We start from the raw sequence: 121896 nt of genomic DNA, 5'->3' as shown, positions 1-121896 counted from the left end.
GTTTATGTCTAAGTTTTGTTGGCAATCGGCGCGTACATGCATAATGTAAAAAAACACAAAGAGATTAATGCGATGATGTAACGTTATTGTGTGCTTGCGCTCTAGTTCCATCCTTCCTGCCTGCCTCCAGCAGCTCTTATTTTTCCGGAAATAATCGTACAGCTGTATATCTCTTTTATAAATGTGATCAAACTAAATACTCTTCGAAAATACGATGCATCTCAAACTTGACAGTCTGTTTATTATCAAAATAAAACAGTTATTGCCATTATAATTATTATACGTGCTTTTAAATTAAATATATGCACGGTCAGGTGCATATATTTACAGGTCAGCACAAACGTTTTCCATTAGTGCTTGAGGAGCAGATCTGCCAAATGAGGTGCCGGATGTTGCTAGAAGGGATACAGCTACGGCCGGAAGTGGTGCAAAATATCGCCATTTAATTACAATAAATTCCATTAGCTAACGCCTTCCCCAACACTAAACCCAACCTTACAATAATAAAAAAATGTAATCAACTGTTTTCAGCGTGACAAAAATTATGCGGCATTGAAGTGCGCATGCCCAGTGGAGGTAGCGTTATCCCTTCTAGTCAAAACCGTGCCAGATTGGATTTCGGAGGTGCCAGATCCGGTTTGTTTGACTTTTTTTGCCCTTCCCTTTTTGATTGGTTTGTTGTAAGTTGGGCCTAGAGGGGAGGGCTAAAAATACCTGGCCATTGGACAGTCATTACGGTCCTACCTCTTTTTTGTTGCTGACGTCATGTGGTGAAGCGTTGTTGTTGAGAGGGGGAGAGGAACTTATTGTTTTTGAAAGTGAAAAAAGTGATATGAGGCCAAGTATGGTGTTCCATACTCGGAATTTGTGCTCTGCATTTAACCCATCCAAGTGCACACACACAACAGTGAGTAACACACACACACCGTGAACACACACGCAGAGCAGTGAGCAGCCATTGCTGCGGCGCCCGGGAACAGTTGGGGGGGAACGGTGCCTGCTCAAGGGTCTCACCTCAGCCGTGGTATTGAAGGTGGAGGAGAGCGCTGATCATTCACTGATCATTTTGATTAAAGATTTGATTGCAAATGAATAAAAAATAACAATGGTGTGCACGGATAAATCATTTATAATAACCACTGCAACACTGTGTAAAACACTTAGAATTTTCCTGTTTGATTTCATGGTGACTTTAAAGATTCAAAAGCAGCGCGCTGTTGCCTTCTCCCCTGACACGTCACCTCCGCTCTCACGACTCCTCCACGCACGCCGCTGCCTTTTAAAGCGCGAGACGGCAAGAGCGCTGTCACTTTGACACTGAACGAGGCAGGTTCACCAGCTTCGGTCGTCTCGTTCATTTACCCCCATTTTCGTTTCCCCTTTTCACATCGTCGATAGCCCATCGTCTTTTATTTTCATCTTTTCCATCGTGCCGCAACTTTTATAGACCCAAATCGACATGTACCGGTATTTCGGGGAGCTGCTGACGCGCGGCGCGGGTAACGCTCTGGCCTCGGGATGCGTCGAGTCTGTTCTGCCGGCTTCCTCATCTTTACTGAGGGTGCGCCATTACAGCGATGCCGCTGACAAAGAAGACGATCCCAACTTCTTTAGGATGGTGGAGGGCTTCTTTGACCGAGGCGCTGCTATTGTCGAAAACAAGCTGGTAGAGGACCTGAAGACCCGGGAGACACCGGAGCAGAAGAGGCACCGTGTGCGTGGGATCTTGAGGATCATCAAACCCTGCAACCACGTCCTGAGTGTGTCATTTCCCATCAAGAGAGACAACGGTGAATGGGAGGTGATCGAGGGCTATCGGGCACAACACAGCCAGCACAGAACGCCCTGCAAAGGGGGTAAGATGTGTTGATTTTCTTCTTCGTTGTGCTTAAATGGGGCATATCAGCTCACTTTGTGTACTTTGCGCAACATGAGTTACATGGTTGCGTCTGTGTTTTCAGACATAGTGGTCTGCATAGTAACTTACAAACCTGTGTTCAATTTTATTTTATTTTTCGATGTTTGTTCGGTTTGAAATATGAAATTTGGGTAGATTAGCCTTGCCTTGTCCCTGTAAAAAAGGTTCAGGTTGCAAATAACATTATGAACTATCAGCTGTTTACTTTTCAAACAATTGAAAAATGTAAGGGTTTTGGCCCTTATTCTAGTATTTATGGTGTTCTGTTGGTTCCTGTCTGCCACATAACATCCCAACGATAGAACCCCGCATGTTACCAGTAGAGACCCAAAAGACCATAACTTCCATGAAAAGTAATACCATTTCCACCATAACCATTAGAACCAGGTGCATGTTACCTGGACAGAGCCTATAGGCCGACCCTAAAGACTGTTTGCCTCTTTGTGTTTGAATATGTGCAGTTGACACTGTTCCCACATTATGCTTCCTGCTTGGCACATTAATCTAGAATGTGAACAGCCCATTTTAAACCGTTTATTTTAACCTGCAACTGCTACACAAAGGCAACAAGTTGTCTCAAGTCAACTGTGTGTTGTCTATACAAACTTTGAAGAATGTCATTCATGACAACCCATAACATGGTACAGTGTTTGCAGAATCTGACATGCAATATGAAATGTATCAAAAGCATAGGATAAGAATTTCCATGTCTCCTTACTCCATATAATGTGCTAAAATGCGTACACCTATGGAGAAAGGGTTTCAAGCACATACTAAGATTTATAGCCTCTTGTTGTAAATCATGTGAGGCCCACAGAATCACATTCTGTCCTGACAGCTGCAGCAATATTCGACAGCGAGCTATTCTGGGTTTTTTCATCAAATGGCAGATGTTAAGGAAAAGCTGTAATCAAGATTGAGGCTGTGCAGTGTGGGAGGGGACATTGTCATGGCAGAGCTTTGTGGGTGATTTGTGGGGTGGCAGGGTGACGTGTTGTGGTTAGGGTTGGAGCTCAGGCACTCTGGTTGCGTGACAGGCCCACTTTCCTCACAGTTGGTGTGTGTTTACTGCCTCCTCACTAGTTTTTTCTTTCAGTTCCACTTGAAGAGTTTGGTCGTCTGTTTGAAAAGAAAAAAAACTTTCTATACACTGCAAAAGGTTCTTACTTTGAGTCTTGCTGGTTTTCGTTGTACGTAAAGCCATCAAAATGCCCCTTCTGTCTTGAAGATATTGAAATAGATGCCCTCAGATGTCACACCTGTTTCTGTGACAGCCCTAGGCTCTCCAGAACAGACTTGGTAGAGTGGGCCACACTTTTTTTTCAGCCAATCAAAAGGCTCCCTGCCATGACTGACAATGACATGCCAGGGTTTTAGAAGTTAGCCAAGTCAGTGGCAAGAATCCCTTACACATATTTAATAATTTATATGACAGATGCCCGGTGGTTCAAAGATTATCCCAGACAAAAGTGCTTTGATTAACACTATCTGTGTGTAATAGACAAGATTAGGTACAAATTACAAAGTGCAAGAGCAATTCGGTTGCCTCAATGCTGATAGACTTCTTCAGGAGGGGGATGTTATGAAGGTTAAACACTAAACGGAGGTTGAACTGTACATAGAGTGAAATGCAAAAAAAGGGCCATTTGCTGACTGTGTTAGCTGAAGTCATGCACACAAATGACATGACTGCATCAGCAGAAACGCATTGGCCGCATTTCCTATTAGTGCAAGAGTGAAGAAAAATGTTGGCGGAAGTCAGACTTCCAAGCTGGTTATGATGAAGCACATTTGTAACTCTGGCGGGATTGCTTGGTGGAGTTGAAGGAGGATCTGTCCAGGTTTCCTTTTCTTCCCCGTATGTTGGATATGCCGAGTCATACCTCTCGTTCAGAGCCCCCACCATCTGTCCCGCATCCCTCCCTCCCTCACTCTCTCCATCTTCCTGTGTAAATGAGGACCGTTTCAGCTAGTGGAAAAAAGCACATCTGCTGGAGACATTTTAAATGCTGACTTCTAGAGGTGCTGATTTTAGTTGAATCTTTTAGTAATATTAAATGTATAACAAATGATTGGTGATTTCTATTATCTTGTGTGGTTTTGTTTGGTTTCTATTTTAAAAGCGAATGTTCATTGGCACACTCAACCTTTGATGGCCGATATCTTGGCAGCTGTCTCATCAGTGTTAGGCAAATTAAATCTGAATGAACATTAGAGCTCATCATTTTAGTGCTGTGGGCCAGTCGTCCTCATCTGCATGTACAGAAACACTGCAACATAACGCAGCCAATGAATATCACAATTTAGTTACAGTCTCAATTTCTCCTTTGTATTTGAAGGATGGCAGTTTGATTTATGTTTATTGTAAAAGGGCTTGATGTATTTGCCAAGCCGTGTGACTGTGTGTGCTGGAGATTCAAAACAATCGAACAAGATTCATGGTGCAGCCTGGCAGCGAAGGTGATGGGCACTGAGTCATTGCAGCGTCCGTCACACACACACACACACACACACACACACACACACACACACACACACACACACATGATATTCACCTGCCCTTTATCTAACCAGGGCAGACTGAACATTTTGTACTTTCACTTTTTTCTCTTCATCTTATGTAAGGTAACATTTATGATGAATGTTTTCTCTTCCTTTGTAGGCAGGGTTCCAGTCATGGAAATATTTGGGAATTTTAAAATGGTTCTTTTCAGACCTGGAAAAGAAAATTAATGAAATATTTACGAATAACGTCCTCTGATATACAGGTACATGTATACGTGAGTAGTTGATAAATAAACCGTACATGTGTCCTAGGGTGTGACACAGAGCCATTGAGAGAGAGAGTCGCGTCAACTCTGTAGACTCCAATGGAACAGTATAACTAGTATGCTGTGACAGATTTTTTAGCCTAAGGACGAATGATTTCAGACGTTTAAAACGAAACTTACCGCAGTGTTCGCCCCTATTCATTAGCAAAACAAACAGCTTGCCGCAGCTGAACATATTAACGCACATACATACAGCTAAACTCCAAGTGCCCATTTGCCAAATAACATATAAAAATAGACTAAGTTTAACACTGGCTTTGAATGTTCTATTTAGCCCGTGAGTGACTTAGCTCCCTTCGCTATCATATGCTAACGTTATCCTCCTATATATACGGTACATGTACGTCAATTCAGACTGTTGATAAATATTACTTACATCGGCAGCTTTGTCTCGTTCAGTTGGTCTCGATCCCTCTTGAGGAACAATTTTGAAGCTAATCGTGCTTGTACTGTCCCAGGTTGATAAAGTACTCCGGCTTGAAGTGATTCGTGCAAACAAGCAGGTTTTTACTTATGGTTTCTGATGGATTTCCACTAAAAATAAAATAAATCCACTCCTGTCTCTTCCGAGGTTGGGACCCTGTGCAGCGACTACGTCGCATGTTGTCCACGAGCCATGGCGTCACGTACACCGCTGTCGCTTGTGAAAACAACAATGGCAGCAGCGCCGTGGGTGGAATGGTGTAGATTAAGGGGCGGTGATATTATAATAAGAGCCTGCTTCTACGTCACAACAGGAGCGAAATCTGAACGGCTCGATTTCTCACATGCTTGCAGAGAAAGGCTTACCAAAACAAAGTTACTGGGATCTTGTTTTTCACGTTTTCTGGGTTGCTAGATGCACCGGGGACCCGATTATAGCACTTAAACACAGAAAAATGTTACGCACTATAAATGTATATTTGTTTTCTTTTTGTATTTCTTTTAAATTTACAGACAGAGATGTGTTAAGAGAGAAGTAAATTTAGTTCATTGCAGTAATAAAAGTATTTTTTATTTGGCTTAAAAGTGTTTAAAATCTGTTCTTGGTTTTAACATACACATGACAATATACTGTACATGCGCTTTGAGAGCACAAATTACAAAAGTAATTGTGTTCATGAAAATGTATTCTGATTTGGCATACTGATGATGCATTCACCACATAAATCATGACTCTGCAGTAAAGTACATGTATGTTTAAATGCATGCATGCATGCATGCATGCATGCAAGTAATCAGTATTGGGATCGATATCTGTGAAACTGGCTCATCGCCCATCCATAGTGTCCCATATTAGTTTCTGCACGAGAGCGCCCTCTGGCTTTCGGATATTGCAGCATTTAACCGTAATTCATTGAGGAAACTGAGCATGAGAATTGCAGGATATATATTTGTTTAAATCTCATTGTGTTTGTTCTTGGGGTTTCGCAGAGCGTTTTAAAACCAATTGACTCTTATTGCTGAGGTCAGGTGTGTTGCTAGACCCAAGTCTTTTTTTCTTAAAAACCTGCTGTGTGCAAGAAGTATGCAACACAATGCACTATACAAACTTCCCTTGCGTAAACCCCTATTCCTACAGTGCGACAATAATGGGGAGGGTAAACATTTATTTATTTAAAAATATATAAGTATCTTCAACATACTTAACATAAACTTTATTAACATGGTTGCATAGTGCATATAATGAAATGATGAAAGCAGAGAGATTTTTTTTTCTTGCACATCTGCATTCATTACACAATGATAACAAGAAAAGATGTAATTATTGAAAGAATTTACAATTACAGTATTTCAAGAAGCCAGTCATTTATGGCTCCAACTAATATAAAAAGCATATTTTATTGAAAAAACCCCAATATTTTCTGGTTTCACAGCCAAGTCCAAACAAAGTTGGTTCAGTTTTTGAACCAACTGTACTGCCTATAATAGCACATAGTTATCTATAGTTACTGCCAACTTTTTATGTAATGTCCTAAACTAGAGTTAGTAAATTAAATATTAATTTAATTTCTGCAAGTACAGAACACAAATGTTTTTCTAAGTAACAATGCAATTTTACAGACTTGACAAAGGTTTTCCTGAGATGCCCACGGACATAGATTTCTGCGCGTAAATACGGCACGAGTTTGTGTTTTTGGACCGGTTAAACTGCGCGACTGTGTCGCTTTTACAAGAGTGAATTAGGTTGCACTTTGCATATACTGTAGATCTGTTTTTGCCGCTATTATCAATGTAAATGAATACACTGACAAATAAAGTAAATTGTTAAAACTTAAACTTGAAATTTATACTGGGGCACAGCAATTTTATACTGGGGCACGTGCCCCAGTAAAAGGAGTCTAGTGACGCCCCTGACTGAGGTCAAGTCTTCCGATTTCTACTTTTTTTTTTAAGTCCTTTCTGCTTTTTCCTTTCAGGTATCCGATACAGCATGGATGTGACTGTGGATGAGGTTAAAGCTTTGGCCTCTTTGATGACGTACAAGTGTGCCGTTGTGGGTAAGTTTTGTTCGTCATCTTCTGGAGTATCCGCTTAAGAGATTTTCCACTTGAGCGATTTCTGCCTTGTGCACATTGTTTTTAATCATTGAGTTTTTTTTGTTTGGTCTATTTATCTTCTAGATGTTCCATTTGGTGGAGCTAAAGGTGCAGTGAAAATCAACACAAAAAATTACTCTGTAAGTACTGAACGCATACACTGAACACAGTGCATTTCTCTTAAGCTTCCTGAAATAGCTTCTTTATCAGGGCTTTAATGGACTCAGTGAGGAGGAAACTCGGTTCATGCCATGAGTTGTCTTTTGTCATGTGAATAGGCACTGCTTTCTGAGTGGCTGAAATCCTTAATGCATTATCTATCTATTACTGTGTGCGTGTGAGTCCACAATAGATGTGTAGATTTATTCTGTTTATTTTCTGTGTTGAGTCTGTGGTCTTCTCGCTGAACCACATGATACAGGAAGGATTAAATATGTTTCGGTATTTCATGTTGTTTATATTTTTTATATTTCTGGACTTCTTCATGTTTATTTTACCTCCTTAAATCTGACAGAATTTTTAGAACGATTGATTTTCCAAGACTTTAAGTCAGAAGGAGATGTTTGTAGAGTGGTCCGTTAAAACACAATAATGCAATTTTATGCTTTTATATTTGTCATAAATGTAAGAGGACAAAAAATTACTGTGAACGCTGCATAATGAGCATTAATGGAGTCTGTCCTTTCTAGTGTTTCCCACCGTTCCCTTACAGAAAAGACACATGAATTTCACATGTTTTTTACATGTTTTTCGCATGTGATCACATGTATACAACATGTGTTTAACATGTGCAAAAAAACACGTGTGATCACATGTGAAATGTGTGTTTTTGGAACATTTTGGTGTGAATTCCATGTGAATTCCCACGTGAAACCCATGGGATAACATGTAAAAACCCATGGGATGACATGTGCAACATGTGGTGACGTGAAGAACATGTGATCACATGTGGAGACATGTCGCATATGTTATCTTATGGGTTTTTACATGTTATCCCATGGGTTTCACGTGGGAATTCAAATTATGATTTAGCTTAGAGGAAGCACTCCGGACTGATCATTCTCTTACCTTTTTGTTGCCGTTTAGGACAATGAGTTGGAAAAAATCACAAGAAGATTCACAATTGAGCTGGCCAAAAAAGGATTCATTGGTGAGTTGTATTAATGTGTTTGATACTCTTTTAAGGCTTAAGCAAAAATGTGCACACTTTGTGTATTGTGTGCATGCAATCTCATGAAGTCATTTGGGCGGTCAATCGACTACACTAGGATTGCAATACAATCCATAATACCTTTAATGTTGTTTAATTTATGATCTAAGCACATTTCTATTTATCACTGTTTATCAGTTAAGTACGACAAGAAATGTTTTGAGACCACTGCATTACAAGTACATAGATATCAGGATGTTTATCAATTTCTTAATCCAACTCCATTTCCCTGCTTTGTTAGCCCTGAAGAGCTTCTTCACTTCAGCAACATCAGAAATAAGCCACGCTGACTGCTTTCATGCCCCTTCAGGGGTTGTATTTGGAAATGTATTCAGGGTTCAGGACTGCCCACATAGCTGTTTCCTGGATGCCTTTCTGTTGACCCAGGCCAGAGCGGCACTTGTGTGGGGGGGGGGGGGGGGCACTCGGCTCTCACGGTGTCAGAGTTGGCACTAGAGCTCCAACGCGCTAATAAAACACTACAGACAGCCTGCACAGATTATTAGAGCTCTGTTGCATCGCAAGGTTTTAATAAATATGTTACATAAATACTCGAATCAAGCTGTCTGAGGTGTGCTTCTTGAGCACAAGCGTGAAACTTGAACCCCCCCATGGTTGCTCACATGACCATTGTCTGCATTCTTAACATGTAACCCTGTGTTACAGCTGACGGGTTGTAACTAACCTTTTACATTTACATTTATGCAGGCACTTTGATCCAAAGCGACTAATACATATACAATTCATCAGTGTGTCTGTTAACATGGGAATTGAGCCCATTTTTAGTGTGATGCTCTTTCATTAGAGCGAAACTATGTTAACCTTTTATGCTCTCTTCATTCAGGACCAGGCATTGATGTCCCTGCCCCTGACATGAGCACCGGTGAGAGAGAGATGTCCTGGATTGCCGACACCTATGCTAACACTATTGCCCACACTGTAAGCAGCTCTCTTTTTAGTTCCAGTTCACACAAAACAGGTTTTGCATTGCACTGCAATGCCTTTTATTTGTAAACATCCACTCACAAGTTTTGATATATTTAGGGTAGGAAATTTACAAAATATCTTCATGGAACAAGATCTTTACTTAATATCCTAATGATTTTTGGCATAAAAGAAACATCTATGATTTTGACCCATACAATGTTTTGTTGGCTTTACCCACAAATATTCCCATGCTACTTAAGAAGGTTTTGTGGTCCAGGGTCACATGTCTTTTCACCATGTTTTGCCTTTTTAGCATCTCGTGCATGAGTGCTTTGTTCAACTTTCAACATGTCATGCTGGTTTAACTACTCATCAGTGCTGGTTCTTGCGTTTTTAAACTAGGTCAATATCGTGTTTTGTGTGGATAGTCTCCTTATCGAGTTACAGCTAATATTTGATGTGCCATATACTCATAAAACTCCCTCTGAGAAGGAAAAAGTTCCCTCTACGATTTCTCTACCTGCATGAGCTTTATAAGACCGGTTGTGAAGTAGATTAATGACCATCCTTGTTCAACAAAAGTAAATGGTTACAAAACATATTCCTATAAGGGTATTTGAGCAATATATGCTACAAACACAACAGATATTAGTGTCAAGCTTAAAGGGCTAGTTAACCCAAATAATATATATATATTATCATTTACTCGCACTCTTGTCATTTCAAACCTGCATGACTTTCTGTCTTCTGCAGAACACAAAAGAAGATATTTTGAAGAACGTTGGTAACCAAATAACATTGGCTTCCCATTGATTTCCATTGTGTGGGCCACAGAGACATTTCTCATATCTTCTTTTGTGTTCTTCTTGAGTGACACGAGGGTGAAAAATAATGACAGAATCTTTATTTTTGGGTGCACTTTCTCTTTATGTAAGGAGCAAATCTCTTTCATCTTGAAGCTTTATCAGCAAAACCTACACCGTTTGTTTGTTCATCTCTGATAACTTAGTGCTATCTATATAACACACTGTGCGATGTTTACCTTTGTGCCCTAATAAATCGAAAAGTCAGATCTTTGTTTGCATAGAAAATAGAAACCAGATTTCTTTGATTATATGTTTCCATACTAAGATATATAATTAGATAATTATATAAAAAAGGTTATATAAGAGATTTAATTTTTGGTTGACGGCTCGGGGATGTACTCGATTATCCTGTAATTGTTTCTTTGAGACGGCCAAGATTTTCATGCAATCTGTCAGTTAAATGCAGACATCCCACACGTCAAGGGTTATTTTACCCTAAATGCCTTGTATTACGCTCTGGCACTGTCACTGTAGCAACAATGTGGCTTTTTTGTCTTTGTTATACTTTTTGAATCGAAATATATTGACATAATGTTATGTTAAGAGACCCAGCTTCACTTATCCTGAAAGGACTCGACAAGAGTCTTAAAAAGTTTAAAAAAAAAGCACCCTATGTCAAGCTCCTTTTCACAGCTAACCAATGACAAGCGAGTAGCGAGACCTGTTGTTTCCATAACAACATGCGAGGAATGTGATTGGTCGAGCAGGATCCTTCTCAAAAAAATAAAATGGCGGCCGAAGCACTGCTTTGAACATATTTTTATATGAATTAAAGTTTATTTTTCACCTTTAATAACTTTCGATTGCATTTCTAGCTAGAAATTACTACTGTAGTTTTAAAATATGTGGTTGGTTTTTGCAAAGACGATCTCTGTTTATAATTCCAATAGACTTCCGTTACTCTGCCTATATGAATCCCGTGTGCTGAGCTGCCTTCATGCACAAACGCTGCCAGCTTTTCTTTTTACTAAAAAAGCGCTCGTCAACTTTTTCTTGTCAAAAAAGACGTCAAGTGTGTTCATGGCCTAAAGTTGTTCCCAATCTGTATCAATTTCTTTGTTCCGATGAACACCGAGAAAGAGATTTGGAGGAATGCTTGTACGCAAACAGTTCTTGACCACCATTGACTACCATAGTAGGAAAAATTACAACGATAATCAAAAGTGCCCCAGAACTGATTGCTTTCCTACGATTTTCAAAATATTTTCTTTTGTGTTCAACAGAACAAATAAATTTATACAGATTTGGAACCACTTGAGGATGAGTAAATAATGACTAAATGTTTATTTTTGGGTGAACTGTTCCTTTAAATATCAGACGAGGCATGTGATGCATGTAGAGAAAAATATTTGAGATTCTCTTAACACACAGTTATCCCATGCGTACACATCAGTTCAAGGACGATTTCCAGGAACTCTATCTCACACTGTTTGTTCTGTCCTGCAGCTTCTTGTTGGCAAATTGACAACCTGGACATTTCACAGTTTATCGCTGACTTGTTGCTCCATAGCGTTATCATCAAGAGAGCCGTTATGCTTTAATCGTGTGTTGAGAATCACATACTGTAATGCTTCAGGATGCTTTTCTCAAGGAGCCACAGAGAGAGATGTACAGGTTTCAAACCGTGGAGAAAATCACTGTTGTATTAGGGACCAGTAAATCATTGATAATATCAGGTGACACTATTGAGTTTATCAAGGACATTAATCCCTGTTCACCTCTACTGTAGTCTGGGCAGATTTGCATACAGAGGCTGTCGAGGGACATATTGTGCAAATCTTGGTTAATCAGACATGTAAGCTCATCTTGATAAAAATGTTCAGACGTATGAAGAAAGTTAGCTTTTTTCAGCCCTACACATGTTATTATTATTATTATCATTATTATTACAATGCATGCGAGTTCTGTAGTATGTCATGGGTACATCTCACTGGCTCCATCTCATTGACATAAATACAGCTACAGTAGCCATCTCCGGAAGCTTGAGATTTGTGAACCTTCACCCATACTCCTCGTGACTGCACATGACCCCGACTTTTCACGAGCTGTCCATTCTCCTTGTCTTACCCTCTGAACAGCCCTGGTTGGGGCTTGTGATTTTTGTAGGTGGAACAGTCAACCATTGGTTAAACTGAAGTCTGCATTTCCTGTGCTCTTGAAATGCGTGGGTTGTCATGCATGTGAATTAACACGGAGTTTAGGCTTTTTTATATTTGTGCTCCACGTGAACCATTTTAACTAATATTCTTTGTGTTGGTCTCTCTCTTTCTCTTCAGGATATCAATGCCCATGCCTGTGTGACTGGTAAGCCCATTAGCCAGGGTGGGATCCATGGCAGAATCTCGGCCACTGGTCGTGGAGTCTTCCATGGCATTGAGAACTTCATCAATGAAGCCTCCTACATGAGCAAAGTGGGCCTGACCCCTGGATTTGCTGACAAAACCTTTATTATTCAGGTATATGCCCGTGCTTAGAATCGTTGGATAACTGACCTGTTGGTTATAGTAATTGGCCGTTTTTCTGTTGTATAGCGTATCTGGTTAGATTATCTGGAATAATATGCTGACTGTTTTAACCAGTCCAAAAGGAGAAGAGTTCATCCGTCGTCAGCAACTAGTCGATCTTTCATTTCCCTTGAGATCATGTGCCACAAAGACTCAACGCCACTAAAACACAAATCCCTGCTCTGTTTATTTCACTGCAGATGTCCTCTCTAAGATTAAGGATCAGAGGCAAATGAACAAAACCGGCAGTTTTGTCTTTAGGTTCTGATGAAGTTCAGTCTTAATCACATTGTGGTGAAATCTCTCTCGAGTCAATCAGTGTTGTAAGCGGGGGAGAAGAGAGGAGGGCTCTGGGTTTACTCTCTCTTGGTTTACTGTAATGTGTAGGGAGGTGGGGGGTTGTTATGGATTTACAATGGCACAGAAGGGATGGCCTAGTCATTTGTGTAATCAGAATCAGAATCAGAATCAGAAGAGCTTTATTGCCAAGTGTGCTTGCACACACAAGGAATTTTCTTTGGTGTTGGAAGCTTCTAGTACAGACATTCAACACAATGACAATACAATATAATACGATTTACAGTCTAAAAGATTCTAAATTGTGCATATATAAAATAAAGACTATTTTACAGAAAATGGGGGATAATAACATATAAGAGACATTGTACAGGGTAGTATACCTAAGACACAGCATGAGGGTTACAGCATTACAGCATCAGCATTACAGATTTTGTGTTACACTGAGATGGTATGACTGCTTCCCTTTTGGTCTTTTTTTTACATGAGCAGCAATTTCTCTTTCAACAGTCACATGAAATGGCACTTGATGAGAAAAAAAATTATGGCGGTGGGTACAAATATAGCTCTGGTTAAGATGCTCTACATCGTGAAATGTTGTATTTCTTTAAACTCATAAATATTATAGAGTCGTTATATCATGCATAATAATAATCATTACATTACATTGTATGTTACACCTTGCTTTTTATTTTATTATTTTATTTTAGAATATGAGAGAATGCATTGAATGTGTGTATTTCAAAAATGGTTTTTTTTTTCACATAACTAGACAATTTCAAATGAATTAGAAAAAGCTTGTAAAATAGATGGCAACCAGTCACAACAACTTCTGTACATTAATATACATTTCAACCTACAGTCATTCCCAAAGGGAATGGATATAGTTTTACACAAATAGAGCTGCAATGCTAAATCGAACCACACAGGGGCGCTACTTTCACAAAATAAGCGTGGCTTGAAGATTGTCTCTGTCTTTCTTTAATAATTAATGGTTTCTCTCTCTTTCAGGGTTTCGGTAATGTGGGTCTGCATTCCATGCGGTATCTTCACCGTTATGGTGCCAAGTGTGTTGGAATCGCTGAGATCGACGGCAGCATTTGGAACCCCAATGGCATAGACCCAAAAGAGCTGGAGGACTATAAACTGGTCAGTACAGGGACGAACTTCAGGCACATTTCCTCGAAATTGTAGTTGGATGTCAGTACTGGAACTGGCTTTTGAACATGTTTGTCTTTCTCTTTAGCAACATGGCTCTATTGTGGGCTTCCCGAACGCTCAGCCCTATGAGGGAAGCATTCTGGAAGCCGAGTGTGATATCCTCATCCCTGCTGCTGGAGAGAAACAGCTGACCAGGACGAACGCTCACAATATCAAAGCTAAGGTCTGTCATGCTTTCCAATTTAATGTACACAGATTGGTTCCTGTGTAGATGTATTGCATTAAGCTGAATGAGAAGAGATGCTATTTAAGAGCTCCATCTGTCAGAATTCAGATAGACCCTTCTGAGAGCATGATGTTGTGGCATTCTGCACCACAATATGGTATTTGAAAACCAGGTTGGATAAATGCTTAAGGTAAATATGAGATTTTTTGTTGGTCCAGATTATTGCTGAAGGTGCTAATGGTCCAACAACACCAGATGCTGATAAGATCTTCGTAGAGAGGAACATCATGGTCATTCCGGTAAGAGAACTTTTACATTCATGTCATATAAGGAAAATAGAAAGTAAGTCCAATTTTTGTTTGGAATTCATCTTTTAAAGAGTAAATATTACAATGTCCTCAAAATTACATTTCATGCAGCGTGTAATGTTGCTGTGTGTGAATGTAAGCAGTCTGCCAAGTTGTAAAACGAAAGTGAACGAATGACAAAGTTATTAGCTTGGGAAAAAAGGACTCGACTCTGAATCACGCGAACGAGTCGTCTGTTGTTCTAATTTCAGTTCCGGGTCGGATTTGCGCCACTCCATGTAATGCCCGCCTACATTCCATTTGCGACATTGCACGCGGTAGACCAATCACAGCAGACTAGACCATCTGACCAATCAGATCAGAGTAGGCTGACAGAAAGGAGGGGATTAGACAGATGAATCACCAAACGAATCATTTGAGAGTTAGTCAAGAAGTAAGGTAATAATAACTGCCTATTATTAGAAAATGAAAGTGGTTTATGGAGTGTCCAATAGGGCTGTCACGATTATGAAATTTGACTGACGATTAATTGCCTAGTAAATCATTGCGGTTATGACGATTAATTGTCTGTTTTAGGGCTTTGGCGATTAATTGTCTGTGTTAGAGCTTCGACATTTAATTCTCATACATTTTTTATTCAGCTATGAAACGATCATATTGTTCTGAATCTCTTTTTTTTTTTTCTTCTTGGAAATACATCGGAAAATATTGGTTTATCTAAGGTTTAGGCTTTTACCTGTCAATAATACAACCGCCAAATACTTGTAAATTAAGTAAATTGATCAGGAGTGAATTGAAGCCACCATTAAAATGCTATCAGTCATAGAAAAGCTTCTAGTCTGTTTTTTTCTCACTTACAAGACTACAATAAAATTTTACTTCTATGTTAATGAGATTTTGGTAGACTGGTTTTCACGCTGAGATTATCTCAAATAATATTAAATTGTACTGCAGGTTATTTTTATGGTATATGCTTTAATTTTTATTGTGTTGTGGTAGTACATTTTACAAGTATTACCATGCTTTAGTTACAATAAATACACTAAAATATGTATTATGCAGATGCACTACAGCTCCCCCTAGTGTCTTCTATAGAGATGTGCAATAATTGTGATGATCTGAAACCATATGCGATTATTTAATAATCGTGACAGCCCTAGTGTCCAACAAGTTTACGTACTTACACGGTGTAAAAACAAAGTAGGACCTTAAAAATCACAAGATATTTACTCTTTAATTGGAAAGTGACTTGCATGTGCTTACTCACTGAAAGCTACTTTTTATTTAAAAAATTCAACAGTAATTGTTACATGCTTGCTCTCCACTAACTGGCCATGCTCTGCTCTTCAACTTGTAGGACATGTACCTGAACGCTGGAGGTGTTACGGTTTCATACTTTGAGTGGCTGAAGAACTTGAACCACGTCAGCTATGGTCGCCTGACCTTCAAGTATGAGAGGGACTCCAACTACCACCTGCTCAGTATGTGTTCAAGCTTCCACAACACATCACGCTTTCTCTAATATCCATACAACATTGGGGGGTTTGCATTGCATTGCAGTTACAGTGACATTGTGCATTGTTTATGGTCCAAATAAACATTGACTAGAAAAATGAGCAATTACACATATTTACCATAAAAGCATATAGATAGTGTCGGCTATGTTTCAAAGTCAAATAGTCCGATTTTCAGAAAACACACTTTATTGTGTTGTTTTTAGATATCAAGGTTAAACCAAAGGGCATGCACACATGTTGTAAAGTGGGGGAAAGATTGTATTGTAGTGAAAACTGTAATGATTTCACTACGATGATCAGTAATCTGTAAATCTGTGACATATACCGTTGTCAGGAACACCCCAACTGTTTTATTTTTTATAGCATGCAAACAGGTTTGAGGTAGAGCCGTGATCAACAGGGCGTGATGTTCTTCCCTGCGGTTACCTTCCATTGTGTGCCGAAGTTCTAGGTCACATTCCTGCCCATCTCTGTTTTAATCCTCTCTATGCTTTTGATATCTTAATGACAAACAAACCTGTAGAATCAGAGGCAGCAGGCCCATTAAGCATAGAGATAGTTAATGTCATTTGTGGTAATAAGATAGAATGGAAAGCAGAGCAATAAAACTTCTTATACAAGAGTTGTGATGGGGAGGTGAATCATTGACCTTCAGATGAACTTCAGATAATAAATGTTTAAAAACAACTCCCTTCTATATGCCTTATGAATAATACTTTATATTTGTTTAGTAGAATTATACTAGACTACTGTGGCCGGTTGCATAGAACAGCTCATAACTTCTTCAAGTCAGTTACATAAAAAGGTAGATTGGTCTAATTGAAATATAAAAAGCGAGACTGATTAGTCCTAACTAATTGCTAGTCTGTGATAATAGTTGTTAAGACACGGTCTTAACTTAGCAGCTGGCCCCTGGTAGACAGATTTTCAGTTGCCCACCGTACTCGTATGAAAGTGAAAAAGTGAACTATTTGTTAGTTACGGTGACCCATAACTGAAATGTGACCTCTGCATTTTACCCATCCAGTGACTAGTGAACACACGCACTGCAAGTCGTGAACACACACACACACACACACACACACACACACACACACACACACACACGGAGCAGTGGGCAGCTATCACTGCAGCGCCCGGGGAGCAAAAGGGGGTTAGGTGAAGAATCGAACCGGTGACCTTCTGGTTACGAGTCCGACTCTCTAACCACTAGGCCACAACTGCTTATGCTTTGATTTCATTAGAACTTTATAAGAATAACAGCAAATTGGGTATGCAAAAATGCAATAAAATAAAATGTACACTTACGCAATACTTAAAGTGCACTTTTGTGCAGTTTTACATGTAACTGGTACACTTCATCAGCCGATAACCTCAAACTAATATATATTTTAACCAGAAAGATAAATTTGATTGCTTAACCCAGCCTGGTTTTGTACTGTGAAATGGTTTGAACCAGGATTCATTTTTTCTTTGTATTTTTTATTTCAGTGTCTGTACAAGAGAGTCTTGAAAGGAAGTTTGGCAAGCAGGGCGGTCCCATTCCCATCGTCCCCACTGCTGATTTCCAGGCTCGGGTGGCTGTAAGTGTCAAGAAGTCTCATGTAAAAACATCTATTTACTTAGACACATCGAGTCTAAACATAATGTGCATGTTTTTGACTTACAGGGAGCCTCAGAGAAGGACATTGTGCACTCTGGTCTCGCCTACACCATGGAGAGGTCGGCCAGGGTAAGATCATTTTACATTGTTTAGTTTTGAAGGCCATTATACACTGAAACCGCCATGCATAGAACCTTCAGCCGCACTTTACATAAAATAATACCTGGTATGTCAGGGAAACGCCCTCTTCTTCACCACAATGTTGTGTTTGTTGTGGAACAGGTGGAGGATATTTTTAATTGCTGTTTACAATCCTCAGCCCTAGCTTCAGGCAGATAGTCTAGTGTGTTACGACAAACCACCTCATCCTTTGCATAAAAGTTATAAAACACGACAGAGTTTGTGAGACTTCTTAGTTCATTTCGACACATTCTTACCTGCATTCATGTTTAACGTTCACATTTGTCTCTTGCAGCAAATCATGCGCACAGCAAACAAGTACAACCTGGGCTTGGATCTGAGGACGGCAGCTTACGTCAATGCCATAGAGAAGGTCTTCAAGGTGTACAATGAGGCCGGCCTGACCTTTACATAAATTACCCACAATTCTCTCTGCCAAAAAATGGAAAACGTCCACTCTTTTTATCAACCTCTTGATTCTCCCACAAGCTATTTAACATATCAGAGTTTACATTAGGCTAACCCTCTATTATAAAACTATCCCACTGTCATGTACCATAAATTCCAGTTTCAAAAAGCTGGTCTGACCACTTTGCTGTATATTTATGTAGCCTAAAGTCTCAAAACAAAAAAGCGCCATTTGTTCAGGTTTTTCAAGTTTGTTCCATGATTTCTGTATTGATGTGGTCTTACTCACACAGTTTTAAATGTCGATTTGTTGTGTTGGACCCTGCTTCCCCCTCACCTCAGAATATCAGGTGGTCCGTTTTTGTTATGCCATAGAAGGTTTTATTTACTTGTTCTTTGTTGCAAACCGTATAAATGGTTATTGCTACAGTATAATGAAAGTTGCCTTATACCCGTGAGCGGGAGTTATGTACTTGGAGGAATTAGCACTGTAGTTCATGCCGTACATCACAAAGGGAACCCCAACCTTTTTTGTCTCATATCAGTGTTTCGCCCTAGATATAGAATAAAGTTCAGATCTGTTGCATTTAGTTGTTAACATGCGGCGAACAGCTTTAAGCATGCTTGGTAATATGCTTAAAAGGACGGTCACCAAGCTTATCTGCACCCATATCTGGAACTCTGTCTTGGAAATTTATATTGCCTTTTTTGTTGAGAATAAAAGAATTTATCATTATTTTCTCATATTTATTTTCTTCTGTTTGCATCACCCGAAGCTTCATGTAAGTTATACATGTACAAAACATTACAATTTTATATCAAGTTTAGATAAATACATTTTTTTAAACGTTAAAACCTTTAGACTAGCTGGAAATACATTTTTGTGCTGTATGCAACATTGGAATTCAGGAGGCAGACAGAAATATACAAAAGTATGCGAGTTCATCCAAGCAAGTTCTTCCCGAATGCCATAGCTTGATCTGCGGCTCCTTTAGCTGCGGCGTCAGTGGCGGCTTTGCCGATCGCGCCGCTCAACATGTTGCCAACATCTGGAGACAGAATTGAGAACATAAGTCTGAGAAGGTTGATTTACACTCATAGATTACACGTTTGGGAACTCTCCAAGAGCTTCTGTTCAAAGCTGAGTTAAAGAGTACCTCCTCCAGCACCCTTTTGTTCTTTCTTCTTGCCTCCTCCGATCATCGATCCAACTTTCTCTTTAGCCACCCCAGCTGATGTAACATTTACAAGAGTTAATGATTTTCTCCGTGTACAGTTATTGGTATCTGTTTGCCTTAACACCACTAAATGTCACTGTAATGAGACAACCTAATGCTTTTTTGAAATAATTTAGTGGCAACAGCAATATCATAAAAGACATGTTATATAGTTTAAATGACTTTTGAACAAGTATCTGAAAAACTCTCCTGCCAAGTATTATAGCATTTTGGCACAGTACAATATAATACACAAATGCAACTTTGCAATTAATATCAATGATTATGCTTCATGTATTGGATATTAGAAGCATCTTTATTATTCACAATTTTTTTATAGTAACCTTAAACTTTCATAATTATTCTTTGTAAAAAGGTTAAAAAATATTTATCTTACCAGCTTGGTCGATGATCTTGTCAACCTGCCCCTCCATTCCCTTGCCGACGTTCATGATTAATGTTGTTGTGTGGTTTTCTCGAAAGAACTGTCAAATCTGTCAGACTTTGCTTACTTATAGGCATCTGTGTTAGCATTTCTGCACACACCCCACAAGCATCCCATGAGAAACACGCCCTCTAAACTCATACACCTTCGGAGGATTCTTTCGCTTTATGTCTTTTGTCTCTGTCTCCGTTTATATCTCTTCTTAAATGCATTATTCATAGCTTAATGTGTTTCATTTCACAAATCACTAAATAACATAAGTCATTCAGCTTTGACATTATTAACCCCCTTCAGCAGTGTAATATATGTAGTTAGGGCATGACGTTGAAAACTTTGTAGGGTCAAAACAAGTACCTCTGGAGTACAGGAAATACAAGCTTTTGCTGTTGGGGAATTATTTTTGGTTTAAACAATACAGCCTTGTGTGACTCATAAAGAAGGCAGAGCAAGAATTCATGAGACAAAACACTGCAGACAATCATCAATGTTGAATCCAGCGCATGGTCTTTTCTCCAGATAATTTTTCTACAGATATACTCTTTTTAGAAAACCATATTTTTATTCTTATTTTAATGTTATGTGTTGCTTGGTGATTTTATAAATCCTGAATTAAATTCAGGTGCAAAACAGCAGAATCCTCCAGTGTATCTGCACGTGCATGGCCGAAAGCATGTGAACGCCCTAAAACCACACCCATATGTGCACGTTGAACATTATGTTTCAAAACCATGGATATTAATAGAGCTCCTCTTCCTGCTATGACAACTTTTACTTTTCACTAGATTGAAGTCTGTTTGGATTTGTTCCAATTGACAGAATTCAACGTTGGCAGTGAGTTTTTGGATGTGGCCCACAGTCAATGCACCAATTTATTCCCAAGGGGGCTCATTTACAAAACGTGCTTACCAAGGGGCAATCTTCCGGTCTTGTGAAACCAACACGGAAGTGACTAAAACTGCAATTCATCGACTGGCCACTAGAGGCTAGCTCCAAAACAGAGCAGAATCTCTTTGAGCCCCATGTTAAAATGGCCAACTTTACAGCTCAAAAAAACATGTTTACAGCCTGGTACAAAAAAATATTTTGGTCTATATAGGTAACTTTACACTTCACGACAACTGTGAGGAGGGTGATATTTTTTTTATAACTCACCCGTTTAACTTATATTAAGCCTTATAATTATGCAAAATAGTTGCGTGGCCACTTGAGTGACAAGCGGTTTCAGCCAAACGGGCGCCTCACGTCCCGCCTCTTTGCCCATTTACGATTATCCGGGTGTGACGCGCGATGCCAAGATGGCGACGACCGGCTCCGCCTACTTTAGGCTTCGTTTTTACTCTTCACAAACCTACGGGTGACTTACTCATAGAGCCAACCAAAAGCCCAGCAATCTGATCAAACTGAACCCAACACTTAAATGGTCACCAAAATGTGAATCTGAATTTATTAGTGCAATTAGCTCAAAAGAGATCTCCAACCAAATTAATAGATTTCAAATAACACAGTTTACGACTAGCAAAACCGACATAAATACTGCTGTACATCAAATAAATCTTATTTATGATAGGTGTATAATTAAAGCTTACCTACTATATAAAAACAAGAAAACTAAACTAAAATTTGGTGATGAAATCTGGTTTGACAAAGAATGTCAAATTAAAAGAAAACAACTCCGACAGCTCTCCAACCTAAAACACAGAGAGCCGCACAAACCAGAAATCAGACAAAACTATTGTGAAGCACTTAGGGACTACAAAAATACAATCCATTACAAAAACAACATTACCTTAACCATACTCTCAATGAAATCCAAGACTCTATTAATAATAATCAATTCTGGGAAAAATGGAATAGTCTAAATAAACAACAAAACCAGGATATAGCCATACAAAATGGAGAACTATGGAAAGACTACTTTAAAAACCTGTTCAGCGAAATCTCCAGATAGTCTTACAACTGATCAGAAAACCCTACAAAATAAACTAAACCGGTTAGAATCGATAATCAAAAACAACCAAAATCCTCTAGACTATCCGACTAGTTTGAAAGAATTAAACGAAGCACTAAACAAACTAAAACCCAGGAAGGCATGCGGTTTAGACAACATCAGAACAGAAATGTTTAAGCACAGTCCTACAGTGATGCAGGAAGCTGTCCTAAAACTATTTCATCTGATATTACAATCTGGACACTTTCCTAACTCCTGGAATACAGGCTTAATACAGCCACTATACAAAAGCGGAGATAAATTTGACCCCAATAACTACCGAGGCATTTGTGGGAACAGTAACCTGGGGAAGACTTTCTGTAGTATCTTGAATACTCGAATTCAAGCTTTCCTTACCAAACACAATGTCTTAAGTAAAAGTCAGATCGGATTTCTACCAAACCACCTCACCACCGACCACATCTACACACTACAGACATTAATCAATGAGCACGTCCATCATAAAAACAAAGGAAAATGTATGCATGTTTTGTTGATTAAAAAAAAAGCATTTGATTCAATATGGCATGACGGCCTATATTATAAAATTCTACAATCAGGCATAGGAGGAAAAGCTTGTGACATCATTAAATCCATGTACACAGAAAACAAATGCGGAGTTAAAATTGGCGATAAAAGAACAGAATTTTTCACTCAGGGGCGCGGAGTAAGACAGGGATGCAACTTGAGTCCAACTCGTATATAAATGAGTTTGCTGTGTTACTGGAAGAATCTGCAACAGCCGGTCTCACGTTAAACAACTCCGAGGTGAAATGTCTTCTGTATGCTGATGATCTGGTGCTGCTGTCAGACACCACCGAAGGTCTACAGCAACACCTACACCTGCTGGAGAAATACTGTCAAAACTGGGCCCTGACAGTCAATCTGAACAAAACTCAAATTATGATTTTCCAGAAAAAAGACAGATTACAGGATAACAGATACACATTCACTCTGGGAAACACTACAATAGAACACACTTTACACTACGATTATCTCGGCCTAAAAATCAGCGCGTCGGGTGGTTTTGGTCTGGCAGTGAATGCACTGAAAAAGAAAGCTAGACGAGCATTTTACGCCATCAAAGGCAGATTCACCCAAACAGATATTCCAGTTCCAGTCTGGTGTCAAATCTTTGATAGTGTGATTATGCCTATAGCTCTATATGGCTGCGAGGTTTGGGCTCCACAGTGTCTGACAGATTACTCCAAATGGGATAAACACCCCATAGAATCCCTACATGCTGAATTCTGTAAAAAGAAACATTGTAAGAGTTCAGAGAAGAACACCTAATAATGCATGCAGGGCTGAATTGGGCAGATACCCCCGATGATACACATCCAAAAACGTTCTCTCAAATTCTGGACACACCTTAACTCAAGTCCTCCTAACACACTGCAATATGAAGCACTTAAAACCCAAGAGCTGAGACCTAAAGCCAGTCCCATCTGCCAGCTGGCTCTGAAACAGAACAAAACCAAATCAGAATAAACCAAATGATCAAAGAAAGTAAAAAGTCATATTTAGATCATTGGGAAAAAGAAAGTAAAAACCAAAGTAAACTAGAATGCTATCGGACCCTAAACAGAAAATACAATGTGTCAGATTATCTCTACACTGTTGGAGATGTGAAACAGAGACGGATCCTGAGCAGATACAGACTCGGTGATCACAGTCTGGCCATAGAGAAAGGCAGACACAGACAAACATGGAGTCTGTGCACACTGTGACACTGGTGACGTCGAAACAGAGACACACTTTCTCCTTCATTGTGATCAATTTAAAGAAGTGAGAGAGAAACACTTTCACACAATGTCAAAGCTCATGCCAGAGTTTGATAGATGTTCAGAAACAGAGCGAATGCAGATGTTACTGGGGAGAAGAGACACACACCCTCAGAAACAAACTACTGCCTTCATCTGTTACAATCAATGCACATATACACTGTTTACTTTTATTACATTCTCATCTTTCTGCCTGAAATCTATACATTTGATATTTCATTCTATTATATATTTCATTTATCCCTTACTCAGCACCTTATTTTAATTTTACTCTAATGTATGTTCAATGCTTTGGCAATATTGTAAGAACACGTAATCATGCCAATAAAGTACCTTGAAATTGAAATTGACTTACAGGATGTATGCAGTCTACTTTGCATATGAAAATTCTTTACTTCATTTATACTTTGTATGTGAACATGTCTTTTTACTTCTTTGGTAAAGCTCAATAAAAAAGTAAAAATAAAAACTACGGGTGACGTCACGGACACAACGTCCATATTTTATAGTCTATGGTGCGTACGCACAGATTTGATCTTAAAGTGTGCGTATGCAAAAATCCACAGCAACGTTCATATTTACAGAAATGGTCTTTGACATGGAAAAAAGTGCTTGCCACGTCTGGGTCTGAGCAGATGTACACACTTTTGCTTGTCCGAGTGCATGTTGCCGTTTGTAAAGGGTTTGGATGTGATGTTTAAAGGTGCTTTTTTATATCAATGATATTACAAGGCGGAGATCTGAAACTGTACAGCTGCACAAAATTTCACGATTATTTGCGATTTATAGATTTCACATCTGTAAGAGAGTTCTGTGAATCACACGTACGCATTTTGAAATGATCATGAAAATAAAATGAAGGACTATCTATGGAGCATTTTATAAATGATGCCTAAGGTGTTTAGCAGGGCCAGTCATGTTCTTCCATACCATGTTCAGTTAAACATTTAATTATGGATCTCACTTTACTGGAACGGTAGGCTATGTATGGATGCCCAATTGTGTAGTGACTGTTTGTCAAAGACAGCTGCATGGCTGTATGACTGATTTAGCACCTGTTAATAGGTGTAGCTAAAATAGCCAAACCTGTTAAACAAAGAGGGTGTCCACATACTCTGATGTGTGTGTTTTAATGCTAAATGTGCACAGCTGACTAAGCACGATGACTGAAGTTAGCAGTGATGTGACATGTAAAAATGTAATTCATATTTAGCAGACATGTTAGTTACGTGACTGATACACATGTACATGCTCTACGTACATATGAGTTTCACAGTTAATTGTCATTTAATGATGAATCAAAATGAAAGACAACATATGTGCAAAGATAACCATCCTGTTTAATATCTTGACGTTTGCACGTATTTCCTATTAAATTGTTTAGTAGTGTTATTATTGCTATGTTTGGTTCATGAGATTTTCTGGATGGGTGTTGCCCCAACAGATCCCCAAAGGGTGATCATTGAGGAGCAGTTTAAATGAACATGTTTAGCTTGATGATTGTTTGACGTGCCCGAGTTTAAATGACAAACCTGAAGAACTAGGTCGTAAAATTGTCTTTAACCTTTCATACTTTTGTCATATCAGCCACCATATATACAAGGGTAAAGTTTGACTATAGCTTAAAATCAATGAATGTGTTTCGAAATACCTGCAGTCTGCACCAGACAGCAAAAAAATAAAAAATTGAGGGGCACCGCAGGAATGGTGGTCAAACAACATGGGAATTTTAGTAAACAATTCTAAATGTTTACATTACATTGATATGCTTCAGCAAACTTTCATGACAAACTGGTCTGGACAACGTCTGGTAAGAAAGTTATTAAGAAAGATATTTGGAAGAATCTCAGTAACCAAACAGATCTCATCCCCCATTTACTGCTATAGTAGGGAAAATAAATACTATATGTGACCCTGGATCACAAAACCAGTCTTAAGTAGCACGGGAACATTTTTAGTAAAAGACAAAAATACATTGTGTGGGTCAAAATTATTGATTTTTCTTTTATGCCAAAAATCATTAGGATATTAAGTAAAGATCATGTTCCATGAAGATATTTTGTAAATTTCCTACCTTAAATATATAAAAACTTTATTTTTGTGAGTGGATGGTCTGCCACAGTGCCTCTGATTAACAACTTCAAAGGCAATTTTCTCAATTTTTTTATTTTTTTGCGCACTCAGATTCCTGAGTTTTAAACGGTTGTATCTCAGCCAGATATTGTCCTATTCTAACAACTCATATATCTATAGAAAGTTTATTTATTCAGCTTTCAGATTATGTAAAAATCTCAATTTTGAAAAATTGACCCATAAGACTGGTTTTGTTGTCCAGGGTCACATATGGGAGTCAATGGGTGATTAATCTGTTTGGTTACTGACATACTTCCAAATATCTTCCTTTGTGTTCAGCAGGACAAAGACATTTATACAGGTTTGGAACAACCTGAGTGTGAGAAAAGGAAAAATTTTTCGGGTGAACTATCCCTTTAAAGTTCGAAATGTTTGCATTTTTTTCTTTATTTATAAAGCACAATTTAATACAACTGTTGTTGTCCAATGTGCTGTACAAGGATAAAAAGACACAAAAATACACATCAAACATACACATCCAACATGTCTCTACTACACATCCAATACACATCCAATGTCTATCTCAACCTCCAGAATTACTAAAAGCCTGACTTAATTAATAAGTTTTTAACAAGAATATAAAACTAGACATCTAAGGATCTAATATTCCTTATACTTATAAAGGTTTTGGCGCCGCAACCGAAAAGGCGCGATCGCCCTTCAGTTTTAATCTGGGAACTGTTTGTAACTGATCAGAAGACCTCAAAGGCCTAGCCAATGTATGATGTTTTATTAGCACATCAAGATACGTTGGTGCCCGACCGTTTAAGGATTTAAAAACAAACAGTAAAAGTTTGTATTCTATACGGAAACGAACTGGCATCCATTCTGCACGGCCTGTAAACGCGCCAGGGCTGTCTGGCTGACTCCTATAGGAGCGTTGCAGTAATCGAGTCGCGAAAAAATAAAAGCATGAATAAGCTTCTCAAGGTCCTTTACAGAAAGAAAAACCTTTGCTTTAGCCAAGAGTCTCATATTAAAGAAGCAATTTTGATGTCGTTTTAACATGTTTTATCTTGTTATTCTAATTTACCTGCATGTTTAGCTGCTTTCTAGGGGATCATGTGCTAGCATTATGCTTAGCTTTGTTTTTATTGAACACTTGTTTGATAACAAAACTTTGATGCGTACATAACTTTAGAGCTACATTTGTAGTTCATAATACCTTTCTAACACATCAAACACAACGTTAGTACACACTAAATTTTTAAAGTTTCAGTACTGCTTAAAATCAAATTTGACACCGCTGCGTACATTTCAACAAAACTCTTTATTTCACTTGTACAGTTTATAAAATCAGCTTGTCTGCTTTGATGCCAACTTAAAACATATGCGGGACGTGTGTGTGTGTGTGTGTGTGTGTGTGTGTGTGTCAGTCAGATAGAGAGATAAAGAGAGAGAGAGAGCAAGAGAGGCTTTAGAAAGAAGAGTGTGTGTGTGTGTGTGTGTGTTTGTGTGAATAGGAGCGCTAATAAGGCAACATGCAGTCAGGGCTTTTGTGGCTTCAAATAAAAAACAAACTACAATGTTTGATAGCTTTGTCCTAGTACCTACAACAAATACAAGCCTTGGGATGAATTTAAACACACTATTGAATGACGGACGAGGGTGGGGTTTCGATGGCCAAGATGACAAGTGGGAGGGGCTAAAGACTTGACGAAGATGACGACACTCGTCTTAAGCAAGGATCTACACTTCTTAGCATTTCCTCAATAAAACATAGCGCCTAAAATCAGCACAGCGCTCCAGAACGACAAACTGCAGTGGTGCTATATATTGCTTGCATGACAAATGTATGGTTGCACACCGACTTTGCATGCATTGCAACAAAATCAGGACAAAACAGAGATGCGTGTGTTTGAGCATTTGATCTCTTTCCACTTATTGGGCTTGACTAATTTCTTCCTCTCGAAGCACCTGGAGGGTCCCATGACCCACTCAACAGATAAAGCAGATCTCTAAATCTCTCTAAAATCCAAATCTCAAGTGTGAAAAGACAAGCTAACGAAAAGAAGCAAATCTAGCACTGCTACATCAATACAGATAATCTTTTTTTTTGTATACAGTATGCGCTCACATTTCGTGAATAAACATTTATTCTTAGAATACTCTAACAAATCACACAGTAGGTCTATTGGTCAAGCACACAAGTAAATCTATTCCGTCACACATACAGAACTAAAGGAATGTAATGTATCTCTTAATGTACACACTTGTCGTCACTGTGTACATTGCAGCATTTTCAAGACGAAATAAATATAAACATGGCCGTGATCTCACAGATCCAGACGCGCATTGCTACATGCCCTGATGAAATGAGATGTATTGCTTTTCTTACATTACTGGTCATGCGGTTATCTTTTTTTTTTTCAACAATGCTCCTTTAAGACCATGTCAACCTCTGACATAAGCCTCTGAGCTTCACATTTCCATATTTCGTGAAAGGGGTGAGAGTGTATGTTTGTTCAGTAGATGTGGCATGGGGCCGGAGGAATGGGGGAATAACACATGGACAGCATGACGACACCACAGACGAACAGCTGGCCAAGAGGGGAAGCGTCACACATCTAAAGGCTACGGGGCAAAGGGATAGTCTTTGTGGATTCTGGTTTTCCATACAGTCACAAAAAAATATCGGTCACATCTGGGGTCGGAGACTTTGGAGCAGAAACTCAGAGGTGGGAGGTCAGAGGGAAGAGAGGGTAACATTTCCAGCTTCACATCTCTGGACTAATAACCCTGTTTAAAAAAAGACAAAATATTCACATCAGAGTCGTTATCGGTAACGTACAGGAATCTTTACATTTCCATATTCCTAACTGCATACGTCACTTACTGATATCATGTTAATATACCAGCAACTCCAACATGTTTATATGTACATAAATATGGCGTGTACCTTAAATACACAGAGCCATTGTAATAGTCTTACTGTAACATTTATGAAGCATTTTCCCCTTTAAATGAAATTTTCCCCATTCAATGTGTACAGACGCTTTCTTCTCACCTCTCCACCGTCTCCTCCTTCCATACCCCCATAGTCACCCTGTAAAACACAGACACAGTTAGATCCAGAATACTTCTGTCTTCTACTTTAGATATTAATATTTTCAGCAGTGGATCTCAATAGCATCCAATGCTTTGTCATGTGTTAAACATGTGCATAATAAATGCCATCCATTCGCACATGCACGAATGCAGCACAGCCACGGACCGCTCACACACTCCTGTTTACTGCAGTGACTGTCTCTGCAGAGGCCGAGAAGAGCAGCAATGGCCATAGAGCTCCTGTGGAAGGTGAGTGCTGATGGCAAGCACGTCCTCTTCCGTCTTGTCTTTCTCTCTCTCTCTCCCTCGCTCTGTCTCTCTGCAGTATAGCTGGACTAGGCTGTTCTGCTGAGTCACTGGCAGCCACAAACACAGGTCTCATTCTTCTACTTTCAGTTATCACCCTTCCAGTTCATTAAAGCCATTTACAATCTAATTTATTTCTGTGATATGTTTTAGAGTAAACCATAGGCAATGTAAAAACCAATGTAGGCTGAGACTTGATTTTATCCATCAGAATCAGTCGTGACAGAAGGGCAAAAAGCAGTTGTGATTGTCATTACAGAGGTGGAGAAAATTATTGCATTTTAGTAAAAAAATTCAAGCACAAATCATTTTTGCTGGAATATAATTGTACAAGCAAATTGTGCCCAGTAAGACAGGGAACATATCGCTGATGTCCTTCTCCATATTTTGTGATTTTTAGTTTTTGCCATTAGCTTTTGAGGTTTTGGAAGAACAGCAGCGATATTAAGTAAAGGCACATTTTGATTTTGTTGACTGTAAAGAGTAACTTCTCTTATATCTGTATTTAATCAAAGTTAATTATCTTAAAAAAAAGAGGTAGAAATCCTGCACCGTATGGTAATTTATGATTACCATTGAAAAAATCATGCATTTCTTTGTTTGGGAGAAAACCCCCTGCTCCTAAGCCATCACTCCTGCATGCACAACTGTTCAAAGATACATAAAGGTTAGTATAAAGACTATTAAAAGAACCAAAGTTTATAATAATGGTATTATATTCAAAAAGAAATCGGGGAAATCATGCATGATTTACTGAGAAGCAGCAAGCTATATTGCCATCAATAGGTTTGTATTAAAGTGCAATAAAAACAGTTATTATTGCATTGAGAATACATGACAGATTTGATTCACAAGATGAATCAAGATGCTTTTTTGTTGCCAGTAACTAAAGATCATTACAGGTCTGCCATTCAGTGCAATGGCACTTGTTTCCCACTGGCTATAGGAAATCAATAACACTAGACATTGATGTGAATTCTATTAATCAATGTAATCAATCTCATTTGAGCCCAACAGGACATTTAATGGAAGGGAGCTGTTAGATGGATGGTTGCATACATTCGTCCCATCCATGTGGAATGTCATTCAGCGGTCAGCTAAAGGAATAGGTTAATGCTTAGTTTCAAATGCAGCATGGACTCCATAGCACCCAACCCCATTTAATAAGCACCTCATATAAAGCCTCATCCTGGCAACCGCACAAAAAAAACAGACAAAACATGTTAAGACATAAAATACATCATTTATACATAGCAAGTGTTATACACGTATAGATTAACCATATACTACATATTTATAGTGTTCCTATAGGCTAGACTTAGATCCTCAAGCTAGACTTAAGTTATTTAAAGTCTCTATACTGCAGTTCAATAGAACGTATACTGTATACATATATATATATATATATATATATATATTCGGGATGTAACGATTCACTCAGCTCACCATGCGATGCGAGTCACGATTCTGATCTCACGATGCGATTTATTCACGATTTATTTTTACAAAATGAGTTAAAACAAATTAGAAATGAACAACTTCCCTTGCATTATTTCTTAAATGCTTCACGTTTCTTTGTATAATAAAATAATGTTTTATTTCAAATAACAAAACTAAACTGCAGTTTTATAACAAATTAATAATAAAAAAAGTCTCTTTAATATAAACAAACTAATACTGTCTGAGCTTTTCTTGGATTTTTTTGCATTTAAGAAATATCAGCATGTCCACGTTTAGATTTGCAGTGAAAATAGCGGCCCCTGCTGTTCAGAAAATGTATTGCGATTCAGTTCACACCTCAACCGATTTGAATCGTCACACATTATAATCGATTTTCAACCGGCTCACGGTGAATCGTTACATCCCTAATATATATATATATATATATATATATATATATGCTGTATTAATATCATATACAAGTTAATTCTGTATGCTTGTAAAATGTTTGTTTTAGAGGGAAAAGAGTGACATCTACAGGCGGTGATGGAGCACTCACCGGGTTGACCATGCCGGTGGATGCAGCCACATTCTCCAGTCCCTCTACTGTTTGCTGTCCCAGTTCATTAGTGCTGCCCACCGCTGTCTCACCCACAATGTTTGCCTGGTCGGTGGTCTTCTGGGACACTGCCAGAATTTATGTAACAGAGAGGGAGAAGAAATGAGCTCATTGTCCTTTTCAAATTTCTAGTCCTTTTTAGTTTCTGTCCTTCTCTATGATTTCTAGCAGTTGGTGGGACATATTTTATATTTCTTACCTGTGTTTACGCCTGACACCACCCCCTCCATCGTCTTGTTGCCTGAAAGACAACATTTTTAAACAATTCAACATTGTGAAACTGACAAACATATCCATAACCAATCCTTATAAATGAGCAATTCGAATGCATTTGCTTTTAAGGATCTAGACATATGACATCTCAGATTCAGAATACTCAGACAAGTAGGGTTCACACATTCTTTTTTAATATCAATGGTGAATTTGGCCCATGTGTGTGTACATATGAAGAGCTCAATTGCAAAAAACAGATAATAGATCACTTAAAATAAATGAATTGTTTTATTATCATCATCATGTTTTTATTGTGTTTAATTATGTTAGTTAGCTGTATTTTTGAGCTATTATTACTTAATCAAAACAACCCAACTGCATTGATATTACTTGGAACACACATAAAAAACATGATTTTAGAAAATATTTTTGGTGTTTTTTGGGCTATTTTAGTGACTGAAATAGTTAAAGGGCAATAGCAATCTAATCTCACAATGCAAACCTGCATACATGTCTCTCTTGTTGTGCAGGTCATTCACTGTTAAAAAGGTAAATATGTAATTCTAGAACCACAAGGTATCAAATAAATCATAAAACACATTTTTAACAGAAAATAATATTTTAGCCTTCAATGCAAAGTTTACCAAAGCTAAAATTATTATAACTTTCCTGTTGAAATCAAATAAAAGAATATAGTTGAAAAGTAACAAAACATGTTGCCTCACCAAAAAGCTTAAAGTAGTTTGGGGCAATAAAATTATTAACCGAAAATAAATTAAAATTAAAATAAATTGACAAAAGCACATAACAACATTACAAAAAATTAATCCAAAATGAATTATAAAATGAAAAATATAAAATTCATAAAAATACTAAAACTAATACAAAACTATAATAACTCTGCTTCAAAGAGCTTACATTTCTGTCTAATTTCTACTCTTGTTATTATTCACACATGTGGGTATCACTGTAATCTGACATTTAATAATTCAACCCACAGACCATTTCAATTAAATTTCTAGCCTGAGTATGTAATATATATGTTTAGACTGTATTCTTTCTTCATAGCATCTTTCTTTGACAGAAATGTAAAAGAAACTGTGTACTCTGACGAAATACTTTGTTACATTTACATTTACGCATTTGGCAGACGCTTTTATCCAAAGCGACTTACATTTCATTGTATAATACATTTTGTTTCTGGCTATGTGCCATCCCCTGGGATCGAACCCAATTAAATAATATAAAATATTTTGTTATTGACTATTTTGGAATGGCTTCTTAAAAGAATATTTTTTTCCTGTCTTCAACCCTTTAAAAAATCTGACTTGTAAATGAGCAAAAATAAGATTTTTTTTGAATAGCAGTGTTAACAGGGCAATGACAATAAATTGAATCTAAATCTAAAAAAAAAAAAAATCTAAATCTAACAGATAACATTCTCCAGGTATTACAGACCACCCTCAAGTATACTGCGTAAATCTTAAATCTATAAATATGACAAAGTCATGTCCACAACTCTCCTGCAAGCTTTCTGCATTACCTACTGCTATAAATCAAAATCGGTTATATGTAAATATATATCTGTTTTTTAAAAACAAAATCTGTTTATTGCAGTGATCTAAGCATTCATATGAGTGTGTGTAACATTATGCACTCTGTGTTGAAGAGATCTGGACTGCGTCATATGCCGTCCCGAACATGACGTTCCCATCATGCCCCAACAAACCCGTCACACAGACCAAAGGCCATTCATGGCACATTATTTCCAACAGTAGCTTCACGTGTAGCTTTTTCACAGATCTTGCAAGAGGAGAAAACGTAATCTGCATTTGCAACAATCACTCTGAGAACGGTTTCACGCCCTAGTGCACATAATGCCTTATAAGCACTCTGCAGCCCCCTGACACGACACACTGAGAGCAGGACTGTGACCTCAGAACAGATGCCCTTGATGGAGGAGGAGTTAAAAAGATTGCATCACACCCCACTGCATGCTGGGCCGACATCAGAGGATCTGAGAGTTGATTGTATTAGATCATTTGACCACTGAAGTGATGAAAATTACACCGGGGGGAGATTGTATGAATTTTTGAGAACTTCCTGTTCTGGTGTAGGACCTCATATAATGTGTAGATCATTTAAAAAAGCAACGACAGTGCTTTATATAGCCATGTTCTCATTGTTTGTAGTTTGTATTTCTTGCCGTTTACCATCTGTTCATTTCTGAGCATGTATGACATAACACAGCATTGCATATCTCTCTCTCTCAGTGGTGCAGGGGGATGGTGAGGGTTAGTCATCAGATACGTCTCACAGCCAGGCAAATCCTGCTGCATCGGGCACACGCACACATGCACGCACGCACGCACACGCATGGAAACGGGGGTGCGGAGAGGGAGGGAGTAAATGCTGCAGTGCTCAGCTGATACCTCTATATGCCCCCCCGACTTTCTCTCTTTCACACATAAATAATACTACATAATGCATGCAAACAATAAATAAACTGGTGTGCATGCACGATGCTTTTTGATGCATTCAATGCAATGTTGATAATAGTTATTGTTTTAAGTAATAATAATAATTACAACTTGATAGCATTGATAAGCATTCTCTGTTATTTAAAGCATTAGCACTAATCCTGGCACTGAATTTGGTTACCTCGTCCCAAACATCGTCTGCACCTCTTTCTCTTTTCGGTTCACCACACCCCGGCTTTCTCTCCACGCACCATCTTTGCAGCATCTTTTTTAACCATCTGTGTAACCTAAATACACAGCTGCATCCATCCACACTCACGTTAGACTATAATGCAACCTCAGACACCCCCCCAAACACATCCTAATGGGATGCAGCCTCATCCATCACATACGTATTAAATCCACAGGGAATAATCGCAGAGACCTTCACAGGACAAGATTATTATTACCATTGTCAGCACTACATCATTTTATCCTGAAATCCCAGCACAGACCACTTTTAGAGCCCCTCCTTCTCGCTTCCTCCGAACGTCTGCACTTACCTACATACATGACCCCTTCTTTGGTCCTAAGAGCTGCTTCTTCAACCCCAGCTTTGGTCTTCTCTGCAGCGGCCACCACTCCTTCCTTGGCCATGGAGAATCCCTTCATGAAAACATCCATCCTGGATGCTGGTCTTGTAGACGATGCTCTGCAGATAGACGGGGCCTGGCTGGGTTTGCAGAGGGTGAGATTGTTTGTCGATGAGCTGAAAGCTTCAGATGATACGAGAGGAAAACTGGTTCTCTGCTGGGACAGACGGATGCACACACACACTTGATGGAGAGAGAGAGAGAGAGAGAAGCGAGCAGGCGCAGGAGAACGAGATGCAGAGAGACAGAACCTGCTGGATGCTGCAGTGTATTTAAGTCGTTCTGCGGCTACAGCCCCCCCGCACACACATTCTCTCCCTCTCACAGCCACGTCGAGGAGACTGATTACATATTTATTACGCTGTAGGGCATTAAAACCAGATGCTCTTTACAATTATGACCTCTTTTACATTGAGAACATGTGTTTTCTACACGAATCACTGTGCTGTGCCTTCATGGAATTTGAATATTGAGAGGAGCACAAGAACACTTTAAGAAAAAAAAGATTATTTGAATCAAACATAAATTCTTTTTTTATGTTTATCACACAACCATTACTACAGTGAACTGTGTATTTTTTAACACACGCAATTATTCAATATATCAATATAGTGTTAATTGCACTAAAAGAAAATAAATATAAAGCAAATAAAAAAGCTGAATCATTCCTTACTTCCCATGCTAAAAATATGTATTGTCAACCGAATGTCACAGATCAGCAAGATTTCTCTAATGCAACGTGATTGGCTGAGGATGGTAAATACCAACCCACCCGGTGGCTGATGATTGGTTAGAAGCAGCAGATGATGAGTGACAGAAGAAAAAGAGCCCGCGAGGAGAGATGTTATCACTGATGAGATGAGACCGAGGTTTTGCATCACATGCTCATCTGTTTCTATGAGGGATTAAAGCAATTTACATGCTATTAAAACATCCATCAGATGCACGCATCAGCTGCAACAAATGCTTAAAATTTAAAAGATTTATGCATGCACGAAACAACCAAATATACAAACTTTCTTGCACAGTGGGGGTCAATTTATCTGAAAAGCTGTACTGAATGAGGTTTTGCCAGTTTGTTTTCTAGAATATTTGTGTTGCAGTAAAGAACTAGCGCGTTTCCAAATATATTTAAATAAACATGTAGTAATATTTATTTTCTGGTGAAAAGCTGCATTTGAAAGATTATGCCTCATCAGGATGTTTGGATAGAGGTTAAAGGGATAGTTCACCCAAAAATGACATTTCTGTCATCATTTACCCTCTTGTCATTTCAAACCTGCATGACTTTATTGCTTCTGCAGAACACAAAAGAAGATATTTTGAAAAATGTTGGTAACCGAACAACAGCGGTAACCATCGACTTGCATTGGTTGTGTGCCTATACAATAGAAGTGAATGGGTAGAAGTGAATACCAACCAGACCACAGTTTAGTGTTTTTTAGTTGCTGTTTTCCTATTTTCACATTAATTTGACTTTTATTGAATGCTAACACTCTTAAAAATAAAGGTGCTTCGCGTTGCCATAAAAAAAACTTTTTTTCGAAATGGTTCCATAAACAAGCTTTAACGTCCAAAGAACCTTTCTGTTACACAAAAGGTTCTTTGTGGCGAAAAAAGGTTCAGATTATAAAAAGGTAAAGAGATGGCTTTGACTAAATGGTTCTTTGTGGAACCAAAAATGGTTATTCTAATTGCTGTGAAGAACCTTTAAAGCACCTTTATTTTGAACAGCATATGCAAGCTCAAGTCTCTAATTTTTAAATTGTATAAATGCTCTGTGCTCTTTATGTTTGTGAAAGGTTTGGTCTGTCTTACATCAATGCTTATTTCTAATGGGAGTCTTTTATTATTATATATTATTAGACAAACTCTAGAGTCGATGACGTCATACTCCAGTGCTTTTCTGCTCAAGGTCGACTTGGACAACAGACACCTTTAACAGCAGGAAGTCTGTGGTCAGAGGGCAGGAAGTCATGTTGTAAAGCACAGACTGTGTGCGGGGCGTGGACTGCCTGACCCAGAAGACCCTATATTTGTTGTCACAGCTGAGTTACACACTGTTGAAGCAATGAAGCATAGACATAAAGCCAGAGACCCTGAAGACCACCGCAAGACAAAATACCTTCTTAATTCTGGTTTGACAAAAGCCACCTTTTCGTCACACTAGACCCTGCTTCAAACAGCCTAAATCAAATCCGACCTCTTCGTAGGTGGGATCCATCGAGTCCCTGCTGAGAAAAAGCAGCTGATGTCTGTTCCGATGATGAAGTAGTTCGGGAAGCAACGTTTCTGAAATTGGGTCAGTAAGAATAAGGGCTCCTGTGTGTTATAAAAAGGATTTATCACTGCAGACAGTGTATATGTATATGTACATTACAGGTTATGAAAGCCCGTTCTTGTTTTCTATCTAAACACTGTTTTAAGCCAGAATATAGGAACTATAGGGACATATAGCTGAAAAGGCAAAAAGATCTGCAGATCTTTTCAAATTTCCCCAGTTGCTTTTCAAAGCAAAATGACTTTGTGTATTTATGTAGCTTAACTAAATTCAGTTACCAGAGAGCACACTGACAATATTAATATCCCAAAGTCAAGTCTTCCAAATGCCTGAATGTAAACATGATCGTTCCACTTCACTGTTTCCTTGGAAACAAGTGTCATGAAATGCACGAGACAGCAGCGTGTAAGCTTGTGTGGGTCTGCGTGTGTGCTGTCGGATTGTATAGCGCCGCAAAACATTGATTTATGATTTTAGCACAAGGCAGATTTCCTCCAATTGTTGGAGGGTGTTGATACTGTCAGGGGAGAGGAGGGAGAGAGAGAGGGGGAGTGGGAAGTGAGAGGGTGGAGACAAAGGCACGTTAGTGAGGATACCGGCTGGTGTGGACAGAGAGACATAGAAAAGTTTCCAGAATTGCTCAGGGCTACTCTCAAACGTTCAGTACCTCTGGGTTCTTCAGCAGGATGGCACAGACGTTGCCTTTGTTGGTGTTTGCAGTCCTGAATTCTCTGAGCTGTCACAGTGAGGTGAGGGCCAGGGACCCTGACGTGGAGGAAGAAGAGGCAGTGGGGCTGGGAGAAAGGGCACAGCAGATGCCCGGCGCCTTCGGAACTGATCACCTACCCACACATGATCATCGACATCACAGCATCTCAGTCTCAATGGCTCCTGTTGGCGCACCTCAAAACTCTGTGAACCCCTTAAGAGAGAGACTGCATCCTCCTGCACATAGAGGGTAAGTCTTTTGGAGGCACCTTGTTATTAATATTCTCCACAATTTAAACTAAAGCTTTAGACTAAAACGCTAAAGCTTTTAAAGACATGGGAATTATACAGCTAAAAAATAATTTAAGTTTTGGCCTTAATTTCTACATACATTATGGATGTCAGGGTAATTGCATCAAATATACGTTTTTGAATTGTTGCTAAAATACATGTTGAAAATGAAAACATTGCATCTTTTTCGTTATTTTGACCAGTGTGTCTTGTTTTATTTTTCTGCAAATAAATGCAAATAAAAACAGTATTTTTATTTGGAACTTGAGAGAAATGTTGTCAGTAGTTCATACAATATGCTCACACATATATATCAATAGCAAATTCAGAAAAACTGAACATCATTAATATATTTTCATTTAATGATAATAGTCTCTTGCTGAATAATAAGCAAAATGACAAATTTGTGTTGTACAAATCAAATCAGCATATTTCAGCAAATAAGCCATCCTTTTCAAACAACTTAACAATTTAAGTTAATTTTTTAAATTATTTACTACATTTTCTTAAAAGCACAAGAAACATACTGTTAAACCCAAACCTTCACCTGCGAGGGATGCAGGCATGCAGCTGTTTAGCTGTCCATATCTTAGTCTTACAAGGGCCTTTTAGTCTGAACCGGAGCTAAAGATGAACTAAAGATGTGTCCGGTGAAGACACAGGAGGAGTTCTAATCAAAAGTGTTCAGGTGTTTAAAGAAAAATAAAAGGATTAAAAGAGAGATAAAAGAGGAGCAGAGATGAAAGAATGGTGGACTGATGAAGGATGTTCACATGTGGGTATGGAGGCAGATTAATGATAAAGCCATAAAGCGACAGACAGAGTTTGTCTTTAGTCATGATTCACTATGACCGAATCGGTAGCTGAATGAGGGCTGATGTTTTTCTGGACAATGTAATATGGTTCAAGGTGACAAACAGAGGAAACAGGACAGCCCACTTCAGTCATTTTCTTTATGCAGTGGATGATGAAAGAAAGGTCAGTTGGAAAAAGACGAGTGAGAAATGCTGGTGTAAATTCACTTCAGATGAATCAACTGTGCTAACAGGCTGTGCATCTGGAATAAAATAAAAAAAAACATCCCATTTGTCTACAGAAATGCTTTTTCTGTCACACAGCTCTTATGTAATCTTTATAATGACAGCAGCACTCTGTTCTCTGTTCTCCTGTACAGCTTATGCATTATCAGCAATTACAGTGTCCATCATTGTTATGAAACAAGTGCATTCAAATGCTTTGGGTGCAAAATGAATGAAATAGAACGATCCCCCCATGGCTGGTATGTTTTGGTATTAATTATGCAATTGTAGATGGTATAAATCAAATTATTACACAGCTCATTTGAATACTTTATTCTGATTGGTCACTCATCTGGGTATTGCGAGTCATCTTGATCTGAACAACTTCTATTATGTTCAATGTACTACAATGCGGTCACTTTTGTCATGTTTGAATTAGTTACAAATGAGCTAGTAAAATAATAAAATATTTTTTTGTGTCCAACTACGTATTTATACTTATATGGTACTTTATACTTATATGGTATCTAACCATGTAATAAGTGGGAAAACCAAGCCTGTGTAGTCTCACACCCGAGTCCTGAACACTGTCAAGATTTATTTTGTGATAACAACCGTCTGGATGTATATTAACTCCTAAATGCAAGAATTATTATTAGACTCATTAAACCAACTCGAGCGATTCAAATGATAGGAAATAATAACAAAAACATAAATAAAACTCTAAAGTAGCTAAATAAATTCCTATCATATTACGGTAACGAATCTTTAACTAGTGTAAAGTATTGGTACAAAGTACGAATGGTCAACTTGTTTTCTGCTGTCAATGTTTCCAAATAAAAGCAGTTGTTGCCTTTTGTTAGTTACAGTCTCAGAAAATGTTGTATAAATATTTAGGTATATCGGCATCCAATGTTTAAGAATTATAGGTTATCATTATCTGTCAAAATTGACATAACGGTGCATCCCTAATTACAATATTAGAAACATATGTTTAAATGTAGGACTGAAAGCAACTAACCATGTCTCTGAAATTATGATGAAATATTTTTAGAATAAATGTTGTGGACATTCCTGTATAGCTACACTAAGACTGGGAATGTATAAACATTATCATCAATGTGGACTTATGATATTCCCTCATACACAACAGAATATAAAAACATACACAAATATGCTGACATAAAGTTACTTTCAAAGTGAAAATCTGTCTCTGGCCATGATGGCAAATGATGCCAGGAAAACATAGATCTAAATCTGCAATTGCTATGGCTGTAAACACCAACCTCAGCTTTTTCTTCTAGGTTTTAATCTATCATTCCAAACCTTCTCTCTCTCTCTTTAGAAACTGGTGTTCATATGTAAATCAACGTGTGGTCACTACAGCTTTACTGTGTGGCACTGAGACCCAGACAGTTAAATCAGTGAACCCCTGTCCCGATGGAGTTCCAGACTGCCAAATCATCATGTGAGTCAATGCATTGATTCATTCATCCTCATATCCGACAGTACATTTCACAAATATGCTGAGCATTCTGAATGTGATGCTGATGCTGACGATTATGATGATCAGGTATAAGTTGTCCTCACGGCCTATGTACAAGCAAAAGCAGACTACACTTTCTTCAGTGCACTGGCAGTGCTGCCCGGGTTATAGAGGACACAACTGCCTGGAAAAAGGTACCACAGCATGCTCATTTAGAATTTGATTAAAGTTGTTGACTTATTTATGAAAATAGAAAGTGTTCCTGTATCTCATCTGGTTGCTCACAATGTCAAAGAATATTTAGCTTGAAAGCATCCGTGCGATCAGCCCATTTTTGTGTGTTTTGACTCCACATTTAATTTATCTTTCCCAGACAAATCTCCAGAGGATGAGGACAATGTCTCAGCAAAGTCCAGGCAGGACCAGTCGGAAAGCCAACATTCTGGAGAATCTAAGGTTAACGACAACAACGGCTCAGGCAAGTTCGTTGTTTTAGTATGTGCAAGCCTGGCTTCACCTTTAACCTTTCATACCCGCCACCTTCTGCATGTTTGCTTCTTTAAAATGACCTTTTTTTGCTTCTAACAAAAAGAGGAAATAAGCAGTAGACTTCTGGCTCAGTGAGTGTGCTTCAACAGGAAAGAGAGAGTCAGCTGGCATTTAGGATAGCTGGAGATGCAGTGCCTTATGCCAGTGAGCACAATCACGAAGAATAACAACTTAAAAGCCATGCTTTCCCACATATCCTAAATAACCACCAGGGTAGTACTTTTATGGCTGGCACAACAATCAAACGTTTTTCCCAGATTATTAAAAGAGACCAGCCCTGGCAAACCTGTATACATTTCTTTGTTCTGTTGAACACAAAGAAAGATATTTGGAAGAATGTTGGCAACTGCCAGTTTTGGGGCATCATTGACTACCATAGAAGGAAAAATAATTGTATATTGTTTTTTGTTCCGTTTAACACAAAATAAGATATTTTGAGGAATTTAGGAAAGCAAAAAGTTCTAGAGCACCTTTGACTACCATTTTAACTTTTTCTGCTGTGGTAGTCAATGATGCCCCAGATGTCAGTTGCTGAAATTTTTCTAAATATCTTTGTGTTCAACCAAACAAAGAAATGTTTACAGGTTTGCAACAACTAGAGAGTGAGTAATTCATGACAGAATTTTCATTTCTGGGTGAACTATCCCTTTAAAATAACCCCTCTAAAACGAGCACATGAGTAGGCTCCATATTTGTCCTCAGACTTCGAATGTTTTAATTAACTTCTCTCCCACTGTAAACAAACTTCTTTTAGGCGGTCCAATACTGACTGACCAACTAGAGGACATAGACTGGGACGACAAGCCTCAACAGGAGCATACAATTCGTGGTCCTCATCAGAGCCCTGTTGGTAAGAATGCGAATCAAAACCCTTCAGCAACAATGTCCAGCACACAGGGGACCAGAGGTGGACGAAGTACACAACTTCCTTACTTGAGTGAAAGTACAGATACTACTGGTCAAATATTACTCCACTACAAGTAAAAGTTGTAAAGACAGATTCTTACTTGAGTAAAAGTACAGAAGTACGTGCTTTTAAAAGTACTCAAGTATTAAAAGTAAATTTCCTTTATGTCAGTTGTGCATTGTTTTATTGTCGTATACCTTGTGCCTCTGAAGCACCCTACTGAATACACCGAGTAGCTCACAGAATCAGTGGTATTAAAGGAGTAGTTCACTTCAAAATTTGCCCCCATTGACTTTCCATAGTAGTTTTTATTCCTACTATGGAAAGTCAATGGGGGCAAATTTTGCAGTGAGCAACTCCTTTAAGAGCTTTATATGTTTAGCACACATATGTTTAGTTTAGATATAATCCTGTATGATCATTTAGCCTAATTATCCTCATTAGCCCCCTAGGCCTATATGTATTTATGAGCAGTGTTCTTTTATTTTGTATATTCCCTTTACCAGTTTTAGCAGCAATTTACCAGTAAGTAGTAAGGTTCTTGTAAATAGTAAAGTGTAGAAGCCATGTGTTTGTTGGACTTATTACCATAATTTAACTACAAACATAAACTATAGCTAGTATAATGAAACTATGGTATGTTTAGTTGCTGTGGTTTTACTAAAGATTATTAATTGGAGTATGGTTCCTATATTTAGAAAATGGTAAATTTGTGGATACTGTGGTTTTAATGCAAATACCATCCCTGCTGAAAAAAAACAATGAATTTTTTAATTAGAATGAGATTTTTAAATTAAATTCCTCTTTGTAGTGTGTTTTGGGTTTTATCCCAATAGGATTTACCATCCCAGCAATAGAATCCATCACATACAAGTAGACAACATAGTATCCATAGTACAATTCCCATTTATAACCATTAAATCCATTACATTTTATGTTGTATTTTGGGCAGGGTTCTATTGTTTTTATTTCAACAGGAATACTTCAACTATAGTTACTTCAGTAAAAACATCATTCATTCTCCAAATCGCTTTAAATGATATAACAGCAGATCAGAAGTTAACACGCACGTGTAGCTCAAGGTGTATGTGATGCTTATTTACCGTTTAGCCGTTATGCCGATCATTTTCATGACAATGCTTCTACGATCTTTGACTGATCGTAACCCACAGATGATTACACCACACTTTAACATGTGCCTTTTTCCTCTTTTAATGTTCTATTTGCCTTTTCAGAGCGCTATCAACGATGTAGCAGCGCCTACGTTTACATTAGTTTAGCGGGGAAGATCCCACAGTTGCCAGATTTGCGTTAAAGAAATCTGCCAAATGGCCATTCAAAGCTTGCCGGAAAACCGCGAGCTTAGAAAAACTGAAATACTTGGCAACAGTAAAAGGTCCTGGCAGATCGCAAGCCAGATAAATTGTGCACACAGGAAACCCCGCTGCATAGAAACCATTTTCTACTTTTGGACCTTTTTATAAATGTAGTGGAGTAAAAAGTATGATATTTGTCTTTCAAATGTAGTGAAGTTAAAGTACAAGTACTCAGAAAAAATAATACTCAAGTAAAGTACAGATACTCAAAAAGTGTACTTAAGTACAGTACTCAGGCAAATTTACTTCGTTACTGTCCACCTCTGCAGGGGACACATTTAGACTGATATGTTATAATAAGCATTAGCATACTGTGAAATAGTCACTTTTACCACCCTCAAGTGAACACAACCCCTTCCAACAATAACATCTTCCTCTGGAGGATATCCTTTCTTTCTTATATACAAACTCCAACGGTGATGTAATCATCCAAAGATGTGGACCGACGGAAGCAGACACAAAGAAAGAAGGCCGAGATGTCATTGAATCTATCCATGAGTCACAGAAGTCCGCAAATGAGATTTTAGCTTCTCCTGCAGTCTGACATTTGAAAAGGTTCATTCAAGGAAATGATATCTATCCAATGAGCTCATTCAGTTCAAATGCAATTACAGATTATAAAGGGAACATCCATCAAAATAATGCATTTGTTTTCGTGGTCTGTCACATTGAAGCGTGTTAGTGAGTGTTATGTGTTGGAAGCCTGCAGAGATGAGCTTCTTTCTAATGAAAGCACTATAAGAGCTCAGACTGGGCTGTCAGACTATATCACAATCCCTCGAGATTCTGTGCTGGCAGGCAGACTATCTGCGTGAGCACGATTTCAAGCTATTTTTGACTCAATATGCTGACACGGAATTGTGCATAACCTTAAATAAACCAACTGCACAGAGCAAACAAATAAACGATGTTTTTCTTTTACTTATTTTGCATTGACTTTGCATTTTTATGATTTGATATTAGGATATATGCAAACATGCTTACAACATTAAAGAGGCCTGTTATCGATATTCTAGGTGCAAAAGAAGGGATCCCTACCTCTCAACCTCTGCCAATACTTGATTCATCTATTCTCCTGTCAATGCATCAGTTGATGTCAATTATGATGAGTCAACTTCAGCCAGTGCTGGAAAGCTTCAATCAAACACTGCAGCATCTGTCCGGCGAGGTGGACGCGCTGTCTAGGGACATGCAGCAGTTGCGGCTGGAACAGTTTGGGGATGCATCCAGACGGACTGAAGCTCGCAGTGGAAATATTGAGGAGAAATTAGAGTACAGCCATCTGCAGATCAGCGAGATGAAAACTCAACTAGACACACAGAAAGACCAGATGGAGAGAGCATTTCAGATTCAGCAAGACATTCTGCAGCACAACCTAACAAAGCTGAAGGACGAGATGGAGGATCAGATCAGTCAGAGCATAGATGCACAGGTCATAAAATATTGTAAACACAATTCACATATCAGAGATACACAATGGGTTTCATTCACTGGTGCATGCATGTGTACTCAAGCAAGATAGCTCCTGGATAGGGCGGTTACAATATAAGATTTTCACTACACACCTATTGTGGCCCAAACAATTAGGATAACTGTAAATGATTGTGAAATTGATGAAAAATATTACATTTCCTGAAGCTTCTGTCAAGTTCATCTTTAATTTAGTTTATTGCATTTACTCTTTTGTTTGTAACCATTGTGACTTTTACGGCAAATGTTAAAGTATGGTCAATAACCGTGATATTAAAACCCATGATAATCGATATTGTGTTAATTTTGCACATATAAAAAATATCGTAAATCATTTATTTACTTAAGAACCACAATGGACTCAAACTATATCTTTGCCTCACTCATATTGAGTGCGATTCATTGGCCTAAAAAAGAGAAAACACAAAATAAATCAAATGAAAGATGAATTTGACTGACAGAATTATTCATTTATATTTGAATAGATATCGCAATAATAATGTTATCGTTAATTGTTTGGCCACAATAATCACATAGTGAAAATCTGACCAAATCATGTCGTGAAAATTGATCCCCAAAAAAGCGAAAACACAAAATAAATAAAACAAAAGATGAATTTGACTGACAAAATTATTTGTTTACATTTGAACAGATATCGCGATGATAATTGTATCGTGAATGATTTGGCCACGTTAATTCATGTGGTGAAAATCTGATATCATGACAGCCCTAATGTGTTTTAACACAGTATCAATTATCACAGTTATTAATATCACAATTATTGTCAATACCAGTATATGGCAACACCCTTACACCTTCATGGATTTACAAAAACTGTTTACACACATAGATTTGTTAATATGAACAAATTCAAGTGGTTCTGAATGAGCTTATTTAGCATAATACTAGGGATGCACGATAAATTATCGGCCATATCGGTATCAGCCGGTAAATGGTCATTTTTAATGTTATCGGTATCGGCCGATAATAAAATTTAGGCCGATATATTATGGCCGATAAATCATTTCCTCTTGTTAAACTTCTTCAGCTGCACGCTGCTCACAGTTAAAATACATTACATCTTTCGTCGTGATCACTCACTTACTGCTATTAGCAAAACATTGTTGATGTAGGTACAGTATGTAGATATTTATAAATGTGTAAATTATAGGAACAAAAGCATATTGTTTAAATCAGACTGCTGTCTGAATGCTTTCTTTCTTGAGACCTGTTAGACGTGTCTATTAAGAAAATTTCTCTGGGTTGCTCTGAAAGAAAATCTATAATTTGTTTATTTAATTTAAAAAAATATACCAGAAAAGTGTAAAGTAGGCTCGGTACATGATTTTCAGGGGAAAAAAGAGAGCTAATGGTTACCTTGTTTTCTGAAGTGAATGTTTTCAAATAAAAGCAGTTGTCCACGTTTTGCCTTTTGTTTCAGTCTTAGGGAATTTTATATTAATATTTAGATACTGTATATCGGCCAATATATCGGTTATCGGCTTCCAATGTTAAAGAACTACCGGTTATCGTTATCGGCCAAAATTTACATATCGTGCATCCCTACATAATACGCGCACAAACCATCTCTGTAGAAAAGTTCACAAGATTAGTGAATGAGCCCAATAACGAAGGTGTTTATAAATGATTTTGGTGTTTATGTGTCCAGGTGAATCTCCAGTCTCTTAGCGTGTTGGTTGAAAAAGTAAGACTTGGACAGAAGAGGCTGGAAGGGACACTGCAGAGAGAACGTGCCGAGTCGGTCGAACCAGCGCAGGAGTCAAGAGTGTGGGAGGCCATCACTCGACTGGATGAGAGGGCACAAAAAAACTCTGCACAGCTCAGCAGCTTGTCTGACACCTCAGAAGACACTGCTAGTGCTCTCCAAACCCTGCGAGAGAATCTACTGAATCTGGGCCAGAAAGTAGAAGAGGTCAAAAAGGACTCGGAGGTCCACTTTGCAGAAACCGGTTTGGAGGTAGAAGCAGTTCGGGTCAGGGTGCTTCACAGCATTAGCGAGCTTAAGGCTAATGTAAGTGCACACGAAGGCCAGCTGAGAGAAATAGAGCTGGACCTGAACAACATCTATCATCAACTAAAGAGAAATGACTCGCCTATTGCAGCGCAAGCCTGTAACTGCGCGTCCATCGCTGACTCTCTGGTGAGGCTTGAAATGGAGGTGGCGAACGTGACACGCTTAGCGAAAAAGAACCAACTTGCATTTGAAGATGCAGAGATGGAGAGGAGTCAGACTCGCTGGATGACAGAAGTGGAAGATCTTCATCAGGGCCTGCTGAATATGAAGGAATCGCTGGCCTTTGAACAAGGCAGAAGCAGAATTATAAACAACAATATATCCCAGCTAAAGGCTTCACTTTTAGACAGCCAGATGGAGATGCGCAGCCTGAAAGAGAAGGACGAGGCAAAGTCGACAGAAATTCAAGGCCTGGCGGCCACCTTTTCTTCGCTCCTTAGTGATGCTCTACGCCACTCCGAGGTCCTGGAGGTGCTACTAGGAGAGGAGGTCTTGGAATTCACCACATGGTCTCACAACCAACAGAAAGAGCTCAGTATACCAAATCTTTTACAGAAAATACACTCCATGCAGCACAAAATTGAGAACCATGATAGGAGCCTAGCCTCCCTTCGGAAAAAGCGTCCGGAGGAAGGTGAGATGCATAGTGATGACCCTGTGGCATATTCGGATTGGACCAGCACAAAGAATCAGTTAGGCTACCCGACACCGGATCCGTCCACCGGAGAGGATGAAGATGATGATTATTCAGTCAGTGACTTCTGGAGTCTGGGAAAGGAGGTGGAGGAATTAGCAGGCCGAATAAACCTGCTGGAGGAGAGTTGTGGCAACTGTACTGTGACCCCTGGTGGCTCTGCTGTGGAACTGCAGGTGGATATAGCATCACTACGTCAAACCCTGGAGGATCATTTGAGAACGTTTGAAAAACTGTTCAGTCATACAGAAGAACTAACCAGCTCTGGTAGAAGCCTGAATCTGGATGATGTTTGGAAGCTGGTTAGGAGGAAAGAAAGGAACAACAGAAGACAAAACCCCAACCAGGAAAAGACAGAGAGTGGAAATGAAAACTCTTCCAGGAGAGGCAAAAGATACAGTAAAACAGGCAATTGAGATACTTCATTTAATAAAAATTTGATTGATGTGGTCCTGTAGCTCAACTTGTGCCATGGGTACGAACCACAGGGAACACACATACTGATAAATATATATATAGATTTAATGCACTCTAAGATGCTTTAGATAAGTGCCTGCCAAGTGCATAAATGTGAATGTAGAAAACGTAAATACATTATATTAGTACTGAAATAACTACATTAAAGGGCTAGTTCACCCAAAAATGAATGTCAGTAACCAAACAGATCTCATCCCCCAATGACTCCCATTGTATTTATTTTCCCTACTATAGTAAATGGGGAATAAGATCTGTTTGGTTACTGACATTCTTCAAAATATCTTCCTTTGTGCTCAGTAGAACAAAGAAATGCATACAGGTTTGGAATCCACCTGAGGGTGAGTAAACGATGACAGAATTTTCATTTTTGGGAGAACTGTCCCTTTAAATTGCAGATGCAACAACACTGCCCCTCCATGGACACAACTATAACTACACTATGACAAAGCATTTGTGATCAGTCTGTGAGAACCCAGCTAACGTTAGTCATTTTTTGTGATTCCCCCCACAAACTCATCTTAAATAATGTAAAGTACATCCTGAGACAATATAACTGTATAAACATCTTTAATATTGATAGAGCGAGGAGTAAGGTCAAAGATTAAAACCATAGTGAAATTATTGGTTGAAATCAAATTTAACGTAGTTAAATGACTTGAGCCTGGTTTTCAGAGTCCAGTCACATTTTGTTGTTGACTGAATATATTGTTAACATTTTTTATGAATCATCTTAGATTACGTTTTATTACCGCTTTCCCCTGTGGTGTTTGTCTCAAACCTGGACCACAGAACGACGCCGAGCGGGGAGCTCACGTCAACTAACACGGCTGTGAACCACGGTGGCGCTTTTAATCCTACATCACGGATGTTCTGCGTCCCCCAGACTGGACTTTATCTCGTTCTGGTGACATTAGACTTTCAGAGGGGTCATTCATCGGCTGTGCTGAAGCGCAGTGGAGTTCCAGTGGCCTCCCTCACACAGGAACATGGGGGATTGGTGAGTCGAAGCATCCTGCTGGAGCTTCGACAAAGGGAGAGGGTTACGTTACAACTGATGCGTGGATCATTACGGAAAGCGCAGGTTGGAGATAACGCACTGTCCGGACTGTTGCTCTATACTACAGAGGACAAGGACGTGCTGTGAGATCCAGATTGAGATAAAGGGCGAAGTTACGTCAATATGAACATTTCAATGGTGCATCATTAACTGACATTTTGTAAAAATACATTCTTCTGTTATTAAAGATACCAAAATACTTTTGTATTAGATGATAGGCTATACTATGTTTTGTACTGAGAGAAACGTTTCAGGAGTGTGTGGAAGACCGTTTTGGAGTTGCAAATATACAATATCTGAACATTAAAGTGACAGTTCACCCAAACATGAAAACGTTCATCTTTTACTCACCATCACGTCATTCCAATCCTGTATGGCTTCCACTGTATGGACATAAGATCACTGAGAAAATCATCTTTTGTGTTCTGCAGTCATACAGGTTTTAAATAACACAAAGGTGTATAAATGACAGAATTTTTGTTTTTGGGTGAACTATCCCTTTAAAATGCCAAAACGTTCAGATTTTTGTGGTGTTTAAAGCTCAAATCATGGAAGCACAAATGATAAATGGTACCCATTCTGAGGACATTTTAGTTAGAAGTGTTGATTCTCTACCGGACATTCAAATAACCACATTGAATGCAAATGTTAATCACGAGAAAAACAACAGGATTGTGTACTAAAATAAGGTAATTTACTTAAAAATTGATACATTGGACAAATTCTGTGTATATAACAGCTTTTCTTGGTAAACATAAGGCACCTCTCCGAAAACCAGATATTGTGCACAACACAAAATAAAAGGTTCATATTATTCAGATCATAATACATTTCTTCTTTTACACAAAAACATCATTTAAGAATGAATCTAAACTGTTTAGAGATTAATTTAAAATGAGTCATCAAATGCAACTGGCATGGTTGTAATGGAAAGACTAGACTTGAGCTACAGCTCATAAAGTGAGAAAATGCAATCGGGATGAAGAGCTCTCTGTCTTCAATGCATGGAGCCAAATCAATGACCTACGGACATTTATTCATGAGATAATAGTACACACACAAAAACACAGTAGCGGATGTCTTGAATCTGCATTATTTATGTTTCTTAGACTAGACGTGTTTATAACTAGCACATAACTTGATTTTTCAATTGGAGGAACCTGTTTTTGCAGTTAAAACTGCATGTCTCACAAATGACAATGCATTTTCAATGGCATTTAACTTGTAACTAAGCTTAGTAAAAATGCTTTGAAAGTATTTTCATGTTTCATGTAAATTAATGATGAAGTAAAGGTACCTGCCCCGAGCTTTCAGTAAATCTCAGATATAGAGTCTGGGTGTACATATTAGAGGAACAAACGGTAGTCATGAGAAATAATTCCCACCCACGCTGATAGGACGTCAATAACTCAGTCATAAATATCTTGTTACCAACATTTGCAAGATTGAGCTGCTCTGTAAAAACATTGTGAATGTCAGATGCAAGTTATTAGTCCTGCATGTAAAGTTTTCTTACCACAATAATTCATACTATATAACATGATGTGAATAAATAGCACATGCATTTGCATTTATCTATTACATAAGACATTTATGACATTCTAAACCAAGAGTCACATGATTCCCAGCATTACATGAAAGGCAAAACTGGTTAAAAAAGAAAATTCAACCTGGCACTTATGAATCAAATGTGATATACAGAGGTTGTCTTTTGAATAAAATAAAAACAAAAGTTATGTGGCATGAGACCTGTAGGCATCCATCTGCACTGACATGCATGCGAAAAGCCAGATCAGATCTGCCATTCAGAATGATCAGTCACCATCCGTTAACTGAACGGATCTTTAATAGCTGCGTTGTTTGCATTCTGTGACATGTGGTATTTTACTTCTTCATGCCAGCGTTGCTGTTATAATCACTCCTGGGCAGAACTTCCTGTTCCATAACAGTGAACATACTGTACCTGCTCAACTAAAGCTTTCAACTGACAAACTTTATTGCTAGCATCCAATTTTGTATTTGAGCATCTGGTGCACTGATCTTCACAAAGCACGGCAGATTGAAGAATAATTGTTGGGACAGACAATTCAATTATGTAGTTAATGGGACATTTTTGTTTTATACGTATATATGTGATAATATGGGAAATACAGGACGTTAGCAATGCCATCTATCCAGGGCGTACCCTGCCTGGGCCAAGACGCTGGGGTAGGCTCCAGCCCTCCCGTGACCCTGAAGATGACAAGCCGGTTCGGTGATTGGATGGATGGAAATATCATTACATAGGATGCAATCTCTCAAAGTTTTGTCTGCAACATTGCACATGGTCCAAATGCAGAGTGCCAGTTTTGCAACGCTAGCTAGCATATGACTGGGGTGTGATCAAAATATCACCCAAATATGTGCACCTCCCAGTGAACCACAGAGGGGTCAGACCTCAGTCTTCTCCCAAATACTCCTGAAACGTGGCTCCGCTACCTCTCTCCAATGGCAAACAGTGCCATCATGTCTTATATCTCACATACAGACGTTTCCTTTACAACGGCTTTCATGGAAAGCACCATATGCTCATCGTTTCTCTCCCAATACATAAAAGAATGCCTGAGGAACAGAAGGATATTATTGGTGGAAACAGGGATGATGCGATGATTCCTTGGAAAGCAGGACAGGAGACAGAGTCCTTACTTCTTTGAGGATGCGTTATGGCACGTAGCGTCCAGCAGAGGGTGCTAAAGGACACTAAGAGCATAACAAAATGAGAAATCACAGTCAGGTAGGGAGGTAAATGTTCTGCTCAGCAGCGTCTCCCCTGGTCGGTTTAGGAACTGAGATTGGAGGGAGAACAGATCATATTTTGATATCCTGTGATTCAACCATCTTGGCGAGCGTTTTCTTGACTCGAAGAGCTGTGAGGCGAGAGGCTGGATTGTGGGCCCAGCACTCAGACATGAGTTTTAGCATGGCCCGTGAACACTGTGTGGACATAAAGGAAAGAGATTGATGTTTCTAGGATACATTTTTATCAACTATTAAATGCACTAATTCAAAGAGGTGATAGTTAGAGACTCCATGAAATTAAGACACTGAAGAATAATGGGTGTCCAATATGGGTGTCCAATAAAACTAGAATAATAAACTAGCAAAACTAAAAAAGCTCTTTACAATAAAACAATATGTTAACACATGAAAATAAGGTCTTCAAAAACAGTAACCCCTTACCTCATCACTGTTCCAGCGATTAGACACCACTGGTCGCAAGCCTTTCACGCACACAACCTCCCTCATGTCTTCATAGGACGGTTCTGAAGGTACCATGTCCCAATATGGTATCTGATACTCCTCAACAATACCTGCACACACACAAAAATGCCAGTATTAAAACAAGCACATCTTAAATTTACATAAAGATTCAGACATTTTTCAAATGCATACACACAGTAACTCCCACAACGTACCTCCTGTCACGCATCGCCGGCCCATCTCCCAAACAACGAGGCCGTAACTGTAAATATCGGCCATTAAGTACGCTTGGAACTGGTTCTTGTTCAGGGTCTGATCCAGGACCTCTGGTGCCATGTATCGCCTTGTACCCACCCTTGTACTCAGAGGAATGTCTACTTCATTGGTATCACTATAAAAAAATTAAATATTTTGTTACATTTTTAGCAAGCAATTGCATAATCTTTAAAGCTTTATAAAGATAAAAGATGAAAACATACCTGTTGTATTTCACAGCCAGGCCCAAATCAGCGATGCAGCAGGTCCCGTTCTTCTTTATGAGTATGTTTTTGCTCTTTAGGTCTCTGTGAGCGATGGCAGGCTTGCCCTGCGTGCCGTAGATCTCCGTGTGCAGGTGACACAGGCCGCATGCTGCCGAGTACGCCAGTCTCAGCAGAGCCTGTGTGTCCAGGGTGGTGTATTTCAGATAGTCGTAGAGAGATCCGTTTTCATGGTAGTCTGTGATGAGGAAGAGCTGAGTGAAGGCTCCTGTTCCCTTAATATCTGCAGCGATGAAGCCTGGGGAAGTCAGGAAGAGTAAGAGTGAATATTAAATAGACAGACAGGCAGTACTAAATCAATTCAGTTTTCTTAGAGATGTTAAAAAAGCTCAATGCACGACCCTACAGTACCTACCCAGTATGTTCTCATGTCTCATGAGCACAGTTTGGTAAATCTCCGTCTCTCTGAACCAACTGGCCTCCTCGCGGGTGAAAAACACTTTCACTGCCACTTTTTCTCCTCTCCAGCGGCCGAGCCACACCTCTCCATACCGCCCTTTTCCAATCTGACGTACCATCTGAATCTGTTTTGCTATAGTGCGCTGGACCTGTGAAGTGAGAGATTTGGACAATCATGTTTTATAGAGACTGAACACATAAGAATTTCTGATCAGTAAAATTCTTTGATTTTCCAAATTTTCCATGAACGCTGAAACGTTTTGGGAACTGATGTCATGGTGAAATGTTGGTGTTACATATCACAAAAGAGCCAGAATAAAGTTTGAGTGAGTTTGGCAGTGCGGTAGCAATTTGGCTAAATGCTAATATTGTAATGTCAACGTAAAATAAGAATAAAAGATTTCAGATAAAAAGGAAAGTAACAACATATGAGTATTCCTAAAACGTTTGCGGTCATAATTTTTTACAACAAACCCAGGCATTAAGAAAACCAAGTGAACTTTATGAATTTTTATGTTAGATGTAACAAAAGCATGTTCAGAAACAGTGCCTCACCAGCAGGGGGAGCCCTGAACCAGAGCCAGTGCTGGACTGACTAATGAGTTCTTTAATAGATTCTGTCTCAGGGATAAAGGCCTCATCCGGCTCCAGGTACCGTCTCCGTCCTGTCTGCAGCTTATACCTGTGCAAACCGACACACAGATCTTTAAGTCACCACAATATTCATCACAATATAACACATTACATTATCAGTCCAAAAAGGCTTTAGTCACTTATTAATAAGACCTACATATCGATGTATATAAGTAAACCAAAATAGGTGCCAAATTAACATGACTATCTAAAGTAGACGTGCATATGTCTGTGTGCTGGTTATTCATTAACAGTGTCTTAAATGCACCTTTTATTTATTTCAACAGCTGAACAAGTCTTTATTTAATAATGTCTCACCTGTAGTAACACACCACGGTTATGGTGACCAGAGTAAAGCAGCACACAATCACAGAGACTAGGAAGGCCAGCAAATGGGCATTCCACAAAGGGGGCTCTGAGACAATGAGAGAACACAGACACTTAAATGACCGAGGGATATAAACTATATACAGTACATACACAAAAGGGTGTATTATAAGGGCGTTGGATGGATAAACAGATGTGCCACTTACTCGGTACAACTGGTGGAAGTGTGGGCTGAAGATCTCGGTTACAAAAATCGGTGGAACAGCACTCGATGGTTCGTCTGGGCTGTGCATTCGGAGAGTCCTGGATAAAAATAACCACATGCTGCAGTTCATCACAACCGATTTAGATCAACAACATCCACTGTCATGCGCTTATAAGTTTCTGGACTTCTGTGTTCATGCATTACTTTGCACTGGAAGTGCGAGCCCTCGTATCTCATGCAGCCTGAGGTGAGGACAACTTCGCCGTTTTCGTCCTCCTCTATGATGGCAAAACACTGGCCGTTTGTCCTGTGTGGACACAAAAAGACCATTAAATCACAGTGTTCGTGAAGAGCTGAGCAGCTAGAGGAAGTTGCAGGTTTGCGCAGGTGTAACTTGTGTGTTCACTCACTCGCAGGTGTTGTTCGTCGCATCTTCAGGACAGTGGCCCGAGCAGTAGCAGCTAAGGAAACGTGCCGCGTCCTCGGGGGCCACTGTGGGTCCGTCGCCTGACTGTGATTTCTTTGGATCCGATCCAGGCTTGACACCAGTGCCGTGGAGCACGTAGTCGGGGTTTTGCCCACCTAGAAAGTTGGAATAGACATATTAATATGACTGTCTCTAGGATGCTTAAAACAAAGATTTAGAGTAATTAAAGTGACGATCGGGTGCGGGTCGGGTGCAGATATCTATATCAGAGAAAATTATACGTGCGGGCAGGTGGATATTTTATTTGAAGCAGCGGATGCGGGTGACATTTTAGCTCATCCGCGCATCTCTAGCGCATGGCAATGCATCCGAAAACAAACGAGGGGGATACAAGTGTAGCCGAGCAGGCACGTCTGAGCGTGCATATCAATGATTAATCCATGCAGAACAATGCCGACTCTTTATCCAATACGTTTTAAATAACATATGTGAAGTTTAATATGTGAAGCACCTCTTATGAAAAGTAACTATGGTTTTACTAGACTAAAAGTGTAGTAACCATATTTCTCATCCTACAGTATAACTAATGTTCCTGTAGTGAGACAATAGTAAATTTGTGGTCGCTATGATTTTTACTATAAATACAAAAGTAAAACCAAAATTGCGCTGTTTCTTCTCCATGCTAACACGTGCTGGTTAGTTGACTCGATTACTCCGAGTCGCCCTCTGTCATTTCAAAGAATAGCACAACGGCAGGCGCATCAACCACCTCGTCCGTTTGCGGTGCGGCAGGCGCGTGTATAAACAAAGCTTCAGAATGAGCTATTTCTATCTACATACACCACGTGTCACCTTACATGGAATTTACCATGTGGTTTCTACAGTAGCCCTAAATGGACGACATCTTAGTACAACGTCAGCTGCCGTAGTGCTTCGAAAGGGCCCCTCCCTTTTGAAGCACTACGGCAGCTGACGAAAGGGTGGAGTGAGCCGTTGGTTGCAATTCGCAACCTCACCACTATATGCCACTAAATTTCAAACACTGGACCTTTAAAATTAAGGACTTTACATGAGTACACATATATATATATATATATATATAGACGGTTTCATCTTAACAACATAAACAAATGTTACTGCGCATGCTTACTTTTGTGACCCCGAACTTACTTCCGGTACACATTCACAAACAACAGAGTGCCTGTTGATTATTTCCGATAACAATCAAAAGAAACCGAGAAGAACCGTTACTTGGCCAAACTTGACTCTCCAATATTTTTTATTTAGACTCCGATACCAAGCTCAACCGCTAGAAGACAATGTATCACACAGTTTCTTTAAATGTGACCAAACTACAGGACCCATTCAACAAATTGTTTATTGAATAAAATGAACATACAACAAAATTGTTTATTTAATACAATTATTATACAGTAAAATAATAATACAAACTAATATTAACATAAAATATAAATAGTTATATTATTAGACACTAGCCAAACACAAAAACCGGAAGTTAACTGGGGATCAGGTGCGCGTCCGATGAAACGGTCTAAACACACACATGCAGGATGCTTATCACAACAGCCAGCGAGTAAAACAGATAGACAACAGGGCTTGACATTAAGCATTGTCATGTGGTTGTCCTTCGGACAAGTAAATTTATCATTCACTTGTCCGAGTACAAAAATTACTTGTCCAAAGATAAAAAAAAATGATATTTAATTTGAATTATAATATAATATAATCAGTATAATTGTTTCGGATTTAGACTGGTCAAGTTTGCTTCTAAGCATTTTAACTAGTGTCCGCTTTGGCCGCCTGAATTTGGTTATAGGCCTACTCTCCGTGACTGCTATAAAACAAAGCCAAGCAGTAATTAGGGCCATATCATTTTTAGATTACCTAAATTTGTTTTAATATTTCTAAGTTCTGTGTTTTTCCTTTTTTACTATACAATAGTGGTATATTTGTGACCCTGGACAACAAAACCAGTCTTATGGGTCAATTTTTCGAAATTGAGATTTTTACATAATCTGAAAGCTGAATAAATAAACTTTCTATAGATATATGAGTTGTTAGAATAGGACAATGTCTGGCTGAGATACAACCGTTTAAAACTCTGGAATCTGAGAGCGCAAAAAAATAAAAATATTGAGAAAATTGCCTTTGAAGTTGTTAATCAGGGGCACTGTGGCAGACCATCCACTCACAAAAATAAAGTTTTTATATATTTAAGGTAGGAAATTTACAAAATATCTTCATGGAACATGATCTTTACTTAATATCCTAATGATTTTTGGCATAAAGAAATATCGATAATTTTGACCCACACAATGTATTTTTGTCTTTTACTAAAAATGTTCCTGTGCTACTTAACACTGGTTTTGTGATCCAGTGTCACATTTGTCCACATGAATTACTGTAGTATACTATAGTATTTACTATAGTAAACTGCAGTAAAATTCTTAGTATATTGTTTTTGAACTTTACTATAGTATACAGTGTTTATCAATTTACTACAAGGGCACTTCAATTTTCAATAGTACGCTACAGTATTTTTTGTCTGAGTGTTCAATTTAACGGGACTTATATTTTGACGGGTCTTTGGGAAGACGCTTGTTTGCAGATAGCTTGAGCTTCACTCAAACAGTAAAACGCTCATAAAATAAACCCTCAGAGCAACTCTGGAGATAAAGTTTATGTGTTCATATCCTCATACAGTGCAGACGCAGATAAATCCTCGACCATCACTCGTGTTGTATGTTAAATTGTGCACATAATTCACTCAGACACGCAGAACAGCCAGAGGACATTTAAATAACAGGATTCCGCATTTTGCGCTAGCCCCTACTGCCGCGTGGACTTAGTGCGGTGCGCCATTGATTATTGTCACACACAAACAAGCACAACCACGACAAACACGCAGCTCTGTCTAATGCATATATTCTTATTATACTACATAAATGTCGCGCTGATTTTTTTTCAAGTTACTTGTCCGGTCGGTACAAGTAAAATTCTCTCTCACTTGCCCATACAAAACATTCACTTGGCCCGGACAAGCGTTAATGTCGAGCCCTGGACAAGGATTAAAACTAAGACAAAAAAAGAAAGAGACATGGCGATTTCTCAACGCTGTAACCTGATCCGTCTGAGTGTGTTTGAGTGTTTGATGCAGACAGGCAGGGTGCCTACAGCCCCGAGCACAAAGACTCGTGTGTTGAGAATTGCTACGGGTGCTTCCTCTTAAAGCTCTACTGCTCGTTCTGCAGGTCCGGGCAGGCCTTCTGGAGGAATAAACTCCATAAGCCCGCAATAAAACAGGAATGCTGCCGTTTAGCGAAACACCACATTCCACGTCTAGGATCTCATTACGAGAGCTGTGCCTCCGATCTGTCCCGTGTCTGAGATTCCTTCAGGTCTGCCCTACATCTCTGTGACATTTAACATAAACATCAGACGGAGACGAGACGAGAGGTCTCTATTTTCAGACTCCTCTCAAGTGTTCAGAATAAAAGTCTAGATGGGCAGGTGCATAAAGGACAAACTCCATATAGTAGGCAGATCCTACCTGGTATCGGCACATTTATACAGCAGCGACACCTCTAGCCGTATCAGCTGGGGTGGAGACCACTAAACTGATATACAGCCTGATAACAAAGCAGCAAGGAGCCAAGAAGCTTTAAACCGCAAGAGATGATATAAGCCTCGGGAAAAACAAAGACTTTGCACGTGATGGAGAGGATTAAAAAGCTTGTTCTACGGTCTCAGACACACTAAATTGGTATACAATGTATATCCTAAATGCACTGAAGGTCGCTTTGGATAAAAATGTCAGGCAAATGCATAAATGTAAATGCAATGCATGTCACAAATCAGGTTCAGCCGTGTCAATCATATACTGTATACTGTAAATGTATTACAAGTTTTTAGCAGGTTTTCTAAGATTCACCCATCTGGACGCAATCTGAAATACAAAGAGTCTCACGCCAGGAACGAAAGCACGGCTCGCAATGCAGTTGCTATATTCAGTTATGTTGAGAGAAAATCTGGAACATGTGACAAAAACAAATAAGGTGTTACTCAACACTGAGTCAATTTGTGGCAGGACGCTTACACAAGAACTTGCCACGAAAGCTATGCTCGATGGCCCGAGGGTGAAATGGTGAGAAGTAGGATTACGAGAGAAAGTGAAAGAGCAGACTAGAAACACAAGAGATGGGATTACTGTGTGTAAATCTGAGGTTGAAGACCGGGTCGGCCGGCACGAGCTGAGAGACTAAGCTCCTGAACACCATCGAACTCTTGTCTATTTTTCTCTCTCACACACACACATACAGGATTTTCCCTCTCTACTGTAATTTATCATACAAGTCAGGCCGTTCCATTCATGCGCAGAGTTCCTGCGATATAAATCTTCTGTTTATGTGTCAGGATTCGGTTTTCTGCATTAGAGAAATGCGTGCTTGAAGCCGTCCCACGGCCCCCATTACGGGTGAAATGTAAAATACATGCCGAAAGCATTTGATCTTACATCTTTGATCACCTCAGAGTTTAGTCCAGGTGCCTTTGCTGTCAAACAGGGCCCGGCGCGATAATGGAGGTGGAAGCCGGTAACACAAACATCACGGACGAGAGACAGGGTAAAGAAAAACAGACGAAACCTTCTGCGAGTCCTCAGGTTTGTATCCCTCACAAAGCCCTGCTATTTCCCCTCTTAGCTCAGCGAGAGGCCTGTAAATTGCAGGAATGTGAACGACTTTGCCAGCACACGGGCTGCTTTTAAGAATCTTTAAGAAGGCAGGGAAATCTGTTATGATGTGTTGAGACCTACACGTCCTAACAGCTGAACAGATAAGAACGAGCAGAATTCCCTCAACCACAACAGTCCCGACACAAACAACCAAAGAACTCGGGAATGTTATCGGAACACATAAAACTGATTTCGAGCCAGGAGGGTTACTAAATCAGAGCAGATCTCTTCTGAAGAACCTCTCAGTGATTCATTGACAGTATGAAGCCACTAAATACATTTTCCCCTCTCAGTGTTTTTCCTTGGCTTGGGGAGACGGAGCTTCGGAGCCTCGCCGTGCTCCTACATGTGTGCTTGATTCTGGCTCGCCGTCACCGTGGAGTCTGAGGTCTGGCAGTACTCAGGCAGTAATGAGTCCTGCTGACCGCATTCTCCCAGCCTGTAGGCAGCTCAGCTTGGAGTCGAGCACCAGCCTCTTAAAGAGACAGTAGCGCCTGTTCTCTCTCAGCCTCCATTTTCCACACTTGTGGCCCAAACGCGACAGCTGTGCTCCACACCTGAAAGGCACTGCATACGGAGGCAGGAAAGTACATCCAATTCTAATGTTTACAGTTAAATTTATATTAACTTATGACTTTATTTTTACCATGAATGTCACAAAATATTTGCTTGGTTACTTGAATTGGTATTATATATTTTTAGCTTTAACGTCATCCTAGCTTAAAGGGATAGTTCACCTAAAAATGAAAATGCTGTCATCATTTACTCACCCTCTTGTCATTTCAAACTTGTACGACTTTGTCTTCTGCAGAACACAAAAGAAGATATTTTGAATAATGTTGGTAATAGAACAACAGTGGTACCCATTGACTTGCATTGGTTTTGTGTCCATACAATAGAAGTCAATGGGTACCGCAGTTGTTCCATTACCAACATTCTTCGAAATATCTTCTTTTGTGTTCTGCAGAAGAAATAAAGTCATACAGGTTTGAAATGACAAGAGGGTGAGAAAATGACGACAGACTTTTTATTTTTGGGTGAACTATCACTTTAATAATAAAAATGATCTCAGTCAGGCTTTCATCACATATAAAGTGCTGACTGTAAAGTCAATGACTGACAGGGCAGCAAGTTAGAAAACAGACACATATAAAAACAATATAAATAAAAACCACTTGAGAAGCCCCAGAAAAACATGTAAAGCCAAAAGTTTACGTATCACGCCAAACTTGGAGCTGTGTTTCATGCTTTAACTGTGATCTCCAGGTAAAAACATCTGGGCTTTGACCCTATTAAAATCAAGGGTAGAACAGGCACCCCTGAGTCACATTTGAAGGTGTAATGGGAGGCTGGTCATAAGGTGAGGAGAGAATATGGGCGCTCGGATCCTAAAAAAGATGTCGAGTTCACACCTTCATGAACGGGGCAGCTGCTTCGCATTGCTGCCTGCTACAAAAGTGTCAGCAAAATTACATGCAAGTTGCTCACTCTGTAAATGTATGTTTAAATCTAAATAATATCATTTACGTCTTTGAAACAAAAGTACATGCTTTAAAACATAAAAAGAAACAAGAGTAAAAATGAAAACATCTCAGTCCTCGTGTGTCCTCTCTGTTGTAGCTGTTATTTCTACAGCGCTACAGTAAGACTTAACAGAAAATGATGCAATGATCCAGCCGAGTCTCAACGAGGGCGTTTGGATCACAAGCCTATAATCAAGACGCTAGTTTTCAGTGTCAAGCTTTACAGTGCCTGAAGAAGAAACGTAGGGGAGTAAATAAAAACACCAAAATCCTCCAGACGTCCTCCTATCAAAATATACTGCTGGGTACCCATTAGAAATAACATGTGAATCATATATCCTTGAAGGACGAGTACATATGAAAGCAGAGTAGCAGACATGCATTTCATTAATACACCAATTATTCAAAACGTCGTGTTGCCTTCTGACAGCCTAGGCAACAAAGAAACTGAACAATGTGGCTGTAGGGTGCAATCTAGCAGGAACAGCTTGAGCTTTAAGTGGCCATTAACCTGAACCTGCCATTATTATTTATTTACTTTCATCTATTTCATAACCATCATTATAATTATTGCATGTTCCTGGACGGGGGCTCCCATTTCAGGGCGAAATCTTCCAGCACGTAATAATCCTCCACTATTTGAAGACCAGCTTGTTAAAACCCAAATGAAGGGAACATGTGGAAAACAACGGCCTGCCTGACACAGACCAATAAAGTTGGCTGCCTTTATGAAAGTTACCATCTAATGGGCTCGGAGACACCTCTAGAGCCAAGCGCCCAACAGCAAGCTGTAAAAGTGAGAGTTGAGAACGCCTTTAACAGCCCCCTGCCAAACACATGCTCACAAGCATGCACATATGTCAGTGTATAAGAGCTCGATATAGTCTTTTATTCCAATGCTTTAAAACCTGCGGTCTACGAAAACAAGGAAACACAGTCACGCACAACGACAGCGGCCCTCCTACTCAGACAGTAATGATTATTTCCGGGCGGCTGTGCGCATTTAGTCAGATACCTGACAGCCAGCGCAATACAGGAAACTGTTAAAGTGTCAGGGAAACTCAGAGCACCAACAATAGACTCAATAAGCTTCCTGTAGTAGGGCTTGGGCGAGCCGCCCAGTGTGGTGTAGGATGGGAAATGAGGGCAGCGATAAAGAGTCGCGGTAGCAATATTGTCAAAACGGCCTTACAGGTTCTGACCCAAATCACAACCCATTCACATATTAACTAAATGCTAAAACATCTTAGCAATGTCAGTAATATAAAGTTAACTCACAGAGGAGAAAACGAAACAAACTTGTGGTGAGTAACTTTGATAGAAAGATAGTGCATCTGTATTTCCTGCACTAACTTTGGAGCAAACATTTACATAACTGGAATTTAACGTTGCATAAACACTGCAATTGTGTTTTTGCAGCATGTGTTTTTGTGTGTGCTTGTACATCACTCAGTATTTTGTACCTAATTTAGTTATTATATTTCAGCCTACTTGGTTTTCATTGGTATCAAGTAACTAGGACCTTGTACTGCCAGGTTTCTTAGCTACGAGGCCAAAGCTCAACCTCACCTTCTTGAGGAAAAATTCCACCAAGTTCATTTATTAGCAGGGAATTGAAAACCAGCGTTAGACGTGTTGAATGATGTGACATTTATCAAAGAAACTTGCAGCCATATGCATTCTGTGTCCGGCGGTGACCTGACCAACAAAAGAGAAACAAAAACACGCTCAACAACATTTATGTGTGGTTTAACTCATCTCATTCTTTCGTCACTGAGTCTCTCTTAGTTTTTAACAGAAACCTTTGCAATGGCCGAGGGTAGTTATTCTTCGTCTAAAAAGCTCTGGTTGGCTTTTACGAGTGTAAAAATTGCTGCCACTGCCCATTTCTTCTTTTGTTCCTGGGTGGGGAGGTAAACGGCAGCAGAAGAATATATTTAAAGAGGTTTGCCTTGCTAAACATGCAGACAGTGACCATCCCAACTACTATAAAGATAAAAGTGAGTCCAATTACAGTGAACAAAAACAACTTCTGTGATTTCATAAAAACAACACTAAAACCTATTTCAAAGTTCAAGAACATGCATAAAATGCATGATGTAAAATGCAGTCCCACACCATGTGACACAATTGTTTATTTTAGTATGCAATATTTCAAGCTTGACTCTATATGGAAGTAATAAACTTGTGACTTTTTTTAACTTTGAGGTTAGGTACATCTTAATAGCTTTCGATCTATTTCTTCTAGCTAGATAGTCATACTTCTCAATCTTGAGAGAAGGAAAAGCTCTCTCCCATGGCCTTCCTGTTGCTAAAAATAGGCAGCGTTTATGACTTATCAAATATCATTTCTAAAAATAGAGAGACAATTTGGCAGAACTAAACAGAATCAGTGGGAAACTAACACACTCGAGTCAAAAGTAAACAAAGCATCTACTGTTTTCAAGCAACATGGGTGGACCATGACAAAATTGCTGAGTGTTGTTTCATAGCCTGGAAAACTTGTTGATCGCATAAAATATGATGTAATAAACTACATAATATGTCGACTCACAGCTTTTTATAATAAAACAGTTCACCTAGTGTCCCAATTTCTAAATACTTGTTGAAAGCTGAAGTGGCAACTAAAATCTGTATTGTCAACACTCAGCATCAAGTCTCTTCACCACACAATTCCCCACATTAACATATCAGTGTAAACCCCTGAAGGAAAAACAGCATTCACTTAAAACACAAATGTACTCCCCCCTTGGCCTCGACATTCAAACAACACCCTTCCTCCCCTTAACACACCAACACAATTTCAAACCAATTGACTGATCACCAGCCTATTGTTTCTCTGCATAGTCAAATGTGAAGCCAACGGTCTATTCACACCTCAACACCAAGATGTGTATTCTCACATTACAATCACAGAAAGCTCTGCCGAGCGGATGAATGGCCGACCTGATGTGTGCATAAATGCCACACTGCTGTCTCTGATGGAGGCCATTACATTCTTATACAGCGTATCATGAGAAAAAAATTTTTTTCCTCCAGCCTGCATTCACCTAAAATGGAAACAACCCCTTCATTACTACCGACCCACGAAGAGAAGATCAGAAAGGCATTGAATCAATAAAATGAAATTTAATTTGCCTGGATATCCTAGCAGGGGGAGTTTGTTTGCTAATGCATCTCAAATGTGAACAGACAGATTCCACTTCCCGGGCCTGATGGGAATTTAAAGAAAGATCATTACTCGTGCTGTGTTTCTGAAGGCCACCATCCATTAAAACAGGCAGCTTCTGCAAACACTTGGTATCATCCAAATACGGGTAAATCGGTTCTCATACGGCCTCAATCTGCTTTGTATTATAAATACTGCTATTCTGCATCCAGTTGAAAGAAAACAGACGACCCTTCCAGGCATCTTCAGTTTTTGCTTCCCTCCAAACAAAACAAAAACACATTTTTGTTTGCTACGGTGGTTTGTGATAGAAAACAGTCACTCTGCGTCAAACAGGCTGATACTGCCAAGCGTCCTTTTGGTCCACTGAGGGGGAACCAATGGTCAAATGTAGACACTTTAGAATAAAGCAACAGACTTACCCTCGACCTGCAGGGAGAGGAGGACACCAGCTCCTAAAATGGAGAGGAAGAAGACAGAGTTGCTCTTCATCCTGTTGGACGAGATGCAGCAATGCGTGGCTGTCGTGTCGTGCTCTGTTGCGAGTGGCCGATCGTCTTTCAGGGCAACTGGATTGAGAAAAATTGTGAACGCAGAACGAAGTTTCAATAACTCTTTACAGCTTCCTCTTGCTTAAGCCCCTGTAATGAAGAGAAAGACAGTTATTAAATGTTGTAAATCCATCATCCCGGTGTATTACTTGCTTCTCTTGCGGAAATAACAAAAAGCAAATAACAAAAACAAAGCAACCTTAATACAGAGGACCATGGTGGTTTTCATATTCCTCTCCGAATTAATCTCTGAATCCATTTTATAGGGCTGTGCAAAAATATCGATACATGTAACTATCGCAATATTTTTTTTCCGATAGTGTATCGATAGTGATACCTCTACTATCGATAATTTTTTTTAAATCATGTCATATACATACGGCCATAAGTAAGTGGAAGCGAGCATGGTGAAAAATATAAGAACACTTGGAGCTCTCAGAGCTGATGTGTAATAAGTAATGAGTTATATAAAATAATGCTGTTTGTAGGCTTCGCAAGTCATGAAACAAGTCACTTGGCTACTGCAGTGCATTAGACAGAAAGTTTATTAAGAAAAGTAACAATGACATTTATTGTGCTTTCACGGATGTGACACCAGCGCATTTACAGCACGGATGAACCAGGGGTTTTATTCTGCCCATGTTCATTGTTTTAACTGTAATGCACCACAACAGCTAAGTGACTTGCGTGAGCCACCTTATTCCCCTGTGCTACCCACTTGAGGGGCGCAATCCACAGTTTGAGAACCCAAACCTCTGATCTAAAGGTCCATGCATCGCACATCATGGCCACTCTGCAGAGGTAAGGGATGTTTTTACATTTATCCTTACAGAAAACACCCGGTGGTGCACAGCAAATATATATATATTTTCTAGCTCTACTTTTTACATTTTCTATTTAAAGTATTGCAATATATCGCAAATGTGTATCGTAACTAAATACACAGCAATATATTGTATCGTGACCCATCTATCTTGATATGTATCGTATTGGGAGGCACTTGCCAATACACAGCCCTACCATTTTAGCACCAAGACACAATGAGCCTGACCCCGGTCCATAACTGTGGAATGACGGCTCTTGAATCATGAAACCAGCTTAAGTAGTGTCCCATTCAAGCGGCCGATGTTGGGTTCTGTCCAGCATTAATAACATAATGTGTCTGCTCTCTCATAGCTCCTTCTTGTCTCCATGCAATTAGTGGCTCCTAGTGGCTCCGCGGGGCCGGGGGCCTGAATTAACAGCCGCGGAGAGGGGGTCAGTGTCTGTCACTTTTCATTTGGCCAAGAGGGACAAAGAGGGCCGACCTGCGACCTACTTTTCACATTTCCCTGACTCTTGGGTAATGAGAAAACAATGGCAGGGCTCCTGTGGATCATGAGGACCGCTTAAGACTAGTGTTGTTTTTGGTGGCCTGTTTTAATTTAAGTTTTAGTCTAGTTTTTGTGTCAAGCTGTCATTTTAGTTTTTATTAGTTTTAGTTACGTTCATACTCTTTTTAGTCTAGTCAAGTTTCAGTCGACTAAAAGTCTGAGCATTTTAGTCTTATTTTAGTCAGAATTATCCATGACTATTTTCGTCTAGTTTTAGTCGACGAAAACTGATGACATTTTAGTCTAGTTTTAGTTAATGAAAATTGTATTTTAGTCTCTTTTTAGTAATGCAATTCTATTTAACCCAGTCAATATAGTATAAGTACCTAGTAGTATAGACGAAACCAAAATTTTATTTTAGCCAAACCCATTTCAAACAAGGTTATCTTATTATATTATTGTTACCTTATAGACTCAGAATACATCCATTCCAGACACGGAAGACGTCTGATTTGAATTTAAGGCCATTGGTAGGGGTGGGAATCTCTAGGCACAACACGATGCGATTCGATTACGATTCAGAGGGCTGCGATGCAATGATTAAACGATTCTCGATGCATCTTTTTCCTATACAAATTTTATTTTTCTTGCTGTGTGACTATTAAAATCAAAGTATTTGTCATAACCCAGACCGATTTTACTTCCAATATCCTTTATTAATAAAACAAATGGAAGTGATTTTGCAAGTCAACTGGAAGGTTACATTTGCCAGCATTGCAAAGAACCAACAGGAAAAGAGTGACTATCCTCAGTGCCCTGTAGTAGCATACAGAATGCAGTACATTAATGCAGACTTTTTTGCACATACCACTGCAGCTAGAGAGGTTTAAAGTTATTATAGTTCACTAAAGTATTTTTTTGTATTTTTTTTTGTGTTCAATTTAACGTGACTTTTATTTTGACGGGTGTTTGGGAAGACGCTTGAGTTTTTGTGTTTGCCGATAGCTTCACTCAAGCAGTAAACGTTCATAAAATAAACCCTCAGAGCAACTCTGGAGATGAAGTTCATGTGTTCATATCCTCATACAGTACAGACGCAGATAAATCCTCGACCATCACTCGTGTTGTATGTTAAACTGTGCACATAATTCATTCAGACACGCAGAACAGCCAGATGACATTTAAATAACAGGATTCCGCTGCGCATCTAGGTTAAAGCATCAGACGAAATAACGTTATAACATTTCGTCTCGTCTCGTTTTGGTCAACGAAAATGAAGAGACATTTTAGCATAGTTTTTATTTTGTAAACCACATTTAGTCTCGTTTTTATTCGTCAACAATATTGCATTATACATTTAATTATAGTCATCGTCACATGACCAGCATTTACGTTGCGTCTCGTCTCGTCTTCCTCATGTGATAAAGGTTCGTTGACGACCATATTTCGTCATAATTTTCGTTGACGAAAGCAACACTACTTAAGACAGGCCGGATAGCCACATGACCATGGAGGAAAGGATAGAGAGATATGACTGCAACAGGTTTCACTGACTCAACCACAGAAAACTTACAAGACAATACACCACAGTGCGACTTTTACTGGCAACACAATTAACATTATGTTCACACTGGCTTTTCTTACTGGTAACTGAGGAACAATAATAAAATGTAACATGGAAGTGTAACTCTAGTAGTTACAACAGTTTATGTATTGAATATTGAAGAAAAATGTAATAACTTGCCAAATAATGTGATAATAAACAATATCAAAATCAATTCAAACCATATTCAAATTTATTTAAACTCTGACAATGTTATAAACGTGTTTAACATTCTTTCTGATCATTGATGATCTCCCACACATTAGACATAGTCTCTTCATCAACCTAAAGCTTGGACTACAGAAAACATTTAGAATTTGCAAAATAATTTTTGCAAACCATAGTTATATGCAAATTGCGATATGCACATTTGCAATATTTAGACCATTTCTATATATCGTGCCCTATTTTACTCCCTGTTTTTTTGCCCTTGGTTTAAGTAGACCTTTTGAGAAATTTATGGTCGATAATAACATGCCAGTACTAGTCAGTGAGGAAACGGCCTGAGGACAGGAAGTGCACTGAAAGATGAACAACTCTGACACATACAATTCCATTTGTGAGCAACACCACCTCCAACACAAAGTCACACCACAATACACAAAACCACACAAAATTCAACAAAGACTAACAGAAAACAAAAGGGGAAAAAAATTGAAAATTGATCTTGTTCAAATTACAAAGATCAACAAAGAAAGATTGCGTTAGCATCAAGGCCATTCACCGGCATGAATCACTACAGCAGATGGACTACAAATAAATCAAAAAGATTTCACCAGGCTGTAAGATAAATGGCACAATTTCTAGCTTCACTCTGCATTCTTTCATAGGAAAGCTCTTCATTAATTTACTTTGAAAGGATGAAAGACCAGAGGGATAGGAGAAATGGGTAAAAAGTAGAGGAACTAAAGCCACCATATAGAATGACCACACCTTATAGCAAATCACTGAGGCATGCCATGTGGTTTCTGGGAAGGCATTCCCCCAATCGTCAATCATATGATGCTTGAAAGGGGAAGTCACTCTGGAGACAGAAATCTGAGGAAGAACAGAGCAAGCTGTGTCACTAGTTTCCCACAGATAATGCTGCATTGACAGGGCCTTTGAATATCTTTGTTTGTTCAGGTAAGTCCGTGTAATAGAAAAGGATAACCGCAAGACGCCAAACATCCCCTTTCAGATGGGTTTTTGGAAAGGCAGGTGAGATTAACAACCAGAGGGATCACTTTAGTTATCCTGCTAAGTCTGTGGTTGTGATTGATGTATGTGCTTGCTGAATAAACAAGCACAAAAACCACTGTACACGAAATCTTACAATTCCAACCGTAGACAAAAACTGAGGGCAATGCAAAAACAACTTGAATTTCAATATAATCTTTATATAAGAAGTGTCATGAGTACGACTATAAATGAATTGATGCTCATAATGAATTTAACATTTTTCCATAGTCTTGCTCATCACAACATACAATGGATTTAACCACAGTTCACCATATATCTCAGATGTAGTGAACGTGGTATGTGGATATGTGTGCTGGCATGCGTTTCCCTGGCCCCTCCTGGGGGCCCCTCCTTGAAGGCAGCCTAGCGCCTCGCCTGCCTCTCGAGTCACGCCGGCCAGCAGGGAGAGCAGACTTCCTGGCTCCATTCGCATTGTTTGCTTGGCTGCTTCTGAGGCTCATCCAAGGCTGAATTACCATAAGAATACTGAAACGTTCCTGTAGAGCAATCCCCTTGCAAACCTCCTGCTGCACTTCTTCTCTGTACTCCACCGCTCTCTCTCAGCCCTCATCTATCTATCATTCCCCGCTGGTCTCGGCTCTTTCAAAATCTCCGTCATGCTCTTCTACCGGCAAAGCTCTCATATAGCCTGCCTTTGGGCTCTCTCCCTCACACACACATCTGCAACCCGTTTTCGGTTTGTATCTGCGGCTTATCAAATGTCTGAACAACCCTCAAGAGACACAGAACACGCTAATGGAAATATGACTGGGCTTACTGGGAAATCAAGACGTGAATATAGACGTGCTATCAAAGAACTGGAGGGATCTTATTTTCAGCACGAGAAAAGAATGTAGGTGGATAAAAACAAATCTTTCTGCGGGGATGAATACAAAAGTAAAATTACGTTGTAACATGCAGAAAGTTCAAAGGAAGGAAAGCGAGGGCGGAGGTAGTTTTGTTGAAACAGACGCTGTATCCAGACAGTGTGGGTTCAAGAACACTGATGGTGGCAAGTATAGTCAACAGAGGTCTCCTTCAATCACCCATGTGGAGTTGAAGTCTTTACTTCATTCTAGCCCGATTTCACAGACAAGGCTCAAGGCTAGTCCCAGACTAAGATGCAGGTTTGAGCAGTCTTAACTGAAAATAACTCGCCCTAAAACATGTTAAAACATCTTAAAATATGTCGATATGCTATTGTTTTGTCTCAAGATGCACACCAGTAATGTTTTTACTAGGGCATTTTTATAAAAGTAACTTAGATTTACTAATCTAACTAAGGGTTAGTCCTTGCTTAAGCTAAGCCCCGTCTGTGAAACCGGGCCTCAGTTTATTACTGAGGGTCTAGAAGAGTCAGACATATTTCTGTATTGATGTTCTTGGTCCACATACATCACCAGACAAAATATTTTATGTAAATTGTATTTTATTTAAATAGTGCTGAAAGAGCACATTTATTTCCAGCCAAAATTTTTACTTCATTTTTGGTTTAACTTTTTGTATTTTAATGATGATGTTTTCAAATGATCTGTAAAAGTATATTCTAATTCTGCTATAGTATTTTAAAATAGTAAATGTATTGATGCATTTGAGTTTACACAATATGCATCTAGTATTTTCCTTCTTTATAGGACGGGAAAGTCCAACTCCCATCGATCCAAATGTCTAGACGAGCACCAGACTGCAAGCTGTGCTGGGACGTACCGTAGCCCTCTCTGGAGTCAGTCTATGCATAACATTTCCTCACATTTTTCTAAAAGTAAAGCCCAAAATATACCTTGTTTATTACTCGCCTATATACGCACAGGTGTGTGTTTAAGCCTTCGAAAGTATATCATTTGTTTGACCGCTTACAGGGACAAACACCCCCGACACATAAGCAGTACAAAAGCTAGCCAATGTGCAAGCAACTCAAGCACTAGGCTGCGCATGTCCACTGCACGGTGGTGACAATATTTATGTTGCACACTTTACACACAAACTTCACATATTAGGTGTTGTGTTAATGGTGGCACACATACTGCTGTAAACACTATTTTGACTTTTAAGCACTGAGTGGATCCTGGGAAACTTGCACACAGACTGCGGCGGGTTCACAAGACGAAAAGAATCATCCTGGTCTGTAATTACAACACAGAGCTGAAAATAAGGCTTTGTTTGAGCAGATGCACACACTCCTGCACATTCCATAGCCAAATGTAGCCTAGATCTCCACAAAGGGCCTCGCACGTCACCTAGGCATATGTTTGGGAGGTCCATTTCTGGACAGCACACCACATTCTAGTCACAGACAGGCTGTGCTGGAAATACAGAAAATGGGCATGTAGTGTACATAACTTCTGCATGGTTTTGTATTGAATGTAGCTTTACCAGTTTTTGCAGGACCAGTTGGGCAGCAATTTGGCATTCTAATATTTTATTCTATTGTTCAATTACCAATGTTAATATCTGGAGCAGTTCCTCAGCCTTGCTCCTAAAGCACACCAACGGTACACATTTAGGATGTCTTCATTTTCTGACACACCCATATCAGGTTTTGAAGAACTGTACCAATGAGCTGATGCGTTGAATCAGGTGGTGTTTGATTAGGAAGACATCCAAAATGCATACTATTGGTGTGTCTTTAGGAAGAAAGTTGTTAAACTGGTCTGAAGAGCATGGCCGATATAATGCTGATTATATTGCGTGACACAATTTGATAATGGAAAATGAGGCATACAAAATTTGTTGAAATTAAGCAAACACCCATTTTATACAATCATATTACTGTTATTTTAATATATTTAAAAGCCTCTATAGGAAAAACGGCAAAAGCTGCTGTCATTCTGTGTCTTAAGGAGTGTTCACGGGCTAAATGAACTATTTGAGCGAGTAAACAACATACAAAGTCAATGCAAAGACGTGAATAGACGCGAATTAACGCTGGGTGGATACAGAGAACACTCAATGTTGGCTTCACATTTTATTCGCACAGAACTGTTATGGTTTGACAGTTAGGATCACATTCTCTACCATTCAGTGTCAACCAGTTTACCTCTCTATCACTTTTTACTCAAAAAGTCGAGCCAAGTTTCCTAATCTAGACATTTTTTGAGCATGGATTCCAGCCTGACAGATCACAGACCGCAGCGTAGAGTAAGCCACTCTGTCAATGCCTTCTGAATCCAAAATCCATATTACTAAGTGCTCTGTCCCTCTGTGTATAGAAACACATGTCATCTAGCTGACAATTGAGTGTGACATTGCCCCCTTTCCCCCAAAACACTAAGTGCAAATTGTTATGAGCTGAAGGACGTTGCCCTGAAAAGCAAAGCAAGAAACTGCACTTCATGCGGGTCTCTCCAATATCTGCAATTCTCTAGGCATAGCATTTAATGGCTGCGGCAAGAGGCTCCTCTGTTACAAACAGATCGTTTTCACACTCTGCAGAGCTCGTGTTGCCAGAATGTCTGTTTCACTGTTTTTGCACTAGCCCTCAAATCAAGATGTCTACCACGAGGTGTTTAAAAAGCATGCTATTTTTCTTTCTTATCTGTACAGATTGAGAAAACATACTGTTGCACAGTTGGGGATCTGTTTTCTTATCACTGTGGGGTGGTGGTTGTTTTTCCCAATGAAATTGTCTGGTTCCAGGATTTGTGCTGCTCTCCTTCAAGAGGCATCAGGACATGACATTACAAAGAAAAGGAAGGGGTGAATTTTCCATTACTTGTTCACAAATTCCACAGGGGAGGCACGATAAAGAGTTTTTATCATCAATGGCAAGCATTCTTCCTGTAGAGTTGGATTGGGAATTGTGCATGTGGCTTTAAATCGCACTCCAAAATGTTGAATGGCAGAATTTACTTTTAGCAGATATAAGCATCAACTCTTCTGTGAAAACAAACCAAAAACATCGATGAGTCATCCTGCACTACAAACATTTGTCCAATTAAATGCCCTATAGAATTCGAATGTCCCTCCCCAATTCCCACTGCAACCAATCAAATAGCAAGCAGCAAATCATGGTTTATTGTGTGATAACTGTCCGTTATTAAAATGAAGAACAAGCCCTTCTCCCCATTCGACATGAAATATGTCATAATGAAGAATGCACACAAAAAATTGACTGCCTCTTTAAAATACCTTCATCGTATTCCTATTTTACACCGATGCCTTGAATCAATATGCATTCCAGAATTAACCAATGTCAAAGCTCAAATGAAATGTCTCCACCACAAAGTAAATAGGCCAATCTGTTAAACTACTAAAAATGTGTCATTTTACAACTTTCCCCTGATTTTGCCTAATTAGAGCAGCAGGAAGAGTAGTAGAAGGCTTCGTGTCTTAAGTGAAGCCATAAGAACAAAGCATGACATCTGGAAACTTTGATCCTAGATCCAACAGTGACGACAAGAAACTCATTACAAGCACTGCCTCCATGACCTTATGTTTAGAAATGATGATAGATGCTGATAGATCCTGATGATAGAAAAAAGGAGTGGACTATTTAGAGATTGTGCCAATGTGAGCAGAGGCTAGGCACACAATAAAAAAACACACTAACAAACATATTATACAAACCGGTCACAACACAACAGACAAACAAGATCACATAAATTAGGTAGCTAAACAAATATTTTGTTAAACAGGGTCAAACCCCAAGATCTGCATTTACAAATATTTCAAAATTTCTGATTTTTTGTAGTCAAAAAACAATTAGTTAATAATTAAAATAATTTAATAAATCTGGTTTTTGACCACATCAGCATATTGTTGTACATTAAAATACACTCCCTGTCACTTTTCATTACACTATGTGCACTTTTGAAACTTTTCCTACCTCTACGCTTTGGGAATATTCACCAGCATGTTTGAAATATTCCATCTCGACGTAACTTGGGTATACGTGTGTGGTCTGTATAAGTCAGTACAAGAACAGATTTGTCTGAGCGACTGTATGAAAATCTTGGAGCACAGTTTATAAATGCAAGGTTGTGCGGCAACAGGGCAATGTGTTTGCCCAGAAACCACAGTAACGCAGAGGCTGAAGGAACACGCTGGAAAACTTCAGATCTGCCCACAGGCGAAGGCCCTGCTTAAAGTCTGGCAGATCACACGGCCTCGTTCAGCTCCACATCCTTCGCAAACATGTGGCTGCAATTGAGTGGAACAGCCCCTCCCTCACCAGCCTCATGTAAACATCCCAGGTCCATACAGCTCAATACATCACGGCCTGATTGAAAATCTAAACACACACTAAAGTCTAATCAAAGTTAAAGCCCTAAAGTACCCGAGAAAATCCCAGCACACTGGATCTAATGGTGACCTTGTCATTGTGGCGGTATGCAGCTCTGTATGGAAACCCAGTTCTCATATGTCCGCGGGTTATTATTGTGACGTTTGGGGGGATCTGGTCCCTGACAGACCAATCAAGCTCCAATAATTATGAGACAGGAAACCTGCTGATTGCACAGGTCTGTCTCTGTTTCATGCACAGGGTTAAGGGTTAATCTCTAGGCTTCGGTAATCAGGGATGCTGTACGCTCCCACCGAAAATACAGCCAATGGTAAGAAAAGGAAAAGTAAAATTGCAGCCGCCTGATTCGAGACTACTAATGTAGTTGGCTGTGCAGTGAGCTTTTTGAAAATGAGGTGACCCTACGGCAACTACAATACAACAATTGGATTGGGAAGTACAACAGGCCCTGATTTACACTAAAAAAAGAAAAGCACAAAGACCAAATATCTTTGGAAGATAAATTCACTGACAAAGGTGAACATCAGATTTATTAGATTATAAAAAGAGTATTCTTACCTTACATGGTAGCAAGTGCGCAAGTACATGATGAGAGGTACTACAGTGCAGGCTAACCAAACTCATAAGTGTCCACATTAAGAAGGTTCTGCCTGGAGTAGTACAGGGCAAAGCCAGACTCACAGAAAATCCTTTTCGTACCTTAAGAGAAACAGCGAGGAATACATTAGGCTATATTATCTGGTGAAAATATAACCTTCATGAGATAACACCATGATAACTTGGATGCATATTGTAGAAAGAGCAAAAACAAAGTCACTGAGTATACACATCATCATCATTTGGATAACATTTTTTGGAGGAAAAAATGTGTTTCTTGCTGACAATATCAGTGTGGGCTTAGTAAGTGAGTAATGCCCTTTTCAATATACTGGATGCGATAAATATGAGCCCATGTTCTAGTGACTATTATACGACTACCTTGATTATTTACAATGCAACGTCAGAGTCTGTTAATGGATCATATGGGACAGAGTAGGCGTTAGGGGTTTTACCAGCACTCCTGATAACAGAGATAACATAGAAACTGTCCTGTACCACATCATCTGTAAGTAGGAAAATTCTTCTGTTATATCCTTTATATTTTTATTAGTATAAAATAAACAGCTCTGTCTTTTTGTGTGTATGGTCCAACAGACGGTTAAATAGTATGGTTTCATTTCTCGTAGCATCCGAATCCTCTCTGGGTATTACTGCGAAATGGCTTCTAAATCACTGACCAAAGATTCTTGAACGATTTTTGAGCATTTTTTATATTCAATGTGAATTGTTAAACTACCAATAAAGCTCAAACCCTGACCAAGAAAGAGGATTAAAAACCCATATCCCAAGTTCAGGAATGTTGACTTCTTCCCAATCAATTAAATCAGCGGATTTTTGAAGTGTTTTCTTCAATAAGCCTCCACAAAACAGACAAGTAAAAGGAAGCAGTTTTCCATTTTTAATCAAAGTGGCTTGGCGTTTGCACATACACAAATTATAAAAATGGAAATACCATCCTAATGCAGGGTGATTTGTGAAATTATAGAGCAAAAAAATCCAGTGCTGAAAGATAAGGGACAGCTGTAGGAAATGAACATCAAAGATCTGAAGACTCCATCACCCTTGTTAATTCCAGAGGGTTTAGTAAAACCAACAGGAACCTACGAGGGTGTGTAAAGCAATCGGGGCTCTGAGGAAGGGCTAATACGATCAAAGCAAACGATCAGCCATAACTAATTGAAATGAAATCCCATGAGATGAAAAGCCCAGTGTGGTTCACTGAGACACTGGGTGTGGGAACACAGATGTTTGAAGGAGGCTGTGTGTTCAGAGCCAATTGAAAGCTCCCACTCATAATCTATGGTTTAGATATTCATTAATGTGATCTTTTGCAAGGGAGGAAAACAGCAAAATCATTAACCTCGAGCTCAAAATAGCTGAGTGATGATGAACCAAATCACTTGTGTAACACATCTGTTCATATTCACCTTTTAGACTCATTTGCTTCACAAAGAATGGATCTATTGCAGAGGAAGACATTCAATTACAACCATCCACCCTCCATTCATTTGATTTACAGCTCTTAAAGACTTAACACAATATGGTTATTTTAAAACTCACGTGTCTGCTTAGGATATTCTAGCCTTATCGCCTACTTATATTATATTTAATATAATCCAAATGAGTCCAAAATGAGACAACTCCGTTTTCAAAAACGTTCAAAAATCATGTTTTTATTGTGTTTTATTGTGTTAGTTAGCTGTATTTTTTTAGTTATTATGGCTTAAATCAAAACAAACCAACTGCAGTTTGATTGATATTAATTGGAATGCACAATAAAAAAACATGATCTTTTAATCTGAAAAAAAAAAACTCTTCATTTTAAAACAATGAGGAAGCAATCCCCATAACACTAACCAAACGCGATGCGATGAGATTCCTGCGATAAGCAATTTGTTTGTCCATACCGAACGCAAAAAAGGGGCGGGACACGACAATCAATCACAAAACACAGCCAATCAGGACAGTTTTTCTCTGTCCACGCACCCTCTCATGCTGCAGCTGAAGAGTGCACATGCAGAGAGACATAATGCGCTTCAAATATGCAGACAGCAGGAATCCTGCTTGCTGTTGTTGGGAGCTCTGTTCTCTGTAAGGTAATGTACAATTGAACACAAAAAGTAAGACAAAGCAAGCATGTCAATGCAAAAGAGAAACATTTAATAAAACGATTCATAAAAAATGACAAAATGCATATGAATTTGTCAAAGTGGCAAGTCACCACCTGATTGATCAATGTTTATATAAAGTAGCACTGGCATATGGCACGACTAAACATTGGGAGGTCTCTGCACTGCCAATAATGGAAGCATGAGTACTCTGCACGCTCAGCTAACTGCAACCAACCCTACTCTATTGTGCTCTGTTCACAACTGCACCCCCCAACAAAAACTCCTGAAAGACATGGCATTTCCTATACAGAGAAAGATAAAGAGAGTGACATGTAAAAAGGTATTACATTGAGCACCCTCAACATGAGGGTGTTCTGCATTGTAAGGGCCTAACAAGGAGTAAATTACTTGCGGTTTTCAAATCTCACCTGGTAAAAAGCCCATGCGCCCATGCCAACTCCGAACCTAGTTTTTGTCTTGGAAAAACTCAACAGCCTGAAAGAGTGCTTCAAGATGAAGCTCGAAGCTTCTCAACAGAACCATTCTTTACTTGCCAACAGGTTATTTGTAGACTTGGCATTCATTAAGGTTTAAAGATAACGCTTAGTGAGAAAAGATTTGCAGAGTGGCGATGTGTGCTCCACCCATCCCTGCAGTAAAATGGAAATAAACAGGGACACTGTTACTGCAGAGAGCGATACAATCTCCCTAGACTCAATTTCTGCTGCCATTCAATGCTACGAAACTAGCCCTCCGTTGGCTTTTCACAAGCATGTCTTATTACAGCCAAGGTGACTTACACAACGCAAAACAACAGAACACTATCCTATGAGACTACAGCAAACACAATGTTTAGCAGCCCACCAACTTACAATAAAAGCACAACACATAGCACCTCGAGCCCATTTGAACACTACAATAAGCGAATCAAAGCATGGAAGATTTGAGTCTGAGTGATATTGCTTTCTTCTTTGAGCTTAGAGCAAATAAGGGCCGAAACCTGACTCTCCTTCTAGCTCCCCCATACTTCACTCTCCTCTCTCTCCCTCTCACCTCCCCCCTTCCACTTCCAGGGCCAGACGAAGACCCACGGGCTGAAGAATAAAGAGCAAGTTGCGCATGGAGGTAACGGGCCAACATTTCTCCTTTAAATACAGCCGTAACGATATATGAATAAAGAAAGCCTGGCTCTTAGGAAGAAAATTAGATTTGGTTCTCTCTTCCCCTCCCCTCCCACTCCTGCTCTTCTATTTTAGTTGCAAGCAGAGCGCAGGCCCTTTTCTGGCCCATGGCTGCAGGATCAAAAGATCAGAAGGTTTGTTTGCTGTAAGGAGGGGTGGTTAAGGGGTTGTCTTTGTTGTCGAGCCCACATCTTGCACTTACGAACATGCAAGTTGATGTGCAATCATGGAAATAGGCAGAAATCAGTGCCAAATAGTGGTGAGAACAAACCTCTTTCACAGGACATCTTTATCTGATAGAGACTATGTGTAAATACCTGTTTCAAAGGCAAGGTTGGCCTCAGGCAAATATTCCTGATAATATGTCATTCATAACCTTATAACCAGGTTTGCTTATAGGTTGCTTATAACCAGACAGATTTTGACCCCCGTTGAAAAATTACTTGATCGTAAAATCTGTCTGATTATAAGCATTCTTCCAAATATCTTTCTCTGTGTTCATCAGAACAAAGAAATGTATACAGATTTGAAACAACTCGAAGGTGAGTAAAGGATGACAATTTTCATTTTTGGGTGAATTATCCCTTTAAAGTCCCCATCTGCTAAAATTAAACTTGCCAGTATTATTTCAAATCTGCCTCAATTACATATTAAGCCAGGAAATACACTACAGGTATTCAGTCTATTTGTGTCTCTTAACACCCATCACTAAAAAAGTGGGCTCCTCAGAAGAGACCTCAACCCTCCCTTAGCTCTCCGTTTTTCATTTGGATCTTTCTCCTGTTTTTTCCCTCGATAAATCTGAAAGACCAATACCACAGTAAATTAAGATATATGGATAGAGACGCTGCTCTCACGGTAAGAGATTTATCTTTGTCTCCATGTTTAATTGCCCCTGGGACTAATAATGAGTCTGTTCATTTTCTTGGGGTTTTATTGAGGGTCAGGACCAAAAAAAGATTTACTTGGAGACATTTTTAAACGTCTTTGTATAAAACAACTTTGAAGAAACACTGAGCGAAACACAAATGTCACCGATCAATAACTCATAGCAAAAAATGCACAATAATTTGGCAAAGGTGAACTATCGAAATGTTGATCCAAACACTTATATTAGTCATCGAAATTCTATAGACTTAATGTAGATATACAAAATTGGTATCCATATTTACTTGTATTCACAAAATGGAACACACTATATCAACACAATTCTAATGTGGTTGCGAAAAAAGGACCAAAAACTGAGGCATACAACAAATGTGTCATCTTGTTACTATGTTACTGTCATGAGAGAATAGTACATTTCTTGTTACTATGGCTTTACTAATACCATAGTTCAACTAACTAATGATTACTGTAGTAAAACCATGGTTATATTTCGTTAGGGATTTTGCATGCATGTAGATTGTATACCGTACACTGACAGCATTGATGTAAATAACTTAACATTTAGCAAAAACAATACCAAGACAACACACCTCCGTAGTCAAAACTTAATTCAAAATGTATTCAACTAAGTTACTGACAAAGGCCAGTCTAACACAACATAACCAGACAGCCCATTTTTATGTTGCATGTTTGGACACGCGACAACAATACACAAACAAAGATGTTATCAAAGTAACACCACACAAAAATACAACACACTACATGCAGCCATACAGTTATCTACGTTTGTCTAGTATGCGGTAAAATGTGATAAAATACCGTAAAACATGAGTTTATACCACGAATGAATAAATAAATAAATATCAGACTTATGTGGCTATATGAGCTTTGGGCCCGACGTTACAGGAGCTTGCCATTTATGAGTTAGCGTTGAACGAATAAAGTAAACATGTACATTAACGATGCATTTTAAATAAGCAATTCGTTGAAAAATCAAGTCTTAATGTTAATTAAAGCGTCCATTTATTGCAAAATGAAAGCACGGGCAGAGAAACAAACTTTCACCACCTCCACTACCGGAAAGATAGAGAATCGTCACGCAAATATCCGGAATTCCCACTTACCTATTGGTGAAGCCACCAAAACAACTTAAAATCCTTAAAATGATGACCGATTTTACTCGTGCCGAATGCCTTCTAAAAGCGTAGATCACACAGACCTTCCCTGACTGGATTTTCGATTATTTTCTCCAGCTTTCGTGAACGGTTTTCTCTGGTTTTACGGTCTCTTTCGCTCTTTTCTCTCCAGTTGTGCCCTGTGTGAGGGAACATTCCACTCTTGCGCGTAACGCGATCGGTCCTGATTCAGTCCTCCAATCACAGCACTGCGCTCCGTCAGTCCTCCAATCACGGCATCCCGCTTCTCCGGTCCTCCAATGACGAATGCGCGGCTGAACGCAGCCGATTCGCGCGTTGAAAACAAGCTGGAGAGGGAGAGGTTGTAGAATGGGAGGAGATCAGCCAAAAACCGAAAGCCGTGGATGCCATCTGCTGTTCAAACGAGGACTAACACACCCGATTCGTTATAATGATAAATAATGAATGAACAAAAATATTTTTATTATAAGAATAACATAAGCATGAGTGAATATAAACACAAACGTCGAACTGATATTAGCAATACAGTTTTTTCACTGTAAATTGTGTAATCTACAGGTCATCAATGAAATTTCACATTTTTTCATTGCAAAATGATGTGCTTTTTCATCAAACCTAGTTCACTAAACAGATTTATTGTCATGATTTACATGATTTCATCACGCACAGCAATGAAACGTACACTTTAATTTGGTTAAAAGTAATATTGTTTATTCACATTAACAATAGTACATTTGGTTTGTTTTCAATGTGTGCTGTGCTGTAATGTAATGCAGTGGATGTGGTACTTATATTTTCTACTTTCTCTCAGGTTTAATTCTTTACACAAGCAATTAATTTAGGCAATTTGCCATTCAGCAATAATTTAGGATAACAGAGCAGCCAAAAGTAAAGGGAAAAGAATGCAAAAAACAACAACTGAGAACTATGCACTATGTTTCAGTGGCTGAAAGTCACATTGAACAAACAGACATATGGACATCAAACACAGAAGCTTTTTTTAATTAACTTACAGGCTAGTTTATAACTCTAACTCACATTCCAGTCACTAGAATCCTCTTCTCTGCCTATTGCACCCTTATTTTACACGGCCTTCTCTTATCCTTCTTGATTGTTATTTTAGTAACTTCTGTCCAGTAGCACCAGCAGCTGGGATTTACCCTTGGATGTTAAGGATCTGTGCAGACAGACCATGATGCCAGTTTTTCAGTTTGGCAAACCGTGGGCCTTTTACCTCTGATTCAAATTTCTCCCTGTAAGACAGGAATGTAAAGACATAAGAGAAATTTGAAATAAAACCACATCATGGTTCAAACCAGCAGGCCTTTATGTGGCTCAACACAGTGTCCAAGCAACACAGATTACCTCGATTTTCTAAGAGCCTCCTCATCTGGATCTTGCACTGTTATGAAAGCAAGGATAAATAATTATGAATGAAATGATGATTCTATTATATCTGGACTTAAATCTCCAAAATTAACTCTAGAATAATTATTCTGGATGTTAGAGTGTTTAACACTGAAGTACAGAAAGGTTTGACTCACTATACTCCGTTCCTGTGATATGAGCAAGGATGCGGAAGGACTTGGACTGCAGGTTGGCAGCACGCCGGGCCCACTCAGACATCTCAGGTTCCTTATCATCGGGTTTGATCACAGCCTGGTAGACAGGAGAAGCACTGTCCACAAGAGGGTCCTTAATAGGAAGTGAACTAATTCCCAAAAGAGAGAAAAAATAAAACTAGATCAGATGTTCATCGTGTTCTTTTGATTGTGATTACATAGGTCAGTATTTTCGATTCTTAACCAAAAATGCCTTTTTTTGAGTGGATTCAATAGTAGATAGAAAGGACAGCATTTTATCTGTACATACAAAAATAAATGCTAACTGTGGAATAATTACAGATGTGTATTATTTTAATAAGAATATGTAAACAATCCGTTTGTGTTCATTTTAAATTGATGAAATGTGTTTTTAACAGATCAGAAAACTGAGATGAATGTAACTGTGATGGCTCTAAATAGATTGTGAGTACTTACGCCAGGGGGGATCCAGCGGGGTCATCACTGTCAATCACACGATGAACCAGAATGGGAGGGGAAAAGACGAAGTCGTGTCACATGGAGGGAGGGGACAAGCAACAGGGGACGGGACAAAGATGAGTGATGAGTTGGTGTTGGTTGGGTGATTGGTTGAAGATGAAGTGAGACAATTTTAAGCAGAAAGAAAACCCACAAATCAAGTTTATACACATATCTTATAAATATCTTTTAAATTGCCCCAGACATGTGGTTTGGTCTATTTAGCTCTTTCTGCTATGTATGGTACAATATGAAGGGACATTTACAGATGATATTTAGGACATTTTAAATATAAAAATGAGAAATGATCACCTCTAGTGTACAAAATGTGCAACGTTAGTTTCGATGTGGAATAATACCTTCCTACCTCGGTTTTCCACCCAAGCACCGATAGTCCTTTTTAAATTGCATGACAAGGAATGATTTTGAGAGTTAAAGCCTCACCTCATCTCGTTGCCTCTGGCTTGGGCTTGACCAGCAATGGCGTCCATAATGGCATCCTGAGAGTACATGCTAATAGGAGTGTTGTACTGGGCATGAATGATAGTGGCTTTTCCACCGGGGCCCTTCACCTCGATGGGCTTGTGAGTAGATAGAGCTGAGTCCTTCAGTGCGATGGGATTGAAGCTGGGAACGTACTCTTGGCTGTCAAGGTTCAGATGAGTTGAGTGTCATGGGTAGAAACCGTGTGATAGTGTAGATGAGGTCGGGACGATGAGGAACCAGAAACAAATGTAGAAAAAAATAAATTAGCAATGAGTTACCTACTGCATTTGTGTAGGTTATACGCACTGAGTTGCAGTTCTATGTAAGCATATTATTAGAGCTACACTTTGGCAGTTATTTGTTAATCATTAACTTAAATGTAACAATTTGTTACAACAAACAAGTAATAATTTATTTCAAAAGTCTCATTTTTACGAATATTATATTTTTTATTATGAAAGCGTATTTGTTACATTCATATTAAGTTACTGTACTTGTACACACGACTAATCCTAACACATTTTTTGTATGGGCAAAAGATGCAATGCAAAAAACCTTTTAAAAGCCAGTTAAAACCAAACAAAATGACATATTTATCCAGTTTTAAAGTTTAATATTTCACTCAAAATGTTCAAAATGTGAACATTTAAAGGGACAGTTCACCCCAAAATAAAAATTCTGTCATCATTTACTCACCCTCAAGTTTCTTTGTTCTGATGAACAGAAAGCTATTTGAAAGAATGCTTGTTACCAAACAGTTCTTGGCCACCATTGACTGCAATGGTAAGAATTAGGAAAAATTAGTCAAAAGTGCCCCAGAACTGTTTGCTTTCAAAATATCTTCTTTTGTGTTCAACAGATCAAATACATTTATGAAGCAATCTTTCCTACTATGCAGTCAATGGTGGCCATGAACTGTTTGGTCACAAGCATTCTTCCAAATATCGTTCTCTGTGTTCATCAGAACAAAGACATTTATACAGATTTGGAACAATTTGAGTTGAGTAAATAAATAATTTTCATTTTTGGGTGAACTGCCCCTTTAAGAGTTAAAAACTTAAGCATGCAAACCATGACTACAGTAATGCACAAGGCAATGCTTCAAGGCCATGCTTCAACTATTTCATATTTAAAAACTGTTACTGACTTGGCAGCTGTGTTGGCAATGACCTGCGACAACACAACAGTAATATAAACAGAGGGTAAAAAGACAAAAGAGCCTACGTTAGCCTTGATTCAAGCTAGTCTTGATTAGCAATTGATTTCAAGCTAATAAGCGCTAATGGATTATTTTAAACCAACAGGAACAACGTAGAGTTTATGAAATGCAACCTGCTCCTCTTTGCAATAAGAAATTACAGGAAATTCCTAAATAGCATGCAGTTATTCAGATGTCTTGTAATCTGTAAATAATACAGATGACATAATGCAGATGGTTATTACTGGTCACATTTCTCATAAGTGACATTCTGGGTTGTTCCTAGGACAGACTGAATTACTGGAACAGGTGTTGGGCTACAGCGGGACACCCAGAGAGGACTTAGCTGAAAAAGCTAAACAACTTTCAGACTCTCATTGAACGAAATAACCAAATCAAACAATAACGTAGGAATGTGTGCTGCTAGCATACACACCACATATAAAGGATCTAACGCCCAGATTGTGACCTTTTACATTTTTGGGTGTAACTTATTACACCATACGAATTCTGGGACTGATAACCATACAGTACATTGCTCTAGACCCATTACCTTCAGAAATGGCCTTTTTCTGAATCTTGTAGGACACTAGAATCATTCACATTTTTCACCACACTAGCTAGGGCCCTGTATGTACACCTGTGGTAACAAAGTCAATAGATTCACATGCTTCGCTCAGCTGTGCATGTGATGTTCCCCGTATGAATTTTGCTCCTGTGTGCTGCAAACAGAGGCTGGAACATCTGATGGCATCTTTGTGGGAAAGGCTTCATTTGGGATATACTGTGTCAAGAGCTGTGACATTCTGGGCCTGTTAAACACGAGAAAACATTTGCAACCATGTTCAACTGCCTTGATGTGATGCTTGAGGCCTGTGGGAATTTGCGCTCGTGTTTTTGGACAGAACAAATCCATTGCCGTGACTGGTAAGTTTACGAGAAACATCTTCTGAAGTGAATCAACCATCTTTACCAGATTGCCATAATCTGTTGGTCAATATGAAGTGAAAAAAGTGAAAGTGACCTATTAGTCAGATATGGTGACCCATACCCAAAATGTGACCTCTGCTTTTAACCCATCCAGAGAGTAGTGAACACACGCACAGCAAGTGGTGAACACACGTACTCCCGGAGCAGTGGGCAGCTATCACTGCAGCGCCCGGGGAGCAAGTAGGTGTAAGGTGCCTTGCTCAAGGGCACCTCAGTCGTTACCCGCCGGCCCTGAGAATCGAACCGGCAACCTTCTGGTCACGAGTCCGACTTTCTAACCATTAGGCCACGACTGCCCCCAAAGCATATTCCAAGCATGGCAATCCTCACCTAATGGCAGGAGACGTAGCCCTCACAAGACCAAAATAACTACAGTATGTTGTCATTTGGAAACAGCTTACATGAATAGACGCAGATATGGCCCGGCCCTGCTCGGATTGCAGGCTGAGGGGTCAGGTAAGCCCAGTGGACCATTGGTCCCCCTGACGCCAAGTACATTCCCAGCTGATCCACATGCATGCGAGAGCGGATTGACCAGAGGTAATGACGGAATGTTCTCAGTATTCTTTGCCATAATCTTGTTAAAGTGAGAACCGGAGGGATAGGCCTACAGGCGAGGCGTTAAAAGTTGAGAGTTAGCACTAGCAACTAGCTTGTGGGTTTATACAGGCTTATGAATTATACTTCCCCCTCTGGTTTGGAGTCGTTTTTAACCCATGACGAAATGGCAAATATGCAGGAACAGGGCTTTAATAGGAATATAAGGATGAGGTTTTGTAGCGTTTATTAGACAAAAGTATGCCAACTTCTTTGACAGGTTTTCTTTCCTTAGCGTCTATGGTTTCCTTATTACAGATCTGGTTAACAAATAAACCTTCAACCAACAAGCATACATATAACGAGATAATGTGGAAATGTTTTTCTAAAATCAGGAAAGAGATGCAAATGAAGCAGGGTGAAGCACAACAACATCAAACAGAACTACAATATGTGCGAATATGTAATTGTATGAAGTCCCTGTGGAGGCCTGTAGAGGGAGTTAAGTGTTAAGCTTCAGAGATGTTTGTTTCCACAACATCTCACCATTTTTTTCGTCTTACTTTGATACAGGCTTGGAAACTTTCATTAGTGATTAAGCTGATGTTAAAGAAATGGGACAAAAATGATGTTGAGTTTACTATTTTACCCATCTTTACAAAGAGTCTTTATGCTGACTCTAAATATGCAAGTCTTATTTTGCACCACAGTCATAAGAAATCAACTGATCAGTTAAACATGTACACTTGGCACAGGAAATATTCCAGTGGGAGAGAATGTGACTTTACCTTCTGGTGAGGGATAACTGGCATGGGTGAGTCCATTCTTTGAGTGGCTGTGGGTACAGGAGCAGGACGTCTCGACCTGGGACCAGTGTGGAATTCAAAGCAGAGGTCAAAAACAGTAAAACATGAGGCTTTATGTGTGCCGTAAGTCAACTTCAGTGTCAGTTACAATTCATTATTGATTGTAATTAACTAATTTAATTGCCCTATAAACACAAATGTGACCCTGCCTGAAAGCCAGATCACATAACCTAATTTTGAGATAAAGAACATAAAAGTTCGATTTCAACCATTCATTTCAATATGATTTCAATCGTTGATATGGTCCTACTCAGTCACTATCAAAGATATCACAGAATGTTCTTTACATTCTGATTTTATGTACAAAACAGTAAATAACAAAAAACATATGATTTATTATCTAACTGCAGTTTTTGGGGTCAGAAATTATATTTTAAGAACTTACATTTTCAGCACACAAAGAAGTTAGTAGTAATAACTACAACTAATAACTTAAAAGAAAACACATATAGGCCCGGTTTCAAAGACATGGTCGGCTTAGCATACATTACTGGTGTGCATCTCGAGACAAAACAATGGCACTGATTTATTTTAAGATCTTTCTGGGCAAGTTATATTCAGTTAAGACAGGTCACGCATTCATTTTAGTCTGGGACTAGCCTTAAGCCTTGTCTGTGAAACCGGGCCATAGTATAACAATGATGCTATATCCATAACCAAAGATTAAATGTCTATAAAAAGTAGAAATTTTTGTATTTTTGAATTTTAACATTTAACACTGCTTGACATCATGGACTTGATTATAATTGTAGGTTTAAATGAAAAAAATCCCAAATTAATGTGCTCAGATTTGTAATCTGAGACTTTTAGGGCATATATGGAGTACATTATAGTTGTACTAATAGATATATTAAAACAGACCATAACACACAGTTTGATAGTTAGTCTATTTAAACTGTAAAGATTGATCACAAATACCATTTCTTAGCCTATACTGTCTCAAAAACACACACAGTGAGTTCTCCACTCTATAATGAATCGCTGTGCCAGTACGTTTGACCTTTGCCCTGTGTTCAGAATGTAAACTGAATACATCTCACATTTCAATTCGGTTGAGTAGCCCACAAATCAATACAACAAATAAAATGAATAGCTAAACAATCGACAATGTACTGCTACGAGCCTTGAAAATTCTATAAGGGTTAGAAGGACACTAGAGTGACCTCTCAGTAGGATTTGTTTAAAAAATGAGGTAGTATTGCTTTATGCACATTGAAGCTATAACACTGGGGGCTTTTCACAATTCAGTGGGCATAGAAATTTTCCTGGAATCCAACACATCTACAGGGAAAACTGCAGCCTGCACCCTGTTACCTCTCCTGAGATGCTTTTAATTGGACAGGCATGAAAAGATTGTGACATCACGTAAATCGGTCAATATTTGTTTGAATGTTAAATCTTTTAATAACAAATAATAATTTTATCGCAATTTGCATGTAACAATACTGGTATCAGCACATTTATGAGAAAGGCTTGGCAAAATACCATCTTTTTCATTTCTTTTATCTTCCCTAAACCAATAAAAGAGTCATCTGTCAACTTCATGGTGTATTTAATATGAACCAGCTTGGCTCGCAGCTTCAAAAAAATAGGCACCCCGGAGCCAATGATACAAAAATGTCAAGGGGAATCTAAGGTATTTTTCGAACTTATGTCCTCACTGTACAATGAAGTCCCTTGGGTATTTCATACTAAATGAAGAAACCACATGGAAATGGTGAAAAGCAGTCTATTCTGAATATCAATTGTTTTAATTAATGCAAGCCGACAACCCGAAGGCTACACAAGACACAGAGGATCACAGACGCATTGGTGATGTTGATATATTTGTATGCTAACCCTCACTTGGAGTCTGTGCCAGTTGCCTTCCCAGATTGTTCGCACAAAAGAGTTGCTACCAGGTGAATAACATGCATTACTGGTGCCCAGTCCATTCATTAATTATTCTGGTCACTGACAAATGAAAAGACTAAGAGAAAGGTTAGTTTAGAGCTTAAAAAGTATAGAGCGTGTTCAGAAACATCAAGTAGTAAATTTCGGCTTGACAACGCATCGTTGTTGATGTTTACCTCTGCATGGTGAGGCTGAGTTTGGTGGTGGCAGACTTTATCTTGTTCTGGGCCTCCAGATGGGTCATTCTCTCAGTGCTGACCCCATCGATTACTGTGATGATGTCACCTTGATTGAGGCTTCCACTTGCCGCTTTGCTGCCCGGCGTGATCTGGGAACAGACACAAGACATTCTGTAAAATTAAGCTAATCTTCAGCAAATGGGTACGTACAGAAAGTGTGATCTGGACAGTAGTCAAACTTCCTGCCTTCCGCGAGATTTGTTTTACAATATGGGCTCAAGAGATTCATTTAATTACAAACACGGTTTAGGCTTAATTTCTCATTTCTCGGGAAGGAAATTGAGATTGAAATCCCATTTTTGCAGCACATAGTTGGCTAAACTTTCAAGCAGCTCATTAAAGTGTTAAAAATAAATGTTGTTGTTGACGCCCACTGCCTCCCTGCGTCTGACGCCCACTGCGTCCTTGTATTCTGGGACCCTACCACCAGCCCTTCTGTCCCAGATGCTGCCATAACTCAACATAGACGCATATACACACTTCTGAGAGTTCTCGCCTATGTAATGTTCACTAGTAAATAGCCTTCAGCCAAACTACACATAACCTCTGGAAAGGTTTCATTATTAAGAAAGCACTGCCTCATCTACCATGAAATAACTGCAACTCACAATAAAGCAATGGTAAGGATTGAGAGGGATTAAAGTAGAGTTTACAGAATGACTTTTAAGATCAAAACAAATAAATTCAAAGTGCAATGTATGGGGTGTAACTTTGCTCTAAAATCAGAATAACAAGTCTAAACCTTCCTAGGGAAGAAGAAATGCGTTTAGCACAAGTCATGGCTTACGAGCTGGAGGAGTGTGTGGGAGACTCCGCCTCTTACCTGGACCAAACCTATTTAACACTTCCTCTTTGAGGCGTGGGTCTTTTTTATTCCACTATCATTTATCAGTTGTTTTTTAAGATGCAATTAAATGAAGGTCAAGTCGCAGAGATTTGACAAAAATCTCCATCATTAGCTAAGACGAAAACAGTTTGATCAGTGATGCCCGGAGCAGGTGAAGCTGTCTCTGTTTGCTTTGTGAATGAACAGCAACCCCTTGTTCCCCTGAAATGTCATCACTCTCTTTTCTTTTTAAGAGTGTTAAGAGTGTTTAAGACTTAAAATATATTGTGTACTTATATTGTTTGTATGTTTTCATCAGGAGATATTAGAAACAATAAACCTCCCGTCTAGCTGTTTATTTCATTAAAGCTGTTAAACTGTCAATCTCACTAAAACAGACTCTAAACCCAATGAATCGCTACAAACAATATAATAGTTTTTGCATCATGGTCAACATTTAAAACAGCATGACTGATTGGCTGATGAGCTGGACTAATCGTGAACACTAAGGCTCTGTGCATGCTTTTAAATTTTATTTAGAGAGTATTAAGCACACACACATATGCATAAAAAGACCTGACCCTTCCGACCTTTATACCTCTATGTCAACAAGGGGCTTGACCTCAGCCTTATTTAGCCTGACCTCCTGCTGCACTGAAGAGTCAGAATCAAAGACCTTGAAACCTTGTGGAACTGCCAAGACTTATGGCTTCCACACAACATTCAATGGCACTGCAATATTCAAGATTAAACAGATATGTGAAAATGAAAGAAATATATACAAATATAGATCAGACTAACAGACTCAAGAACAGATTAAACTGATACAGATTCATATGTAACAAAATAACGTTAGGAATTGTTAAAAGGATAGTTCACCAAAAATGAAAATGCTTTCATCATTTACTCATCATTGTGTCATTTCAAACCTGTATGACTTTTTTTCTTCTGCAGAACACAAAAGAAGATATGTTAAAGATTGTTGACCAAACAACGTAAAACCCCATTGACGTCCATTGTACAGACCCTAAAACATCAAAGAAACTTCTCAAAATATCTTCTCTTGTGTTCCAATAAAGAAAGAGTCACAGGTTTTGAACAACATGTGGATGAATAAATGATGATGAAAAGTGTTCTTCAATGTTTGTTCATGATACCTAGTGGAAAACTGTACTTGTCAAATTTTACTTGCTCAGGAGATTTTATTGAGTTCTCAGGTGTGTTTCATTTAAGTATCAATGTAGTCTCTGATGTTTCGCCTAAACTTGCTTAGGAAAATAAAAAAGAAACAAATTGTTAAAATACATGTAGATATGGGTATTTTAATAATCTGGATATGGGTAAATTTGTTCTTCATTTAATCTCATTGGTGGCTAGGAGATCTCCAATACTTCTCCTAGCCACCAATGAGATTAAATGAAGAGATCTCATCTGTGATTTTTCTATTCTCATGGGATGCATCAATCTGAAATATTACCTTTCTTCTGAGCTAAGATTATTTTGCTAATACACAATAAATCAATAGACTTGATCAAAGTCCTCTTTGAAGCGCCTCTCAAATTTAATATCAACACTTTGCAGAGCTGGACAATAGCATTCATAGCACATATAATGATGGGAATTATCTCTGAGAACACAAAGTCCCCGTGCTTTCTGCTATCTGTTGCTCTTCCACAAAGCTGTTTGGTGTTTACAGATTCACTGACAAAATTGGCCCGTTTTAAATGCATCATTAGCAAGCTGTCTTTGCATTTGCTCTTATCAGAATTTATTGCTGCTGTGTGCAAGTAGCTGCAAATGAGATTCCATGTTTGTAGGCCTACTCTGGCCTGCATCTGTGTTATACAACATGTTGGTTTACACAAAGACAAAACATGATATAAATAAAAATTGTCATTAAAATGGTTGTATTTCTGCTCGACTATATTCTCCACTGGAAGAAAACAATCTGAGCATAGTAGCATGCTTTTTTCAGCGCCTATTTCAGTTTTGAAATTCACAATGACCTCATGCGTGAGGACTTGTGAACATCCATTGTTCCCTGTAAACCAATGTCTGTTCACATTTATGGCTCTCAGATGTATTTCTGCTGGCCCGACCTTCAGTGCTAAGCTAAAATCGGAGGCCATAAGTCAGATTGCAGCCATGGGCCAAAAGTGATCGTCAATGCTATCAATAGTGACCACACAGCTTTCTATATCACTTAGAGAATGAGTAACCGGTTTATGAAAACTGTTTCTAGTTTATAGCTGGTTAAATGTTTAAACTGCAGCTGTGAAATATGCACTGGCACAAAAGCACTCATAGCTACAGTAACAAACTTACCAGTGTCTTTATATTAACACAACACTATTGTTAAATCATCTAAATTAAATCTGAATCATAGTTTACATCCAGAAATGCAAAAATGTTTGAGATGATATTTCAAAAGGTTGCATTTCAGGTCTAAATCCATTTGTCAAGATCCACAGTAAAAACCTGTTTCTTTCAGTTTGATGCGACACTGACTGTTTGTCCCCTCCTCTGCTGATATTAATGTCACATATCCAGGGGTGTTTTTGATTCACACTAAAGACAAAATATCATACTGTCATAATATACTGTATCAATGTATTAAATTGATCAATTACATTGATCCGTTTCTTATTTCTTTGTCTTCTAAATAAATGTCACAAGGCATTAAGTCATATCTCCAAATCAGTGAGGTAGGAGGTTAACACAAGGCTTTAATAAATAATAACAAAAAGACAAAACAAAAACCCACGATGGGGTAAAACAAGAACAAGGGTGTAGCTCAATAAAAAAAGCTCAATAAAACGGGAAGGAAGGAGGCGGGAACCGGCGAACATTTAAACATATTTAATCAAAAATAAATAAACAATAAACAGCATTAAAACAGGCCGGGAGCCCCTCACGGACGACTGCCGGCCACACTAACGTAAACAAAACTTAACAACTTCCTGGCCCGGTCCTCTCTCCCCGTATTCTCCTGCCGTTCGTCCTTTTATGCTTCCGCTCTCCTCCGTGAGAGATACGAGGCCGGAATGACGCCCAGCTGACACTCATTATCAATCGCGTCCCGGCCTCGCTTCTTCCTCCCACGGCTCTCGTCACGCCTCCCTCATCACATACCCCCATCGCCCCTCACAGGCCGGGGGGCACCCACGAGACTGTGCTTACTCCCCCCCGGGGGACCAGTCTCAACGGCCCCAGCACCTGGGGGTATGGACAGATGAGACGAGAGAACACAGACGGAAGCACCAGGAACGACAGGGGCGAGAGAGGAGAGAGAGGAAACAGAAAAAAAAAAGTTGGTCCGGTTCCCTGACATGCCGTCGTTCGGTCCTCAGCCCAGCCGATAGGCTCTTCCTCTCGGTGTTATGTTGTGGTGCTGGACGTTCGGTGGACGGCCCGATCCTCCTCCGCCTCCTGGCGACCGGCGATGGCTTCTGGCTGAGGGCAGCCGGCAACGAGTTCCCCGTTTCCTGTTCCTCACCATCATGGCTGGTGGCAACAGGATTCCGGCTCACGGCCAACGGCGGCAACTCCTCCGCTCCCTCTATGGCCGCCATCCCACCTCGTCCCAGGAGCACGGCCGCAAGCTCTCCGTCCCCACCGATTCCTTTCGCTCCAGCACCACTGCCTCGGGCAGCCGCTGGCGGACGTCCCTCGTCCGTGCTGCCCGAACTCCTCAGCACCGCGAGGCCACTTGGCGGCGAGGGCTCTTCGACAGCATGTCCCTCCTTCCTCCCGGGTTTCGGTACCAATGTAGCAAAGCTCAATTAAATGGGAAGGAAGGAGGCGGGAACCGGCTAACATTCAAACACATTTAATCAAAAATAAATAAACAATATATAGCATTAAAACAGGCCGGCAGCCCCTCACGGACGACTGCCGGTCACACGAACGTAAACAAAACTTAACAACTTCCGGTCCCGGTCCTCTCTCCCCGTATTCTCCTGCCGTTCGTCCTTTTATGCTTCTGCTCTCCTCCGTGAGAGATATGAGGCCGGAATGACGCCCAGCTGACACTCATTATCAATCGCGTCCCGGCCTCGCTTCTTCCTCCCACGGCTCTCGTCACGCCTCCCTCGTCACAAAGGGTATTACAGGACATGACAACAGGAACAAGGACTAACTACACCTGACAAGACTAAAGATAACATTTACATTGGAGTACGAATAACTAGACTAGACTAGACTAGACTAACAGAGACAGGAACTCACCCACATAAAACGAATGACAATGAACCAGCACAGGACAGAAATCACAGGGGCCTTATAAAGGGAACAAATCAAGATGGAACAGGTGCAGGGCATGAACTAATTAACCATCATTAATGAAGAGACGAAAGGGCGGGAACAGAGACGAGACCAGAGAGAGCATATTGAAGGCCAACAGGGCCAGTATTCCTCTCTCCACATAAAACATGGGGTTCTGTCATGATCCTGCCACTAGACCAAGAGAAATATGACATGATGTGGCAGAATCATGACACACTGCTTTAGGATAGTCGGCAAATCTCTTATTATGTTTTTTCTGAAGATTTTAACTCAGTTACAAAAACATCAATCATCCTTGAGTGAGTCTTGCTCCTTGTCTAAGGATACAGGTAACACACACACTTTACACATTTAATTATATGTCCATATTTAGTGACAGCCAGGTTGAGAGAAACTGGCAACAACATCCAGATGGATATCTGTATTATTACTGATTATGGTGTCAGCTTGTATACTACTGACAATTCTAAGCCAAACACTGGAGATATATTTTCCGAGCATCTGATTCATTGACATTTTTGAGAAGCTGGACCTACCACGACCCTGTATTGAAGTAAAAGTCAATCAAACGTCATGAAGGGTCTCTGACGTGATACGTACAACCTGGACTGAACTGCCTGCGACTCATAATCGAAGGTCAGTGATTTCTTGTCAAAGCAAGAGTCCATGGAAGAACAATACAGTCTTTTAAGCATCTCCACTTGTGAATTCATAATCAATCACAATGAGGTGTTGGGGCTTTGGCCATGGAATGAGACCTTCTGTAAAGATTGAAAACATTCTGGAATAGTTTAGCACACTGAATGTCCACACAGTGAATGTGACTCACAACATCCATTGTGCTTTTTTGAACAGTAATGTGAAAGCTTGTGTCAGTTCTGTCGTTCCGCATGAGGTAAGTAAATTTAACAATGAAATGTACAAGGAGGTTACAGGAAATGATAAATGAGAAGTCATTTACGTCAACATATGAATTCTTGAAAAACAGCGTCTGCTGTGAAAAATGCTATTAAACAACCATAAGCTTAATGAGAATCAATGTCTGTGAAATTAATTCCAGCATTTTTCCACAAAACATGAGGTAAATTTTACATGGTTTGCCGAGCTTTAACAACAAACAGCACAGGGAAACAAACCAAAGAGGTATCAACTTAAACGCTTTGTGCTATAGATGGCAACAACAAAGAAATATTACGTGGCCCAAACTTAACTTCCAGTAGACCTCCTCAATGATTTAATATCCGTTGAGTAGTTTTATTTAATTTAATACAATGAATATACAATAAAATATTAGAATAAATTAGTATTAATATAAATTACATTGTTATATTATAGCCAAACATACACTGTAAAACCAAATGCTCAAAATAATCAAACAGATTAAGTAATGTAAACTTAATTTCATAAAAAGTTATACTTAAATATTTTAAGTTCCTGAAACTTTTAAGTAAAGTATAATGATTATTTTTGATTAACTTGAAGTTTTGACTAAAACTCAAAAAATATGAATTGTTCCTTGTTCTATTTACTTAATTTAAACATGTTAATTCAACACAATTGGTCGAGAAGGATTTCCAATTCCCAGCATGCTTTGCGCCAGATTGCATTAGGAGAGTACATTTGAAAGAATATGAATATTTGAAGTGTTTTTCAGTAAAGTTAAAGACTTGTTAGTGTTTAATGTTCACTTATCTTAGATATTTAGAAGAGTTTGACATATTTTTCAGTTTTGTGGTTACCATTGTTCAGAAGGGTGGTGCATGTGCTTAGGCTGTGGGAGGTTACATGTAACCTTTAACATGTGTTATGTCACCAGTGACTGTAAATGTGCTAATGCCACTTATGAGATCAGTCTCTTCTTGCTCATTTTGGGTTGCATAAGTTTGATTTATACATCTCAAGACTAAGAAATATGTAAAACAAAGAAACTGAAAGAATAGTTTAGTTAACATAAAATTACAGGCAAATTTTAGTCATTTCAACTTAATTCATTTAAGTAAATTGAGTCAGAAAAGTAAGAAATATTTTACTTATTTTAGTAAGTTAAATGTTATTTTTTTAATACAGTTTAGTTAAGCTTACTTAATTGAATCAAGGCAACTGTTCGTTTTTACAGTGTAGGCCGGAAGTTAACTACAGGCCAGGCACGTGCATCCGATAAATTATTTTCAATCAAATTGACTTTACAAGTAATTTCGACTTTTAATATTTTTAATATGTTTATACATTACTTTGTTTGACGCCGCACAACTGGACAAACTTTAAAATAGTTAATCTGAAATAAATGTATATAATAAAGTTGTATATCAAGGTTTCTCACCTTTCACCGTCAACCTTACACATACGGATTTGTTTTCTAATGGCTTGCATCATCAAATGCTATTTATAGACTTTCCACTGTAAATACACCACAACACCTCATATTTCTGCCAAAGGACCAAAACAGGATTTCATCTTGGTGTGGACAGTTACCGATACAGCAGCTGCACCACAATGTTACATAATCACATGTCATAACGTGACATTACCACGCCTCACTGCTTGTGTTTTGTGTTGGTAAAGTAAAAATATATCTAGAAAAAGGGTTTTCAAACATCAAAGCATAGAGATTTATTTTTTCTCCAAGCCAGAGTTGTTTTCTCACCCGAGAGATGGTCAGCGGCATGTTGAAATCTTTGCCTCCCTGCAGCCTGAAACCCCACGGTGCAGGTCCGCTCAAAGTTACTGTGTAATTGCTCATTTTGAAGAGAGTTTCAAGGAAAATCTTCTACTTGGATCAATTAACTCCTTTCTTTTCCCTGTTGTCGGGACGACCAAACACCCGGGTACGGGCAGGCCTCTAAAACAGACAACAGAGAGAAGCCAACAGAGTGAAAAACACAGTAATATACCTTTTGCCCTTAGTCTCAACACAATCATAAACAAATTACATAAGTTCCCTTCTATATAAACACACAAAGCAAACATACTTGATTGATCACACTTTACCTTTACAATCACTAAATAAGTCAATTAAAAGTCTTTAAAAAGCATAAGGAAAAGAGTTCTTGCCTGCTCGGATGGTCGGACAGACAACCTAGAATAGATCTCTCTGCAGAAAGTGATAACAGTCAAGCCCTGGGGGTCCTTATATGGTGTGTAAGGGGACACCTCCGGATGCCTGGCCCTCATGATTCACATGGCTAATATAGCCTTGTCTTAGGGTAACACATTTTTTTCCAGTACGCTCCAATGGGCGTTCACTCACAGGGTACAGTGGGAGCGGGTGGGAAGCAACTAATAATCAACAAGAAGCCATTACAGTAACAGCAAGGGCTTCTCCAACTGAGGTAGTGTTACCTGGGGACTGTGTCTTGGGGCCTCGTCTGTTAATGTGAATGCAAACGTATGGCTATAAGGTTTGATTAAGGTTGTGAAATGGATTATAGCCTAACTGTCATCCTAAATGTTGAAAAGTAGCTCTACAAGTAGTTTGTGGCTTGTTTGGAGGAAGCTCGCCAAGACGTACTGAATCAGAGTGAGCTGATATAGACAGGTGTCCCACCCCCTCCAATTCAAAAAATGATTTGTTTTTACAGGACATTTCATTTATTTCCTTAACTATCATTAAACCTGTAGGCCTATTTGATTATGAAATGCGGTAAATAGTACAGTTCAACATTAAGTAAAGTTAGTAAGTGTCCCACGCAGGCTCAACATGACCCAGATTAGGTTTCATTTTGTGTGAAAATATGACGGAAGGCATATGCGCCACCTGCTGTCAAACAGTGGATTTACAATTTCACATTATCCGAAGTGTTGAGATTTTTAGAACGCATGTTAGCTTATGTAGAACTGTTATGGAGCAGATAAAATATCATTTATCATTCGAACTTGTCCTTTTACAGCAAATATGATTTGAGGGCTGAAATGTAAGGTTTATCCTTTAATAAATATGTTCTGATCAAAACTTCCTTTGAACATGTACATGTCAGATAACATGTTATGAGTAGGCTATTTTTGTCATTTTTTATGTTTTTATTTCAATGATTATGCAAAAAGTGCGTAGTGCTCCTTTCGGTTTTTAACATAAAACGTGGTGAGATTATTTCAGTGTGTGTATCAGAACTTTTTGAACATTTCCAGCACATTTTAACATTTCCAGTATTGTATTACATATGGGTAGCTCTTAACCACTTTTCTTTTTAAAAAGTAGCTCTCGAATTAAAAAGGTTGGAGACCCCTGAGCTACAGGAACACTCATACCTTCACAAGACTGAAGCAACACATTGACACCTCATTCTAGTGTGAATCCTCAGCAGACTTTGTTCTCTTTATCCAATAAGGACTAGTAAATAGGTAAAGTTTTTTTTTGTATTTAAACAACTGACTTGAATTGTAAGCAGTCTTGAAGAGAAACACTTTTCTCTTCAGTGATGTTGATCCATAAACGCAGATCAAGAGCTGCATATGTGCATAATAACATTTATTTATGGAAAACACAATATGGGTGGATTCAATGACAAGTCAAGTGGCCCCATATCCACTCTTGAATTTTATGTTCACTCCACGCAAGGGGCTTAATGTAGAAACCTATCGTATAAACACAAATGTGCATCAAAATACAACATTTTCCAGTCACATATTGGGTATTATAAAAATTAAAGATAAATAATGTGTACACCCTACACACTCTTGACTGCATATAAGGTGAAAAAAGGTGTTTTATTTCACCCTTTTTCCCTTGGTAAGAATCACAAAGCTTTATGGCTTAGGGGTCACTCTGGACTCTGTTTTATTGCGACACTTGTTGTTGTCAACACTTTTCAACAGATTGATTTAAAGGAGCCCACTGTCAGAAATGACGACTGATTGCCAACAAAGTCAAACAGGACTTTCACACCTGTCATCTCTGCTTTTATATGAAGGATCAGAGTTATAATTTCTCGATGTCACTCTGACTAAAGCTTGTCTCTCTTATTGTTACATGTCACTAAAAGCATTCAGGTTTCATCATGTCATACAATGGCATACACAACAGTTGTTATTACAAACAATGCTTGTATGTGAAAACAGACTCTAATCTAGGCCTATTTCATGTTCCGTCCACACTGACATGTTTTTTATGCAATAAATGAAAATAATAAAAAAAACTTTATTGAAAAGCATTAAAAACGAAATAAAATTGTTAATTCTATTGTAACATTACTGGCTAAAGTTATATAGAATTTATTTTACTTTTTTCCTACTGAACACTTTACCGCATCTATGATCATATGTTTGCATCATGCAAAGATGGTTTCTTTCCAGTCATAGTGCATTTGCCGCACTAGGTTACTACTTTTTTTTCTTTTTTATTTCTCTTAAAATTAGTGCTATTAAAATAAAAAACGTTAGAAGCAGTAAAAATCACATACTATTCTTTTTATTAATATTTTTGTCAACAGAATTTTATTTATTAGAAATATTTATTTCCTTGACAACATGATGTAACATTTTGCACAAAACAATTAAAAGAACACAAAAACGTGTTTAACTATGCACAGTTTAAAATAGTCAAAATCATGAATCAATAAACACCTATTTTAAATGCAAACATAATTTACAATAAACATTAGAATTTTATACTATTTATTATTATTTATGTTTATTATCACTTAAGAAACATCATTCATTAAATCATTTTGATTTACACACTCATTACAAAATAGACTAAAAGGGCTTTTGCTTTTGAGACCTTCCAACTTGTGCATAAAGAACAGCAGAGAAGCAAACACAGTAGCATTAAACAAGGGTTACAGATTAAGTAAACCAACACAATGTGAGGGGTGATGTAGACTATCGGCTTTGGTTAGCTAAATTTTAGTGTCGTAGACTTCCGAAATTCTCAAGCTAAAGCCCAGCAACCTCATGAGCACATATCACTTTTATCTTAAAATTCAAATACACTCTTAAATTTAAGGTGCTTAAAAGGTTCTTCACAGCGATGCCATAGAAGAACCAGTTTTTGATTCCACAAAGAACAATTCAGAAGAACCATCTCTTTCTTACCTTTTATAATCTGAACGACCACAAAGAACCTTTTGTGAAATAGAACGGTTCTTCAGATGTTGTAGTTTCTTTATGGAACCATTTAGACAAAAAGGTAAACAAAAAGGTTCTTCTATGGCATCGTGAAGCACCTTTATTTTTAAGAGTGTATCACTGCTGAAACCTTGTATCTCCATATTTCGGGATTTGTATGTTTTGCCATATCATTATTATTAGTCACCCTTTATGTTTGTCACTGGGTTTTGCAAATAGCCAACCAAAAAAAAAGTATTAAAAAGTGCTTGTCAACTTTGACAAAACACTATTTATTCATTTAAAAAGTATTATTTTTCTATTTTCTGAAAAACAGCAAATTTGGACATCCAAGGTTTCAGAAGGACAGCGATGATATACAGTATCTCATACGCTGTGATGCACATTATGTAATAACCGGTAACTTTGTATGTAACATGGTTTTTAACCAGATTGTATGTTCAGAATTTAGCCTAAGACCTCAGTGCCACTCTTGTTACTGTACGCTTCACCAGTTGAGCAAATGAAACAGCAAGCTGCTCTCAGAAGATCAAGAAAGGTAAAAAAACAAGTATAATTACAAGAGAGACGGTTATTGTCTGTGGAGACCATTACGTGAGAGTGTGTATGTAACTTTATGGACAGAGCAGCCAATAAAAGCAATGGAATTTGAAAGATACTGTCCATGAAACGACTGAGCAAAACACCCAAACTAATCCTGTTGTAAGCGTTCTCCTCAAATCCTATAAAGCATCTCCAAAATCCACTAGCAAGGCAAATCTGCATCTAAAGAATATAGAATGTAAAGGCTGGAATACACTACACGACTTTTAAAATCTGAACAGATTTTTAAAAAACTAGACATCACACACTTGCAGACTTTTTGAAAGTTTGCATAGAAAAACAGGGCATCACACTACGCGATAAAATCTGCAGACTAGTGCAGACTTTCTGCAACAAATCCAGACTAAAAATCTGAGCAAAATCTTGTAGTGTATTCCAGCCTTTAGAGGCATGAGTTGAGAGATCAGTCAATTCAATTGAGGACTTTAGAAGGGTTTTGATCTTAATGTAGCGTGCACAAAGAACCTTTAAACCTTTAAATATTTCTCCCAAAAGAGCCTATTTGTTTTAAAAAAGCATGCATCACTTGACAACGAGAATAAGTGGGTAGAGGAACATATCACAACATAAAAAGAGAGGAAATACATAGTAAATATCACATACTTCCATATTAACATTCAAATAAATGTATAAATAAATAAATCTGCCATCCAGTGCTAAAAAAATTAACTTACAAAATGAAACATTTAGCTCGATCAGCAGCAATGAAATGTCAGAGGATCAACATGCTTGGAGGATGTTGGTGGCAACACCTGTTTAATATAAACATGAGGTGTGTAATATATATTTATCAGGTTATGCAGAGACAATTATAAAGAAGTAATTTGTAGCTTGATTCCCCTGAAAAGTGTAAACGGGTCATTCTACAGAAACGCACACTTTTGATATGGCAATTTATCTTAAAAATTATTTATTTTTCTAACATTTAAACTACATTACCTTTTGACTTTATGAATACACATAAATGACAGCTTGATGATTTTTTATCTTTTTTTGTGCATTCATTTAAAGAACTAAATGAATACCTTTGAATAAAGTTTTTCTATAAATGGGAGTCACTAGTGTTACTTATCTTGCACATAAGGAAGGTCACACCAGTTGCAGTAACACCAGTGACAATTTTCATTCATGGTATACTCACTAAATTAAGTAGTTTAATCCATTTGTATTCTATTTTTTTTTACAATTCCCTAACAACAAAGTAGGTCATAACAGTGAGTTAAACTAAAAGCTATGAAATCGTGAGAAAAAATGAGAACATTTCTGACAACTGAAAAGAAACAGTGGTCTTACCATGGGCCTTTCTTCATATACATCTTCAGGAAATAGGAAGAAGGAAGTTAAGTGATGTCAACAGTGTGCTTTTTATTTCAAACTAAGAGATTTTTGTGATGAAACCAGTAACACAACTCCGGGAGACCACTATTTTCATTATATATTTAATAATACTTATTCCGCTTTTTTATTTTTATTTGACAGTTGCATATGTATACATTCTTTTATTTTAAACGGTAGAAAAACTTATTTTTGACCTCAAAATAAAGCACTTTCCCTCTGTACATGTCTGAGGTGCCGAGCACTTCTGTGGTGCTTGAAAATAATTTATTAAAAAACAAATACTGCCACTTTGATGGCTCAAGAAGGTGTTATTGTTTAAATAACATGTAGTTTAATTTTAAAATATAAAAAATATAACTAAAGTGTTTTTCAAGTGTAATCTTTCTGTAAAGGCTAGGGACAGAAAAACGGACATTTCCATATAATGACCCAAACAGAGTGAATCTGTGGCACTTTTAACATTGCTCTATATATAAGAGCATCCCAGCCTGACACAGCAACACTGGCGCGGCCAATAACATTATTTTGGGGTGGATTTGTGTGTCTAACCACAGCCAGATAGGGCAGATGTTTGAAATACCTGTTTAAAAACACAAAAATGAAACAACTCACCTTCAAAAAATAAGAAAATGTCTTGCTGTATCCTCTTAGATTTTAAAGGGATAGTTCTCTCAAAAATATAAGTTCTGTCAGCATTTTCTCACCCGCTTGTCTTTTTAAACCTGTATGGCTTTCTTTCTTCCGTAAACCTGTATGACTTTTTTTCTTCCATAGAACACAAAAGAAGATATTTTGAAGAAAGTTGGTAACCGAAAAGTGCCGATTCCTATTCACTTCTATTTTATGGACACAAAACCAATGCAAGTGAATGGGTGCCAGTTAACAACATTCTTCAACATATCTTCTTTTGTGTTCTGCTCAAGAAAGAAAGTCAAATAGGTTTGAAATGACATGACAGTGAGTAAATGATGACAGAATTTTTATTTTTGGATGAACTATCACTTTAAGACCAGTGACGAATTGCACAAATAAGTCTCTGCAGAAATATCACTCAGATTAATTTTTCTAGGAGACTTTGGGTGATTTCATCCCTGAGAGGATCACCTCCACACCACTTAAAGGTTAGGTCCCCACCCTGCTTTCTTTACCACAGACCCTGTTTATCCAGTGGCCTGAGTTTCCACCTAAGCCCAGCCAAACCTACAACAATAACACTATACGGCTAAATTTCAGGTGGCATAGTTGCAGCCCTGTGTAAAAAGAACAGGAAAAAGGTGGAAGGATTGTAAAGTCAGATAGTGTCCTGAAGTATACAGTAGTTAAATCAGCAGTAATGTATAGCTGTGTTCAGTCAATCCCTGGAGGTTCCACAGTGACAGATGCTGCCTTCACTGAACCATCTGTGTGCTGTATGGAGGTGCAGCCGATGCGCCCCGCTGAGAGAAGAGCGGGACTGGATTCTGACGTTACGATGATCGAAGGGATCAGGGATGACAGTCTGTTCTTCTCTGCTTTCTCTGAGTCCACATTGGGCTTAAAAAGAAAGAGAAGGAAATCATTCTCACATCGATTTAGAAATCTAAAAATGGTTTGCAGACAAAAAATGCACATATTGTAGAACCAAACACGTCCTTCATTATTGTGTTTAGGATCTAAAGATATTTCAGTGAGGGGTGTCACCATAATAACTTTGATATTAAAAATAATGATTATTAATATTGTGTTAATGCCACACATACAATATTATCATCAATTATTCAGCAACTGTTTAAAACATTAAGCCATGATTACAAATCCTCTCTCTCTCTCTCTCTCTCTCTCTCTCTCTCTCTCTCTCTCTCTCTCCGTACAAAATCAAATGTGAATTTGACAGGTTATTTATTTGATTCATTATTTAATTATTAACAAAGTTTTATAAATATTGTGATAATATCGTGAATTATTTTGGTCAAAATAATTGTGTAGTGACAATCTTATATCATGACAATATTTGTGCACTTACAGAAGACAACAGACAACTGGACAGGCTGGCATCAGACTCTGACATCTCATCTCTGTCGTTCACCGTCTGGAAGAGAGAACGGGCATATAAAATTCAATAAATTACTAATAATCAACATAATTTTTGATATAGTTGCACTTCATGAATAAATGATCACTAATAAAGTTTATAACTAGGCTGTCGAATTGACAAACGGAGTTTATATGAGTACACGGTCAGTTTTCTATTTCTCCATGTTGAGTTAAACCAGTATAGAAAGGTGGCATGCCCACCACCAGAAGGTGCCACCCAGTGGACACACTGATGGCATTCATCTAGAGCGTGATGACCTGGGATAAACCGCTGTTTGGCCGGATTATCTCTTTAAAAACAGCAGATTAAAGCAGAGAATTCATGCAGTCTTAATCTTAATGTGACAGACCCTTGTTCAGGTTCAATCTTTAAAGTCACGCCCCGCTCACTGACCCGCACCATTACATCCATATCTTCTGCTTGCTCCACTGGTTCATCAGTTTTAAGCATTAGGCTTTCATCTAAAGTGATTCACAGTGCATTCAAGCTATGGCTGATGTTTATAGGAGCTGATGTCTGTGCGTTCCCTAGGATTTGAACCCATAACTTTAGCTGAGTAGCTGAGCTACTGTGATGGGAAACTTCAGTAAAAACACCGTTAGACTATTGATCGTTTTGAGTGGCAAATGAAGCGCAGAAAAGCGGGATTTGTCTCAATCCATTAAGGGAGGGTTCTGTGTATCTGTCATTTTGTACAATCACAAGAGCAATAAAAACTGACTATAAAAGCCTTTAATACAATAAGACAAGTGTATGTACGTCATGAGAAGTCCAGCTCAGGAATATTTATCACTATTGGAGGTCAAAGAAGCACATAAAATTTTAAAGCAATATGGGTGAAAGCCCCAATGCTGTCCACACATTTTTTTTTTGCTGCCTTTAGTTTTTAGGTATAATCAAATTGGTTTTACAGGTCATTTCAACATACTATATTAAGTTTTGTCAATGTCTTTACATTTCATTAGTTCAACAATTTCAACTTATTTTTATAAATGATTAATCTTGTCTTATTGAGTTTAAACGCAGTGTCTCTGCTTTGTTTATTTCCGCATTTGTCACGTGTTGAAGTCGTGTTTGTTCTCGTGCTGGTTTCGTTGTTATTGGGAGATATTGGGAGGCGTGTCCAAACCCAGGTACCGGATTTAAAACTGTGAACTGTGCCCAGTTTTGTGGGAGAAGCATTTTGTTGCAGCCGAAGTCAACAGAAGCGCGTAAGTTTAATTGATTAATCTTGTCTTATTGAGTTTAAACGCAGTGTCGTTGCTTTGTTTATTTGATGTCTCCAAGGTCATGTCTTCTAACCACCCAACTACCTGCCCGCTAGATCCCATCCCCACTCGTCTCCTCCAGGCCATCTCTCCATCGGTTGTTCCCGCTCTGACCCAAATTATCAACTCGTCTCTCATCACTGGTACATTTCCCACAGTCTTCAATGAGGCCCGTATCTTGTTCTGTCCAGACTGGACTACTGCAATGCGCTACTGGCTGGACTTCCAGCTTGCACAACCAAACCTCTACAGACGATCCAGAATGCAGTGGCAAGAGTGGTCTTCAATGAACTGAAGAGAGCTCACGTCACTCCTCTCTTCACTAAGTTACATTGGCTCCCTATAGTCGCTCGAATCAAATTCAAGACTCTGCTCCTGGCCTACAAGACCACCACTGATTTGGCACCCCCTTACCTTCCCTCGCTAATGCAGACTTATATACCCCGCAGATCCCTACGCTCGATCCCTACGCTCTGCAAACGAACGACATCTTGTGGTGCCATCCCAAAAAGGTAAAAAATCTCTCTCACGTACCTTCTCGGGATCGGTTCCACATTTATGGAATGATCTGCCCGCTGCTACAAAATCAGCAGATTCTGTAGCCATCTTTAAGAAGCGTCTGAAAACACATCTCTTCCATCAACACCTGACTGATCAGTTCTGACTTCTATCTCTGTTCTACTCTTTCAAAAAAAAAACAATCTTGGCTCTGTATACTGTGGTAGGCTATATGAGACCAGTTTTCTTTTATTGCACTTATGCTTTTTTTGTCCTTATGTTGTTCCAATTGCTTCCATTGTTTCCCTCATCTGTAAGTCGCTTTGCATAAAAATGTCTGCTAAATGACTAAATGTAAATGTATGAGTTATTTTAACTCAACTAACTAAAAAATGTGTTGTGGGCTCTATTGACAGAAATGCAATATAATTTACATAACTATGTCTTCAGAGGTGTATAAAGACCTTACATAATGAAGCGTTTTGTTTTTATAACCATATTTCTGTAAATACACCGTGGGTCCCCTTACATGGAATTCTCCATGTTGTTTCTACAGTAGCCCTAAATGGACAAAGTGCTCTACAGAGCGCATTTCATAAATACGTTATCTCCTTCAGCAAAGAAGCAAAAAACGTCTTTGTCTGTGTCAGCCACTGTAGTGCTTTAAAAGGAAGGGATGAGCGGTGGAGTTCATAAATTCTAAATTTCATACACTGGACCTTTAAGACAGCAAAAACAATATAGCATCTAAGCATTTTACTATAGTTTACTACAGTAAATACTATAGTATACCACAGTACTTGTCATGTCGGACACCTTAAGAGTGAGAGAACCTGTTGCCCAGGATCTATCACTTAGGTTAGGGTTTGAAGAAAGAAATTTGTCAAATCTTTGAGAATTGTATTTGTGATGAGTTGAAGTAATTAGTGACAGAGTTGTGTTTCGACCTTGGGAAGTGATGGAAAAAGCTTGTGAAAGTAATGAAAAACTCCCTCAACCTTTAATTTAACTTTAATAATGCTTCTACATTATTTTTCCCCTGAGGTTTTCTCAGAAGGTTGGTAAAATGTACAAACATAAGGTTTGGACAAACTTTCACTTATTAAACTTGTATAATTTAATCTTTTGGAGTTTAGAAATATGGCATCTATTCGATTTTTTCCACATTACTTCACTATGTCTATTTGTACTTAACCAATAGGCACTAACATGCACATGCTGCATGTTAGGCAAGTCTAGGCAATAACATGCACTGTTTTCATCTACACTCTTAAAAATAAAGGTGCTTCACGATGATATAGAAGAACCTTTTTTGTCTAAATTGTTCCATAAAGAACCGTTAACATGCTTTCAAAAGACCTGTTCCGAATTTATTTGACTAACCAATAACTCTGTCTGTCTAAAAAAAAATTATGTTGTTCATTCTCTCCTTTGCTTACTCCAGCTTTAATCCTCCTAGTAGCATGGCCTTGTAAACTAATGGTACTGTTTAGCTTGTTGACAAAATGTTTATATGCTCTCCTACTAGTCGCTTTGGATAAAAGCGTCTGCCAAATGAATAAATGTAAATGTTCCTGTAGCTCAGTGATTAGAGCATGGCGTTAACAATGCCAAGGTCATCGGTTCGATCCCAGGGATTGCACATAATTAGAAACAAATGTATAGTATAATGCAATGTAATGCTTTGTATAAAAGCGTCTGCCAAATGCGTAAATGTAAGAACCTTTCTGTTTCACAAAAGGTTCTTTGTGGCGAAAAAAGGGTTTTCAGATCATAAAAAGGTAAGAAATAGATGGTTCTTTAAAGAACCTTAAACTAAATGGTTCTTTGTGGAACCAAAAATGGTGTGTAATCTACACAGTAAAGTGTAGATTGCACCTTAGTTTCAGTAAATTCAGTTTTTTGGATGTTTTCTGGAGTCCTATGACAGGATCAAAGAAAATGTTTTTATTGCAGAACTTTGTCAATGTGCAGTCAAAAGAAGTGACAAAACTTTTTGTCATTTGTCATACAAATATACTGGGAGAAACCAAGAGAGCGAGCTATCTCCACAATATGATGGATGAAATAAAATTTCCATGCATTTTTAAATGTGATGGACTTGTCTCTTCTCTAAAGATGAATGTGGGCTTCCTTCTTTAATAAATCACCTGAACATTCGGATGAGCTGGACAGCGTGTCATTAATGACATGATCCTGGACTCTCACTTACGCTGATGTAAGCACACGTACGGTTTAGTCCCGGCTCAATGAGGCTCTGGGCTGATGTTCTGTTGTAGATACCAGAGTCTCTGCTCTTGACCTTCAGCCTTAGAGAGCTGCTGTGCTTCATGTCCAAAAAGTCCTTTCGAATCTCACACGACGCCTGACAACTAGCAGGAAGGGAACTTCCGCTGGAGAGATCCACCTCTGTATCCATCCAGCCCTGTAGCCCAAATACACAACAGTCACTATAGTGATTATTTGTAACTTCTGTTTACACGAATGCTTGCTATAGCGCCCCCTTGAGCCAACGCTAAGAATTCAACTCACGAAAGAGCCCCTGTGTACTTGCATACTGTATGTGTGGTGTGTTCGTACCGACTCGCTGTCGGACACTGATGACAGCCGTGGTTTCCCAGCACGCTGCAGGTTTTTTCTGGTCTCAGAGCAATGGCTGGTCACTGTGGAACGCCGTGTTGACATAAAGCTACTGCTGCTGAATCGGTCTCTATGAGGCACGCAAAGCAGGACTCCCAGACATGGTATGTACTTTGCGATCGCAGATCTGAGAATGAGAAAAGGACATTATAAAGATATAAAGAGAGGAATTAGAATATTGATGGGAAAATAAGAGTGCACTTTGTTGTGAATGATGTATTGTTTAAACAATCTTTCAAAGGAGAGGAAAGAGTCAGGGAAATCACGTTATCTACATTGTACCAGTACAAAAGGTCTTTTGAACTGAAAGGGATCTCTACCAATACTTATGACTTGTCTTATTCATTCTCATTAGAACAAAATGCTCATTAGTTACATTTATAACCTAAAGGCTGCATATTGAGCACACTGTCAACACTATTAAAGACAATAAGTACATGAACAGGACTCCTCCCGTTTCATCCTGGGTACTGTCCCGGAGGACCACGTCCTGGTCACCGGGGCCGTGGGGCTCTCAGTCCCGTCCATCCCAGCATCCTCAGGTCCGGGCCCTCCCAGCCTCCGTGGAAGGTGTGGGAGAAGGGAGTCATGGGACTCCCCATCTGACTCCTCTGGCGTGGAGATGGCTACACTCCCATCTGCATCTCCGCAGCCAGCCACGTGCCCAGTGGTCTGGCCCCGGAAAAAGAAGAGGAAGAGAGGGTTGCTGCCTTTTCCGCCAGCACCCCAGCCAGCGTTCCAGCTGGCGAACCAGCCGGATATCCAGGCGGCACCCCAGCCAGCATCCAGTCCAGCCCAGCAGCCGGGATCCAGTCTGGCGGCACAGCCGGCGTCCAGTCCGGCATTCCAGCCGGGGTCCAGTCCGGCGCAGCCGGCGTCCAGTCCGGCATTCCAGCCGGCGTCCAGGCCGGTGCAGCCGGCGTCCAGTCCGGTGCAGGCGGCGTCCAGTCCGGTATTCCAGCCGGCGTTCAGTCCGGTATTCCAGCCGGCGTGCAGCCGACGTCCAGTCCGGTGCAGTCGGCGTCCAGTCCGGTGCAGCCGGCGTCCAGTCTGGTGCAGCCGGCATCCAGTCCGGCATTCCAGCCGGCGTCCAGTCCGGTGCAGCCGGCATCCAGTACGGCGACTCAGCCGGTGACTCAGCCGGCCTTCCAGCTGGCCCTCCAGCCGGAGACTCTGCCGGCCTTCCAGTCCGGCTGGCAGCCTAGCCGGCCCCACCCACTGCTAAGACTCCTCCCACTGTCCCACCCTTGTTTAGTGTCCCCAAGTTTTGGCCTCCTGTTGTCCCACCCCCCCTCCCTTGTTTGTTATTTTTGATGGCCCATCATGTTACCCCTAGTCTGCTCTGTGCTTTGTCTCTGGTGTCTGTCTTTGTGCCTCTCTGTTTTGGCCCGCTGAGGTTTCACCCTTGGGACTCCGTGAGGCGTCCCTTGGGGCGGGGGTTCTGTCAGGACTCTGTCCTTCCTGTTACGAGTTCTCATGCTCACTGGACGGAGTCGTGACAGAACCACGTCTTGCGGGTTTATGTTGCGTTTTGTGTGGAGACACGTGGCTTTGTTGCCACTTTCGCCGCGTGTCATCCTGTCTTGTCTCTCAGTCCCGCCTTCCTGTCTCCCATAATCTTACTTTGAGTGTTAATCCCAGTCACCTGCCCATCACCTCCCTTATGTAATTACCCTTCGTTAGTCTTCCCACATATAATGCCCCTTTGTTCTCTGTCCTTTGCCGGTTTGTTGTCGTGTATACTACATGTCAACCCCTTCGTGTCGTTCATATAGTAAGTCTTGAGTTGTTCATGTTTATCTGTTTCCCTAGTCTAGCCCTGTTTCTACCTTTTTGTTAAGGTGTTTGTTATTTATTGATTCCTAGTTATTCCCCCACGTGGGAAGTGTTTTTTTTTTTTTAGCGAGTATTATTTTCCTCTTTTCCCCCTCGTGGGTTTTGTTTTGTGTTTTTGTTAAATAAATAAATAAAAATTTTTGTACTCTCCTGTCTGCAACTGGGTTCTGCCAAACCGTTCCGTGACACACATTTTATTAGGCATGTTTTCTGTGAGTTGAACCCACAACCTTTGCCGTTGCAGCACCATGTTCTACAGCTGAGCTACAGAAACACTATACAAGTATACAGAGATGGCAATAGCTATTCATTTAATATTCACTTGCAAGTAAGAGCTCTGTAAAATACCTTAATAATCGTCACGGGTCTAGTGAAGCCACAGATTTTTTTTGTTTACTTTTATCCCATTTCCAAGCAACATAGACTGCATATATGGGTAATATTTCATCACTTTGAAGAAAAAAATGAAAAAAGAAAAATCTGTGATGTGGGAAAAAAACATTGCATAATAGAAATGACAAAGGTTAAAAAATATTTAATTACATTATTTTTCCTTATACCATGGTCTGTCTAAATCAGGGGTTCTCAAAGTTTACAATCAATGGTCCAATCTGAATTTTCCACAAAGGTCCGATACAATTTTCATTACAAAACTTGTTTAAATAAAACTTTAAATAACTTTAAATAAGTTTTTTTGCAAAAACAGATAACTTGACATTCTTTTAAAATCATCTTTTATTATGTTATCATGTTTTTATTGTGTTTTATTGTGTTATTTAGCTGTATTGTATTTTATTATACTTAAAGGGGATGTGCTGCAACGGTGTTTCATGCATTCTGACTTCTTTACAATCTTAAACGTTTTGTCTTCTCATGGTTGACATGGTCAACTTGTCAAAAAACGAGTTGGACATATGACGTAGTGTTTCTGTGCTTGATACAATCCCCCAGCATTCGTATAGGTTTCCGAAAGTTTTTTTCGAACATGAAAATTCAACTTTTCTTAGTCCTTTATTGGACAATTATCTTATGTTATATATTATATTCTGTTATATAAATGGTGGATATAACGCTTGATTTGGAGATTGTTTGAAACTGATAGATGGATCGGTCCCAGCGCTAAAAGATGCAGGACATGAACCTCACGCGGTAAGTGAAACTGAGTCATATGTCTGTGTTTTGTTTGCAATGGGTGTTCACCTGCTTTAGTTCCGTACCATCGCCAGTGAATACACTTTATTTTATGTATCATGCAGCACAAACGTCTATCTGGGCAACAAATTATGCGCATATTTACAGACAAACTAGTTCATGTTCATATGCCCAGGCAGTCAGTAGCAGTGACAAAATTTTGAAATTTTTTTTTGATCAGTCAGTTGAATGTGCTGCTGTTCTCTGCCGGTCAGACACAGAGAAAGATGAGCTGTGTCGGGAAAGCAAAACCTCGGCTCGCGGGGGCAATGGACTACTTGCACGTAGTCTTCCGCGTGCCCCTCGATGTGGCTCAGTCATTTCCAGGAACAGTGTAATGGCCAATTTATGGTTCTGCGTAGGACCTACGCCATAACCTACGGCGTAGCCTACGTATGTAGACGACGCCGTTGTGAACATTTATGGTTCTGCGTTGAGAGTATGCGTCGTACTGCAATTACACCGCCGAAACGCTAGTTGGCCCTTTGTGTTTTCACGGGTTTGCTCTTCTTCGCCGATGTTTTGTGTGTATTCTAGTGTATACAAACGACAATGGAGGCTGATCGCATCTTAATGCATCTTAATGGAGTTGGAGCTGATCGAAACAGAAAAATGTGTAATCCGTTATTTTATTAACCTTACTTTCATGTTAGAAGTTAAACAGATGTTATATTAAACTTAGTCTTGTCCACATTTTGGATTTTTATGTGTGTTCATTTAGATATTGTTGAAAAAAGTATACTTTTCAAAGGGGTGTACTCCGCAGAGCACATACATACTGTAGATGTCAAAACTGTGTATTGAAATGATACCCTGATAGAATATCATATTTTGTCATGGACAACTCACCCTATTAATTGTTTAGTTAAAAATGAAACGAAATGCAACCAAGATCTGGAAGTGTCACAATTTTGTTCTTTATTTGCAAAAGAGTCAAAGAACAGAATATGTAAAAGTGCAAACTATGTATAGATGAGTATACAATGCAATATTAACACAAATATAAAACTTTAAAAAAACTTGTAACAATAAAAGATAAAACAAAAAATAAAACTATAAAGCCAATAAAGTGCAAAAGATGGTGCACAGTGTTTAATAAAGTGCGAAGTTCTTCATGTCTTTTGCTGACACTCTTCCAAACGGACGTTAGAGGAAATCTCTCTCCAAGAATTTGCCGCCATCTGACAGTCTTTATAGTCCGCCGAAGAGGAGTCATACATATGCGTGCATTTCCGAACCTCTTCAATCAGATGCTCAGTACTTGGTCGATGTCGATGCTCGCCATGTTGTTCTTTTGTGGACTCTGAACTTGTCGGAAGAAGACGGCAGAAATGCGTAGAAGGAAGTACGATGCTGCCAAACCGACCAATCACAGCGCTTGCGGTCCGCGTAGGGTCCGCGTTGAGTTGACGCGTTGTTACATTTTTGGAGAGGTGCGCGTCAGGCTACGGCGTAGGGTACGCACAGGGTACGCGGCTCTGCGTAGGGCGTAGGTCCTACGCAGAACCATAAATTGGGTTTAAATCGTATCTACATGCAGAGATCATGGTAGATTATTTCTATTTTAATGTGGTCACTTAATTAAAAACAATAAATCCTGTTTGTGATGTTAACATGCTTTAATGTGGGTTTTTATAATAGATCTTAAATAAGCAGAAGTTCTCCTAATATATTTTATAAAAGTATACTCATCTCCTGAATAATAAAGCTGTTGTATGAACCCTGCAGCAGTCCATCTCTTTCCTTAACGGTGTTAAGCCCATTGCACATTGAGTCCGAAATTTGCGTCCGAAATTTCCGCACGTTAAAAAATAAATACGACCTTGCGTTATGTCAATCACATTTACACACTGCCTCCCATATCCATCATAAAAAAATTCGGACCGGGTTCGATTTTATTTTTTCGCATCCGTCAAGCATTTTGAGTGGCCTTTTTTAACAATTCAGAGACACCGTACAAACAAGAGCCAAATACGAAAAACGCATACGAAAATTTCGGACTGTATGTGCAAAGACCTTTAGTCTCTATAGATTATATTTCATACATTTTAATTACAATAAAATTACACCATACAATGATTGTTAAATGTTCTATGTGGTTTTTAAATTAATTAGACGTTCATTCACATTGGAAAGTATTTTAAAATAACAATGTGCAGATAGAGCAGATTTAATGCCAAATAAATACAATAACTGTGAGAAAAAATGTAGAATTTATCCTTAAACGTTTTAACTACACTTTTTACATAGGCTTACATTTTCTACTGCGTGAAAGCTAAGTTTATCTTTACCTGACGGAAGAAGTCATTAAAGACTGCAACAATGGTTTGTGCGCGCCTATGTGCATGTTTGTTTGGCACTTGAAATACAAAGTGAAGGCAGGTCCGGATCGAATTCCCTCCCGGACTGGATCCGAAACGGTGTCTGGACTTTGAGAAGGGCTGGTCTAAATACTCAATTCTGATTGGCTGGAAGGTGTGCATGGATTATCCCTTACGTAAATATTGATGACGGTTTCCAAAACATCACACAAGGTTTAGGTGGTGTTAAAGTCCCTGTGAACCGGAAGTTATTTTTACATCCGTATTCTGACACATTTCCGAGTGAAAAGGAATTTCAAAGGAGAAAATTAGTTTTTCACTGCGAATTGATTGGATGTGTAAAGTCAGCTGTTGCATTTTGAAATGAAACTGACAGTTGAAGGGGAGGAGTTAACGGATGCTTTTAAAGATTTATACTTTATCGTTAAAAATCTATTTTTAATAGAAAAGATCAATGACTGATAATTGATGCCTACTTCTGCTGTTGCACTGAATAGAGGCTATAAGGCAGATTATGACCTCTATAGGTGCTTCAACATGAGGTAGAAATCTTGCTTTGCCCATCCCATCCCCGCCCTGACATGACCCACACCGTATGACCCACACAAGGTCAAAAATGAAAGCGCCGTACAAAAATGTCCTACAGTATATAATCAAAACATGGGGGCAAATAATAGGTGACATATTTGTTTTATACAATTAAAAAATCATAATATAAATTGTAAAAAAATGCCCCTGAAACAAAAGTTTCAGTTGAAGCGTTGCCCATTAATAGACAAATTTATTTCTGACACTGGGTCCGAATGAATCCACAGCACATCAATCTTAAATAAACCTGACTTGTGAAGACCAGAGTCAACCTCTGTCATCTCAAGGTATTTTGTGTTCATCACACACCGCTACCAATCACCGTGAGTCTGCCTGGCCTTGAAGCACACAGCATGTATTACTCGAGGAACCATGTTTCATTTCACTTGACAAGTCTTTGTATTGGAAGTCTGAAGTAAACAGGAGTTGCTGGTTATTGACTCAGATTTGCTGTTTTGCTTCAGTGCTCTTACTAGTCATTTCAATTTTTGCTCAGCATACAAGACAACTTGCGCTCAGCACTCAACAATAAGAGCTTGCAGACCTCAATCATTCTGTGAAATCAGCACCAGCCCCCGCATACCTGTATTTTGGGTGAGTGATGGCGTAGATTATGGGGTTGTGGATGGCGGATGCCTTGGCGATCACGGCAGGTACAGAGTTCATGTACGGCGTGAGCATGTCAGCGTAGCTTTGGAAAAAGTAGGAGCACGTAGACATTAGACACCGCTTTGTATCACTTAACCTGGCATGACAACACATCACGGCTCAGCACAAACTTCATTCGATTACCAAGAGGCAAGTACATGAGTTAAAACATATCAGCAGGTACAAGAAAGTGATCATTACATTGTCAAAAGAAGTCTGATTAAGCGTAGCGCATTTATTTTAAAGACTGTGACACCAATTTTGAGTCTTTGATTATTGTCAGTCTCACTTATACACTGTGAAAAAATCCAGTAAAAAAATGTAATTTTCCAGCAGCTGGGGTACCAGTAAAATACTGTAAAATACTGTAACAGTTTTATCACGTAAAATGTTTTTCATGTTGTTCTTGAAAATTTGCTGTCTTTTTCTGCAATTTGACATTTTCTTACCATATTTAAAATAATATTTTTTTCACAAAATAATACATTTTTTCAGTTTAGCTTTACTGAGTACCGCAGAGATGACGTGTTTTTAGGCCAACCCAGAACTTAGCGCTGCACTAGTTCCCTCGACCGAAAGCCCATGGATTTTTCCCATAAAAAATAAGCTCTCTGATTAACAAAGGTTTCTGATGTTTACACGTTTTTTGTACAAACTTTACAAATTAACTTAACATTTGTTACTTTTGAAGCCTCAATACAATTGCCAAACGTAAAAAGTTAACATGAGGCTATGAACACTACACTACGGTTGCTTGATATCAACATCACCACCACCAAAGCCATTGAGAGAGAGATAGTCCGTTGACTCCAATGGAACAGTTTTTTCACAGCAATGGCTGAACAACCCAGTCTCACAGGAATTTGTGAAATTGTCAGGAACTGTAATCTATTCGTATCCATTCGTGTTCATCAACATCAGCACGACTTTTTTCGTGTCACTAGCACAACAATTTTTCAATACACAGCCCGCCCGCGTGTGTATGTACATTTATATATTTCTAACCTGATATCAAAAGAAGTCGCAAATACTTAATAACCAACACCTTACCTCACCCCAAACCCTAAAATCACAGCCGCAAAGGCTAATTTAGCTAAAAAATACTAGTTTCACTAGGTGGCAAAGCAATGATAAATGGCTACCCTAACCCCGCCCCTAAACATAACGTCACATGGGAAAAGTCATATCATAACAAAACATACGAATAAGATCGTAGGAAATCACACAAATGAGCCACCTTGTAGAATAGGTATATGAATTCCCATCAGATTGCTTTGATATATATTTATACATAGGAAAGATATTGCGAAGTACTTTTGATGAAAAGTCGTGCTGGGTGACGCAAAAATTGCATGTTGACTGACACAAAAAAAGGGGGAAATTCGTGTTGATGAACACGAATTAATAGATTACCGTTCGTGACAATTTCACGAATTCCCGTGAGACTGTGTTGGGCTGAACGCTCCATGAATCACGTGATGCTTGAATTCACGTGAAATTTTAACTTCTGATCTCTCGACTCTTAATGGGCCATGATTTTTTTACACCTAAGCACCTGTTCACTTTGTAATTTAAAACAATTAAATGATCGTATATTAGGCTAGAAAAGAAAATACTTTATTAATGTAATGAAAATAAGAAATCGCATCGGAATCTATTTTTACATTTGTTATACTAAACAAAAAAAAACTAATCTTTCTATTTTTGTCATTATTCCTTTTCAGTTATCAAAAGGGTAAAGCATACACAGACCTTCACCCTATCTTAAAACTTGCGTACACGAACCGAGACCTGTCGTGAGATTTGATCGTAGCAACTGCTCATGTCCATATTGATAAATGGCGAGTTTTGCGTGGAAACTACGCCCAATGGCTCTGACCACCACCAAGCCTCCGACAACAAGACGTGTTATCTGGTAAGTAATTACTCAGTGAATGAATGCACATCCACGTTTTTAGAGATGTGTGCCCATGTTGCATTATTTTTGAGATTTATATTAAAAAAACATTGACTTTGGGGCGATGGAACCAGAGTCGCTTCCGGGGTTTGCATACAAAAAAATATGTCATCTCTGAGGTACGGCCTTTAAAGAAAGGAAGATACTGTATCTGCTTTTCACATAAAACGCCACAATAGACAGATTAAGATAATTGGATGCTGTTATCAATGATCTTTGTTCTTTTTAACTTATTTCTGGCTTGAATTTCTAGTTATGTTGAGTTGCCTCTGACATTTCCTAATATGTGACCCTGGACCACAAAACCAGTCTTAAGTAGCACAGGAACATTTTTAGTAATAGCCAAAAATACTTTGTATTGGTCAAAATCATTAGGACATTAAGTAAAGATCATGTTCCATGAAGATATTTTGTAAATTGATATATCAAAACTTCATTTTTGTGAGTAATATGTTATGCTAAGGACTTCATTTGGACAACTTTAAAGGCGATTTTCTCAATATTTTTATTTTTTGCACCCTCAGATTCCAGATTTTCAAATAGTTGTATCTCAGCCAAACATTGTCGTATCCCAACAAACCATACATCAATTGAAAGCTTATTTATTCAGCTTTCGAGTGATGTAAAAATCTCAATTTCAAAAATTTGACTGGTTTTGTTGTCCAAGGTCACATATAACAGAACAGCAGTAAATACATCCAACAAACAAACATAAAACAATATAGTAACGGTTATAGAGATATTTTAAAAGGCATTGGAATCTGAATATGGTAAATAAATTGTTTTTCAAAACTTCTATCTCTGTATCACGATTCACAACACTAACACAAATGTCGCTTAAGAAATGGATCATGAAAAGGAAGTGTTCATTCTCACCCTGCAAAAGCTGTGAGTGCCACGCATGAGTAAGGAGACCAGGAGATGACATACAACAAGATGACTATGAGTGCTATCTTTGCCATCTTCCATTCATTCTTCATCCGGTGGAATTTCTTGATCGAGTCTTTGGATCCTCCTTCTCCATTGATTTTTCCCACAGCTCTGTAATCCCCATCACACAGAAAACACATGCATCAATTCACAAAGTCAACAAACAGAGTTGATTGCTCTATGTCTTCGGTGCTGTTTTGACAGTGTCCTTTACAATCTAAAATCAATCTCTTTTTTAACACTGACATAATTTCCTCTGCAGAAAACCTCGCACTATCCTCTGTGCTTCCTCTTTCCAGATTCAACAAAGCTCCTCAGCTCAGAAAAAAAACTTTAGTAGTAATTATTGTAAGACCGTTTTGTGAACTTAAAATAAAAAACAATTATTAAGGGCTATCCATGTAACGGTCAATAAAACTTAGAGTCACCTGTTGGTATCACGGATGGCCCGGAAGATGAAGATGTAGCAGTACATGATGACAAAGAGGGGAATGAAGAACACAAAGATAAAGAGCAACATGGTGTAAGCGCGTACAGATGGACTGAAGGTCATGTAATCCCACGAACATGAAGTCAGCAGACCTTCAGGAACATATGCACCTGAACGAGAAGATAACATTGAATTAGGGGATGCTGTTTGTGCATGTGAGCATGTGGGTGCTTCACTCACTCCATCCGAAGAAAGGAGGCAGACTCCAGCACATTGAGTAAAGCCACGCAGCGGCGAGTATGACCAGGGCGCGTTTGCGTGACATAACGCCAATGGAAGCCAGAGGGCGAGTGATGACAATGTATCGATCCACTGCAATAATCATGAGTGTGATCATTGAGCAGATGCCAAACAGAGCACCGCAGAATGCATATAACTCACAGCCTGTGTAAAGAACAAGACATTGATGAAAAGAAACGTTTCACCTTGTGATGAAATACTGACGCCTTTAAACAGAGAAAAAGTCACAGGTGCATCTGAAGAGCTAATACTTTATATTAGAATAAGGTGCATTTACACACTGTTGAATGCTGCATAGCAGACATGCATTTATACAGAAGTACACAATTGCTTAAATATTATTTAAAATTATTTTACCCATTAAAAAAAATCCCAGATGAGATCCCTTCTTAATCATTTCTCGTAGGCATTAATGAGAATAAATGGAAAACAAATAGAAAATCCTGTCAAATTCAGTCATCATTTCAACCTCACATTGTTCACGTTGTGCTGTGAAATTTTTTTTGTTCTGCTGAACACAAAAAAGATATTTGGAAGAGTGTTAGTAGGACAACCAAAGAGTTCTGGGGCACTATTGACTAATATAGTCAAAGGAAACAAATACTATAGTAGTCAATGGCGCCCCAGAACTGTTCTCTTTCCCACATTTTTTAAAAGATCTGCTTTTGTGTTATACATAAAAAAGAAATGTATACACAGGTTTGGAACAACTTGAGGGTGAAATTATGACAGAATTTTCATTTTTGGGTTTAAGACCCAGACGTGTAACAAATGTCTCTGTTGTCCCAAAACTGTCATAAACTGAGTTCAGATTTGCCAAGTCTGCAATCAAAAGTCAATATTATTCAAAATGTCAATATGAACGCAAACTATTCAAAATGTCAATATGAACGCAAACATTTCTCATCAATTTGACCCAAATCTAGATTATTACCTATACAATCTGCAATCATTTTACAGTTTTATAATCTTCAAGTATTTTAACAATGATCTCATTTGTTTTATCAATTTTAACTACAATATCTGAGACAAGGTTGCTATAAAAGAGCCAAACCTCTAAACCTGTGGTTCTAAAACTCTTCAGATCAAGTACCACCTTTAATAAAATGAGTTGTTCCAAGTACCACCATAGTGACTGCCATAGAAAAATCACTTGAATAAACATTCAAATTAAGAGTGAATATTTATCTTTACACCTCGTCCTCCAATTCTAATGTATTATTAATAATACAAACACTTTTTTATTCATAAGCTGTTTTCAAACTAAATAACATTTAGTTTTTCAAGTTAGTCAGCAGTAATAGTGGACACAAAACACTTTTCTATAGTGCACAGTAAACAGGGCTCTGTAAATTACTTTTATGGGGGATTTATAAACTTTGTGAGGACTTTCAGAAAGACTACAAACCTATATCAAAGACAGACCGTGTAGAAAGAATTTTTAACACAGAAGATAAATATTGGTATACTTAAAGGGCATATGACGCAAATACTTGTTTTTCTGTGTCTTTGGTGTGTTATAAGTTGCCCATGCATGTATTAGACACTTAAAATTGCAAAAAATGTAAGTGTCGGAACAAAAGATGCATTCTATCTAAAAGCGAATGCTCACCCATACCTGCCTGAAATGCCTCGTGTAACCACACGCCCAAAAATCTATGTCAGTTCATGGTATGATTTGACTAAGACCGCCCAAATGTATACGCAAGTAAGGTGGTCATACCTGTCAGTACAATTGCTTTGGAACCTGATGTTCCAAATATGGTAAGAGGCGTTACATTTACAGTATTCGACCAATCACTACGCACTGGTTAACTGGCCAATCATAGCACACCTCGCTTTTCAGAGCGATGAGCTTTGTAAAAAATCTGCACGTTTAAGAGAGGCGGGGCAAAGAGAATATACAAACATGCACGGTATGTGGAAAATACAGCGTTTTTTAACCTTAAATCGTGTATACACATTGCATTACATCTAAAACCAACGATAATATTCGTTTAAGCCGTGTCATATGACCCCTTTAAACGTCAAGAGAACAGCTGTATCTAACAAACAGAGACTTTACTGCAGCGGCTCGTCAATGTGACGAGTCAAAACTAAATCACAACGGGCACTTCATTGATTTAACCTCGAGTAGATGCAGACGCGTGTTGATTAAGCGCTTTACAGCATTAACAACAACAGCTTTAAACAGCCGTTCAAGTGCAGAAATACACAAGAAGCTTAATTTTGCACACAGCTCATCGGAAGAGAGAGTGTGACCCTGCGTTCCAATTCGCCTACTTATACTATGCCCTAATAGTAGGTACTGTTTTTGTGTTGGAATAGTAGGTTCTTTTGAGCGCATGGCAAAAGAGATTGCAAACACTGGGACATACTAACAGGAAGCGGAAGTGGCCGTTGTTGCCTAGACAACATTGTGGCCAATAACTGTCACACACATCAAAATACAGCTCTTCTTTCCATTAAGGTATTTATTCATTCATTATTTGTATGTAATGTTTACTGTATACTTACATTTGTTAATTTAGTGACGCATCAGTTATATAATTTATTAATGCAGTGGAGCGTATTAATGCCTGTCACCTGCCTGAGTTACAGTGACCAATGATAAATAAATGATAATTAATATAACTGTATTAAAATTGCACATAGGCTATATGAGATTTATTCCGTATTTATCGATCATGTATTAAACATTTTACATTGTGAATATACAGTTTTTAATTTCCTGTCGTGTCCCGTACCACCAGGGCTCTCTTTAAGTACTAACGGGTAGCCCCCAGGGGGCCTCCAAAATGTTCTAAAAGATCCCCAGAATTTTTTTTAAAACAAAAGACAGCAAAAATGTCAAATTCTACTGAATTACTAACGTCAAAGTAAAGATGTTTATTATACAACAGAAATATTATAGTGTGAATGATAAACAGATTGTCAAATTTACGAAGAAATATGTTTTTAAGGAAATGTATTTTAGAAAGGGGGTCTCTCTTAAGAGGTTCATCATATTTGGTGGTCCTTGGCATGAAAAAGTTTGAAAACATGTGCTCTAAGCAATACAATTTTTCTCTGAGTTGTTGTAAATCACCTAATACTCCTAAACCAAAGTTTAACATTGAGACACTGACTGTATATCTCAGTGCAGCAATGCAGGGGTTACATCACAGCACAATCCTCATACGTTCTACTTATTAAACTACAGCCACACCATGGGCAGGATATCAACAACATGACTGATGTGCAAATTCTCACATTTTTAAACAATGTTAAGTCTATGGGAGATGATTTCAGACAGATGTGCCAAGAGAAAGCTTGTCAAAGCCTGACATCGTATAATTTAAGATTGACACACACATTTGTTTTTTAATCTGAGTGTTGAAGTTTCATTGACTTCTATTGTTTATTGTATACTGAGCTACTAATGTTTTCTTTCCTGCATCACTCTTTTTTTGCAGAAAACTTTTTACATTTTATATTTCAGTTAGAACATTTTTCAAGCCATATTTAAAAGCTGCTATCTGTAACTTTTATGTAAATTAATTCTATCTCTGTCTGAACATAAAATTGTAGGTTACTTGGGTTCAAATGTCCAAAAGCATA

At 38.9% G+C, this 121896-nt stretch overlaps 6 protein-coding genes across 7 annotated transcripts; 2 read left to right on the top strand and 4 right to left on the bottom strand.

The window, feature by feature from the left end:
* Positions 1-1273: 1273 nt before the first annotated feature.
* On the top strand, positions 1274-19211 carry glud1b (glutamate dehydrogenase 1b). Its single transcript, XM_057357894.1, has 13 exons — positions 1274-1856; positions 7149-7229; positions 7353-7408; positions 8355-8418; positions 9323-9417; positions 12548-12727; positions 14084-14221; positions 14319-14456; positions 14678-14758; positions 16125-16248; positions 17776-17867; positions 17954-18016; positions 18363-19211. The coding sequence occupies exons 1-13, from the start codon at positions 1460-1462 to the stop codon at positions 18480-18482; spliced, it is 1629 nt and encodes a 542-aa protein (XP_057213877.1). The 5' UTR covers positions 1274-1459; the 3' UTR covers positions 18483-19211.
* Positions 19212-27292: 8081 nt separating this feature from the next.
* Positions 27293-35068, bottom strand: sncgb (synuclein, gamma b (breast cancer-specific protein 1)). 2 transcript variants are annotated; one of them, XM_057357924.1, is made up of 6 exons: positions 34690-35068; positions 31654-31695; positions 31395-31522; positions 30567-30584; positions 29049-29087; positions 27293-28780 (listed from the first exon to the last, which is right to left on the bottom strand). In XM_057357924.1, the coding sequence occupies exons 1-6, from the start codon at positions 34808-34810 to the stop codon at positions 28772-28774; spliced, it is 357 nt and encodes a 118-aa protein (XP_057213907.1). In that variant the 5' UTR covers positions 34811-35068; the 3' UTR covers positions 27293-28771. The 2 variants fall into 2 exon arrangements, with proteins under 2 accessions (XP_057213907.1, XP_057213908.1); XM_057357925.1 differs by lacking the exon at positions 30567-30584 and having other exon boundaries at positions 34690-35062.
* Positions 35069-37589: 2521 nt separating this feature from the next.
* On the top strand, positions 37590-48924 carry mmrn2b (multimerin 2b). Its single transcript, XM_057357882.1, has 7 exons — positions 37590-38018; positions 40424-40546; positions 40652-40758; positions 40938-41042; positions 41868-41963; positions 44413-44828; positions 46536-48924. The coding sequence occupies exons 1-7, from the start codon at positions 37747-37749 to the stop codon at positions 48009-48011; spliced, it is 2595 nt and encodes an 864-aa protein (XP_057213865.1). The 5' UTR covers positions 37590-37746; the 3' UTR covers positions 48012-48924.
* A 300-nt stretch (positions 48925-49224) lies between these two features.
* Positions 49225-62950, bottom strand: bmpr1ab (bone morphogenetic protein receptor, type IAb). Its single transcript, XM_057357901.1, has 11 exons — positions 62745-62950; positions 54883-55054; positions 54677-54779; positions 54474-54570; positions 54259-54355; positions 53863-53989; positions 53264-53456; positions 52849-53146; positions 52585-52760; positions 52349-52479; positions 49225-52102 (listed from the first exon to the last, which is right to left on the bottom strand). Exons 1-11 carry the CDS (start codon positions 62824-62826, stop codon positions 51977-51979), a joined length of 1602 nt encoding a protein of 533 aa, XP_057213884.1. The 5' UTR covers positions 62827-62950; the 3' UTR covers positions 49225-51976.
* Positions 62951-80885: 17935 nt separating this feature from the next.
* Positions 80886-96767, bottom strand: ldb3b (LIM domain binding 3b). The gene is made up of 10 exons (XM_057357915.1): positions 96663-96767; positions 96256-96450; positions 88439-88590; positions 86292-86367; positions 83926-83948; positions 82737-82937; positions 82251-82277; positions 81756-81922; positions 81577-81613; positions 80886-81464 (listed from the first exon to the last, which is right to left on the bottom strand). Exons 2-10 carry the CDS (start codon positions 96349-96351, stop codon positions 81368-81370), a joined length of 876 nt encoding a protein of 291 aa, XP_057213898.1. The 5' UTR covers positions 96352-96450; positions 96663-96767; the 3' UTR covers positions 80886-81367.
* A 4315-nt stretch (positions 96768-101082) lies between these two features.
* LOC130569649 (melanopsin-A-like) lies at positions 101083-118440 on the bottom strand. The gene is made up of 8 exons (XM_057359429.1): positions 118237-118440; positions 117995-118166; positions 117513-117677; positions 114615-114722; positions 108036-108222; positions 107668-107880; positions 103618-103683; positions 101083-103148 (listed from the first exon to the last, which is right to left on the bottom strand). Exons 1-8 carry the CDS (start codon positions 118391-118393, stop codon positions 102963-102965), a joined length of 1254 nt encoding a protein of 417 aa, XP_057215412.1. The 5' UTR covers positions 118394-118440; the 3' UTR covers positions 101083-102962.
* Between the last annotated feature and the right edge of the window lie 3456 nt (positions 118441-121896).

The sequence above is a fragment of the Triplophysa rosa genome, linkage group LG18, assembly GCF_024868665.1.
Source record: "Triplophysa rosa linkage group LG18, Trosa_1v2, whole genome shotgun sequence".
NCBI lineage: Eukaryota > Metazoa > Chordata > Actinopteri > Cypriniformes > Nemacheilidae > Triplophysa > Triplophysa rosa.
Note: the sequence above shows the minus strand (reverse complement) of the source record. Positions and strands in the feature narration are given on the sequence as shown.

Coding starts and splice junctions, on each gene's coding strand:
- ldb3b (XM_057357915.1), bottom strand. CDS start 96,351: ATGAGCAATTACACAGTAACTTTGAGCGGACCTGCACCGTGGGGTTTC. Junction 82,938..83,925: donor ATTGCCAACACAGCTGCCAA/GTCAGTAACAGT, acceptor GAACCTTGACAG/CCAAGAGTACGTTCCCAGCT. Junction 81,465..81,576: donor GAGGCTCTTAGAAAATCGAG/GTAATCTGTGTT, acceptor CCTGTCTTACAG/GGAGAAATTTGAATCAGAGG.
- glud1b (XM_057357894.1), top strand. CDS start 1,460: ATGTACCGGTATTTCGGGGAGCTGCTGACGCGCGGCGCGGGTAACGCT. Junction 1,857..7,148: donor CAGAACGCCCTGCAAAGGGG/GTAAGATGTGTT, acceptor TTTTCCTTTCAG/GTATCCGATACAGCATGGAT. Junction 7,409..8,354: donor TCAACACAAAAAATTACTCT/GTAAGTACTGAA, acceptor GTTGCCGTTTAG/GACAATGAGTTGGAAAAAAT.
- sncgb (XM_057357924.1), bottom strand. CDS start 34,810: ATGGATGTTTTCATGAAGGGATTCTCCATGGCCAAGGAAGGAGTGGTG. Junction 31,696..34,689: donor AGAAGGGGTCATGTATGTAG/GTAAGTGCAGAC, acceptor GTTGTCTTTCAG/GCAACAAGACGATGGAGGGG. Junction 31,523..31,653: donor GGTGTCAGGCGTAAACACAG/GTAAGAAATATA, acceptor AAATTCTGGCAG/TGTCCCAGAAGACCACCGAC.
- mmrn2b (XM_057357882.1), top strand. CDS start 37,747: ATGGCACAGACGTTGCCTTTGTTGGTGTTTGCAGTCCTGAATTCTCTG. Junction 41,964..44,412: donor TCCTCATCAGAGCCCTGTTG/GTAAGAATGCGA, acceptor TCGATATTCTAG/GTGCAAAAGAAGGGATCCCT. Junction 44,829..46,535: donor GTCAGAGCATAGATGCACAG/GTCATAAAATAT, acceptor TTATGTGTCCAG/GTGAATCTCCAGTCTCTTAG.
- LOC130569649 (XM_057359429.1), bottom strand. CDS start 118,393: ATGATCACACTCATGATTATTGCAGTGGATCGATACATTGTCATCACT. Junction 114,723..117,512: donor GCACTCACAGCTTTTGCAGG/GTGAGAATGAAC, acceptor CTTTTTCCAAAG/CTACGCTGACATGCTCACGC. Junction 107,881..108,035: donor CAGTGTCCGACAGCGAGTCG/GTACGAACACAC, acceptor TTTGGGCTACAG/GGCTGGATGGATACAGAGGT.
- bmpr1ab (XM_057357901.1), bottom strand. CDS start 62,826: ATGTCACATCATTCAACACGTCTAACGCTGGTTTTCAATTCCCTGCTA. Junction 53,990..54,258: donor ACCGTGGTGTGTTACTACAG/GTGAGACATTAT, acceptor CGGTTTGCACAG/GTATAAGCTGCAGACAGGAC. Junction 52,761..52,848: donor CTGGCTGTGAAATACAACAG/GTATGTTTTCAT, acceptor ATTTTTTTATAG/TGATACCAATGAAGTAGACA.